Consider the following 144,179-nt stretch of genomic DNA (forward strand, 5'->3'; position numbering starts at 1 on the left):
TTTGGTCTCATGTTCAAGTCTGGAATGTCTACTACAACTTGAAGACAAATTTGACTGAATTCCGTTGAGCAATGCATAAGTTATGGGTCACACAAGATACCTATATATAGAAAATTCCCTCAACCTCTCTAAAAATGGCTACACCCAAGCAAACAATGACCCACATGTACCAAAAACAAGTCATTTATTTAGGCATCATATACCCAAAACCAGTCATTCAGCCACTCTACCAAATGTCAAAGACACATCATGTTGTAGCTGTAACTATGGACCTTACGTGTAAAAATCATGTTGCAGTTGTAACTATAGAAGGCAACTATACAAATCAACACTTACCTAAACGGTGAAAGGCATTCTATTATATACATTTTCTTCAACCTTGTGTGATAACTTGAAAAGATTTTCATCTCCTAGCATTGGCCCCATATGAAAGTTGATGGTCCACACTAGGTGTGCATACATGAGAACGAGAGGTTTGTTGACAAGTAGCTTCCACACATCATCATCCACTCTCTCATAGTAGTATCCTATAACTACCAGTGATCTAGCAGGAAGAATATAGCCCCAATTGTTCGACATCACCCTAGATAATCTTTCCTTTTTCTTAGAACACTTAATAATGTAAAAGTATGCATCTTACTCCCCATTACTTGACACATTGACAAAAAAGTTGTCTCCCACATGCAACGCATCACTTAAGGCATCTGGGTTATCGGCATACATGGGGTTATCAACATCCTCTTCATCACTAGAGCTATCATTTGATCCTTCACCTTCACCCATGGGGATAATAGAATGATAATCCCAACTTTCTACTTATTTCTTATTATTGTAGCATCTCCATTTTTTCGGCATACATGGATCACAAAAGCAAGAGAGCATCCTACATCTCAAGGCATATTTATCTGTAGGTGAGTATCCATTAACAAAATGCATAGATTGTGAACCTGCCACACACTTGTAGTCCCACTTACTATCTCTATGTACTTAATACTCTTTGATTTCCCAAAAGAATGTTGAGAGTTCACACTCAACATCATGTGATCACGTGTGCATAGCACCATCATGTGATCATATGTGCATAGCACTAAACTTATAGAGTGCTATAAAGGAAAGGGTTAGATCCTTTAACCCTAACCCTAAATGGGTTTGTATATATTCTATTTTTTCAACTAAATCTAGTGTATAGTTAGTCATTTGTGGTGTGCCCTCTAGCTGTGCCCCCTCTCCTCATCTCCACTCTTAACCTCTCCCCTCTTCATATTTTGACATGGTATCAGAGCTCCCTTGCCTGTTGCTAAGGCATTGCGATCCTTGAGAGTACGAGAGAGATCGAGAGAGATTGAGTGTTCCATTCACTTCTGTAGAGTGAGAGAAAATTTTGTCCATTTGAAGGAATTTCTGTCCATGAGAGTTGAAAATTTCTGTCATTTTTCTTTATAGAATTTTTGTCGAATTCTAGTCATACCGTCTGTGAGAGATAGGGAGAGACCTTGCTTGTGTGAGAGAGAGAGATTCTTAGTTTTTTGTGTTCTCTCAAAGGTTGTCTGTAGGGAGGTTCTGTTCTCCTTCAACCTTAATTCAACAAAGCAATAGAGCTAAGGCGCCTCAACCGGCAAGCTTCTTCTCTACAAGCTGCAAGCTCCACTTCTCTGCATCGGCCTCTTAGAATAACTCGTTTCCTTCACCACGGGCAACACAAGGCCAACCGCACCAATGACCTTACTACTTCAATCTTCTTAAACACTTAACAAAGGCCACTTTCAGCAACCACACTGCTGCAACGATCGATTGCAGCTCACGGGTCTTCTCCAGCAAACAAACTACTCTAAGGCCAAAGCTCGAGCCTCACGTCTGCCCGCAGACTCCAGCACGTTGACCAGTCACCTATCTGCACCAGATTGTGCCTCCAAGCTCCTACACACAATGACAAGACTCAACGATGACTCTACAACTCCATACGTTGCAGCCACGACCTCTCTAGCCTCTCAGCTACCAACGCTCTAGTCTCTAGCTAGCAAGTAATCAATGAGCAAGCTCCTTTATGACCAGCCGCTTCTCCACGACTGGCCTCAACGCCTCATGCACAGCGCACCATCATCTCTAGTCTAAAGGTCTCCAGCGAGTAAGGCCTGCTCAGCGCCTAAATCTCACGGGCAGCCAATGACTCCAAGCATTCCTCGCAAGTGACGAAGAAGCAGCAGCAGCAACAAGTGACCTCGCTGTCAACGAGCTCCAACCATGCTCTCCAATGAGCTCCAACGAAGAAGGAGATAGAATCTTCTTAAATTCTATCAGAATCTACAAGATTTCGACTGCCTAGGAAGCGACACGTGGCAGCTTTCTCATCCTCACCACAACCTCACCTCAAGAGGGTTGGATAAGGTTGGTCAAGCCAACCCAGGTAAGGTTAAACCGCGATTCACCTAACCTAATCTAGGTTAGCCAAGGTATGATCAACAAGTCTCCACATGGCCTTATCTCCTTATCTGACACATCAGTAGCCTCGTAAGGCTGCCACATCACCTTACCACATCATCAGGCCACATCATCAGCCATGTCAACAGTCCACGTCACTTGTGCCACATCAGCAATCCATGTCATTTATGTCACATCATCTATCACATCATCACTGCCACATCATCATTGCCATGTCACCTTGCTGACATCATCATCTGTGCCACCTCAGTAGTGCCACCTCAACTGTCAAGTCAGCTCTGACCTCTGTAGGCACACACGGTGCTTCACAGTCACTGCATGTGACCACTTCTGCCACCTCAGCACAGGGCTCCACTAGCACACCTTTTGCTAGGCACAGTGCCACATCATCACTGCATGTGACCCACAGTGACACCATCATTGAGCACATTTGCACTCCTTTTGCCCCTCCACCTAGATCAAGTCGTATCTCTTGATCCAGGAAGAATTTGAGGGCACTCCAAAAAGGAAAGTCGCTCGTTTTTTTGTGCTCTATGCGCTCGTTACATCACATGCATATTTCGGTGCAAGTTACACTCACATTTGAGCCTCGCCGACAAAACCACTTCCTTCACACACTTTTGCCTCTACATCGACACATCTGACCCAGCACTTAAAAAGAACAAAAGAAAAGGAATTATTTGTTGTTCTTTCATCGATCGACGGTTGGTTTAGATCTAGATCAGAGTAGACTAGATCGCTATAGAGGGGACGCTTTGAATTTCCCCAAGTTGCCAATCTAAGCTATGCCTGAAATTCCCGACTAGTACCTACTCGGAGTCAATCCATACGCTCACATACGGTTTCACATCATGACATTACCCGAAACCTTACGTTCATCAGTTTAGTGAGCAGACTTCAGAGAGTACAGAGGCATTGCATATTGTTTCAGTGGGCAAATAGCACTTTATTTCACACACACATGCCACCATTATAAAGCCTATTCGGCTATCTCACGGCGTCGTGCACATCATTTTAGCCTTGTAAAGCCTCTTGGCTATTCCGGGCATCATTGCCACAAGCCTTGTAATATAGATCAGATTTTATATATTGCAGTTATATCTTCACCGACGATTAGAGATTTCACTTGGCATATTCAATGTATTTGCATTTGATTCATACAGAGATCTTCACAACACTTTTGAGTACATTCCTTGCACCATGTCTACAACTAGCAACCTCAATCTGGAGGCATCTGCTAAGTTATTACTTGACCTTCATCGACAACTACAACAGATATTGTTGGGTCTACTTTCTGAAAGAGAAATCTGAAGGGTTTTCAAGATTTCAAGAATTCAAGGCCATGGTAGAAAACCAGACAGGCAGAAAGATCAAGGTCATAAGATCATATAGAGGAGGTGAATACATGTCTTCAGCATTCATGAACTTTTGGTAGAAGTCACGACATTCGAAGACAATTCACATGCGCAGATACTCCTCAGCAGAATGCAAGAGCTGAAAGGAAGAATGGGACTTTAGCAGACAGTGCTAGAGCAATGCTTAGTGAAAAGCATCTACCGAATCAGTATTGGGTAGAAGCAATAGCTACAGCAAACTACTTGCTTAATCGGCTTCCTACCGAACAGATACAAGGTATGACTCCTTATGAAGCATTCACTAGACACAAGCCACACATTGGGCATCTCCGCATATTTGGTTGCATAGCATATGCCCACATACATGATGATCATCGCAGGAAATTGGATGCAAAGTCACGCAAATGCATCATGGTTGGCTACAGTGAAGAAAGCAAAGCATACAAATTGTATGATCCCATCAACCGCAAAGTCATTATCTCCAGAGATGTAATCTTTGATGAGGAATCAGAATGGAAAACCTCACCTACACAGGAGATAGAAGCATCGACTGCACAGTCATCTACAGAATAGGTTGATGAAGAAGAGCAAGAATTGCCATCAACACCCCAAGCAAAGCCACAGCAACTCAAACGGTCTACTAGGGAAAGCAGACCACCAGCCAAATTGACATATGCTCAGAAAGGCAAAGCAATTCAGGTGGAAACCACAAATTATGCTCTTATGACTACCATCATGGCTCCATCATGGCTACAGAAGAGCCAGTGTACTTCGAAGATGCAATAGACAAGTCGGAATGGCAAACTGCTATGAATAAAGAAATGGATGCTTTGTATAAGAATAATACTTGAAAATTATGTGACCTTCCACCAGGAAAGAAGGCCATAGCAAACAAATGGGTATACAAAGTGAAGTACAATCCAGATGGCAATATTCAAAGATACAAAGCCAAACTAGTTGCAAAAGGATTTGCACAACAATATGGTCAAGACTATGATGAGACTTATGCTCCAGTAGCAAAGATGGATTCCATACGGTTCTTGATATCACTAGTGACACTTAGCAAATGGAATGTGTATCAGCTTGATGTCAAAAATGCATTTCTCAATGGTTATCTAGACGAGGAAGTCTACATGCAATGTTATGGATAAAATTGTCTAAGGAAAAAGGCATTAATATGTATGTGTGTTTGTATATGTGGCAATAGTATAATAAAATATGGTGTGCATAGGGCCCAAGGTTGAGGTGGCAGGGCATGACCATGTGCCACCCTTCCATGTAAGAGGACCCATAAGGTGTGTTGTACATAATCCATGATAGTAATATTATAAAATGTAAGGTGGCATGGCTCCTCCATGTGCCACCCCTCCACCTAGGCTGCATTTAGTGAGATATGGCTCAAAGTCCATGGGAGAAGCAATATAAAATAGGTGGAGATGGATATTATATTGAGTTATTCCCTCCATATGGGATAGGCCCATGTGGGGGAGGTATAGAAGGTCCAAGAGAGCAAGTTAAATAATGGGGAAAGTAGGATGAGGTGGCAAGATTCCTTGTGCCAACCCTCCACTTGTCCTCCTAGAGGTTTGAACATATTATAAAATTGGAAAGAGACCAAGGGAGTATCATAGACTTGAGATATGGGGCTTGATTTATGTGGAAAATTGAGGCAAAGGGTTGTCGCACACAATTGAGAGTGCGTAACTGCCTAGCCCACATGGGAGACTTTTCCACACACACCATGCATGTGCGAGGATACATTAATGGGGAGGGACCCCCTCTTTTGGCTATAAAAGGAGGGGGCTATTCCTTGATGAGACACGCTCATTCTTGTAAAGCCACCTAGCTAGTATTTTGATATTTCCCTCTCATCCCTTCTTTCAAATAAAGTATGGTTCTCTTCCCTTGATGTCTCCATCTCTACATTCCTCCTCCTATCATGTACATGCTTCTCTTCCCCCTCTCCTTTTCCCCTTGTGTCATAGTCTCCCTCTTCCTTCCCTCCACTTCTAATTCCTCTTCCCCTCCCATGACAACGGTTCGCCCTCACGGTCTCCTTTTCTCTATGGCCCTCGAGCGTCGCCATGCTTAGCCTCTAGCCTCTGGTCTCAATTTCTTTTCCGGCTAATAGATTTGGTGTGGCTGCTGGGATATGAATCTCCACGGCTAGTGGCGAATCTTCTACTCGTACCGGTCGCATCTACAAAACTATACCATCTGTGCTCCTTCTAAGCTACTGTGCGTGCATTCGATTCGCGCGTCTCTTGTGTTTGACCGCGCGACAGTTTTCTGGGCTGCTGCAACTTCTAGTCGCGGACAGTTTTCTCACTTCGCCCGTCTACTGCGTTCACCCGCGCGATAGCTTCCTGGACTGTTGCGGCTTCTGGTCGTGGACAGTCTTCTCGCTCTGTGCATCTTCTGCCCGCTACTGCCCGCGCAACAGTTCTCTGGACTGCTGCGGCTTCGGGTCGCGGACAGTTTTCTGAGTTCCTGCAAAACTGTAATAACAGATCCGGCGCCCCCCCTCTCTCTCCTGTTCTTCTTCTTCTCTTTCTCTTCTCCTTCTCCTCTCCTCTCCTCTCTTTTTATTAAAGAGTAGGATTTGAACCCAAGACCTCCCCCTTCACAAAAGGGAGACTTATCATTGGGCCAACAAGTTGGAAGTGGTAAAAATGTAATGATTTTTGTTCATATATTGAAATTGCAGGAACTGTAACTCTCTAACCGTAGGGAGTTTTCTCTTGCTGTAAAAAGCAAAAATACTTCATTTTATGTGCTCTATCCACATCTTCTGCTAGATCACCGATTCAGAACTTCTCCAAGCTCACTTCACAGACGCACGCCACACAAGGAGGGTGGACATTTATGTCACTTCTCGACGCGTTTAAGGAATTGGTGCCTGGTCCTCCGCACCTTACGGCTACCAATGCACGAGATGTCTTCCTTGATCTTCATGTCGACCTTCAACGGCTGATTGTCCAGTGCATTGTTCAAGGAGATGATGGGTGGAATGATACACTGTGGATGATTCATGGTGAAGAACTACTGATACGCTGGGAGAATTTTAATTTTACTTCTACTCATTGTGCGGTGATCGAACTACTTGCTGCTTCAGAGGTAATTAAAACGGTGTCCTTCATTGAAGGGTGGGATGCTCCCCAAGCTTGGGGGGAGATTTGGCGCATCTGCTTGTTGATTCCTATGGATAAGCTCGTCCTGAATGGTTTATTCTCAATCTCACTACAAAGGTTTCTAGGCCTCGGCTATGGTTGGTAATGTTTCGACCAAGGAATCCATTTGTACCTAATCAACCTTTTGTGCCTCATTTTGAGCTTCAAGTTGTAATTCTTTTTGGTCTTAAGATAAACTATCAACAAAGGATTGCAAGTTTATTTGGTGCTGAACGCTTGGCTCAAGTGTTGAATTCTCCCCACCCTCTCCTCCTACCTATCTTGGACTACCGAGAAACTTGGGATGTCCGAATTTTAGTCTTGGCGTGATGACATCTTGGATTCTTCAATTTGATGGAGCTTACAAACCTTCGACCAAGGCTGCTGGCGTGGGTGTGAAGCTCACTTCACCGGGTGGTGAGGAGGGATTTTACAAATAGGCCTTAAATGCATGTGATATAGAGTTTTTATACAGAGCGAACCCCCTGCGATGCCCACCACCCCCGTATTCACAAATTGAATAGAAAAAGGATGTGTTCTATTCATGATATATGTATAAATAAGGGATTTTACAAATAAGCCTTGAATGCATGTGATATAGAGGTTTTATACATAGTGAACCCCACGCGACGCCCCCCCCCCACACACACACACACACCTCACACACACAATGTGTTATAAGGTTGTTTACCTAGGAAAAAGGTGTGCTACAATGTAGTTTAGCTATGAAAAATAGCAATAAAAAGTATATTATGGCATGGAAGCGAGTTTGTTTAAAAAGTCACAAAATTTTGATATCCCATGAGAAGGAAGTTCATCCATAATGCATTCAAAGATGTATGATGTTTTACAGCTTTGAATTTAAGGTCAAGTGGACTAGATTTGGAGACCTTATCATCTTGCTCTTCTTACTCATCAATGCTTGAATATTATAATTAGGACACCCTCAATAATGAGCAAAAAATACCTATCAAGGGCTCCATTTTCATCGTGGAAAGTCTTTGCCTCAGCTTATGTATTCGACACACCTCAAGTTCCATATTTAGAGTTCCATTCAAAGGACCATTTCTTATCTCTTTTGAGATTGAAACTAAGGGCACGTATAGCCATAAATCCTTGTGGTACTAGGTGGACACAATTTCAAGACTTTTCATGGATCCACATCAAGGATCTTCATATACTCAAAAAGAAAGCACTTAGCTTTTTCACAAAAGAATTGCAAAAAACATTACATGTGGAAATTCACAAAGGAGAATTGAATTCTCCACTATAGCACTACCTCTTAGGAAACATGGTTAATAAATCATTGAGAAAGAAAAAATAAATTTTTGTTCTTTTTCAAATTAAGGTTTGTCTTAAAACACAAGTGTGTTCTAGTTGGAAGGGTGATTTACAAAATTAGCCTTCATAAAAAAGAAGGGACAACCCTTTAGAACCATTAGAAATGATGGGTGCTTCCATTCATTAGCATATTCGTTAGTCTTCTTACTCTCATAGCAATTGATCTCCCTCCATCTTATCTTCATCCTCATTTTTCCTTTGACATCATTATTAAGTCTTTATAAGAAACATATTTTTATAGCTACACATGTATTGAAAGGCCATTCAAGTTGGAAAGTACAACTACAATTTAGAAGACTCTCATGTTAATGCATCTTCTTTCAATCTCTTGCAAAGTTATTAACCTGATTTATAACTTCACATGATTTTCTAACAAAACACTTTGGCAATTTATTGATCTTGAAGAGATTTTTGTTCTTGGAGGGTTCAAATTTTTTAACTTGGTGTTCAAAATTAATTTACAATTTCATTTTGGACTTTTTTTCTTTGGTTTTAGATATGTATTACAAGCTATTTTACCCTAGGAAAAATAGCATCTAAAGTACATTATAGCATGGAATGTGGAATTTGTGTAAAAAACTCATGATCCCATGAGAAGAGAGCCCATAATACATTCAAAGATGTATGATATTTCTTCAGTGCTGAATTTAAATTTGGGTTGAGTGGTCTAGAGTTGGAGTCCTTATCTAGGTGCTCTTCTTACCTCACCAGCACTTGAATGTTTCTTAGCTCACCAATGCTTGAATGTTAGGACACCTTAGTGACCTTATGTACGTGATCTTCTTACCTCACCAATGCTTAAATGTTTCTTACCTCACCAATGCTTGAGTGTTTCTCACCTCACTGATGCTTGAATGTTAGGGCAATCTCAAAATAAGAGCAAAAATAACTATCAAGTTGCATTTTGTTTTGGCTTGAGAGCTGGCTTTCTATATTAGGGGCCACCTCAAGTAGTGTTATGAGGAGTTGCATTCGAGGGATCATTTTCAATTTACTTTTGGATTGTAAAGGGGTCCTTTTAAATATCTTTTTAGGTTGAATGTAAGGCCAAGCTCCTTGTGGTGACTCAGTGACTCACAATTTACAACACTTTCCACAGATCACCTCAACATGGGGCGGCCACATCCAGTTGCATTATCAAAGGAGTTACATTCACGGGATAATTTTCAATCTCTATTCAAAAGAGAGTGTAAGGGATCATTTTCAATCTCTTTGATTGTAAGACCAAACTCTTTAGTGACTCATAATTTAGAAGACTTTCGACAGAATCAGGATCATTTTCAATCTCTTTGATTGTAAGACCAAACTCTTTAGTGACTCATAATTTAGAAGACTTTCGACAAAATCACATGTTGGGAAAGTGGCATTAGCATAGGACTTGCATTGGAGGGATCAATTTCAATCTCTTTTTGGATTGAATGTAAGGGAGTGTAAGGGACCGCTCTCCAACCTCTTATCAGGTTAAATGTAAGGCACAATTTACGAGATTTTCCAAGGATTGGGGGCCACCATTATAAGGAGTTGCATTGGAGGGATCATTTTCAATCTCTTTACGGGTTGAATGTAAGGCCGAACGCCTTGAGGAGACTCACAAATTACAAGACTTTCATTGGTACATGAGTTGCATTATGGGGAGTTACATTCGAAGGATCGTTTTCAATCTCTTTTGAGATTGAAACGAAGGGCTTAATTTTTATAAGACCTTAAAGAGATTGAAAACGAAGGGCTCATGTAAGGATCTTCGTCTACACGCAAAAGACCTCAAATGCACTACGTTGCAAACTCGCTTCCATTCATCACTCACTCTCATGGCGATCCTCCTGCTTCCACCTTGGCTTCCTCCTCACTTTGCCCTCCCCTTTGCAGTTCTTCTCCTCTCTCTTGCCTTCCTGGCTTCCCTTTCCCACAAACAGCATCGCCTGCGCTTTCCTCCAGGTCCTCCCTCATGGCCCTTTATCGGGAACTTGCATCTGCTAAGCAAATTCCCCCATCGTGACTTGCTGCGCCTGTCCAAGCTCTATGGTCCTATTATGCATCTCCACCTCGGTTCCGTCGTTACCGTTGTTGCCTCCTCCGCTGATATGGCTAGGGAGTTTCTTAAAACCCACGACCATGTCTTTGCTTCTCGGCCCAAGCTGGCTTTCAGCTCACTGCTGCTGTACGAAGGTCGAGACCTTTCGTTTGCTCCCTATGGCCCTAAATGGCGAAACCTGCGTAGGCTCTGTATTGTCCAACTTTTTAGTCCCAACCAAATCAAATTTCTGAGCCCCATCCGAGAGGGTGAGACCACATTAATGCTCTCTTCCATCTTAGAAAATTCTGAACAGGGAAAGCCAGTAGACATAAGTGAAAAGATCTCAACATTGTCAACAAACGCCATGACTCTGATGGCGTTCAGTGAAAAGTATTTCGAATCGGGAAGCCTGGATGCTAAAGAGATTAGGTGTTTACTTGAAGAAGATTCAGTCTTAGCGGGAGCCTTCAACCTTGGAGACTACATCCCATACCTCAGTTGGCTGGATTTACAAGGTTATGAACGAAGGATGAGATCTCTTTCCAGAAAATTAGATGTTCTTTTCCAGAAGATTCTTCAAGAGCACCGTAAGAAACGAGATGAAAATTCTAGAGATCAGTTGGACCTTGTGGACGTGCTATTGGAAAATCAAAGGAATAACGTTGAAGAAATCGATGACGATACAATCAAGGCAATGATGTTGGTAAGTGTGCGAAATCTCTCATACGAATCTACATCCTACAAACTAGCATAAGGAAGCTCAATCCTATTGGGAAATTGTGCAGGACATAATCGCAGCTGGAACGGATACATCGGCGGCTACCATTGAATGGGCAATGACTGAGCTGATGCGAAATCCAGCTCTCTTGGAGAAAGCGCAGGCAGAGCTACATGCAGTAGTCGGCCAAGGCCGACGCGTACATGAATCAGACATTTCACGCCTCAAGTTTCTTCAAGCTATTGTGAAAGAAACGCTCCGGTTACACACAGTCGTACCATTGCTATTACCCCACGAGTCCACAGAACCTTGCAACGTTGCAGGTTACCATCTACCCAAGAATACGCGCTTGCTCGTGAACGCGTGGGCAATAGCAAGGGATCCCGATCTGTGGGAAGCGCCACTGGAGTTCAACCCTGAGAGATTCACGAGTGGCTCGGCCAGCAGCGAAGTAGGGGTGCGTGGCCTTGATTTTCAGCTAATTCCTTTTGGATCCGGAAGGAGGAGCTGCCCTGGGTATGCATTGGGCTTGAACATGGTGCACACAACACTGGCGACGCTGATTCAATGCTTCGATTGGGCATTGCCAGGCTCACCTGATCATCCGGAGGAATTGGATATGGAGGAAGCATTCGGGCTGGTGCTCAGCAAAGCGGTGCCATTGAAGCTCTTGGCCACCCCGCGATTGCCCAAACACGTTGTCATGGCTGCACATCAATCCAACTTAAACTGTGCCGATTGAGGAGTCATAAACTGTGGAAGAGACTGTTAGTCTTTTTATATCTACAATAACATCTAAACCATGTGAAGTTACAGCTTCACAGATTAAGTAATCCTCTATTTCATATAAATCTATCTCTATTAAACTAGATCCTGGCATGCACCATTATTGAGAAAGAAATAGCATTGCGTTCTTGGATGTAGGATGTGTAGGATTTATCCAAGCGTCCTATTCAGTTTTTTAAAGAAAGAAAGTGAGTTTGAAATTGGATATTGAAAATCAGACCACGTGTTGTTGTTTTAGTTAAGTGGTCAAACATAAATATGTAGGCATAGCACGTGGATTTTTTTTAATCCCCTTTTTACACATTTTTCACATACATAAGGGTATAATATAATGGGGGTATAAGAGATTGAATAGAAAAAGTGTGTTTTATTCATGATAAATTTATAGATAAACATTTTTTTTAAATCAGCCTTGAACGCACATGTGATATATAATGTGTATATATAGAGACCCCCCAAGTTTTACACATAGCACCTTGCATTTATTTGCACTACTTCCATAGGAGGGAGTGCTCTAGTGGGGAATGATCTTCCTTTGTGAATTTCTACGTGTATTTGTATTCTTTTTCAACAATTCAATGCATTTACCTACAGTACCTCCATAGGAGGGAGTGATGTATTGGAGGAATGATCTTCCTTTTGTGAATTTGCATGTGTATTTGTATTCTTTTTAAAGGGTCTTGCTTTAAATTTGGATCAATGTATCCTATTTCGGTATTTATACAAATGTCTTATAATGAAAGCCACTACCCACATGCTGTTTCTTGTTGTATAGTATATTATCAAGATCTATCTCAAACATATCAAGGCATTGGGCTCTCCCATCACCAGATGCAGTAGCTTGGGATTGCTAGTACTAAGCTTTAGATTTCTGGACTAGTATCCTAATTAGGGCACACCTTTTAATTTGAGTTTAATTTTGGAAATTTGCACAAATGCCTTACGAACGCTACTACCTACTTGCTACTTCTTACCATCTAATATAAAGCGAGGATCTATCTCGAACACATCAAAGTGTTTGACTCTTCCATGACCTTATGTAGTAGCCTGGGATCGCACTATAGAGGTAAGGAGGAGGTAAGATGCTTCATTGACTTGCTCAGGTTGTATGCCTTTTGTTGAGCCTTGTTGTTTCTTTTTATTGCAACTTCTTTGGTCTTCATTGAAGTTGGTTGTGGGTGTCTTAGTTATTTCTCTCTTGTAATTCGCTCTTGTAAAGTCAGTTGATGTCAATGTCTTAGGCAATGGAGATGTAGTGTTTAATGTTGTGCCTTCAAGTTACATGCTCAACACTTTGAATTTCCACGATTCCAAAATTGTGTTTTCGCAACAACTTTAGGAAAGCCCTTTGACAAGAATGCACAAAGAATATGGGCTACTAGTGTCCACCTTATACTATCATAAAATTATTTTGTTGTGTCACCACTCATGGAAGTTGTTGGCTTTTGTGTCATCCCTGCTTCTATAGGGTGTTTAGTATCTATATTCATTTTATTAGAGACTATATTTTACAGTTTGGTAAGCTCTGCGATCCTCTTCGAAATCACACCCCCATCTTGTTTATGTCCAACACAATGTCCATAAGTAGCATATAGTTGCCCAGAGCAATAGGGATGTCTCTTTAAATTGATTACTTGTCAATATGATTTTCTAGAGCTCAATTATTTCAGCTTTTGACTCCCCTAGTAAACAAAAATCATTACCCAACATGTGGTGAAGGTTTCGAGCTTCATTTTGCTACCCACGCCCCAACTTTTCTGCCATGCTTAGTCAAAGAAGCCCTCTAAAGTCCCAAAAACGAACTAAAACTATCAGCCCATCATGGAAGCCATTTCTTAGCCTAAAAATTGGCAAGTTCAGATTGCCTTGCCACTTCAAGTCTTTTGTTTGTGGAGATTCAGTATTCATCTTGTTTTTGGGAGACTAATGGTTGCACATATTGCAGCCCATTACTTTCAAAGTTATTGCAAAGCTTCTCACTTGCTACCCACGTCACTATTAGGAAAGAAATTGTCACTTTGGGGACACCCATCTTCAGGTTGTTGCCCCTCAATTGCTCCAGAGTAGCTTGGGTTGTCAGTTCCAAATTGTGTCATAGAAGCCTTGATCTTGCATGGATTGACTACCACAGCAGAGGATCTTCTAGTTGTTGAGTATTATGATAGCGATTCTTTAGCCGACGGTTTTAGCCACTCAGACTCATCCCAAGGTAAATCAGAATTACAGATTAGATTGTATGACCGAGTTTTTCCATTTCGAGGACTTCCTCTGAAGTTTAAAGCCGGAAATAGTGAGCACCTAGTGAGAAGTGTTCCTAGAGCTTCCAATTGACTTGCAGCATCACGTAGTCCTCCAGCTCGTTGATTTCGATGACAATGAGTGGGAGCTCCTTTCATGGGATATAAAGGAGATTGAAGTCCTACACATTAATTGGCAGTACTTAGACTTTAACTCCCCAAGCTACACGACCATCGAAGTCTTGGCATCTTCCGAGGTGGTGAGTGAAGTGAGATTTATCGACGGGTGGGAACTGTTTGAGGATTGGGGATTCATCTAAAGGATCTATTGCTTAATTCTTGTTCAAAAACTAGCGTCTAATTATTATTTGGTGCATTTCGACCGCTTTCTCCTAGCTGATGAAGATGGATGGGGAGTACAGGTCCTCTAGTTGATGTTTCCAAGGCTAGTCGACAAAGATGCTGAAATCCACTTATTCTTCCAGTGCTGCACCATTGAAAGTAGGAAAGAGGAAAATCCTTAAGAAAAAGGCTAAGGTATTTGGGCCACCAAAAAGCTATTATTATGATTATGTTAAAAAGCTAGGGTTTTCTGCGTTTCTATGTAATAATATGCACCTGTACGGGTAAAATGTTCTAGCCCCAAAATCCTTTTGTACCAAATCAACCCTTTGTACCACATGCTGAGCTTCATGTTGTGATCCTATTTGGGCATAAAATAAATCATCCACAATGGATTGTAATTTTGTTTGGTCCTGCATGCCTCAATGAAGTATTGGCTTCCCCCCATCCACTCATACTTCCTATTCTTGACTATTAGGAGACCTGGGATGTTTGCTACCAGAGCTGGAGTATCTTTAGTTTCCCAGGATGAGGCAGAATTTTGGTATAGTCGCCTGATGGCTGCCGATACATGCAATCAAGCCTCGTATTCAACTCTCATCTTCAGTTTGCGTAAGGCAAAGGAACATCAAATCACCCAGGTTGAAATGCGGGGGGTTCTCAACTAGTGTGCCGACAAGTTAGCAATGATTAGAAGGTGCGAAGCGAGTCCTTGGTCCCACATCATCAGCACGCCATGCAACTCTGTCAAGGATTCCAAGAGATCTAATTATGCCACACCCCTAGGGACAAGAATAGTGTAGCTAATGCACTTGCTCGAGCTGCCGTCTATGAGTTCTAAGGTGATTCCATTTCCAAAAAAGTTTCTAGCCCACACATTTCAAGGTAATCTATGAAGCCAGAACCTGGACCTACCCAATGGAGGAAAACTGCCCGCATGAGGGTCATAATTTGTAATTATTGTGGGGCATGCGGCCACCGTGAAACCAAATGTATCTATTACCTCATCCCGGTTCTTTGACTTAAGGCTAGCATCTAGAAAGTGCTCCGTCGGGCTCCGGGCCATAAGAAAAAGCTACAATGCAAGACTGCACCCCGCTAGAAGAAATCTCTTAGAGATTGCAAGAACTGGAGGAAGCTGAAGGTGACGTGCAAGCTTTGCATCTTCTTGATTGGGTAATGGCTTTCCTTTTTGCCCTTATTAACAACTTGATGCAACACCGTGCCCCTAATCTTACCCAACAAAGGTCTAGTCATGAAGGTTATTTATGAGCTTTTCTTTGCCACTGATTCTTCTCGTATTGTTTTCGCACCTCTCCAAAATCTCTGTTTCCAGCTTACATATGTTTTTGAAAAGTCTCATTTTATGAATTTTATTTCAAAATTCTGCTCTTTATCATCCATAGATAGGCCGACAATGCTCCCATTTCATGGTATTCTCTCCCCCCCCCCGGTGCCCCATTTTTCTTATCTCCTTTTCTATGGCAAACATCCTGGTATTTTGTGGTCGGATGGATGAAAATCCAAAAGAATATCTAGTTGCATTCAAGCGCAAGTGTGTCTCACTAAATTTCTTCATTGAAGATCGCTAGTTGTTGGTCCTTCCCACATTCTTAGAAGGATTAGCACAAGTCTGGTATGAGAACCTACCCAAAGACACCCAATAGAGCTGGCCTCAGCTAGTAATAGCCATGATTGAGTACTTTGGCAAGGGAGAAGAGCAAGAGAATGTGCACTTGCAGGTGGCAAGTCTAAAGCAGTAGGAAGGCAATTCGGCGTGTTGATATGTGGATCGAGCAGCCATGTTTCTAGATCACTTGATTGCCACGCAACAAGCCAATGCTAGATTCCAAGCTGGAATGACTCAACATGTGGTGCTGAGCTACCTAATTGCTAAAGCCAAAGATGAGTTCCGCCTCAAACTTAAGTGGAAAAACCTAGACACCATGGAGCGGGTGCAAGAAACTACTCAGAAGTTTGACAAGGTTCAATCTGACCCTGCAGCTAAGAAGGTCGTAATTCTAACCCAATTCTCTTGAGTCTTGCTGCATCTGCATTTGGCACTTCCCCTGCCTCCACCAGGAATGTATCCACAAGCTCCTCCTAGAATGTATGCACATCCTCCACCAGGGATCTATACTCACCCCCTGCTTGGAGGGTTTCCCCAACCTCGCCAACAGTCCCCTCTCCTAACCAGGAGTCAAAGATCTAGCTAAGGCCCTTAATGATCTTTGTCTTGAGATGGTCGCAATAAAGAATCAAGCCATTCACACCCCAAGAGAATGTGCCAATGTCCTATGCTTTGATTGTCACCAAAAGGGACATTACCGCATAGAATGCCCAAATGGCTCACATGTAAACCTTCTTGGTGAATCTGATGTAGGAGACTCAGATGTGGAGATCTTGGATCTTGGGAAAAGAAGTCGTGAGGCTATGGATCCTTCCTCTAGTTGAGGACCTGGTCGCCCAAGGAATAACATGTCTTTCTTGGAACCTCTGAATGTGGAGATGCCCGATCCTCCTGCAAAAAAGAGTAAAGGTTCAAGAACCCAAAGAAGCAAGTGGTCACCCTCATATTTCCCCATTGGATTAGGGCAAGAATATTATTTAGTGGTTCAAGACAATGCCAACCGATCTTTGAACATCACTCTCCCACAATTGATAGTGCTATGCCCTAAGGTTAGGCATGAGCTACAATAGGGGCTCTCTACATGGAGGGTGAAGAAGAAAGGAAAGGTACGGGAAATCTCATCCATTGTAGAAGATATTGATCAACACCCACACACCGTAGATGTCATCATAGATAATTGCCGCACCAAAAGTGTGTGTGTGTTGATGGTGGTGCCACATGCAACATTATGGTTCCCCTCATCATAGTTCCCCTCATCATGGAAAAGTTGAATTTAAAATGTCCTCCACTGCAACATTATGGTTCCCCTCATCATGGAAAAGTTGAATTTAAAATGTCCTCCACTGAAATCAAGGTAGCAGATGGAAGATGACTCGCCACATTGGGAGTCATTGCCCATCACGGTAAATGGGTTGACCACCACAGTCAATTTCTATGTGGTTGATTTAGAAGATACTGGAAGGAGCTACCGGCCATCCTAGGGAGACCATGGCTAAGAAGGAGTGATGCAGTTAGTTACTAGAAGATTGGACACACGTCTTTTGGTGCTTCAAAGGAGAAGATTCATGTTCAGCCTGGTGCAACTGAGATGGAAGAAGAAGAGGAGCTAAGAAGTGACACTGCTTCATCTACAATTTTTGAGTCTCCTAAGGATTCAAATGGAGAAGAGGCCTCTGAAGAAGAAATCTATATAATGGATGTACCCCCTGCATCATAGCTTGCAAAGAAGGTAGCTGCCACTCCTCAACAACTAGCATCCATGATTTCCCTTGATCTCACCTCTAATGAAAAGAATGAATTCCTAGAGATGTTCAAAGATTTTCCTGATCTCTTTGCAACTAGCTACCATCATCTCCTCCACGTGACCACCATAGAACATGAAATAGATCTAAAACCAAATGTCAAGCTGGTAGCCTAAAAGTCCAGAAGATTGGGGCCCATTCAAACTGATGCATTGTGCACAGAAGTGAAAAAGTTAGTAGAGGTTGGGTTCATTGTTCCGGTTCATAATACAAAATGGGTCTCATCTATAGTCATCACACCCAAGAAGAAGAACAAGTGGCGGGTTCGCATCGACTACAAGAAGCTGAATGTTGCCACCAAGAGAGACCATCATGCCTTGCCCTTTCAAGACATCATCCTAGAGAAGGTGAGGGTCCACGAGATGTACACTTTTTGTGATGGCTACTCCAGGATGTCTGTAAGATTGCATTTGCCACCCCTTGGGAAACATTTGCTTTCAAAGTGATGTCATTATGCCTCACCAATGCTCCGGCCACATTCCAACGGTTCATGCAAATGGTGTTTGCCCCCTATTTGGGGAATTTTTTGGAGGTATTCTTAGATGATTTTTGCATTTTCCAAATGGCTTTTCAAAGAATCAATGAAGCAAATGGCAGCCTTAACCTTGAGAAATGCACTATTGGAGCCACCCAAGGGAGGTTACTCAGGCACATTGTTTCCACAAATGATATCAGGCCGGGATCCAGAAAAGGTAGAAGAAATCCTCAAGCTTTCCCCACCTACCACCAAGCATCAAGTGTGTTCCTTTGTCAATTTGGTTGGATACTCTCGACACTTTATTGATCAGTACGCTGGCTTGACACGTCCAATGACCATGCTATTGAAAGATGGCATAATTTTCTCTTGGGATGAAGATTGGCACAATGAGGGGTTTGTGCAAATTAAGAGCGCCCTTGCTTCTGAGCCCATCCTATGCAATCCTGGCTGGTCTAATACCTTCTACATCAACCCTGGGTTTGGAGAGCAAACATTTTCTAGCATCTTACTCTAGTAAGGGAAAGACCAGTTCATGTATCCTATTGGGTTTGCTTCACAACAAATGTTGGATACCCAACACAGTGCTACTCAGAGGCAGATAAGCATGCTTTGTCTTTGGTGTTTTGCATTGAAAAGTTTAGGCATTGTGTGGTGGGAAGACCCTTTGTCATCATTTCAAGTAGCGGCTTGCAAAGCAAGTGTTGCAATCTTCAAATCCCTTAGGCCGGATGGCTAAGTGGTTAGCAATCCTACAAGAATATGATGTTACCTTCAAGATTGTGAAAGGAGGGTGTTCCAATTTGAAAAATTCCTTCAAACAAGTACTTATCAGATGGGGGCTCCACTTTGCACGCAAGTCCGTTTCAACTAGTTTGAGGTGCTTGTTTGCATGATGAGCTTCATGTTGTGATCCTATTTGGGCATAAAATAAGATCATCAACAAAGGATTCTAAGTTTATTTGGTCCTACATGCCTCATTGAAGTATTGGCTTCTCCCCATCCACTCATACTTCCTATTCTTAACTATCAAGAGACCTAGGATGTTTGCATGTTGGTCCTTGAATGATGTCAGCATGGGTGATGTACTTTGATGGTGCCTACAAGCCCTCAACTAAAGCTACCCGAATTGGAGTGTCTTTAGTCTCCCTGGATAAGGCAGAATTTTGGTATAGTAGCCCGGTGGCCGCTGACACATGCTATCAAGCCTAGCATTTAGCTCTCATCTTCAGTTTGCATAAGGAAAACAAACATCAAACCACCTAGGTTAAAGTGCAGGGGAATTCTCAACTAGTGTGCCGACAAGTTAGCGATGATTGGAAGGTGCAAAGCGAGTCCTTGGTCCCACATCATTAGGATGCCACACAACTCTGTTAAGGATTCCTGAGAGATCTAATTATGCCACATCCCTAGCACCAAAAATAGTGTAGCTAATACACTTGCTCGATCTGTTTGTGAGTTCCAAGGTGATTCCATTTCCAAAAGAGTTTCTAGCCCACATAATTCAAGGTAATCTATGAAGCCAGAACTTGGACCTGGCCTTATGGAGGTGAACCTCCCACATGAGGGTCATAATTTGTGATTATTATGGGGCATGTGGCCCCCGTGAAACCAGATGTATCGATTACCTCATCCGGGTTTTTAACTTAAGGCTATCATCTAGAAAGTGCTCCATCAGCTTGCCCAAAAGAAAAAGCTATAATGCCAGACCCCACATCGCTGGAAAAAATCTCTTGGAGATTGCAAGAACTAGAGGAAGCTAAAGGTGACCTGTAAGTTTTGCATCTTCTTGCTTTGGTAATGGCTTTCCTTTTTGCCTTGATTAATGACTTAATGCAGTACCATGCCCCTAATCTTGCCCGGTAAAGGTCTAGTCATGAAGGTTATTTATGAGCTTTTCTTTGCCACTAATTCTTCTCGCACTATGTTTCGCACCTCTCTAGAATCTATGTTTCCAGCTTACATATTTTTTTTAGAAGTCTCATCTTCTGAATTTTATTTCAAAATTCTGCTCTCCATCATCCATAGATAGGCCGATAGTTCTCCCATTTCTTGGTATTCTCTTCCACCCCCCCCCCCCCCCCCCCCCGATGCCCCATTTTTCTTTTCATCCTTTCCTATGGCAAACATCCCAGTATTTTGTGGTCAGATGGATGAAAATCCAAAATAATATCTAGTTGCATTCAAGCGCAAGTGTATCTCACTAAATTTCTTCACTGAAGATCGCTGGTTGTTGGTCCTTCCCACATTCTTAGAAGGATGAGCACAAGTCTGGTATGAGAAGCTACCCAAAGGCACCCGATTCGGCTAGCAACAACCATGATCGAGTACTTTGGCAAGGAAAAAGAGCAGGAGAATGTGCACTTGCAGGTGGCAAGTCTAAAGTAGTTGGAAGGTGAGTCGGTGAGTGGATATGTGGATCGAGCAGCCATGCTTCTAGATCGCTTGATTGCCACACAATAAGCCAATGAGGGATTCCAAGCTGGAATGACTCAACATGTGTTGAGCTACCTGATTATTGGAGCCAAAGATGAGTTCCGCCTCAAACTTAAGTGGAAAAACCCAGACACCATGGAGCGGGTGCAAGAACTTTCTCAGAAGTTTGACAAGGTTCAGTCTGACCATGCAGCTAAGAAGTGTTGGAGTTGCAAGAAGGATTGAGCAAGTGAAGTAGAAAGAGAGAGCGATCGTTCAACAGAGATAGGCCCAATATATAGGCTCTAGTTACATCTAGTAGTGACATCATATGTGAGCTTAGTAGAGCATCTAGATCCACAAATCTCTCAATTAGTTCCATGATTCTCTCAATCACACACCACACACCTAGATTTACTCAATCACACCAACTGACACCTATCTAGGCACACCATGTGTTCACACACTCACAACCTTAGACCTTAGAACTCTAGATCCCATTACATCAATCTATCCTTCATTCTCCCCCACAAATTGATGACCTCAGCGCTAGCAGTAGTCCATGGGAAACTTCATGACTTGCCCAACTCTAGTGGCAACACACATGATCTACAACCTGGTACTCAGTCTAGTTGCATCAGTAGTAGACTCATTTGGGCATCCTCATCCCAACATGATCTCACTCTGACTTTGGTTTATTGGTTTACAATTGGGAGATAGAGAATGACATTCTATGTTTCTTGCAGTTTCTTTTTTGCCTAATTTTCTATAAAGAAAGGTTAGGGGGTTTGAATCGTAAAAAAAGAGAAAAAGAAACAAGAACAACATTCCATGCAAAAAGAAAACATGTCAATTGATAATATCTTGCTTCAACAAGGGCCATGTCGTGTAAGAAAGTACAAGTACACAATGGATGACTACCTATTTGATATAGTGGTATATTTGATGCATGGACTCATGACATCAAAAGCAATTTGTGTTGTAGCAATTGAGAGTTTTTTGTTGTCCTTGCATGGTAATGATAATGAGGCAACAAATTTCTTACAAACATATGTGCCTTTGGATTTCATATATGAACAACATGGAGTGTTTATTCATAACGAGAATATGCACGAATGAGCATTCCAGCAATTGATGGAGGATTGGCATTTGAGCAATTGATGGAGGATTGCTAGGTGATCATTTCGCTATATTTTGCATTTCTAAACTCCTTGAACAAACAACACATGTGTGGTCATTTGTGAACAAAAAGGTGTATTTGCAATTTGGAGAGAAATATATGTCAAATCCATTGCAAGTTCTATATGATGTTGCCAATAATTTGAAGAGGTTAAAATTCAGCATATCCCTTGAGCTCAAAATATAGTTACTGACCCAAGGAGCCAAGGAAGCATACCCCAATGCTGAAACTGAAAAGACGCGTTATCAAGCCTTGAAGCAATGGGTTCAATAAGAACAATAAAAATTTGAGGCAGATACGATGGCAGTAGCAGAGGTCAGAGCACCATCAGCACCCAACATTGACATGGTGATTGATCCCAACAACTTCCAACAAGTAATAGAGCAACATGCAAAACATTCCCAATTGGATGGCACCGCACTAGCAAGCTTGATAAGCTGGCCCATCACAATGCCGATTGGGACCTTACTAAGAAATTGCCCTACAATGTGAGAGAGTTTCAAGGGATGTATCAAATCTTCACAATACTTCCCCCCACCTTAAGAAGAGGAAAAGGTAATTTCAATAAAATTCGGTGCTAGGGATGACATAAAAAATGTAACCATCTCATTGGAGCTTGTACTTCAATCATGCAATGGAAGCGAGTGGAAGCACCAGAGCTTAAACCTTGCCACGTCCAAATAAGTACGCAATACGTAATCCATAGGTGCCAAGTCAAAACTAATACTGGAAAACAGTGAGCATAAATACAGGAACAGAGCCACATAATAGTCCTGAAATAGTTTATTCGTACGAATAAGTTATTTGTACGAATACCTATTTGTACCAATAAAATCTATTCATATGAATATGAATGGATGACGTGTCAATTTATGTAAAAAACTTGACATGTCATGGCTTTTTTACCCGATTTTTTCCTTCATTTGAGCGATTTTTCCACATTTTTTTAATCACGAATTTGAATTCTTCTACTTAACCGCCATGTCTTCAAGGTAGTCAATAACAACAATGATTTACCTAAAAGTTGCTTTGGAAGCCACTAGTTCTAAAGCATGGTATATCTATAATTTATAAAACATGATTTATTGACTTCGCACCAATGATTAGGGGACTTGCACCTTTTTGTGTTGGAGTGATTAGTGATAGAGTTAGCTAACCAATTAGAAATTTTCTTTGCCATCGGGTATGGTTTCAAATCAAATCAATTCTTTTCTAGAACACAAGAGGAAGGGATCACACCTAGGACAAATAGGCTTCTAGGCTTTTGGTTATATGATTAATGAGTGGTGGAGAGATGAGTATGTGTGAAAGATGAAGAAAGAAAAGTTATCTTGTATACCCTTGTGCTGGTCTAGTGGGATCTTGGTGGGCTATGATAAATAGGACATCTCAGCCTTAATCATCAATGGACAAGTGCCACATTGGATGAAATTCTGGCTAGTATGTGTGTACTAAGAGTTGAATAGCTTTTGGAGATTTTCTGTGGGGGTTAAAGGTCACTGTGCCTTTACCCCGGTTATGTACAATACTCAAACACATATATAAATGAATGAAAAAGAAGATTAGGGTGGTTCTGCACCCACCAAAACTTGTGTGGCTCTCTGTCTCTCTCTCTCCTTCTTCCGTTCTTGCTTCCGTTGAGAGCACTCTCAACTGGTATCAGAGCTCGGATGATCTAGCTGAGCGTGCGTGAATGCTTAAAGCTCAGCAGCTCTGTGGGAAGAAGGAGAAGCTCTGTGGGAAGCTTTGTGGGTGACTTTACTTGCATCCGAGTGTACAAAGACCTTGGAGGAACCTTTGGAAAAGTCACTTTGGCTTTTTGAAGTGGTTTTGTGAGCCTGTTAAGTGTTTTCAAAGAAAAAGTCGTTTTTTGAGCTTTTCCCTGTTCCGTTCGATGACAGAGACTCCGTATTGACTTGTAGAGGCAACTATTGCTTGCTTTTGGTGTCCACTTCACTTCAGGAGCTTGGAAACACCTTCATTCTTGAATCTGGGGTCATTTCATTGGATTTCTGACTCACTGTGTCAGTTTCTGCGTTTTTTGCCCGGGTGTTGGAACTCAAGTTTGGAGCAACCATTTGCAGATCTGTCAGTTCCGGTGGACTCAGGAGGTTCTAAAACTTCTATGTTGCTCATCATTCGCACTCCGATGGAGTTTACAAATAGCTATGTTTCTAAAAATGTTTTTCAATCCGTGTGTTGGACCCAGTGATTGAGACCACGGTTTCCAGAACCGTCTGTCCCATTGCGTTCTGGACGCCCAAAAACCCGTACCTGTCAGTTCTTGCGCAATTCCGTGGAGGATTTTCAGAGTTATAGATCTCTGTATATTCGATTTCGTCTCTTTGTTATGCATTTTTCATTCTAAGGTTTTGAAACCTTAGATTTATGCCACATGGCAGTGGATAAGTGTTGACTCCCATTTCTCACTCATCGGTTGAGATTTTGGAGTTCTGGCAGAAGAGAGATATTTGCAGATTTTCTTGCTGATTCCGATTATGCAATGGCGCCCATGTTTTGACGCATCTCAGGTTTTATTTTCAGCAGCAGTCATTACCGTGGGACTATGATTTCTTGAGCATACCTTATGCATATCACTCTGGTTGTAGTTTGAGCAGTGTGCACTCATTCATGGTATGCATTGGGTTGCACTGGATGATTTATAGGCCATTTGGATGCATTACAGTCCTTATTAGATGCGCTGATAGGCCCAAATTGCCTTGTGGGATGCTATTTTTTATGGATGCTTTGCACATGGATGCTATTTTATGCTAAGGGACAGCTTTGACACATTGCAGGTGATGCACTGATAGTGCTATGCTCTCTTGGATGAGATATTATTGATGCATATGCCAGTGGACGGTGTTTATGCTTGAGTCATTTGGCACTTATTGGCATTTTCTTTTGGGCCAGATTTGCTCATATGGATGCATAGTATATGCACATGAGTCAGATGCATCTTTTGATGCTTTGAGCTTTGAGTTTTGGTGATATTTCACTCTATTGTGGCATACACATTTGGGTGCACCTGGTATTTGGTGTGATTCTCTCTTGCAGGCACTATCATTTGGGATTTTGTTTTATTTGCATCATGGCATCCTCTTCCATGTCTGAAAAGGAGTTTTTTAGCATTAAAAAGTTTGATGGGACAAACTTTTCTTTGTGGAAAGAACAAATAAGGGATGTGCTTATTCAAAAGAAGCAGATTAAACCCTTGGCAGGGATTGAAGCTAAGCCTGCAAATATGTCTGAGGATGATTGGATTGAGTTGGATGCATTAGCAAAGTCTACTATTAGACTTCATCTTGCAGAGTCAGTTTATTTCATAGTAGTAAATGAGCAGACTATAGAAGATTTGTGGAAGAAACTGTGTGCCACTTATGAGAAGGAAACTGCCTCTAATAAAGTTTACCTCATGAAGAGGTTGTTTGAGCTGCAGATGAAGGAAGGGGTCTCCATTGCTTCTCACTTGAATGAATTCAATATTATTTTCAGCCAGCTTCAGGCTCAGAAAATGAATTTTGATGCAGAGACTAAGGCAATATTTCTCTTATGTTCATTGCCATCCTCATGGGATACCTTCCGTACAGTTGTCAGTAACTCTGCACCTGGTGGAGTATTGAAATTTGATGATGTTGTGGGTAGCTTGTTGGCCGAGTAGATTAGACGGAAGTCTATGGATGGCAACAAGCAGGATGCAGCCTTAAATGTGCAAAGGGGCAGATCATAGTTCAAGGGGAAGTCCCAAGAAAGAGGGAAGTCTCGTAGCAAATCCAGGGCACGGAACATTGAGTGTTACCATTGTGGCAAGAAGGGCCATATGAAAAAGGATTGCTACAAGCTGAAAAGAGAGCAAAACGATAAGAAAAAGAATGCAAATTGGGGTGCAAATCAAAAGGAAGAGAGTCCAAGGGAGGACAAAGGAAAAGTGAAGATCGAGGAGATCAATGCAATCACACATGATAGTGACAATGATGTTCTGTTCATGTCTAGTTTATCTACAGAGTTGCTTACCAATTCAGATGATGCATATTCCCAGGATTGGATTTTGGATTCTGGTGCTTCATTCCATGTTACTCCCCATAGGGAATGGTTCTCCACTTATGACAGTGGAAAGACAGGTTGTGTGCACCTTGGAAATGACTATGCATGTGACATAGTGGGAGCAGGTGACATAAAGTTTTCTTTTGCAAATAGGTCTGCATTTGTTTTGAAACATGTGAGACATGTGCCTAAGCTGACCAAGAGTCTTATTTCAGTGGGTCAGCTAGATGATGCTGGTTTTCACACCACTTTTGGCTTTCAGAGTTGGAAAATTCAGAAGGGCTCTATGCTTTTGGCCAGGGGTGCCAAGTGTGGGACTTTGTATCCCTTACATGTATCAGGGGTATTTGATCATGTTGTTGCAATAACCGAGTAGCCAAGCACTTCTTTGTGGCATTGCAGGTTGGTGCACATGAGCCAAAATGGAATGAAACTCTTATGCCGTTTGGGTTATGTACCGCATTTAAGTTTCTCTGATTTTGAATTTTGTGAGCACTGTCTCTATGGGAAGTAGACTAAATCAGCCCATAAAAGAAGGGGAAAGAAAGAGTTTGAAATGCTTGATTTGGTGCATTCAGAGGTATGTGGTCCCATGCCTACACGGTCATTAGGCGGGGCTGAATACTATGTGACATTCATTGATGATGCAACTAGGAAAGTGTGGGCTTATGCTATAGCTCGGAAGAGTGATGTGTTCCAGGTATTTCAGAAATGGGTGGCCTTGGTTGAGAATCAGTCAGGTAGAACGCTTAAATGCATACGGATTGACAATGGTGGAGAGTATCTCTCTCATGACTTTCAGCATTTCTGTGATACACGTGGGATTAAGAGGGAGCTCACATCCCCTCGTACTCCAGAGCAAAATCCAGTTGCAGAAAAGATGAACCGTACCATTCAAGAAAGGTTACAATGCATGCTTTCCAATGCAAGTCTTTCTAGTGGTTTTTGGGCTGAGGCAATGAAGACTGCAGTGCATGTGATCAATAGATCACCAAGTAAGAGTTTGGATGGTGGTATTCTTGAAGAGGCATGGAGTGGCAAGAAGCCCTCTTACTCTCATTTGCGTATATTTGGGTGTGAGGCATATGTACATGTGCCAAAAGAGCTTCGAAAGAAGCTAGATCCTAAGTCTAGGAAATGCATCTTTCTGGGTTATGGTGAAAGTGGAGAGATGGGCTATTGTCTCTGGGATCCAGAAGCAAAGAAGATCATACGCAGCCATGATGTGGTCTTCAATGAGAAGAAGATGCATAAGACACCCATGAGGGATGTGGAAATGAGGAGAATCACTTTCCAGGATGTGAATCCACATGCATATGTTGATAGATAGCAAGCTGTCCATGCACCAAATGTGCAAGAAATGGTACCACCGAGTACTCCCACAGGTATACAATCAAGGGTAGATGATGGATCATCTATTGGTGGAAATGATGAGCCAAATGTGGCTGATATGCAGGTGGGACAGCAAGCTGAAATGCCTTTGAGAAGATCATCTAGAGTGTCTAGACCGCATAATAAGTTTGTTCCAGGGGTAGACTATGTGATGCTTACTGATTGCAGGGAGCCTTCTTGCTACAGAGAGGCTATGATGCATGAGGATAAACGCAAGTGGGAGTATGCTATGCAATCAGAGATGAGTTCACTTATGAAGAATAAGACTTGGGACTTCGTTTCTTTGCCACATGGAAAGAAAGCATTGCCATTTAAATGGGTCTACAAAATGAAGGTCACAGGTGATGATGTGCCTAGGTACAAGGCCCATTTGGTTGCTAAAGGGTTCAAGCAAGAGAAGGGTGTGGACTTTGATGAGATATTCTCCCCGGTTGTGAAGATGACCACACTTAGATGCATGCTTGGACTAGTGGCATCAGAGGATATGGAGCTTATGCAGATGGATGTCAAGACAGCTTTCTTGCATGGGGATTTGCATGAGGAAATTTACATGGTGCAGTCGGAAGGCTTTGAAGAAAATGGCAAAGAGCATTTAGTTTACAAGCTGAAGAAGAGTCTCTATGGTCTTAAGTGGTATCAGAAGTTTGATGCTTTCATTCGGTCCCAGGGTTTTAGAAGGAGTGAAATTGATCACTGCCTCTACACTAAAAGGGCTAAGGATAATAGCCTGATAATCTTGGCACTATATGTGGATGATATGCTATTGGCTAGCAAGAATACTTATGAGCTAGATGCATTAAAGGCCAAGTTGCATGAGGCCTTTGATATGAAGGATTTGGGACTTGCAGGTCATATTCTTGGTATGCGCATCACGCGTGATCGGAGTAGGAAACTCCTTTGGCTTTCACAAAAAGAGTATGTTACAAAAGTATTGCAGCGTTTCAATATGGAGGGGGGGAAGGCAGTGAGTACTCCATTGCCTCCATATGTGAAACTGAGTCACATAGATAGTCCTAAATCAGATGAGGAGAGGGCCATGATGGCCAAGGTTCCTTATGCATCAATGGTTGGGAGTCTTATGTATGCTATGATAGCTACTAGACCAGACATTGCATTTGCAGTGGGAGTTGTTAGCCGGTATATGGCTAATCCAGGAAAGAGGCATTGGGAGGCAGTTAAGTGCATCATGAGAGGTACATGAAGGGTACCAAGGAGATGTGCATTTGCTTTGGTAAAGGAGACATGCATGTACTTGGGTACACAGATTCAGACTATGCAGGGCATGTGGATAGTAGGAGATCCACTTCTGGTTATGTGTTCACCTTTGCAGGTGGTATAGTGTCGTGGATGTCTCACGCACAGAAGTGCATTGCTTTGTCTACCACAGAGGCTGAGTATGTTGCAGCCACAGAGGGTTGCAAGGAGGCTATATGGCTTGATTGGCTAGTGGGAGATTTGGGGATTCATACAGGTGTACCGACATTGCATAGTGATTCCATGAGTGCTATTCAGCTAGCACGGAATCCGGTCTTTCATGCAAAGACCAAACACATTGAGGTCAGGTACTATTTCATCAGGGAGGTACTTGAGGACAAGCACATAGAGCTTGTCAAGGTTCATACAGATGATAACCCTGCAGATATGTTGACTAAGAGTCTACCTAGTCAGCGGTTTGAGTATTGTCGTGTATTGATGGGCATTGGATAGTATGCTCACTAGTTGTTCTCCCTTAAAGGCACATTGTCCTTTAAGTGCGAGGTTGTGGGGGTTAAAGGTCACTGTGCCTTTACCCCGGTTATGTACAATACTCAAACACATATAAATGGATGAAAAAGAAGATTAGGGCAGTTTTGCACCCACCAAAACTTGTGTGGCTCTCTGTCTCTCTCTCTCCTTCTTCCGTTCTTGCTTCCGTTGAGAGCACTCTCATTTTCGTGAATCACTAATGAAGAAGTTCCACATGGATAAAAGTCAATATTCTACCCTCCCAATTTTTATTTTCTCTTCCCCTTTTCTCAATACCATTTCCTTTTTCCTTTAGTTATTTGCTCTCTTACGTATCTTCCATCATTTGTAGCAAGTCAAAGCTCAATGACTGCATTGCTTACACACTTGTTTGTGGTTGTAAAATCCAGGAATCTTGGAAGATAAACTGCAACGTGAACCATAGGCTCCAAAAATGCTCTTCTATGAATCTTGGTATGCGCATCACGGGTGACCACAGTAGGAAACTCCTTTGGCTTTCATAGAAGAAGTATATTACAAAAGTATTATAGTGTTTCAATATGGAGGGGGGAAGGCAGTGAGTACTCCATTGCCTCCATATATAAAACTGAGTCAGGTAGATAGTCCCAAACTAGATGAGGAGAGGGACAGGATGGCCAAGGTTCCTTATGCATCGGCAGTTGGGAGTCTTATGTTTACTATGATAGCTACTAGACCGGACATTGCATTTGGAGTGGGAGTTGTTAGCCGGTATATGGCTAATCTAGGAAAGTGGGATTGGGAGGCAGTTAAGCGCATCATGAGATACATGAAGGGTACCAAGGAGATGTGCATTTGCTTCGACAGAGGAGATATGTGTGTACTTGGGTACACAAATTCAAACTATGCAGGGCATGTGGATAGTAGGAGATCCACATCTGGTTATGTGGTGCAGTGTCGTGGATGTCTCGCATACAGAAATGCGTTGCTTTGTCTACCACAGAGGCTGAGTATGTTGCAACCATAGAGAGTTGCAAGGAGGCTATATGGCTTGATTGGCTAGTGGGACACTTGGGGATTCATACAAGTGTACTGACATTGCATGGAGATTCCATGAGTGCTATTCAGCTACCTTATAGGATACTCAACTCTAGCATGCTTTAGGTAGTAACCTTTGACAAGGTCAACTACCCAAGCCTATTAAATGAATTTTGCTTGAGGCTCTACTATGGTTTGATAGCATCCCACCTAGAAGAACCATTCATGGACTATACACCTTACTAGGGCATCAATGCTAGTTCACAAACCACTCTAGAAACTAATTAAAGCACTTTGTCTCTGCACTCTAGCTTGCTTGCTAATCATGGCCTTACATGGACACTTGTACAAGGTTTGTACCCTAGCATGACTTGATTTGCTAAGTGCGCACGGACTAAACAAAAACCAGCACTTTCTTTATGAATCCTTGTTGTATTTGTACTCAAAGCTTCTACTACTAACATTATTGTTGATTGCAATAACTTATTTGTGTGGCATGTGCTTTTTGCCCTCTATTCTCCATCCTCCTTTGACTCTATTATGGCCAACCATCGTTATGTGCGAGTGCATGCTCGACTTTTCAACCTCTGCATCACTGCTTGTGAGTTATTCTGTCCCTCATCATGATCCTTATGATCCTCCTCATCCTCATCCTCTTTGTCATCTCTTGCTCCTTGGTTTCTGGCTTTCTCCTTGTAGCTCTCAAATGCGCTTCGTCATGCACCTAGGACATAGACTAAGCTATAAAATCCCATATGTGCTCTTCACATTGTGGCAGACATGAGTGAAGGGCTAAGCATATTTTGATTGTAAAAAGACTAATTTCTCCTTGCAAAAGGGCTTGGGTACATAGTAGTTATGGAGGAGTTTTTTCATGGCTTCAAGTTGATTTTGAGAAATGTGGAAAATTGAAGCCTTTCTAGAAAACGGGATATACGAAGTGAAGTGTCCACCTAGAGGGAGGTTGTATAAAGACCATCCCAAAAGGTCTATCACGACCTACTAAGTGAGTAAATACATTGGGAATCACTAGGTGATTGGTGGCCTAGTAAGGAACATCTCTCCACTTAACAAGGGGCTATTGTGAATTCCTCCAAGTTTTTAAATGCTCAAGCTCGCCTAATGTCTTATTCCTAACTACTTGTTTAACAGAATGCTGAAATACCAAATCTTAAGGGTCCTTTTTTATTCCAAATCAACTAGAACATGTGATTGATAGCACAAAAGATATAAACATCAAGAGATAGAAAATGTGAACATGTATTGCGTATGCCAAATCTTTTGAGGAATAAAGGAAACACAAGCAAAGAAATGTCAAATCAGAGAGAGTAGAAAGAATGAAAATGAATGAGAGAATAAAGTGTGCATTAATCGAGAAAACTATATGGCAATTTGTCTTTCCTCACTTCTTTGAATGGCGTGCGAGTGAGAGAAGACCCAAAAACTTACTAGAGTTACTAGAAAACTAGGGAAGAAGATCTAAGAAATCATGGCCACATGCAAAAAAGTTGAGGTCAATGGTATCCGATGGTGGTGTATAAAGATGCCTCTCATTATATGAATTCAATGATGTGCCTAAGGTGGCCCATCATGTTAGATGAGGATAGTCATATTTTCAAGAAAGCATTGCAAGAAGAGATTAGTATGTAGAGCAAAAATGGCTTCTTAACCCAAATGTTGATTATCTCATTAAAGATTTTCAACAAGGCAACACCATTGAGAGTGAAAGACATATTTGCCCATGCTTGTGGGTCAAAAATAGCAATAATTCCTCTTAGACATCTTAAATATATGAGTAGTCTCAAACTTTGATTACCAAAGAAAACCAACTTGGCTTAGATCTAGATAAGGCATGCTCTAGCACCTTCAAGACAAAGCCCCACTTTCTTTATGGAGCAAAAGGGGTAACAAAGTCAAGGAGGAGGTGAATTACATGTTAGCGATAATGTTATTTCAAGCAAACATTGGAAGAAGCCATTAGTTCCTAGAGTAAAAGGGGTTCTTGATCCCAATGTTGACTATCCCAAAGATGAACTTTTTTTTACCATCTTAAATATATTAGCATGTTATAAATAAAGGTGGGATTTTGTCTTGAAAGTACAAGAACAGTTAAGCTTTGGGCAAAGTTTCTAGTTGTAAAACAAGGTTCGCATTCAAATGGCCTCCAATTAGTAACTTTTTGCAAGTAATTCCCAAGGGATGGAACAAAATAAAACTTGTTCATCGGGGTACATTGAGGAATTCTATAGTTTAAACCTTACCCAATCCGAATTTAAAGAGAACCGAGGAAAGATTGCAATTGTCATTAAGTGCGAGTGTGAATGAATCAAAGCTTGCATGGTTCTTAGGGATTTACATAAATCTTTTAAGAAAACACAAAGGGAACCCAAGATTGCGTGCTATTCCTTGGTTGGGAACTACTGAGAAGCCAATTTTTAAATTTGAAACTCTATCCAATCACATTGGTAAATTATGGAGTTGGATATTTACAAGCTAAGATGTTCGATGGTTGTTGTGCAAACATGGGGTATTGGGAGGGATTGGGCTTGTGTGACTAAGTACTACACCATTTCCTTTACAATTAAAGGCTATGCTTTTGCAAAAGATCTAAAATCAAGACATGCAAACAGGTAAGAATGGTTGGTTGCCCCTTTTTGTACTTCTAGGGCACTTTGGGCCCTTCTATATTCAATTTTCCTGTTCTTGAAACGAGAGAAAACGTAATGAGAACAAAATCATAGAAGAGAACAGAGGCAAATGATAGTGAACAAGTGCGAAGGAAACAAAATAAGCCCTTGATCAATACCACAAAACTTAAGAAGTATACCACCCAATTTAAGAGAGCTTTGGGGGTAAAATGGAAACGAGCTAAAAGGGTTACAAGTATCATGGTCCACCACAACAGCAAACTACGAGAGAGAGAGAGAGAGAGAGAGAGAGAGCCAACAGCTAGCTACCAATGCAACGGCAAATGCTCCTTGGAGATCCTAGCCTCTCTATTCTTGAGGCGGTATGATAAACTCTTTTCTTGATGCTGAACTTTGAGAGATTTGCGGTCCATCCAAAATGCTTGACAATTTTCATTTAAAAATCCTATGTCTATGAGCCTTTTGCAAATCCTCTTTACCAAAGTATCAGAAACCCATGTTTTGGACTGTTCTCAATAGAAGAGGAGGAACTTGTGAACCGCAGGTTTAGTTTACTTACAATCATTTTTCCATATAGCCACTGCTGCTCTAAAAACTTTGGGATAACTTCACTTAATTCCTTAGGTCACTTTCTGGCCTTGCAAGTTGCCAAAGCAATACAGTGACAACCAACATTAACTATATGTATGTGCCACATTTGGCTTCGCAACCCCATGGAGAAGCTTGCAGACAACAAAAATCAAATTCAATATGAATTTTGTTTGAAGCATTATATACATACAGATGGGCCACATACTTTACATGAAATTACATCCAGGCATGTTCACAGCATGACTAGGCGTACAGACTGCCAGCCTATGATGAACTCTACAAAGCATTTTGCCTTTACAGTATTACAGTGGAGAATTCATGGCTTAAGGTTCAGCCCCAAGCCAAAGAGGACAGACGACAATGATAGACTACTCCTTGAGAAGGCAATCTGGCATCACAGAAGATTAAAAGTCGATTGGGACTAATTTGTAACAGTATCACAATTCAGCAGCCGCTGGCATGTTTAAACTACCACCTCAACATTTGTACACTTGAATAGTATTTACCTCCATGGACATAACAATCTCAGCAATGCACCATTCCTCCAATGGTATCTTGACCCGACATCTAGAAACCCCTCAAATATGACTAGGACAAAGATTTTAGCCAGTACTTGCAGTAAAAAGGTGCTGGGCAAACAAGTCCTCGTTTTCATTTGGAAACATTCGCCACTGATTACAATTTTCCATAAGCCTCAATGTGAGCAGATGTAATTCTTTATTCAACCCTTTCCATGGAATCTTCCCTTTTGCCCATATTCTGAACAATAAGCTTGGCATCCAGCAAAAATTTCCTGCTATCTAAAAGGATTTCTGCTAGGAATTTAATGTCTTCTTCAGAATGGCCAGATGTAAATGTATCTTGTCTGGATTTAGAATCCTGCTCTTGCGAAAGTTTTGCCTTCAATGCTTGAGAATCATTCTGAAAGGACTTGAGCTGGTTTTCAAGCTCACTAACTTCAAACTCAGCCTTTTCATAGTCCAAAGTTAGCAAATCAAGCTCTGACCTGCCTTCTGCCTCACTCTCCAGCAAAATTTGTTTCTCCTTTTTAATCTCCTCAAGTTCAATTTCTGCCTCTTGTACATTAGCTGTTGCAGCCTCAAACTCTACCTCAGCACACAGAATCGCTGTATCCATCTTGTCAATTTGTTCCCTGAGATGTTCGATTTCAATTCTGGTTTTCTTCATCTTTTCATGCACATCCTCAAGAACAGAAAGCAAAGTAGCCTTTTCTTCTTGCCCTCTCAATAACTGCAACATGGAAAGTGACGTTTGAACCTTCCCACAAAGACCAATGATTGATTCATCATCTGTAAGTTGTGACTTTTCTGCACCTTGCAATTTCTCCTTCAGAGATGCTGCCTCCAGCGACAACAGCTCTTCATCTCTCCGAAGATCATCCAGACGTATTTTTAAGTTTTCCTTTCCTGTTTTCAAATTAGCTATCTCTATCTCTTTCTCTGCCAAGGCACTACACAGCATTTGCCAATGCTCATGCATTCTCTCTTCCCGAGAGAGCCATGCCCCCTTTGCTGACGAAAATCCACCAATGACAGTTCTCAAGGCGTTCATTTTGTTTTTAGCTTGTGTCAATTTTAGTTGGACCACACTAAGACTGTCTTCAACAAGCTTTACTTCTTTTTCTACTTTCAAGATTTCCAAAGAAGTATCAGTGATGACTTCCATCCGTCTTTCCCTTTCATTACTAGAGTGGACCATATTCCTATCCACCATTACACAGATTTCAGAAAGTTTAGCCTCTAGTAAATCCAATTTTGATTGGGCAGCAGCAAACCCATCATTCATCACTCTCTCTTTTATAGAAACACGTTCAAGAGCCTTCTCTAGCTTTACCTCCAATATTCTTCTATCCTCCATCCATTTCCCTTTCTCCACACTAGACAACAGACAAACCTCGTCTCTTATCTGTTCCACTTCCTTCAATTTAGATTCTGTGTGTTCCAGCTCCAGATGCATACTGTGAAGACTTGTATCTTTGTCATCAATTAGTAAAATTAATGATGACATTTCCATAGTAATCTTCTCTAGCACAGTGTCCAAGCTCTCATTCCCCTGTCGAAAGCCCCATACAGAAGCATTTATCTTGTCTAGAATACGATCTAGCTCCTCGATTTTCACTCCAACCTGTTGCATTTTCCCAATGACCCTTTTTTCTATATTTTCAACCAGTACGTAATGTTCCTCCAAGCAGGAAAAAATTCTGAGTGAGAAAATTTCCAATTCCTGGCGTAGTCTATCTGAATACTTGTCTTCGAGTATTCTATTGCTAACAGACTCTTCTTCCAGCTCCAGCTTCATATCTAAGAAGTCTTGTTCTGCAACCTGCAAAGCACACCCAGTTTTATTATGCCTCTCTCCAATGTTCATTTCTTCAGAAAATTGCAAAACCATCTTATGAGTCCATGTTTTTCATTCAATACCCCCTTCTACTCTTCCTATGTTATTTGTGCATCGTAACTAATCCTGCACTTCCTGTACTACATTCGTTTATCAGAAACTATAATAATGTTTTACTCCATCAACTATAAGGCATCAAACCCACATAACAATACTTCTGCAGCTCTCTGAGCCAGTTTAGACATCTTCCATTCTACTCATAAGATTACAACTTAGCTGGCCCTTGGCTTGGGTTGGCCCCCAGGTTATTATATATTCTAAGCTCCTTTAATATTGCATCCTTTTAAAGAAGTAGAGTAATGTGTTTTTTGCATTCTCGCATTTTGTCTCATAGCTCTTCCCAGCCTTTCTGTAGACCTTTCAATGCCTTTACTAAAAGGAGTTCGCCTTTCAGCTTCCAGTTCACATGTTGCAGCAGCCATGTATGGCAGTAGCTACAGCAACATATTTCCTTCAAAAAGGAATATATGAAGGCCTCAAAAAGGCTTGAAAGAAATACAAGGCCAGATTGAATACAAGAATCTGCTTTCTTTGAAAGGATGCAATACTAGAAGACTTAATAGAGATAATACCTTCAGCCCCCTGAAGAAACGATATCAGCACCTAACAAAACATATAATGCCTTTTAAAGAAGCTGCCTAGGCTACATAGGATAGATCAAGACTTAACTGAAGAGTGTGATGGTTTCAAAGATTAACGGCATGAATTGCAGCAGATGCTGATAAACTTACAGACATCAAGACAATCTCTGAAAATGCCTTTGCAGATTGCAGGAAAAGAAAAACAAGAATTGGGAACATAAAAATCCAAGAGCACAATCAACTAACCGTGGACTTTAGTTTAGAAGGCTACCTTTATTTGTGAGGCTTCATCCTCTACATTTGAGCTAACAAAGTCAGTCTCCTGAAACATCCAAGTAAATAACCATTTGAAATTGAAAACAAGTCGACCCCAGTAAGAAAGTGAGTACTAAATAGATCAAACAGGACAGTTTCTTTACCTGACCCCTTCTAATTGAATCAGGTTCCTGCTTGTGCATGAGCTTCCAATCCAATGCTTCCAAAAGCTTTCAAAAGCACAGCGTCAGCTCTCTCTCTCTCTCTCTCTCTCTCTCTCTCTTTCTCTCTCTCTCTCTCTCTCTCTCTCTCTCTCTCTCTCTCTCTGTGCACATGTGTAAACCCATCATGCCATCATTCACAGTTCCATCCACTCAGCGACTAAAAGTGACGCCGTCCTGCAGTTTGTGCGGTTGGCACATGAGTATTTGAGCTTTAACATGGGTGCATTAGGATCATCTCCTAAGGTTTACCAAACGACAGATATCTTTTAAATACTTGAATCCAGTTACATACTTCCACATGAGCATACATAGATCATACTTTGCTTGAAACCAGTAGAATGCCCTTTTGATAGTACCTACTTCCACCCCCAGCTACAGCTTGTATAACTATACCTTTGTAAGACTAGAATAAGTCCAATCATACAAGTATAACTAATAGTAAGATTAGAAAACGTTGAAAAAGATACCTGATCACGCAATATTGATATTTCTTCAGCCATCATATCACGTTCCCCAGCCTCATAAAATTCTTGAAATCTGAATTTGCACATTTTATCAGCTCTCTCTCTCTCTCTCTCTCTCTCTCTCTCTCTCAAATAATGTAACTTTCCTTTGGTTTTTCACAGTGGAAATTTAGCTAGCAAGCACATGGGTTGAAATCTAGCTGGTACATGAGGGAAGACATAAAACCTATGTTCATTCACCAGCCGATTTCAGTGAAAAGCATTTGGTGATTATAGTGTCTAAAAAGAGTCATTCTATTAAGAATATCAATATTGAACCTCAACATTGCATTCTTTTGCCTAATTAAACATTTCGATGTTTCACAACATTTTGATCCAGCCTGGAATATCTTTAGGGAGCCAGCCTGCAACATCTTTAGGGAGTGTTGGTTGTAAGCCTTGAATTTTTTCTGAATTTTTTCTGTGTTTTTTTGGTTGTATGTCTTGAGTTTTTCATCTTGATGACTGTGGCCTGCAAAAGATCAAGGAGACACTTTATATCCCCTAGTTAGTAGAATCTACTTTTATATTGAGTATTTAAATTGTACACTCTATCTTGTTAATATAGTTATGATGTTGGGGCCAGGATTGTCCTGTTGACTAAGTACTCTCCAACAAGAGTCATCACTGGATTTCAAATGAGAAATTGAAAGCAACTACTTTTGTATTTGGTGTGTGTAGGCTCCCCCCTAGTTGAAGTCCACACTATTTCTGTATTGACTATGCTTTTCCTGACAAATTTATAACGTACTAATACTCAACTGTATTTCAAATTGGACTCATAACAGATAACGGTGTGTTTTCTATTGAAATTGAAACTAGAAAAAAAAAAGTTTGAACCCATGATTTGGCAGTACTACCAACAATTAGTGGCAACTGATTGATTTTTTTCCCAACACATGAAAAATTGAGCACTTCCACATGGGAGAGGACTATTTATAACCACAAGAAAGCCATCCATATCTCTACCTTCCCACCAAGAGCTGTGATAAACATGAGCACAAACTTTGGGCAACACATCTATATAGAACCATTCGCCCTAAAAGTATATATAGTTAAGCATGCTCTCTATTGTTTGGCTTATGGCCTGATTGCAATTGGCTCAGTCAACCTAAACCTACCAAAGAACATTCTTGATGGCGCTAAAGAATTTTGTATACATTAGGCCTTCAAAGCTTTGTTTTTGCAAGAAGAAAGACAAGCTTGACACAATCTAAGTCCTTTAATTAAAAACCTCTATATAACACACCCACACAAAAAATACACGCACAACTTCATGCACCATTACAAATGCATTTTCCCAAAATGCTGAAAGAAATCAGCAATACCTGTGTAGTTCTTGTAGTAATCGTATATTCTCCATGGCAAATCGAGTAACTTCCGGATTACGCTCAAGTCGGGTCCTTAATGTTTGCACCTCTTCAAATAGGCTATTTTTCTCCTCCAAGAGGTAAGTGTCTTTAGATATTAGTCCTCCCAACACGGACTCCAAACGTTTGATCTTATCCTCTCTAAAACGCAGCATCATCTTGCCACATTGTCTATCTTCTTCCCGTTGCTTCGCCTATACCCACAAGATAAGATTCAAAAGAGAAAGAAAAATTCTCTCTCTCTCTCTCTCTCTCTCTCTCTCTCTCTCTCTCTCTCTCTCTCTCTCTCTCTCTCTCTCTCTCTCTCTCTCTGTGCACAATACGCACACCCACGCATGCACACGCACACACCTTTGTTACAAAACACACTGCATTGAGGAAGAGATAATGCTTTAGTGTTGCCGCATGCTACTCTGTCAACAAGAATAAATCCTCGACTTCAAAAAAAGGTTTGCTCCTCTTTTCATTACAAATTGGTCAAAGCCCAACTTTAGTCATATGTCATACATGGTGGACAACCTAAACCTTCATTGGGAAGAACTTTGATGCAAATATAGTTTTAAAAGCACAACTCCATCTTTGTTATACTTAGTCCACCACTTTCTAAAAGGAACACTAGTTCTCTTAGTGGATAGAGATCCTTTACTTCTATGGTTCAAAGACCTTGGAAAGTAGTAATTTCATGAATGAATAGTCACATCCCTCGGTAGTTAAATTTTTGTAACATTTGACCATCCACAATGAGGCAAAGGGGGATACCTTTTCAAAGCTAGGAGACATTTAAAGATACATGTCCTCACCAAGTGCAACATGTTGCTCTCTCTCTCTCTCTCTCTCTCTCTCTCTCTCTCTCTCTCTCTCTCTCTCTCTCTATTTCTCTCTTTGTGTGTGTGTGTGTGCGCGCGTGCGCCCGCACACATTCAAGACCTAGTTGTAGCCGAGGGAGCTTCTAGTGAAGCTCAATTTCTACAAAGACCATTGCTTGCGCATCTCTGAGGAAGAAGGGCTTCTTTGTCCCACCAGAGTACACTTGGATAGACTTGCCACACTCACTAAGGATCTCTATCGGACAGTTTCGAGTCTAATCACACCGACTCCGCATCAAGAGCAAACGAGCTGAGGGGATACCCAAGGAGAGACGCCTATGCACATTATGTGATCGACAAGAGGTTGAGTCAAAGGAGCACTTCAGGTTCAGATGCCCTGTGTACTACGAGATCTATGGTCGATACCATTTCCTTTTTAGGGCCAATTTTGGGCCACTATCCAGAGTTCTCTCATACCCAAACCAGGGATGCTTCGCTGCCTTCATCCATGAGCCGGTCCGCCACAAGGAGCACTTACTCAAGATGCAGAGAGAGTCTTCAAGCACATGGCCCGACCCTTCTCACAACAGGATCACGAAATTCTTCTAGTCAGATCACACGAGCATCACGGCCACTAATAGCGATCCTGAGACACGCCGCACTCGACAGTGGACAATGCTGATCACATTGAGCGACCTCCCATCCGTGTTCAAGCCTGAGACACAACCCACAACGGATACGATAGCCATGGTCAAGCGTAGGTTCAATATCAAGATACCGAGACGGGCAACACCTATAGACAGTCGCCAGCACTCCATAACAAGCTACACATCAGTACCTCTCTGACACACATAACCTTGTGGGGGCGCATTGCATTGACCAGAGCCAGCCAGCCTTGATGGTGATTAATGGTGATTGACTCGATGATGATAATGATGATGATGATGATGATGATAACAACGATGCCATAACTGATGATATGACTTCGTACTGCTTAGCACTTGGCATGGGTGATGATGCTCGTTTAGTGGCTCCGCCCTTTCTGCTTGTTGTATGAGTTTTCTATCGGTCTCATACACTCATCAATCTTATGAAGACTTTAATAAACTCTCTCTCTCTCTCTCAATCTTATGAAGACTTTAATAAACTCTCTCTCTCTCTCTCTCTCTCTCTCTCTCTCTCTCTCTCTCTCTCTCTCTCTCTCTCTCTCTCTCTCTCTCTCTCTCTACCCGTTCTGGCACTTATGTTTGGTTGTAACATGCGAGGACAAGCTGTGCGGAAAATAGATGAACATACAAGGAGAACTCAAGCACTAGAGACACAAGAGATCTTCCTTAACTATAGTACACTTCTTTATTTATACTAATGGCATAAATGTCATGACTCGTTTTACATGATTGCTAAATCAGCATACAAACTGAGCTCTACTACTCCCCTAATTGCAACATGAGGGAGATGGAGATACAAGCTGAAATAGGGCACTGTAACTCGTGCCTGGCTCGTCCCTGGACTAGAGCTCACAAAGGGGTCAAGGAATACAACAAATGGTTCAAACTGTGTGTCCAATGCTCCCTAGTGCAAGGGTGCATGTGACATTCCCTCTTGCTTAACTTTTGGATGATAGTAGCTGCTGAGGGACTAAGTGAATCTCCGCCAAGGGAATGTGATCATGATGACCACCAACTGTTGCACGAAACTCGACTGTCCTCCCAAAGAACTGGGGGGATAACAGTCTGGCATTGGGACTGATCTGGTACTGCTCCAAGAGGCTAAGGGAGGATGGCTCTACTATCATTACACATCAGCTCAATAAAAACTCCTGAGAATAGGTACAGCCGCGAAGCATACTTGTCCTCGTGAACTGTTGAGGACTGACTGGGCTGCTGATGCGGAGGCACTCCACTCTGGACCGCTAATGGCATGAAACTGGCTACCAACTGCTCGCAGGTACCCTCCCCACTCTAAACAATTCACAAACATAGAATTGTTGGTGCTACTCCATGAATTGTTGGGATAATGACAAAGACACTGTGGCTAGGCAGCTAAAACTCAAAACCTGGAAAATCTAGGATACCCACATGTACTCCAGGAAACTATCGTATTGTTGTGCTGCGGTGGAGAGGGAAAGCTAGAGTGCACCTGCTTCCTCTGCTGGCGTGATAACTGTCGAGGGTGAAAACACTTCCACCCTTCTATAGTTTGGAACTGTGGATGTAATTGTCCCTCGAAGAACCCGAGCGATACCAAGAGCTGTTGAAATTGTAGCTGTCTCTCTAGGAAACTCTGAGAGGCGAAATTGTTGATGTCTCCCAAGGAAATGCGAGGCGACTAGCACTAAACAGCACCCCTCTAGGGGATAGACTGTACTGGATGCTCTCCGAAGGAACGGAGGAGCTACTAGGAGCATCTCTACTACATCTCTGGAATAGGATGCTGCGTGAAAGGATTGTGAGATATCAAGAACTGTTGAGAACACCTCATATGCAATGAGTGACTAGTATGCCTCTCGAAAGGACTAAGAGATTGATGGCATAGCATCATGCCGCGAAGCGATCTTGGGATTGAGCGTGTTTCTCGAAGGTACTGATGAAGGATTAAAACTGATCACACAAAGGTGGAGGGTGCAAGAAGGGGTCGAAGAATCAATGGTATGGGGAGAGGTCCAAGGCAATTGCAAGAATGGAACAAGGGGATGGGACACGGCATGTACAACTGCCCCTAACCGAGAATGGAACCAAGCCAAGAATGCCATAATAAGATGCAGAAATTGGTAGAGGCCCCACATGGCCCGATTCATGTTTTAGAAGAAGCTCGCTTGGTATTCGATGTCATGCATGAAGGTTTTGAGGATACGAGAAAGGATTGGAAAGATCATGTCTCCTTCTGTGGGCATTTCAGTGGAAATGGACAAAACTGTTGAACATGTTTGGGTTTATGCACATAATGCTAAGTTTGGATGCCATGATGGAACCCAGTTGACAAGCACATTGTGGGGTTGCTTTATCCAAAAAGTGCATTATGCTACCAAGGGTTTCGTCAAGGTGATTTTCACAAAAGGAAAAGTATAAGCATATGCTCCTGCAATCCTCCCCGATGTATTATGGTCAACAACTGCCTTGGTCTTCTACAGGAAACTATTCGTCATTGATAAAGCATAGATGCTTTGTCCAAGTTGAAGTTCTAGACTTTCCCGAATGTCTGGAATTAGTTTTGCCTAAAATTGCAACATCTTTAGGCATAGTAGTGTGTCCTTCTCGGCAAAATGGGAATTCTGATCGTTTTTGCATTTTGTGGGACACAGATGTTCCTCCCTCCATAAATAGTGTTTTTTACAAGCTTAAATGGGAACTATTTGTTAGTGCAAGTTTGGGCACATAGCCTCTCAATGTCCCTTGGTTTTGCATAAAATGCCTCTTGATGCACTACCCATAGCAATGCAAAATAACGATGCTCTTGGGACTTCTACAAATTAAACAAACGAATCCCTATTGTCTTGGACAAAGACAGCTAAAATCAATTATGTTAATGGTAAGATTCCTACTAATACGTTTAAAGCAAAAGAAAAAGTTTCCAATGCGGCTGGCAATCCAAAAAAAACAACTGCCGTTAGGAAGACCCTTTCATCTGGCACTCGGACCGAGGCCTATCCCAATGGGAATACTTCTATAGAAAAGTCTAGGAAAGCAGTGACTAATCGTCAGATTTTATTCCCGAAAGATAATGTTGCTCTTTTGCAGCACAATCAGCATGATGCCGTGTCACATCAAGGTCCTCGCATGGATCGTGAGATTGACATGCAATCTTGAATGCTCTCTTTTGTGAGGTAGATTTTGTACATACTTGTAGGTATGCTTAAACAAATAAAATACTTGGCTTCGATGTATAAGGTTATGTAACACACGCATGGTTGTTAAGACACTCGTGTCTTATGATAAGACACTTAAGACACGTGTCTTACCTTAAGACACCTTAAGACACTCTCGTGTTTTTTTTTTTTTTTTTTGGTGGGTGGGGAGTAACAACACACATTGAGTTTGACTTAGCCATGCTATCATTGATGGTGACTTTGGATCTAGCGGTGGCAGTGACCTCATAGATTCAGATTAGGATGAATCTTCAGAGATTTGAGTCTTGAGAGTCGAAAGCTTCCTTTCAAATTATATGTATCGAGATGCAGTTTTCATTCATGTCACATGTGACAAGATTCAATTATTAGTTTAAACCTTTAAGTACTCAAAACTTGCGAGCTCTTCAGCCGTGAGTCTTAACTTTAACTTTTAAGACTTGAGTGACAAGTCTTGACTCTTAACTACATTGTACAAGTGCATTGTTTCTTCTTGCATTATTTAAGTGTAGCTTATTGTACTTCTAGAATCTAGCAGCTAGCTATGCTAGTAAGTTGTACATTTGTATACTTATACATATATTAATTAAATTTTTATTATTATAACCACAATGGCGTGTCTTACGTGTCTTATCTTTAAGACACTTTCGACACTCGTGTCTGAAGCGTGTCTAACGTGTCGTGTCTTAACGTGTCTTACAACCATGGTGTAACACACGCAAAGGGCAGCTTGTCTAGGCATATGTCGATAAATTGCAGCCTAATATAAGGGCTTTGCAAGAGCACAATCAGCATGTGTATGCAAGCCGAAAAGGGCACTTCACTGGTTATGACATTGTTTATACGGGTGAGCATTCATTTTCTGGTGTGGTTTTTCTCGTGAAGCGTCAACCTATTGTGGCCTTAAAGGCTGATGGTTAACTATGCTGTGTCTTGTCGAGATACTTGAGTTTGCCTTAGCTGATGCACCTGAATCCTCTTATCGTAGAGCACTAATTTGAGAGGCTATGTAACAGTATCCCTGGAAACAACATGCTTTTATTTGTGGGGATTTTAATAATACACCCCAGCAAGGTGATAATACATCTAGTAGCACCCATATGCTGGCCTCTAAACGTCAACATTGGTCATCAATACTCCAATCGAGCATTGCTGACCTTTGGAAGGAATCGAAGCCTATGCTTCTAGGCTATACTTTTCAGCACAATGCGCAGTCTTCTTATCGAACACGGTTGGAACGTTAGTATATGGTTAATGCCCCACACTAATATGATGCTCGTACTTGCCAATTGTAGTGGATTATGGTTTCCCGCATTCTAATCATGCTCCGTTATGGCTGAAGCTGTCCTTTCCTGAGATGGGCAAATGACAAGTTACCAGATAAAAGACTCCTTGTAGTAAACAATGGTTATATAGAGCATGATGTATATAAGAAAACAGTACATGATGCTACTGCACCTCTTTCAAAACAGTGCCTGTTGATGTTGATTATGCATGGAATGCCTTTGCCACTTGGGCCTGAATGCAGGCTGTTATTCGTGAGTATGGAAAGAATTACATGCGTGACTTAAGGGAGGAAGTTGCGAAGGCCAAAACAACCTTGAAAGAATTTAGTCACATGCAGGATTTATCTCGGACTCAGAGTATATGTTTAGGTTAGGCTAAGCAGCACTTCTTGCAATACGATGACCACAGAAATTTGTCAAATGGGAAACTAAGGCCAAGCAAAGGGCTTAAGTTGATAAGGGTTGTTCATGTCACCAATTGGTGCTTCTCCCAAGAAACTTGACATCCACACCCACATGTATGTGTATATGTGCACGCATACACAAGTACATGTGAAGCATAATAAATATGCATGTATATGTGTAGCACATACCTGCTACATGGGCATGTGAAGCATAATAAATATGTATGTATATGTACTAGCACATACCTGCTACACGCGCATGTGTTTATTTGAGTATGCCAATAGATTGCAAGCCCCAAGTATTTTCTTATATTCTATGTAATATTTATTTTCTCTGAAACAAGACATCCTAGTCTGCTTTTGAGCTTCTTAAAATTATGAAAGTATTCACAACAATCCTTATTTGCTTACCAAGCACTTGGATTGGTCTATTTCAGCCTGTAGTTGTTTTATTCTTGTCTCTGCAGCTTGTTCTCTTCGAAGAGATCCCAATAATGCAAGTTCCAGCTCATTTTTCTGCATGAAAAAGCAACTCATCTGTAAATATGTATTTAAGACTTCTTATCATGAATATGTGTTCAAAATTTCTTGAGATAGATTGCAAGGAGGAGCTGCACACCTTCTTACTGCTGAATGTTGGACTAGCCAATGCTCTAAAGGAATCCCAAGCTTCCAAGGAATACGTACAATGGCCTATGCTGTTGATATTGGACAGTTCTAAGCAGTTGCTATCACTTCCTATCATGTCTTCTGAGATAAGTTCTGCACCTCCTAGTATACTACCACCAACGTTTTGAAGCCGTAATCTGTTGACTTCTTGCTGCACATTTCAGTGCTTCTATTTAAGAGATTAATCATGTAAAGCCTTTCTTACACATAAATTTTAAAACGCTATCCAGCATGTTTGAACAAATCAATACCAAAAGTTAAAAGAAAACCTTGAGTTGTTGAATTTGTAGACGCAAGGCCATGCAATCTCCTGAGGCATTTTCATTTATTATTGCCTACAAAAAATATGTAACTCACTAAGCCGTGTGCTAATTAATTACATCGTAAAAAATCAAAAACTAACATTATGAAAATCATGCCCAACAAAACATAAAACTCCCTTACATTGTTGCGAATAAATTTCGCCCTCTGGGCAAACTTCAAAGTACTTAGAGTCTCCAACGCACAACTAATCATCTCAATATAATAAAGAAAGGAGGATTGTTAGAGCTCTCTCTCTCTCTCTCTCTCTCTCTCTCTCTCGTTTAGAACACGCAAGGCTTAGGCCACTTATGACATGTGATAGGAACTCCCAACAAATGAAGTTCCTTTCCTACATTTCCTAGTTTCTGAGTAGTTCTTTTTGGGAGATCTAATAGATACATCTAGTTTTCCACGAGCTATGGATAGAGCCAAGGCGTATGCGGATGAAAACCGGTCTATAAGAGAATTTAAGGACGGAGAAAAAGTTTTTCTCAGAGTTTCTTCGCACTTGAAGTCGTTAACTTCAGGAGAGTGTGCTAAGTTATCACCTCGATATTGTGGGCCGTGGTTAATTCTAAAGAGAATAGGCAAGGTAGCCTATAAATTAGAATTGCCACAAGGTTGCAAGGTGCACCCAGTGTTTCATGTTTCTCGTTTAAAGAAATTTTTGCATATCGGGAGGGAATTAATGTCAAGGTCCTAGGTGAGGGCTGATAGCACCACACTAGGTGGATTTAAGGCTAAGGGCCTAATGCAAGAAATGTGCCTAGGGGCAAAGGATTTCAAAGTATCCCAAGAGAGGGGTTAAAAAAAAAGATGCATTACGAAAGGCCCTATAATGATGGCATGTGGCATCTAGATCCATCTAGAGAGATGGGGCTTGTTGGAGTTAGTGAGAGAATGAGAAGGGACCTTCACGTATGTTTCAGATTTTGATTTTCTCTGTGTGTACTCTCACACTCTAGCAAGGTTGGCTGGGTGGAAAGTTATGGTGCTAGCTCCCGTGATTATCAGTAGTTAATTGAGAGTTTTTAACATCCCACGATCACGCATGATCAAGAGACGGCAAGAGATGCACATCCCAAAGAGTTTGATTTAGGGTGTGATGAGTCTATAGGAGTCTGTCAATGGGAGAGTTCATGCACTAGGTGGTTTGTTAGATTGACTTGAGATCACGATAGGGGTGAAGCAAGGCTGCGCCCTCTCACCAACCCTTTATGGACTCTACATTGATGAGATCACATCTTCCATAGACCGCCTAGGGGGCGAAGGCTAACTGACCTCATGATACAAATATTGCTATACGCCAACGACATAGTTCTCATATCATCCTCAACAGAGGGGTTGTAGAGGCACCTAGAGGCCTTAGAGTTTTTCCTGCACACAGACCTGACAGTCAAACTTGGGAAGACCAAGGTGATGATCTTCAACACCTCATGTGCAGTGCTTCGTCGACATAGCTTCACTTACCGTGGTGACCCAGTAGAGATAGTGCAATCCCTCACATACTTGGGAGCAGTTTTCATAGGACCTGTCTTCACGATGTCTCAGCAAGCCACGCACAACCCACACGGGACAGAGTGCTTGGCTCGACTAGAGAGACAATGTTTCACACTTTCACGATCTACCGACGAAGAGCTGTCTTTTCGACACTTTGGTGCGGCCAACCACCATGTATGCAGCAATCTTCTAGGGATGCGATCTCCCGAGGATAGAGTAGAGAAGATGTGAGCCACGCACAACCCACACGGGACAGAGTGCTTGGCTCGACTAGAGAGACAGTGTTTCACACTTTCATGATCTACCGACGAAGAGCTGTCTTTTCGACACTTTGGTGCGGCCGACCACCATGTATGCAACACCCTTCTAGGGATGTGATCTCCCGAGGATAGAGTAGAGAAGATGTGAGCGGCTACAAGTCACTATGGGATCCATGATAATTTGAAGTAAGCCCTTAGTCCCAAATCAGATAGTACAGGCAAAGTTTGCCATGACACCTCTCCAATTTGATGCCATCTTTCAAACAGTGAAATTCAAGATCCACCGACGAAGGGCTGGCTTTTCGACACTTTGGTGCAGCCGACCGCCATGTATACAACACCCTTCAGGGGATGCAATCTCTCTAGGACAGAGTGGAGAAGATTTGAGCCGCTACAAGTGACTATGGTGTCTAGGATGATTCGAAGTAAGCCTTCAATCCCACATGAGATAGTATAGGCAAAGTTTGCCATGACCCCTCTCCAGGTCAATGCCATCTTTCAAACAATGACATTCATCCACAGAGTTTGAGACTTACTTCACTGGCCCTAGAGTCATCTATACGACTAGAAGAGGGTGGGGTAGACACATGGTATGCACCTATATCCGCATGGCTTGCCAGGCACGATATCAGATAGACGCGCCTCCTGAGTTATCAGATAGACACACTTTCCCCCTTTAGTGCAATATGGACGTTGGACGCGCCTCCTGAGTTGATCTCACGAGATGAGATCAACAGTATCATACGATTAGAGCTCCACTAGCTCCATACATCTCGGACTGGGGGGGGGGGGAGGACTAAGAGCTCCCCATCAAAATCCAGTTCTACCGCGACCACTTCCTAAGAGTATCAGAAGAAGGATTCACAAACCCCTAGTGACACAAGATGCTGCCACTAGATCTTTTCCTACGACTCAATCTATGTACGTCCCAACTGGGAAGATGCCTCAAAACTCTTAGTTTGATGACCAGTTCAAAGAGATGAGACCTCACCTTACACATGAGCGAGCCTTGGGCCATCTCATGTCATGTGCACGGATTGGTATCTGACGTGTACTAGGTACACAGAACTAGCTCAGGTTAGCCTGGGGAGGCTTAGAGCTAGGCAGGCTTGATTCTCGGGTTGAGTGGCAAGGGTACGAACTATTTATAGGTCTTCGCTATTTTTGGCGCCGGGGCCCAAGTCTATAAAAGAGGCCCAGGGGGTTCAGTTCTCAGTGTGCAGTTGGGAGCAAGTCTCGTTCCCAGGTGCAAGGTCTGATCCTGGATTGTGTCGCGGACGCGCGCCTGCATCTTAGCGTAGCCCAAGGCCCAGAGGCAGATCCAGGGCTTCACAGCGCCACCTGGTGGTATGGGACACCAGGCTGGTTAGGATCTGATTGGGAGTTCGTGCCAGTAGCTCAGTTCGTGGCTCGGAGGGGACATCTCCTGATTCGGGATCACATCCCGTAGATGTCACGGTTGGGTGGTGAGCAGCCTGCTCAGTTCTGATGTTGTGTGTGGTTGTTTTGCAGATCAGGGGTTTCAGGAGTATTGGGACGTGTCAGTTGGTATCAGAGCCAACTCCTGAGGTAGCAACTTCTGGTGCGAGAATTTTGACAGATTTCTCTTCCAGGTATGCCCTAAAATTCGAAATTTCCTGCTGCGTTTTTGCTGGCTACCTGGGGTAGAAGGGGTGGAGAAAGATCTGGAAAAGAAAGAAGAATAGGAGTGAGAGAGAATCGAAATCTCTGAAGGCTTCGGAGAGAAGTTTAGAGGGACGAGTAATAGAGCACAAAGGTAGGAGGGATGTGCAGGAAATAGACAGCAAGGGAGGAAGGGATGCAGAGCCTAGGAAGGGGCGGAGTAGACGAGGCAGTAGAGGCTGGACAGCCTGTGTAATAGGCTGTCCACAGCCAGTGCAATAGGCTGTCCACAGCCTGCGCAACAGGCTGCGAACAGCCTGCGCCTAGGGCTGCGTGCAGCCTGCGCAGGAGGAAGGTGCTTTTTTCGAAAAAGCACCCCTCCAAAGCTGGAGGGGCTCGGCCTTTTTTGGAAGCCCAGCTTCCAAATAAGGCAGCCCTGCACCCTATATAGGTGGAGGCTGGGTGCTAGGCTACCCACAAGCAGCCTAGAACTCAGGAGTGAGTTCTTAGAGGAGGGGGAGTATGTCATGTGCACGGATTGGTATCTGACGTGTACTAGGTACACAGAACTAGCTCAGGTTAGCCTGGGGAGGCTTAGAGCTAGGCAGGCTTGCACAGAATATACGGGCTGCACTCTGTAGACTCCATAATCAGAGAGCCTAAGATCATGAGGGGGTTATGGATTCAGCATTTCGCGCATGGGAAGGAGATTCTAGCTTTGATCCCAAAGCGGTTGTGTTCAACCACACTGTAGGCTAAGTAGTCCCAACTTTATGCCGATACACAAAGCAAGGGACAAGGGAACTACAGCACTCTATGATTGGCCACACTTTGGTCCAGATTTATGGGTCTACTTTGGAGAGGGAGATCAACGGCTACATAAAGGCGGGAGATCAACGGCTATACAGAGGCACATGGGCTAGAAAGTCTGCTTTATAGACTTCCAAAAGGCTTCGACACTATCCCACGCTCTGATATGATTAGAAGGAGATGCAAATGCCAGAGGTCATGATCTGGGGAGTGATGTGCTTATACGAGTCCGCAAAGGGAGAGTTCGCACTCCAAGAGGTGTATCAAATTGAGTCGCACTATGTAGACTCCATGATCGGAGAGTCCAAGATCATGAGGCAGTTACAGACTGAGCATTTCTCGCATGGGCATGAGGTTCTAGCTCCGACTCTGTCGCGGATGTTCAACCACGCTATATGCCATGGCTTTCCACCCACTTGAAGTACTACCACCTTTGTGCCGATACACAAAGCAAGGGACAAAGGAGCTACCACACTCTTATGATTGGCCACACTTTGGCCGAGATTTATGGGTCGACTTTGAAGAGGGAGATCAACGACTACATAGAGGCACATGGGCTAGAAAGTCTGCTTTATAGACTTCCAGAAGGCCTTCGACACTATCCCACTATATGCCATGGCACGGATGTTCAACCACACTATATGCCATGGCTTTCCACCCACTTGGAGTACTACCACTTTGTGCCGATACACAAAGCAAGGGACAAAGGAGCTACCGCACTCTTATGATTGGCCACACTTTGGCTGAGATTTATGGGTCGACTTTGAAGAGGGAGATCAACGACTACATAGAGGCACATGGGCTAGAAAGTCTGCCTTATAGACTTCCAAAAGACAATATCCCACGCTCTTTTATAATCAAGAGACTCTAGGAGATGCCAATTCCAAAGGTCATGATTTAGAGAGTGACGAGCTTATACAAATCCGTCAAAGGGAGAGTTCGCGCCCCAAGAGGCATGTCAGATTGGATTGAGAGCACGATTGAAGAGAAACAAAGATGCAAGTCCCTTTCACCAACTCTCTTTGGACGCTACATTGACGAGATCACATCCTTTATTGACTACCTAAGAGGCAAGGGATCACTACTAGCTGATTTGATGATACAGATCCCGTTGTATGTAGATGACATTGTCCTCATATGATCTTCAACAGAGGGACTCCAGAGACATCTAGAGACCCTAGCGGTGTTTTGCAAAGACAGAGACCTGACAAATAAGCTTGGAAAGACCAAGGTTATGATCTTCAACACGTCACACGCAATACTCCAACATCATGCTTCACTTACCGAGGTGAGCCAGTGGATAGAGTGCAGCCTTACACATACTTGGGGACAGTCTTTACAAGGGCATTTTTCACGATGACCCGAGCAGTCAGGACACGACTCACACAAGGACAAGCCTTAGCTCGACTAGGGAGGCGGTACACTTTCAAGATCCGCTAATGTAAGGACTGGCTTTTGGACACCCTAGTGAGACCGACCACCACGCCTTTAGGGGGAGTGATATCTCGGCAACAAAATGGAGGAGATTTGATCGGCTACAAGTAATTATGGGTCTAAGATGATTCGGAGTAAGCCCTCAACCCCCATCAAATAGTATAGGCAGAGTTCATCATGGCACCTCTCTAGGTTGATGCCATTTTTCAGACAATGACATTCACTCCACAAAGTTTGGGTTCTAACCCAGTGGAGACTGCCGAGTCCAAATGGCTTGCAAATAGCGGAATCAACACAATATGGTATGCAAGTGTGTCCACATGGTTTGCCACCAAGATCCAATTCTATCATGACCACTTCTTGACAATATTGGAGAATGGACTTATCATCAGACCCTAGTGGCTCGAGGACAGAGGAGTCTCACATACACTGAGAATTGCCATTGGACAGATGTGGGTCTCATGGAGGGTAGGGGTCTCATGGAGGGTAGCGAGCATACCCAAAGAGTAGCGAATCTACAGGTTATGCATGAGGGGAAGGTCGAGACAGAGGAACATTTTTCATATGTATGCCCAACCTACTATGAGATCCGTGGACGATACCAATGTCTTTTTTAGAGTGGCACAGCTTTGGTCCACTCTCATGGTTGATCCATTTCCATCCAGGACCAAGTCTGCTTTGGACTCTATTTGATTGAGATTCGAACAACACAAAGAGACACTATTACAAGATCGGAGAGCAGCAAGATGGGGCCAAACTTGCAAGTAGACTAAACAACATGACATGTCACAGACTTTTATGTATTTGAGTCAGCTCTAGGACATAGCAAGGTGGAAGAGAAAGAGGGGCATGTAGATCAGCGGGGAGAGACGGCGTGATGCTTCCAAGCGAGGGACACAGAGACTACACACAATACGGAGAGTGACTAGAACACACACGACACGGAGAGTGACTAGAGCACACACGATCAAGGTCTAGTCCATCTCAACCTTCCTCAAAGGAGACCGCCAGAGACGAGGTGCCACTCTTGGCATGGTCCATCGGATACAAAGATCGAGGAGACCACGTCCTCCACCAGAGCGACAGATGCAAATCCAAGATATCTTTACAACCCACCGAAGAGCCACCACAACACCAGGTTTGGTTTTGAGCTCTCAATCTTTCCATTTCTTAGTTTTGATTTTGAGTTAGCTTAGCATATCACTCAGCAAAGGCACTAGCGCCCCCTTTGCTTCAGCCCAAAAAGGCTTGTATGGGTTTTTCTTTTGATGTATTTGTTGTTAGAAATTGACCCAACAGAGGGTACACACAACGGAAGACTTATAGTAATGCCCAGGAGCTCACACAGTCTGGTGTGGGTGTGGAATCACAAACTTCTTTACTTAATGTGCATCACAAAGTTGTGCAGACTCATCAATAGACAATGAACCAGCCAGATAGAGAAACCACCAAAATAATATATTTCCGTCCAAAACTATGGACACAATACAAAAGATATAGATCCAGAGTCCCACCAATAGTGTGGTCCTCTGATCTTACCACAAGGTCCTTCTCCTATCTGCTGGCTATCTCTAGACTCGAGCCCGCGTGCTCCACCTCGAGCTTCTGTAGACTATCCGTCCAGATCCCTTCCACCTTGCCGTCTTTTCACCAGCCTAGGTGGGCAGCTCTCCCAACTCTTAGTCTGCAGCTCCTTGTGCTCCCATTACCTCCTGAACATAGGCCGAAGGGAAGCTCCTTTGCTGATCCTATCTGCTGGCTGTTTGCTGCTGCAAGTGATGAGAAGTGAGGCCTCAAGGACATCCTTTTATAGGGCCCCAAGAGCTGGCAAACCTACCGACCAGCCTGCAGCAAACTGGCCGACCAGAGTGGCCAACCAGTCTGTGGCTGGTCCAGCCCTATAAGGGCTCACAACCCTGGGCCTTTTGGGCCCACACTTCTAGGGCCTTTGGCCCTCCAATCTAGGCAACGGCCCAGCCCTATATAAGGCATGCCACTGCCCACTAGCAGCCCCATTTGCTGCTCCACCTGGCCTCTTCTGTCCTGCTGGTTCTGCCCTCTTCCAGGCTCTCTCCAGCCACGTGTGCAGTGCCGTACTGATCCGTACTGTTGCTGAGGTCAGCCGCCATGTGTGGCCTCCTATTCTAGATCCCTTGTGGTGGCTACTACTTCGCCTTTTGCTGCTGTAGATCCATCCTAGCTCCGGATACCTTCCATGTTCTTTGATGTGAGGTGCTGCCCATGTGGCAGCCCCGTCTCTTCTTTTTCTCTTGGGCACATCCTGCCCTAGGTCTCCCTCCCCCACGCTCACCTCATATGGGGGCTTACAGATGGGGAGGTGACCTTTCCAACACCTCCTCTCACCAACACATCTCGGCCCAATGCCAACACGTCGATGACGATGCTCCAGTAACTCCCTGGTCGTAGTCCTCTGGAACACTTCGATGTCAAAATCTGTTCCTGGCTTTTCATCCAGTGGCTCCTGCTCCACCAGCTCTGGTTCCGCTTCCGCACACCATCCTCGTACACAGGTCCATCTCTGGTAGCACCTCCTGGCAGCACCTCCTTCAGTCACGTTCCCGCCTTCAAACTCGAGCAATCCAACCGTCACAATCTTCCAGTTGTCCCCCTCATAATAAGTGAGCAACCTGGAGTCTTCCAGGCACCATGCTCTGAGGGTCTGTTTCAACCCGTCCTTCCTTTGGCAAGGTCTGCAACCAATGAATATTTCCAGATTACCTGGACCATGAACTCTCGCTGAGTTCTCAAGCAGGTACTCTTCTGGCTTCAGTACTCTTTGTCCATCATCTTCTAGCAATCTGCATCCGAGATTTGAAGAAGCACCAATACTTCCCCTTCTGCCTTCGAAGAAGGCCAATTCCTTCCAATCTCGTATCACTTGAGACAAATGAAGAGCAGATTCTTTCCACAGCATGCTATGAAGGCTCAAATGCAAAATATCAAGTACATACCAGACTGTTGTACTGCCTGTATGTTTGCTCTGAAAGCAAACCCTATACCTCATTGAGACACCCACCAAGACCCTGTGTAACCCTTTACTGTCCCCTTCTGAAGTACAGCATCCATCTGACCATGAGACCCCAAGGCCCTCCATGGAATCCACCCTCGTGTTAGTGTCAACAGCCATGCACCTGGAAGGTACCAAGCACTCCATGCTGTCCTTCACCTTCACAAAGGCATCTGACTCCTCGTCGACCCACATCTCTATGTCACACATCCTCACTGTGATTTCTGGATCAACGTATCTGACCTCCGTAACACTCGGTGATGTCACCAAGAACAACTCTTTGATTACCACATTTGCTTTGGCCTCTCCTTCTGAATCTAAGTCAGACTCCTTTTTGTTTTTATGATCCGCCTTTTTCTTTTTGCAGTCCTTTGCAAAATGTCCTGGTGTATCACAGTAGAAGCACTTCTTCTTCTGCTTCCTCTTTGAAGTCTCCTCGTCCTCAGAGTTGTTTTTCTTGGACTTGCCATCATTAGGCTTGCCCTTTCCTTTACCAACGGAAGACTTATAGTAATGCCCAGGAGCTCACACAGTGTGGTGTGGGTGTGGAATCACAAACTTCTTTACTTAATGTGCATCACATAGTTGTGTAGACTCATCAATAGACAATGAACCAGCCAGATAGAGAAACTACCAAAATAATATATTTCCATCCAAAACTATGGACACAATACAAAAGATATAGATCCAGACTCCCACCAATAGTGGGGTCCTCTGATCTTACCACAAGGTCCTTCTCCTATCTGCTAGCTATCTCTAGACTCGAGCCCGCGTGCTCCACCTCGAGCTTCTATAGACTATCCGTCCAGATCCCTTCCACCTTGCTGTCTTTTCACCAGCCTAGGTGGGCAGCTCTCCCAGCTCTTAGTCTGCAGCTCCTTGTCCTCCCTTCACCTCCTGAACATAGGCCCAAGGGAAGCTCCTTTGCTGCTCCTATCTGCTGGCTGTTTGCTGCTGCAAGTGATGAGAAGTGAGGCCTCAAGGACCTCCTTTTATAGGGCCCCAAGGGCTGGCAAACCTACCGACCAGCCTGCAGCAAACTGGCCGACCAGTCTGTGGCTGGTGGTCCAGCCCTATAAGGGCTCACAACCCGGGGCCTTTTGGGCCCACACTTCTAGGGCCTTTGGCCCTCCAATCTAGGCAACGGCCCAGCCCTATATAAGGCATGCCACTGCCCACTAGCAGCCCCATTTGCTGCTCCACCTGGCCTCTTCTGTCCTGCTGGTTCTGCCCTCTGCCAGGCTCTCTCCAGCCACGTGTGCAGTGCCGTACTGATCCGTACTGCTGCTGAGGTCAGCCGCCATGTGTGGCCTCCTATTCTAGATCCCTTGTGCTGGCTACTGCTTCGCCTTTTGCTGCTGCAGATCCATCCTAGCTCCGGGTACCTTCCATGTTCTTTGATGTGAGGTGCTGTCCATGTGGCAGCCCCCTCTCTTCTTTTTCTCTTGGGCACATCCTACCCTAGGTCTCCCTCCCCCACGCTCACCTCATATGGGGGCTTACAGATGGGGAGGTGACCTTATCATCAACATTTGTCCCATAGGGCCGTGACGTCTTTCGAAGACATTAATCGAGAGAGAGAGAGAGAGAGACACGTTTACCTAGAGAGCAGCGGACCTGCTATGCGCACTAGGAGTGGTTGAGCCAGAGGAACACTTTCTTTGCACATGCCCAGCCTACTACAAGATCCGGAGGCGATACCACTACCACTATCAGGATGGGAGTGGCTTCGGCCCACTATCACGATTGATCCACTTCCATGACCAAGTCTGAATTGGGCTCTAGCTGCTTGAGATACGCCGACATGGGGAGACCCTGCTACGACAGATTAGAGAGCAACACGCGATCACGCCATAGGATGCAGAGGGTGACCACACACTGCGGCACGTCACAAATTTCTATGCATTCGAGTCAACTCCAAGACACACTGGGGTGGAGGAGCTAGCTGCTATGCAGGCACTTTGGATCAATGAGAGAGGATTGCAAAGGCCATCCACGACACGAAGAGCACCCAGAGCACACTCGATTGAGGTTAGCCCTATCATAGGTTTCCTCAGAGGAGACCGCGCGAGACGAGGGGTCACTCTAAACATAGCTCAATGGGTTCAGAGATCGAGGAGACCACATCCCCCTCTCACACCGCAACATGAGACAGTCAGACAGACTCAAATTTGAGACATTTTTGCCACTCAAAGAGGAGCCACCACAGTGCCACGATTCAGTTTTTGAGTTTCCAATTTTCAGTTTCAGTTCTAGTTCCCAGCCTGCTCCAGATAGCAAATAGCACATGATATGATGTATTATTTTGTACTTCATTTTGCATGAGCCATTGAGCTCTTTTTATTTCAGCACAGTACCCAGCAAAGGGCCTTAGCGCGTCCTTTGCCTGAGCCCCTTGTGGCCTACATGAGTTTTTCCCCTTTGGTGTCACCTTGTCCCATAGGCCTACGAGGCCTCCCATAACCATCTCTCTCTCTCTCTCTCTCTCTCTCTCTCTCTCTCTCTCTCTCTCTCTCTCTCTCTCTCTCTCTCTCCACTCAAAGTGATCCTTGCACATTTGATTAGTGACTTGTGGCCACTTTCCTTCTTGAAGCCCAAAGACTATATTAGAGACTAGCTTATATAAGCACAAAGAAGTGCACTTGAGAAACGGGCAGAGCCCCAACCAGAGCACAATCACGGATTTTTTCTATGGTGACTCAAGCCAATTACAACAAGGGAACATATTTTTTCTATGGTGACCCGAGCCAATTACAAGGGAACAGACAAGCTAAAAGACAAAGTGAATGACTCGATAGACCCAACCTCGAGTGGACACTCACATGAGGACTACAGAAATACCCTCTCTCTTTGTATGGGTAGACAAACCATTGGAATGACGATAGCGATTGTCAGGAAGCAAAGCTACATTATGAAGAATAAAGAGGAGGGAGACAAACCTGTACAAGCCGAGCACGATAAAGTATTCATCATTAATTGGCGTTGTTCCTCGATGCCAGCCAGCAACAGATCTTGAGCCAATTTTAGATGAGCTCATGTTGTCTCTCCTAAGTCATGTAGTGGAGTTGGTCCCACAAAGAGCATACATAGGTCTAGCCACTCGCATGGACAGTTAATCGATTGGTAGGCAACCAAGGGATTCCTCCTTGGTGGCTCCCCTTTTGGGTTTCTCTCGCAATGACAGCGGATTGTATTACTTCTTTCTCGTCATAGACATCAACCTTGGGTACAGGTACCCGCTTAGTCGCCCAGTCCTTAGCTTTCATTATATTTGTTTTTTGGCCAGCCACAGGTGGAGGCCTAAGTAAACTCGATGGGGCTAGCCACTTGCATGGATCGTTAATCGATCAGTAGGCAACCAAGGGATTCCTCCTTGGTGGCTCCCCTTTTGGGTTTCTCTCGCAATGATAGCGGATTGTATTACTTCTTTCTCGTCATCGACATCAACCTTGGGTATAGGTACCCGCTTAGTCGCCCGATCCTTAGCTTTCATTATATTTGTTTTTTGGCCAGCCACAAGTGGAGGCCTACGTAAACTCGATGGGGCTCCTGAAAGCTCATTTTCTAGTGGGATTGGTGACACTTGGTAGAAATCTAGAGATCTCCTCTCTCTCCACATTTTTAGCCCTCTCTCTCTCTCTCTCTCTCTCTCTCTCTCTCTCTCTCTCTCTCTCTCTCTCTCTCTCTCCGCCCCCCTCCCTTTGAGTCCGGACTCCCTCTCTTCCTTTCTCTCTCTTTCTTCCTCCTCTTGGGCAGGCCTATTGAATGATACATATCATTCATCTTGTTTTCAATCTCATAGACAATTTGCTCTCTCTCTCTCTCTCTCTCTCTCTCTCTCTCTCTCTCTCTCTCTCTCTCTCTCTCTCGGTGCCTCTGCACTACCCTCCGCTAGCTTCCGTCACCTCTCGCTAGACTCTACACCACCCCTCGCCACCTCTCACTAGCCTCTACGCCACCCCCCGCCGCCTGGCTAGCCTGCCTGGCTAGCCTTTGCACCACCCTCCGTTACCTTCCGCCACCCCTTGCTAGCCTCACGCCAGCCTTTGCGCCACCCCTAGCTAGTCTCTACGCCACCCCTTGCTAACCTTCGTGCCACTCCTCCCTGCTCCCTCACCACCCCACCATCCTCCTACTCTTCTGCGACCCCTCGCTACCCCCTCTATACTGCTGCGCCATCAGCCACCGTCTAGCTCCCTCCCATCGCCCATCGACCACCCCCCGCCCGCCGGCCTCCTCCTCGTCTGCTTCCCCTCCACTGTCTGTTGACTCTCCATCAACCTCTTCGTTCAGCCCCACCGTCAGCCCCTCTGTCCAAGCCCTCCTTCGTCCAAGCTCTCTCTTAGCTCATTTGTCAACCTCTCCATCCAACTCCTCAGCCTGTCTAGCCCTGCCGGCCAACCTCTCCGTCCACCCCTCCGTCAATCTCTCTGCCACCTATCTCTACTCACCCACCATCCAACTATCCCCCACCATCCATCCCTACTTCCCCCTCAAAACCGACTCGCTCATAAAAGACAGCAATTACTGCTCATAAAAGATAGTAATTATACTTTCATAAGCTCTCCCTCACTTCCTCTCTCTGTAGATGCACTAGGGCCCAGGACAAAACGTCGGGCTGGACCCCCCGAAGGTTTTTATTCATGAGAGTGAATCTGTTACAAAAGTTCAGCGTAGAGCTGTCTGGTAACCTCTACATTTCAAAACGTGAAAAATCCCCTTTATTACAAGAGCTTCAAGCTCATTTCAAATTGGCAACATGCCACTTGTCTAAAATCTAGACTAAGTCCTATTACATGCCACTAAGGGCCATTCTGGAGTCTTCAAAGCACTTGGTCACACGAACCGCCTCCTTGATGCTTGTCAAGCTCCCGTAGCGCTTAGGAAAAATAATTCTTCCTAGTACCTACAACAATTAATTAAAGCGCACCACCATGGCACCCATTAATTGTTAGCGCTTTGCATGCAAATAACACACTGTGGACTAATTCTAGTCACGGTGGGTGTCCCCACTGAACACATGTGCACATCTAAACAAATATATAAATATATATATATACATATATATATATATATATATTCTCTGGTTGACCGGAGTCAACACTCTTGATTATAATTAAGGAGCTTTGACCAAGGATCGAGGCGCCTTAATTATAGCCAAGTCTCTCCAACCGAAGTTGGCACATCTTAGTTAACTGGGGTTAACCCTCTTGGCGCATGCCAAGTCTTGTTGACCGAAGTCAACACTCTCTGACCGTAGTCAGCTCTGTAGTTCTCTGGTTAGCCGCAATTAACCCTCTTGGTAATAAACCAAGTCTCCTTGACCGAAGCCAGGTTTACTTGACTAGAGTCAAGTATCTTTGACCGTAGTCAATCCTTTGACCATAATTAACACATATAAAACTCTTTGATTATGATCAAATAAATGGTCAACTGTACTTTGACTTAGGATATTTACATTGTGGTGACACCCTCTACCCAACTCTGCTCCCCCATACGCCACCTGCGCCATCAGCTGCTGTCCAACTACGCCTACCTGCCGTGACCCCCCGAGGCCCACTTTTGTTGATAGCCGGTGTTACGCTCTAGCCGAGGTAGCATGACCTCAGAAGAATCAGTCGACGTTTCCCTTAAAGGATCTATGTTTGTAATTATTTGTTTGCGCTTCATGTAAAAGATCCGGAGGGAATTAATGTCAAGGTCCTAGGTGAGGGTTGATAGCACCAGACTAGGGCCTAATGCAAAGAATGTACTTAGGGGCAAAGGATTTAATGCATCCCAAGAGAGGGGTGAAATGTTGCATTAGGAAGGCCCTATATGGATGACATGTGGCATCTAGATCTATCTAGGGAGATGGGGCTTGTTGAAGCTTGAGAGAGAAGAGAAAAGTGATTTTCACGTATGTTTGATTTGGAATTCTCTGTCTGCTCGTTATGCTTCAGCAGGATTTGGCTGGGTGGAATAACTCGGTGCTTCTCCCGTGATTTGCAGTAGGAATAGTTATATTGTGTCACATTTGGTATCAGAGCGCAAGGGAAGGAGACTAGAAGTAGTGTTTTACATTTGGTTCGTGAGCTGTGACGAAAGCTACGAACGGTGAATTGAGGGTGTATCACTTGATCGGTGATGGCAAATAATAGGTGTGGCGACGTGACCACTTGTGACCTTCACGCAATGGACAGAGGGGATCGACGATAACGGGCGACGACAAACTTGGAGGGGGCTACCCGTGACGACGAATCGCTATTGGTGGTCCTCCCGCACCGCTATCAGGATTCTGCTGGGGGGGTAGGACTATTCGTGGTCTACAGTGGAAGCGATTCGTGAATTGAGACCCATCGACGCTGATTGACGACGGACAGACGTGAAGCATAGGTGGCGAGTCGACTCCTTGTAACCTGCGACGTGTTTGACGAAATCAGAGAGGGGGTTGCCCGTGACGACGGACAGCAAGTGAGAAGCGGAAGGCTAGTACTGTCGTGATTTGCTACGGAAGGTTGGCGCTGCCCATGGTCTACGGTGGGCGTAACAGGAGCTCATGAGCGGGGAGACCATTCGACACGAATAGCCCGACGGACGAAGGAAGAGATGAGGGAGGCCTTCGATGATTCGGCGAAGGTGACGTAGGACAGCGTGGTGGCTCATGTGCATCTTCGAGAAGATTTGGGGATGGGCAACCCGTAGCCAGAGAACATATCGATCAGACAGCTACACCTTTGCAGACAAAGGAAGAGGCCACGCAATCCAACAAGGCTGTGACGAAATCGTTGATGACCAAGGAGCTCTCTTTAACCTCCATCAGTTTCGTGTTTTTTTTTCCTTCTCGATTTATTCGGTTGGTGCTTTGCTTTCATAGACAGGATCTCGTAAGTGATCAATCTGCATGAGGCTATGATGATGTAGCAGGGACAGGTTATGCCTATGCGCTGCAGTCGACTGGAGTTATTTGCAGGAGCTTCCCTAGGATAGGAAAAAGCGCGGTTTGAGATACATGCCTGTGTTAAATGCCTAGTCAGTGTGAATCTGGGATTGCACGAATTCCCTAGTATAGGGAATTGTGTAAGAGTGCAAGTAGACTGAATTGCGTCAGTTTGTAAATACAGTTTTCTAGCGGTGGTTTTAAAAATTATTTTTAAAAAAACAAAAAAAACAAAAAACAAAAAACAAAACATCCATTGAACTGAATGGAAGCAGAAGAAGGGGCTTCCAGGAGGGACCCTAGTGAATCAGGAGTCCGACCGACCCAGCAGGTGTCGCGCCCAGTAGCTCACACTTTATCTGGCAAGATTGCATTGCTTGAGGATGCCTTGCAACAGTTGTTAGCGCAGCAATTACAGGCCAATGCAGGGCAGTATGAACTTAGGAGAGCGATACACAGTATGTCTGCCAGATCTTCTCGAGAGGAGAAGGGAAAGGCTCCAGTGGAACCAGAGGATGCCTTGCAACAGTTGTTAGCGCAGCAATTACAGGCCAATGCAGGGCAGTCTAAACTTAGGAGAGCGATACACAGTATGTCTGCCAGACCTTCTCGAGAGGAGAAGGGAAAGGCTCAAATGGAACCGGAGTCTAGTGTCCATACGGTCGAGCCTAGGAAGGCTAAAGTGCCAAATATAGCCAATTACAGGCCAGAAAAGTATTCTGCTCGGATGAACGACCGTAGCTCTGATGTCATTGAGACCTGGTTACACAAATGGGACGAGGCGTTCACCATTTGTGAAATCAGAAATGACATCAAGAAGATAAGTGAGGCCACCCACATGTTTAGTGAGGCAGCGGATCGATGGTGGATTAAACAACAAAAAGATGGTATAGCATCCACTACCTGGAAGGGGTTTAAAAGAGAGTTCAGGAAACACTTCTTACCTCCTGACGAAGCATCCCGAGCTTGGGATCAATATAGGAACCTTCATCAGAGAAATTTATCAGTGGCAGAATACACTGATAAGTTTCGAGAGAGTGTAATGAAGGTTGACGAACCCCTGCCTCAATCAATCCAAGTGAAAGATTTCATATTTGGATTAAATGATCGAATAAAAATGGAAGTTCGGGCTAAGTAATCGAACATGTTAGATGATGCAATAGCCATAGCCCTGAACTATGAAGATGCCAAGGACAGCAGGCCAAGTGGGTTTGCATAGGTCGACGAAACCCAGTATGGGTATCTGAAGAAATCTGGGTTTAAGAAGACATGGACTAGTAGAGGGAGTGATTCTCAGCCGAGTGGTCAAGCCAAGCAGGCGAAACCGGCTGAAACTCCTAAACCAAGTACCACCATTGGAGTGAAGAGGAAAGTAACCCCAATGGCAGCCCGGGCTTGGTCTAAGTCTCTCTTAAACCCAGAACAAAGGGAAAAAGCGAGGAGAGAAGGCTTATGTTTTGATTGCCTTCAGCCTCATCAGTGGAAGGATTGTCCACGTAACAAAGATCGTCGGATGGCTGAGATGGTGATCTCAGAATGCGACGTGGAGATGGAGGGAAGTCCCAGAACGGAAGAGATGCAGATTCAGCTAGCGGGATCTTCTCAGATGTTAGTACCTTGTTTGTTATATGTGTCTGTTGCTAAGCTAGTGACGAGTGCACCTGATAACATCCTACCTAAGCCCGCAGCAACGGGGTATACAACCTTTAATGATACGGAGTTAATTAAAATGAAAGGGCAAGTGGCCAATCATGATGTCATTGTGTTGTTTGACTCAGCGTCAACTCACAATGTGATTAACTCCAAGCTCGTGAAGAGAATTAAAATAAAGGCAAAGTGGTCAATCATAATGTCATTGTGTTGTTTGACTCAGCATCAACTCACAATGTGATTAACTCCAAGCTCGTGAAGAGTCTGAAATTAAAGACAAGTCCATCTGACTATGCGTATACAGTCAGGATGGCCGATGGAAGTTCAACTGAGGTATGGGAGTTCAACTGGAAGTTCAACTGAGGTTGTTTGACTCAGCGTCAACTCACAATGTGATTAACTCCAAGCTCGTGAAGAGAATTAAAATAAAGGCAAAGTGGCCAATCATAATGTCATTGTGTTGTTTGACTCAGCATCAACTCACAATGTGATTAACTCCAAGCTCGTGAAGAGTCTGAAATTAAAGACAAGTCCATCTAACTATGCGTATACAGTCAGGATGGCCGATGGAAGTTCAACTGAGGTATGGGACCAAAGGGTTACCCAGTTGGAGCTTCGTATTCAGGACTATGCTGAGAAGCTTGATTTTGGAATGACCAAGCTTGCTCATGCAGATATAGCCCTAGGTATGGCGTGGCATTCTAGGAAGAATCCAACCATTGATTGGAAAAAGCACGTATATCAATTCAAGATGAATGATGTGCTTTATGTCTTGCGAGGTGAAAAAGATATACCTCAGGGACCATTACTTTCCGTGATGGAAATCTGAAAAGCTCAAGTAGAGTTTTTATTCCTTTGCACAGCATCGGTAGAGCCGGGTTGATGATTCTTCGGCTAGCACTGATGTTACGCAAAGTGGTGAGATGGCCAAGCTAGCTAATCTTATAACAGAGGAGTTCTCTGAATGTTTTAGGGATGAACTACCTTATGGGTTAGCTCCAGAGCGGAATGTTCAACAGAAGATTGAACTGATTCCAGGGGCAGAACCTGTAAATAGACCTCCCTATAGAATGAGTTTTACTAAAGAGGCGGAGTTCAAGATGAAGGATGTGCTTTATGTCTTGCGAGGTGAAAAAGATATACCTCAGGGACCGTTGGTTTCCATGATGGAAATCCGAAAAGCTCAAGTAGAGTTTTTATTCCTTTGCACAACATCGGTAGAGCCGGTTGATGATTGTTCGACTAGCACTGATGTTACGCAAAGTGGTGAGATGGCCAAGCTAGCTAATCTTATAACAGAGGAGTTCTCTGAATGTTTTAGGGATGAACTACCTTATGGGTTACCTCCAGAGCGGAATGTTCAACATAAGATTGAACTGATTCTGAGGTCAGAACCTGTAAATAGACCTCCCTATAGAATGAGTTTTACTGAAGAGGCGGAGGTGCATAGACAACTGGAAGAATACCTCAAGTTGGGATAGATTCAACCAAGTTTCTCACCTTTTGCTTCACCAGTGATATTAAAGAAGAAAAAGGATGATACGTTTCGCCTCTATATAGATTACAGAGCATTGAATAATATCACTGTTAAGCACAGGTATCCGATGGCTCGGATTGATGAATTGCTAGATGCATTACATGGAGCCGTGATTTTCAGTAAGATAGATCTTAAGTGTGGCTACCATCAGATCCGGATTAGAGCCGAGGATGTGCATAAAACCGCTTTCAGAAGCAGGTTTGGTCATTATGAGTTTTTGGTAATGCCCTTCGGACTTACCAATGCTACAGCGACATTCGTCATGCTTATGAACGATTTACTACGTCCGTATATCGGAAAGTTCGTAGTACATTTTATTGACGATATCCTGATATTCAGTAAAAGTATTACTAAGCATCGTGAACACTTAAGAGTAGTGTTCAGTACTTTGAGGAAAGCCAGTCTTTATGTAAATAAAAAGAAAACTATACTGTGTATGGTTAGGCTTGAATATTTAGGATTCATAATTACTCCAAAGGGGGTAGAAATGGATCCTAAGAAAGTGGCTGCGATACTAACTTGGCCAATCCCTCAGAGTCTGACCGCGCTGCGATCATTCTTGGGATTTGTCCAATTTTATAGAAGGCATATCAAAGGATATTCCGAGATAGTATCGCCATTGACTGATCTGACCTCAGATAAAGTACCTTTTATATGGGGACAGAATCAACAAGAAAGTTTTAACACCATAAAACAAGCTGTGGTCACAGGACCGGTGTTAAAAATAGTTGATCCCCAGAAACCGTTGTTCCTGGAAATCGATGCAAGTGGCATTGTGGTGGGAGCAGTCCTCCTTCAAGAGGGAAGGCCAGTAGCCTTTGAAAGCAAGAAGGTTTCTCCCTCTCAAAGGAATTGGCCAACTCATGAATTGGAGTTGTATGCTGTTGTCCATGCTTTGAAAACATGGAGGCATTATTTGTATGGTTCAGAGTTTTATGTGGATGTGGATCATGATACTCTGAAACATTTTTGTAAACAGCCTGACTTGAGGGGCCGTCAAGCTAGGTGGGCAGAGCTCATGCAGGAGTTTAATTTAACGATTCGGTACCGAAGAGGAAAAGATAATAAGGTTGCTCATGCGTTGTCTCGCATTATGCACAATCTGAGTTTCACGGTATTAGAGAGTGCTCTAATGACCGAGATCAGAGAAACTCAAAAAGTGGACGAGTTTGTCCAGAGCTTATGGCCTAAAGCTCATGTGTTAAAACCCGAGGAAAATGAAAAGGATGACCTGGCATCCAGAAAAGGCCAAACTTATGCAAGATATACCATAAGGGATGGTATGCTAGAAAGAAATGGCAAGGTTGTAGTACCTAGTCAGAATGATCTCAGGCAGAGAGTCATTCGACAGTGCCATGATAGCCCGTGTGCGGGACACCCTGGAGTCGAGAAGACATGATCTCGTGAAGCGAGATTTCTTTTGGCCAAAGATGAAAAAGCATATTCATGAATATGTGACACGGTGTTTCTCGTGTCAGGTAAGCAAGGCCGAGCGGGTGAAGCCACCCGGACTTTTACAGCCCTTGGAGATGCCACTAAGTGGGAGAGCATTTCCATGGACTTTATTGTAGGGCTGCCTACAACACAAGGAGGGTATGATTCTATCCTTGTGGTGGTTGATCGTCTAACCAAGATGGCTCACTTCATTCCGATTAGAGAGTCTGTTAGTGCCCCGCAAGTGGCGGATTTGTTCATTAGACATATGTTTCGTCTGCATGGATTGCCTAGATCCATGCAGTCAGACAGAGATGTCAGATTTACCAGTCATTTTTGGACAGCGGTATTTGAGACACTAAGGACTGAGTTGGGAATGAGTAGTGGGGATCATCCTGAGACGAATGGTCAGACGGAGAGAGTCAACCAAACTTTAGAGGATATGCTGAGAGCATATGTGTCATTGAGGCAACATACGTGGGACAAGTGGTTGCCATTGTTGGAGTTTGCCTACAATGATAGGAAACATTCATCTACCAGATTCAGTCCGTTTGAGCTGAACTATGGTTATAGACCAACGAATCCAACTATAGTTGGAGTACCTCAGAAAGTACCTAGTGTCGTGAACTTTGTAGTTCAGATGCGGGAGATGCTAGCACTTGCGAGAGCTAATATCCGCCAGGCTATGGATAGAGCCAAGGTGTATGCGGATGAAAACCGGTCTATAAGAGTATTCAAGGAAGGAGAAAAAGTTTTTCTCAGAGTTCCTTCGCACTCGAAGTCGTTGACTTCAGGAGAGTGTGCTAAGTTATCACCTCGATACTGTGGGCCGTGGTTAATTCTAAAGAGAATAGGCAAGGTAGCCTATAAATTAGAATTGCCACAGGGGTGTAAGGTGCACCCGGTTTTTCATGTTTCGCGCTTAAAAAAATTTTTACATACAGGTGACTCACTAATCGAAGGTGTGGTTTTGTTTCAGGAGATAGAGGATAATGCGAGGCGCAAACCAACAAGAATCATGGACCGAGGAACAATGCAAATACGAAATTGGAAGATACCCACGGTGTTGGTTGCATGGCATGGTCAGCCTCTATCCGAAGCTACCCAGCTATACCAATTGCGGAGAGTGTTCCCACATTTTATCATCGAGGACGCTGATGTCTGAAGAGGGAAGGAATGTTACGCTCTAGCCGAGGTAGCATGACCTCGGAAGAATCAGTCGAAATTTCCCTTAAAGCATCTATGTTTGTAATTATTTGTTTGCGCTTCATGTAAAAGATCGGGAGGGAATTAATGTCAAGGTCCTAGGTGAGGGTTGATAGCACCAGACTAGGTGGATCTAAGGCTAAGGGCCTAATGCAAAGAATGTGCCTAGGGGCAAAGGATTTAATGCATCCCAAGAGAGGGGTGAAATGTTGCATTAGGAAGGCCCTATATAGATGACATGTGGCATCTAGATCTATCTAGGGAGATGGGGCTTGTTGAACGGTGGGACCTATGTGAGCAACCTTGCACCTGTGAGCCTGTGTGCTCCGCTTGGGGACTGCTTGTGTGCCGCCTCAATCCAAGGTGGCTGCCTATGGGAGCTCCGAGGCCCCAACAGCAAGCACGCTGCTTATGAGGCAGCCTGCCTAGATGTCACCTAGTAGGCCCTAGGCTGACCTTGGTGGCCATCCCCACTCGCCTCAAGCTCTGCACTTGCTCGGAACCTGCACGCCTGCACATTCAAGAAGGCTGCAAGGACAATCAGAAAGTACCAAGAGAGCTTATTCAGCAACTAAACAATCCCCAATTTCTGGGGCAATCTAACAGCTCACAGGCCAGCCAAAAGGCCAGCCACCTCAGCCAAACAAGTGGCCAGAAAGACCAGCTGGTCTGGCCGACCAGCTGGCAGGCCTACCGACCAGCTGGTCGACCAGCTAGGTCTGGCCTATAAAAGCACAAGCTCCCACACTCCTTCAGACAGGACAGGACCTGCAGCTGCTCCTCTTCTCCTTCATGCTTTGCTGCAGCCCCGCCTGCTCCACTTCTCCCTCTCCTCTTCAGATCTGCTCCTCTCTACCTCCTAGCTGCTGCCTTCTCTCTGCCTCTCCTTCCTGCCTCTTGGCTGCTCCATCCTCTCCTCCAGATCTGCCCCAACTTCTGCTCCTCTGCTCCAGATCTGCTCCTCTGCTTCAGCTCTGTCCCTTAGCTGGCAGGCCTACCGACCAGCTGGTCGACCAGCTAGGTCTGGCCTATAAAAGCACAAGCTCCCACACTCCTTCAGACAGGACAGGACCTGCAGCTGCTCCTCTTCTCCTTCATGCTTTGCTGCAGCCCCGCCTGCTCCACTTCTCCCTCTCCTCTTCAGATCTGCTCCTCTCTGCCTCCTAGCTGCTGCCTTCTCTCTGCCTCTCCTTCCTGCCTCTTGGCTGCTCCATCCTCTCCTCCAGATCTGCCCCAACTTCTGCTCCTCTGCTCCAGATCTGCTCCTTATCTTCATCATCATCAAGCTACACGGAGGACTGTGTTACGCTCCCTCTGCTGCTATCTTTTCTACAGTTTCTCTACATGGAATCATCTTTGTGATTCACCTCAGCCACGGTCCTTGAGACACGACAGCTTGAGGTTCTTGTATTCAGTTTTTCATATTACCGACAGGCACTATGTTTTCTGAGTTCCGTTCTTCAGTTGTGTCTGAGTATCGTCTATTTTTTATCGCTCCATTGCAAACCCTATCGTTTCTCTATAGAGCTACCAAATATTTCAAATTTTCAAAGAAGGGGGCCATGGAAAGCTCTCCCGATCAGAAAACCAGAGGGAAAAAAGACAAGAAATACAGCATAATTTGGACTAAAGGGCAGAAAGTAGAGGATGGGAATGTCAAAGCATGTCTATCCACTATCAAAGAGGTGAGCTACAAGATGCTGAAATTGAATGCTTACAAAAGAAATTGGAAGAATACAAGAAGGATGAGATTTCAAACCTAGGTGCTCAAATGAATGACAACATGAAGGGATGGCAAGAAGAAATGCATGCAAAATGGGCAAAACAAATTGATATGATGCGAGATATGGACGAGAAAAACAATCTTCTAACATCCAAGATTGAGAGCCTGGAAGCTCTTCATCCTATGCACATGAGGTCACACATAGAGAGACACAGCCCGTATGAGTCAATTCACGATGATATCACTAAGTTCTCCAGGCAAGGGGACATCCTTCTTCTTGGTGACTTCAATGCACGCATAGGGGACAAGCGGGTAGGCCTACTGGACTTTGCATCGGATTCCCTTATAGTACCAGAACTAGATGCAACTGAGCTCGAAATAGTGAGACACTCCGCTCACCACAGGTGAAAGGGTATGGACGACATCTACTTGAGCTAGGGGCTGTCCACGATTTGATCATTTACAATGGTCTACAAAGATGTCCAGCATCTAGGGGCTCACTTGTTTACTGCATGTCGGAGGAACAAGCATAGTGGACTACCTATTGGATCCCTTGGCCTTTACCTCACGGATATACAACTTTTTTGTGGCCCTTCCCCCACTTGGTACTGGTCACTCATACTTAGCCTTTTGTATCTCTGTCACTATGCCAGTCACAGGGAGGGTCTCCCCCACGCCCACTCTTGTATGGGTTCACTTTGATCGTTCCCTAGACCCCATCTATGTGAGCAACCTCACGCAAGGGCTTCCAACCCTACTACTTGTAGATGATGTAGACCTCACCCACACCTCAAACACCCTTCCCACAGTGGTCATGGACGCAACGCAGCCATCAAATCTTTCCCCACGACTTGATATGCAAGTGCCTCACTAGGGAAGATGCCATAGAACCCTTGGTATGATGATGAGTGCAGAGAGATGAGAGCTCACCTCACACGTGAGCGAGCCCTTGGCCACTTGACATCACCCGAGGCACAGCGGATCTCACGGCGATTGACACACCGTAAGCAACAGGCCTTTCTTACCCACAGAATGGACCAGGTGATCAATTCATTTCGAGGGGGGGATCCCACCATTGGCTAGGGGCTTCTATCGGTGGGAAAGCCGCCTATCCCCATCACACTGTCCCGCGATCCCACATGATCAAGAGACTACAGAGGATATGCAGATTCCAGAGGTTCTGATATGGGGAGTGGTGAGCCTATATGAGTCCATCAAAGGGAGAGTTCCTACCTCAGGAGGCCTATCAGACTAGGTTGAGAGCACGATCGGGGTAAAGCAGGAATGCCCTCTCTCACCAACTCTCTTCGAGCTCTACATTGATGAGATCACACCTTTCATAGACTGCCTAGGAGGCAAGGGAGCACCACTAGCTGACTTGATGATACAGATTCTACTATATGTGGATAACATAGTCCTCCTATCATCTTCGGCAAAGGGACTACAGAGACATCTAGATGCCCTAGAGGTGTTCTGCAAAGAAAGAGACCTGATGGTTAACCTTGGGAAGACCAAGGTCATGATCTTCAACACCTCTCACACAGTTCTTCAGCGACATAGCTTTACATACGCGTCAACCAGTGGAGATTGTGCCTTTCATAGACTGCCTAGGAGGCAAGGGAGCACCACTAGCTGACTTGATGATACAGATTCTACTATATGCGGATAACATAGTCCTCATGTCATCTTCGGCAAAGGGACTACAAAGACATCTAGATGCCCTAGAGGTGTTCTGCAAAGAGAGAGACCTGATGGTTAACCTTGGGAAGACCAAGGTCATGATCTTCAACACCTCTCACACAGTGCTTCAGCGACATAGCTTTACATACCCGTCAGCCACTGGAGATTGTGCAGTCCTACACATACTTGGGTGCTGTTTTCACAGGGCCAATATTCACAATGACCCACGCAACAAGATTCACCCATTGACCTACATTATCATAACGTTGTTCCCTCCTAATTTTTTACCCTAGTTTTACCCCATCATAAATACTTCATTTGGATTGTCTTATTCACTAGTTTGTAGGGTGACACTTTCGTGGTTTGTATGTTTTAGAACCTCTTAAAATCTTGCTCTATCAGATTTTCCTTTAGCACACATATTGTCATAGGCATTAATAGTTGTATAAGCATTTGTTTGTAAATTATTTCTTCTCAAAAGTGCACTTTTCAACAAGGACTGATTCCTTTTTATTATTCTTTGACTTATGAGACAACTATAAATATGATATGATATGAAATCATTAATGTCCATTAAGAGAGAGAGAGAGAGAGAGAGAGAGAGATAACGTCCGCAGGATGCCTCGTGGGCCTATGGGACAGAACGGAATCAAGTAACTCATACAGACCACTGTGGGCCGGGGCAAAGAGCTCGCTAAGGCCCTTGCTGAGTACTAAAATGCTATACTAGTACAAAATAGCAAAAAAGTAGCAAAATAGCATGAGGGTGGCATGAAAATATATCATGAACCGGCTCCACGTATCTAGTCTCCATGGTGGCTCTCTGATGAGCTGCAGAGAGCTCACGTATCTGCATCTATCGGGATGTCTCTCGTGGTGGTGGAGGGCGTGGTCTCCTGGATCTTTGGATTCGATGGGCTATGTCAAGGGTGACGCCTCACCTCGATCGATCTCCCCTGAGGAGAGCTGAAAGAGGTGGAACCTCAATCGTGTGTGCTTTGGTCACCTGTCGCGATGTGTACGGTCTCTGTGTCCCTTGTCCAATAGTGCTGTGTCGGCTCTCTCCACCGATACATACATCTCTCATGTCGGCTAGCTCCTCCTCCTCTGCCTTGGAGCTGAGTCAAATGCATAGAAATCCGTGACCTATCTTTGCGCTCAGTCTACCTCAGTGCCTTGTGGTACAATCGTCCCATCCTACTGCTCTCTGATATGTTGTAGTAGTGTCTCTCTGTGTCGTCGCATCTCCATCAGGTAGAGCCCAATACAGACCTGGTCTTGCAAGTGGATCAATCATCGTGAGAGTGGGCCAAAGCCGTGCCCCTCCTAAAAAAAGCAGCGGTAGCGCCCTGGGATCTCATAGTAGGCTCGACAGACAAATAGAAAATGCTCCTCTGTCTCGACCACCCCCATCGTGCACAACCTGCAAGTCTACTGCTCCTTGGGTATGCATGTAGCTCTCCCTGCCTCGATCCTCAACTGATGGGACGAGACCCACATCTGTTCGATGGCAATCCTCAGCGCGTGTGAGACTCCTCCTTCCTTGAGATACGGAGGTTTGATGATGAGCCCATCCTCCGATACTCTTACGAAATTGTCATAGTAGAGTTGGGTCTTGGTGGGGAACTCCTGGTCCCCCTCCCCCCTCAAGTGCGAGATGTGTAGAGCTGAAGGAGATCTAACCGTATGATGCGGTTAATGTCATCCCGTGGGATCAATTCGGGCGGTGCATCCATGCTATACTGAAACGAGGGAAGCCGATCCATCTGAATGCCATGATTGACAAACCATGCGGTGATGCATGCATACCATGCTGTACCGACCCACTCTCTGCTAGTCGTATGGAAGACTCTAGTGCCAGTCTCGGAGGTCTCTCGCAAAGTAGGTCCCAAACTCTGTGGAGGAATGTCATTGTCTGAAAAATGGCATCAACCTGGAGAGGGGTCATGGCAAACATTGCCTGTACTATATGATGGGGGACCGAGGGCTTACTCCGAATCATCCTAGAGCCCATAATCACCTGTAGCCATTCAAATCATCCTAGAGCCCATTTTGCTGCTGAAAGATCACACCCCCAAAAAGGTGCCGCATTTATGGCAATCGGCCTCACCAGAGTGTCAAAAGCCCAACACTTCGTCGGTGGATCCTGGAAGTGCGCCTAGAAGCACTATCGCTCTAGTTGGGCCAAAGCACCATGCCCTCGTGTGAGTCGTGCTTTGTATGAGAAGGATTTTGGAAGGTTCTAAAACTTCTTTTCTTTATATAAGTCTTGCCCATTACAAACTATTTCTACCAAGGAATATGTACAAATGCTAAGTATGAGGCATGGAAGACGGTAAATCAGCTTTAACATATTTTAAAACGACCAAGGTCTGTCACCAAAGTCCTTGTACCGAAACTATGCTGGCCATCAACATGGACCGAGTTTGGGCATCGGCATGGACCAATCTAGTCAAGACGTATGGTATGTGATGATCTGTAGTATAATACACCCTGATTGGCAGTACAACAAGAAGTTCAAACTTTCCAAGCACACTTTCAACACAAAGTCACCTCTCTTTGACTCTCTTGTTCAGCTAGTGGCTCCATATGCAAGCAACTTTCGGACAAAAGATCTCCAAAAGATGAGTAGACTCGATTTGAGATGCTACATGGCATAATACAGGGGTAGAGATGTATGTACGCCACATGACATTATTCTCCACGCAAATGTCTCATCTCATATCAAACTTATTTAGATTAAGTCAAACGGTTTGGCTAGACACGTGCAAGTCAACAATTGCTACCATAGAGAGCCCTCTTTTCATTTTTGTAGCTCGCAACAAAGGGAGATTAACAATTTTGTATGCACAAGTATCCAGATGATTCTGAGTATTGATGATTTACCGCCATACCAATACTCACTAGACAACCCTTTCCTGAACCTATGTGAGAAAGAGATTCATCAAATCATACACGATGATCTATGGCAAATTTACTACCATAGGACATACAGATTCTTTTGTAGCCATACGCAACCAAGATTGGCCTTCTATAGAGAGCACTTCCTTCACCAAAGCGAAGATGCTTTTATCCAGGTACTAAGATACCTACAAATCTACCTCTCACATGCAATGTGTATCAACAAGGAGTAGCTCAAAGACCTCATCCCACCAATTCCAAATCAAGGCAGGATGAGAGATGGCAACCACTTGACACTGTAGAGATTTGAAACTCTACACTCTTTGGAGACCAAGGAGCATGTTTTGATGGGAGAGCTGGACAAATGTTTGTCCAAGGGTTGGAAGTTGGGAAAGGGCTACCAATCTCCAATATTAAGACTCGCCCACAATATTCCCAAGACAGAGCACTAGCGAATAACGGGATTCAATGAGATTAGAGGAAGGTACCATTGCCTTTTCACCCACCCAAAGCAGAGATGCGTTGCACACTTCGTACATGAGGTCATTCGATTCAAGTCTTATTTCATTTTCATGAGACCTATCATGGGCCACAAGCTTAAACAACAAGAGATTATAAAGCTCTTTTTAGGAGAAGACATGAATGAGATATGTCAAGATTGAGACCCTTTCTTTCATGCACACCAAGTCAAAGGAGACTAAGCACAGGTCACCCATCCCATCTAGAATATCATCATCACAACCTCAAGTCTCGAGTCACCCACAGAGTGAAATCAACACCGTGGATGGGTTCCAGAAACATTAGGACTTCTAATGGACCCCAGTGGAGCACACCCAAAGCCTAAACTGGAGACAAGACATGACAGAAGCTTGTTGAACTCTCAAGTTGGATCCAGTTCTATTGGTCTCATAAGCTCTTTCTTGGCCTTCAACAGATGAATAGTTTTCCGAAGGTGTGATAGACACACCCACTTCCCCCCCGTTTCAGAGTGTACTCTCAAGTTGGATCCATTCTATTGGTCTCAAGCCCATTATTCAACATTAATGGTTTTCAAAAGGCATTAGGACTCCTCATGGACCCTAGTGGAGCCCACCCAAAGCCTAAACTAGGGACAAGACATGACAAGACATGACAAGAGCTTGGTGAAGCCGTTTCTTACTCCTATTGTTTGTAGGTTTTGTTTCACATAATTTCATCATTAACAGTTTTATAAAGGTGTGATAAACACCCCCAATTTCCCCTGGCGAGCTTACTCTCAAGTTGGATCCAGTTCTAGTGGTCCCATAAGCCCTTTCTTGGCCTTCAACATGTGTTAATAAACCTTTCTTTGTTTCTATCTTTTCACATTAATAGTTTTCTGAAGGTGTGATAGACACACCCACTTTCCCCCCCTTCGGGAGTGTACTTTCAAGTTGGATCCGTTCTATTGGTCTCAAGCCCATTATTTCATCATTAATGGTTTTTCAAAGGTGTGATAGACGCCCCCGGTTCCCCCCTTTGGGAGTTGTACTCGTAGGTCTATTGGTCTCATATGCCCTTTTTTTGCCTTCAACAGACCTTTCTTTCTTTCTTTTTGTTTCACACAAGCACTCAAACTAGGGGATTGGAGTCAAACCCAATGAGTTCCAAGCACTCTTATTGCTGCATCACCATGCCAATCTGCTTCACAATACGCCCAATAGAAAATAGTAGAGGGCGATAGTAAATCTCAAACATGTTCTACAACCACCAGCCCACATGGAGCTCAAATTACTCATGAATGACACATGACAATAATAACTCCCAACACCTAGAGTGTATTCCTTTCTCTAGTTTGAGTTTTAGTTTTGACATAGACTCTTAGGGGTGTACCAAACATCTCCCCATCTCTAGACTCAAAACTAAAACTCAAACTAGAGACAAGAATACACCTAGAGTGTATTCCTTTCTCTAGTTTTAGTTTTAGTTTTGACACTAGACTCTTAGGGGTGTAATAGACATCTCCAAATCCCAACTCTCTCTCTCTCTCTCTCTCTCTCTCACACACACACACATTCCTATTTTGCTAAAAGTTTGAAGCAAAAACAACAAAACTCACCAATGCGAAGGACTGATATTTGCAATTATTGTTGTTTTTGAGTTCCCACCCAGCGAATCCTTATCAGAACCAGGCACATCAGGGCAATTCCACATAAGATAAGTATGATTTCCAGGAAACCAGCATGAGATCACACAGATGAAAGGGATACTGTACATTCATCAGATATGATTCAGAATTTAATTTGAGCATTGTACATGAAGCAGGAATGTGAGCTTTGAATCACGATAGGGCACATGCCGCTGTTTTCCATTTGCGATATCGACCAGGCTCATGATGACAAGTCTGCAAAATAACAAGCAATGAAGTACGTTGTTAGAACCAAACAAATGACACACCCTTCAAATCAATGACACTGCAAATCAGTATCAAATTGTGTGTTTGGATTGTATCGCAAAAGGTCAATAGATTTACCCTAGGGTTGACAGAGATTTATTGATGTTGGCAGCCTCCTTTAGCCTTTCACCCTCAGCACCTGAGCTTTTCTGTCTGCAGAAAAATAATGAGATAGATTATATTCAATCTCCTTGCAGACAAACCAGCTTCAAGATTTCATCGAATGGAAACATAACAATCGACTGCTAATGCACACAAATAAGGGGTTCCTCTGGATAATGCTAGACCTCTCTGAGCCTGCCAAATCAACAAGATTCAGTCTCCCATAGCGGGTATTTGTAACAGACTGGCTTGTCCACTGCATGAAAACATAAACGTAAAATTTATTTTCTTCTGACTGGTACAGTTAGTATCCAAAAATAAAGAAAGATACAGGAATTTACCTTGCTTTCAATCACACAGGTAAAGACACTGTGTGATCGACTGCTCTCCCTGTTCATATTTGTTGAGGCGACTTTCCTGTTTGCAGCTCCCTTATATTTGAAAGAGGAACCAGATGCCAAACTATTATATCAACACTGAGAAGTAATCCTGTTAAGTAATATATTACTGTAAAAAGTACATTCTTTAAGTTGCACGTTCCTATTCTGATAGCAGACCTGTAGAAGAAGCCTGATAACATCATGAACATTCTTCACCTCGACTTCTGACAGATTTTCAACATAGACTCCTTTCTTTGCATCCTCTCTCATCTGCTCAGTGTACATTAAAATATTTCCATCCTATAAATAAGGGCTAGCACATAGAGAGGCATAACATGAAGAAGCATCATCACATCGAGATTTGAGATATACAAGTATTCAAGCAGTACAAGAGTGTGAGCAAGACAGCGCATTGCAAATTTTCCTTAACTTGAAGGTTCGCAGCTGTTGGTTCCAGAAGGTCCAATATCTGCTCATTATAAATTTCCAAAAACGAACACCTGCAAACAAATTTGAGGCATTCATCCCGGCGTCCTTCTTCCTCCTGCCATGCAGTAGTACTTACAAATGAGCTTCATGTTTGTCAGAAAGAGCATTACTTGAACACCAAGGGTTGTAGTGGCACTCACCATGTATATCCTGGCGAACAAGTATTCAAAAACACGGGGTGTCATACCCCTATTGTTACTGGGCTGATGATCAGCACCTTCCAGATCCCCAAGCATAGTATATGTCTTTCCACTGCCTGTCTGCTTCCAAAAAGCACCATCCAAACAAGGTCACGAGAGAAGGAAGAGACTGGTCTCCAGGTATGAAGTCAACGAAGCAAGACGCGCTCTCACAGATTGACAGGACACATTTATCACAAATTTTGGCAATTTTTCCTCTACTCATCAGCAAGTTTCTCCATTTATGCAAAACATTAAGAGGTTACTAATGACCCACTTCATGTTTTGACATAAAATATTCACACCCCAAACTATCAAAATCCCTTAACTCCCTGTGGTCTCGAGAGGAAGGAATAACAGAATTCACCAATATTCCCACATGGTATAAAGTGGCTTAACATTTGGCTTGTCTGTTCTAAATAAGGGAGGATACTTGCATACTGACCTGACCATATGCAAACATGCAGCTGTTGTAGCCCGCCATGCAGTTGTCCACCATTGGCAAACCGGCAACTTTAAATATTTGTTCCTAAGAGAACAGCAAGCAGCAGCTTCATCAAATATTCCTGCTTCTAGTTCTAAGGACGCTAACACGTCACATGATTGTGGACAGAGCAAAAAATCTTTTGAAGAATACCTGCGTGATCGTCTCGCAGGCTACGAGATCAAAAGTAAACCGTGATTCAGGATGCCCTGTCCAGGTCAATGCATGAGCACTATCTTGCCGTATACATCTGCTTTGGCCCTGGGTTGCAAGTTCCGAACTGTTTAGTGGACGAAGGCGTATGACCACCTGAAACAGCAGAAGCAAAGAAACTGGTTCATATAGCCAGTCGTAGCCTGGTTCTCACAGAGCATAGTTGGAGATCTGCAGAAGAGGCAGTGCAAGATGGGAACCACGTGCCTGCACATTATGATCTTTCCAAAAGTTTGGATCTTCCTCAATTTCAAAGTCTGGTTGGGTAACACTTCCAGCACCAGGACAGGCTGAAACATTGTTGCTTGAGGCAGGTTGACCGTACTTCAAAGATCGAGCCACTGGGGTTCCGACAACAGATCCCGTCTCCGAGTCGTTGCCTAACGCCTGAGGAGTTGCACAGATGCTTTTTTGATCCAAGCCGGTGTTTCCAGGGATACTTTCATGAGGAGCCGTCGCAGTGCGTTCTACATCATGAGCGCCTGGAAGGTGGAGCTTGCTCTCTCTACAGCCAAGCTTAGTCTTCGGATTGGACGGATGGAATATTGATTTGTCGGGGGAGAGAGAAGGGAGATTTTCCTGGGAATCGAAGAACTGAAGATCCGGGTGAGTGAGTGAAGATTTAGCGGTGTTGCCAGGGGTGAGGAGCTCGTTTCTACCGAGAGTGGAGGAGGAAGTGTACTCGGCAGGAAAACTGTTCCACGCAGCGTCCGGCAGAGGAAAGAGGGGAGGGCGAGCGAGCTCCTTTCCAGATGATTCTGTGCCATCGCTGTGGTTCTGCGAGGAGAGAGCCTTTTTCGGAGAGGTGCGAGAGAAGATCCGGAGAGGCATCTCTGCTTGTTTTCACGCTCGATCTAGATTCTTACCTGTTGATGATGGTCTCTCACTTCTCTCTCTCTGCGATTGCTTGTCGATTATCGTCTGTGTCTCTGTTTCATCCACTCTCACTCGCTCGGTTTTCCCCTAATTCGACTGCTGCTCAAGCTCTCAAAATCCACTGTAATCCCCTCAAAATTGTCGAGATGTTCGTGGAAGTAGATCGTCTGTCTGACCGCAAACTGTGGAAGTCGGAGATTTCTAGAAAGAAAGCGTGTGGCTCTGAGGAATACGAGGAGGGAGGGAGGCCTGAAAACGGCGAAGAGGTGTGGGAAGGGAAGAAGAAGATGGAAAGAAAAAGGTGTTGGAGAAGGAGGAGGAATGGGAATGGCGATGGAGAAGAGTGTTGTTGATGAAGAAGAAGATGAAAAAGAAAAAGAAGAAGAAGCTTTGGCACCATAGCCAGCTTTGTGTGCTTCTGGGTTCCCGCGCCAGTTTGAATGCAAACCCCCAACGGCACTTTTGACGTCCCTCTCTTACACACAATGCAAGATGGATTGCCTGGTGCCCCTCACGGTGTAAGATGGATTGGCTCTGTCTATGCACCGCTGCCTCAAATCCCCCTTGTCCTTGCTCGCCTAGGACGCATGGAAACAGGCCCTACGTTCACAGTGTTGGCAACACTACTGAGCTCTCGCGCACACCACCTGGGTGCGTGCGCCATTGAGTCCATCGGTTTTCGCTTGACTCCTTTGGCCACCAGTGCTGGCACTCTGCCCAGCAGTCGCTTGCATGAAGATTAGGTTTCCTGTCGCTCTCCAGGCTTTGTAAGCCTCTTGACTGAGCGCCTAGCTCAGGTCAACTTTCACTGCCCAACTCACCATTGCACCTTGCTTCGGATCCACCAACTCATCAATCTCAAATTAATTTGCTAGCCACAAGCCCATAGTTCTCTTGAAACAGGTCCTAGGCCTCCAAGCACCGGTGTGGCCTGAGGGGCTTCAGGCCACACGGGCAAACTGATTTGACACTCCAAACAAAATGGCAATGATTGTTGTGAAATGATAGGAGCAGGTTGAGACAAATAGATCGGGCACACGTGCGCCAAAGACTGCAATCCGATAAGAGAGTTGCCTATTGGATACTATCAGAAATAGGGGGACATGGGTGTCAAAAGTTGGCCAGACTTCTATGAGCACATGGTCCACTAGGAGAGGATCATCCTCATTTGCAAATGCCATTGCCTACACTTATGCTAGGTTAGGCACATGCTTGTGTGCCACATGCGACACATCAGCATAACTCTATGGGATTTTCATCAAATAGGAGTCATGTGCCCAAGGTGAGAGCCAGGAAAGTAGACAAAGCATATGGATGCAAGCTCGCGAACCTCTAGCTAGTGGGTGCGCAAATGAATCCACCATTTTAGCAATTATTGGAGCCACCCGTGTGCTCGGACTCCCACAACCATTTCTTCACAATTGCATGTTGGAACTCAGTCGCTCATCTTGCACACAAGTGCGTGCATTTGAGCCCAATGGAAAGAGCCCCTAGGTGGGGAAGTAGAAATAACCCATGTTCATACATAGTCTTCTCTAGAACAATGTGAGCCACTTCAATCCAAAACACAATCAAGCCAGAATCTCATTCGAAAGACTCGTTGCAAATATCTCCTCCCCTTTTGCTGCCTCCATCTTCCCAAGCTTTTTCCGAGCTAGTACAAAGGATTCTTGCCACACCTTAGGTAGGATTCACACATAGGCATACATTCGCCCAACAAAAAATGGTGGTCATCCGCCTGTGTATTTCACATATGACTGGACACTATTGCAAACCAACAACGTTTGATTGGATCAACAGGTGGATGGGGCCCTTGAATTTTCACAAATTTTCCCTTATTCGCGCCTTGGGCAGCAACTTCATGTCAACCGAGATTTTAAGTAGGGACATGCAATCACTTTTTGAACCTTAAATGGGATCCCGCCATAGCAACTTCTCACCCTTGTACTACACACTCATCCATCTATGCCTTAGGGCCTTTACAGCGAGTTTCCCCGCTCGTCGATAGGCCTCTTCTATAAGGGTGGACTACCACATGTACAAAATTTATTGAGTCCACCATTTACACCACCTGGACAACTCTACGAGTATATCGCAATATTGGCTATGGTCCCACTTTGGAAGCCCCTATGTACACTATCCCTTCCTTTAAGGACACCCCCCCCCTTGCTTACCCCCTCGTTGCTTCCCTTCATCTTTGAAGCTTTCTAGAAACTTTTCCCAATTGCCACACAGGATTCTTGCCACACCTTAGGCTTGATACACACCATGCAGTGCAAGCCTAAGCAAGTGGGGTGTGCAGTTTGTGGTTAAACACAGTGCCCCTGTGTGGATTTTTTAAAATAAAAAAGAAACGTGTGATTACAATGAACAGAAGAAGTTGGCCCACGTGGTTAAGGAAGGAGCCCTTCCATTAGCAACGTAGGGTTCAAACCCACTGTCAAAGTGATTTTGGATGGGTTGGGCTTTTGGCAAAGGGTCCACATTGGTGCTACCCTTGTTGTGTAGCCACTGTAAGGATGCCAAGTGGTTGCCAAGTCAAGGCATGACCCTACTACCCATACTTGGGCGCTATATCTATAAAGGCCCTTAGAGATCATGGACATCCAAATGATAAGACATGTAGCAATCTTGATACTCAACCTATTTCGAAGCTATTTTGGGTTAGAAGCTCTTTTCTTGGTTGCAACTTTATACATCTTTTTTATAATTGCATAGGCATCATGAGCCTGCATCAAGTGATGACTAGGCTCGAACAGGGTTATGCAATTCATTTTATATAGTAATATGCTTTTTAAAAGCACGCTCGCCCCAAAAGAAGGAATAAATTTTTGTAAATGTATTGCTTGATAAACTATCTCAAAAAATATCAAAACTTGGAACACATTATAACTGATGATATGCAATTATCAAAACTTGGAACACGTTATAAGTCTCGCATATGATATGCAATTATCATTAAGAATAAAGTAATAACAAAAAATGAAACTCAATGGAAAGAATCAATCAATAACATAAAGCAATGCACAGGGTCAATTACAAATATCAACAGTAGTATTTCTAATACCAAGTAAATGAATGCCAAATGCTAGCAATTATTATGAACTAAAGATTCACAAATTCCTTCATGATGCATTGATTGAATAAGTGCATAAATTGTGTCCTTATGTTTATGATAATGTGAGAATTGATATCATCCTCTAAAGCTCATTTCAATGGCATTTATCACTTTCAATTCTTATAACTCTATTGTGATGAAGTACATGGATCAAGAAAGAGCATTGCCACACTTGGCTTGTCTCACCATTGACAACATGATACATATTTAAACAAGCAACAACAAAAATATTAGCATTAAGAACAAAAAGACTGGGATGCACTTCAAGAAATTTACACTACATAACTTGAAAATCTCATTTATCCATAGGTGTAAATATATGTTTCTAAAAGTATATGCATAAGTATATATTGGTACATCTAGAGAAAGGTTTCTATTTAATTACACAAAGCTGTGGGCACACACTTAGCACACTTGCTCTCCAAAATTTATAGAAACTAAGGAACATTGGAGAAGCATTTGGGTTTCAAGTTTTAACATTAAGTATTTTTTACATTTAGCATTTTCAAAACATTGATTGGCAACGAGCAAAAAATGCCCTACAAAGATCAATTTTTGATGAGAGAGCCACATGCAATCTCTTGATGAACCAAGTTTTTATTTAATCAAACAAAAAGAAGAATGAATTCTAATTCTATAATGCATGAAAGTAGCTCAAAGTTTCAGATATCAAGGCAATCACTTGATAGGAGATAGTACTTATTTGAGAGTCCTTTCTTCTTTAAAATAATGATCGATTTCATCATAATTGTTTCTTATATCCCGCCTAAAATATTGAGGTATACACCTCACTATGAGATAGTACTTATTTGAGAGTCCTTTGTTCTTTTAAAAAATGATGGATTTCATCATAGTTGTTTCTTATATCCACTATTAAAGGCAATAGCACAGGATGGGAGGATGCCATAACAAAAAGGAAACAAGAGTCTAAGCAACCAAGAATACAAATTGACGCGGGGGAAAATCGTGAAAATTATTTGGAAGAAAGCAAAGTCATCATGTCGAAAGTATAAACTCTACTCAAGAGAACCATAAATGTGATGGACTCTTACTCACATCTGACCACCTTGAAGTCACCAATGCATCATCGCACCAAGGAGTGGTGTTCAAAGATGGTGCCATGAGCACAAAATTAGAGGCAAAGCTATGAGCAAAGATATGGTGTTGTATGAATTAAAGTAGCCACCCAAGGATGTGGACTACGTGAGAAGATGATGTGGAGCAAGGGCTACCACTAAGAGAGATGTGGATCAGAGGATACCACAATGGTTGACTACACGAAGGCTCTCTTGTATTGTTGAAAAGTACATTGCAATAGATTGAAATCCTACTTTGTGTGTCTCTCCTCATGGTTTTTAGTACATGGTTTGATCCTCTTTGATCTTTATGCTCATTGAGTGTTAGACTAGGCTTACAATCCCACTCTCTCTACATGGTATTAGTGATTAGCTTAAGATATAGTTAAGAATACTTTGTGAGAGTTCTTGAGTGATTTACATTCATGTTGGCTTGCTCATTTCCATCATTCTTTCATTATAGTTTCACTCGTCATTCATCTCCTATGTTCTACATTGAGAGGGAGAGAGAGAGAGGGAGAAACAAGATCCTACTTTGGAAATTCTGCCTTCTTCTTATGAAATAGTGTACTTTGTGTTCTATCACTAAGAGAGACATTCGACCAAGGCAAAGGAGTCTCAGGACTCAAGACTACAACTACTACTAATAGTTACAAACCAGACGAGTCTCAGGACTCAAAACTACATAGTCAAGCACAGCAAGAGCCTAAGAGCATTAGCGGCGAAGCTGCAAGACAACCAACTACCTATGTAGCAACAAGCACTCACGAGCGACAAAGTTCGCGTAGGCACAAGACTCAAGCAATGCTCTACAACTAGCGCCAACGGCTGAACAACAATCTATTCACGGTTGTGACCAAAGCTCCTATGATGCCCAAAAAGTAACGGCTTCAACACGGCAATGACTCAAGAACAGAGCAAGCACATTTACCAACTTCAACTCATTGCGGAAGGAGCTCAAACAATGAAGCTGCCTAAGGAAAACCTACCCATTCCAAGCTCTCGATGGAGCTATTGTGAAGACAATGGCCACAGCAAGTAAGAAGATACGCCGACTCGGATGACCAACAGTATCTGACTCAAAAGACACAAGCACTCAACACATACTCAACAGACGAAATCTACCACAATCGACCAGCAAAGCATGCAGACTTCTATGCCTACCCAGAGCAAGGAGAGAATAGCAGCTATGCAAGACGAAGCTACGAGAAAGACATAGCCAACCTTGTGTTCAAATGCATCAAGCGAGGCTCCAAACCAAAGAGACATGAATCGACGCCTTAAGCAACAACGGCGGCTGAGTGCATGGATGCAACATGCAACTCAACTACAACGACCAAAAACTTCAACGCATCAACGCAACAACCATCTACCACCAGACAACCGAGCAAAAGGCCTCACGGACACTGATCGAAGAATATCAACGAGATTTTTGCATCTTCATCATTGTCGCCATCGAAGACTTGTCCTAGAAGCTTCTACATCTTCTTCTCTCTTTCAAAGGTAAGACTTAACGATGTGGCACATAGGGTGGTTAAATATTAGCTGTGGCTAGTTAAAACTAGCTAGTAGTCAATAGTGCCACGTGGCACACAATCTTATCATGCCACATCATTTGCCACATGTCAACATGCCACCTAAGCACATGACTCCCTGCTAAGCATAGTTTTCTCTTTTGCACATGACCTCCACTCCCAGATCATCACTTATACCCTTGATCAAAACTTTTGCCTATGATCCAAAAAGGAAAAATGACTATGTTTTGGATCCCTATGCACTTGTAACATCAAAATTATTTTACAAAATTAGACACTATCAATATTGAAAGTATTTTCAATTGGTAAGACCTTTTACAATGGCATTGCACACCCCAACTGGTGAAAATTTCACTGGGGAAGGGTTTCACACCTGGTCAACACAGATGAGGTATCTATTAATGCACCACAAGCTTTGAAAAATATTAAAAGAAGACATACTCAATACCCAAAATGAAACCTGGAAAGAAAAAGACAAAGCATCACTATCACTCATTGGCTTGCACTTAGGTTTGAATATAATTCAAACGTCCATCAATAAAGCATCCCACAAGGCAATCTGGGCCTATCAGCACATTCAACAAGGATTGCAATGTATCCAAATGGCCTATAAAGCATCCACTGCAACCCAATGCACACCACAAATGAGCAAACACGACTCAAATAGCAACTAGAGTGATCTGCGTAAGGTATGTCCAAGAAATCAAGGCCTCACGACAATGACCGCTATTGAAAATAGGACCTGAGATGCCTCAAAACATGGGCATCACTACATAATTAGACTTAGCAAGACAATTTGGATTCTGCAAATCTCTCTCTTCTACTAGAACTAAGAAATCCCAACCGCTGAGTGAGAAACGGGGAGTCAACCCTTGCTGTTTACTTGTAAATACAACCTTAGGAAACTTAACCTTAGCAAATAATGCCACATGGCACACCTGTGTGGAAATGTGAAGAAATCTGCAAAACAGAGAAAGAAATGGCGACTCAAAGAATCATAGCTCGAAGAATCGTTCAACAAATCGAGCAAGAATTTGCAGACAAAAGTTTTGGCCCATCCCCACTCTAGCAGAGGAATAGACATATCCGAAAATGGTGGCCTATGCAAGCAGGTCCAGCAGACAGGCATTCGGACATAGGAAGAGATCAAGAAAATTGAAATAAGTTCTTTCGATGGATTGTATATGCTCCTGGTCCTTCACTTAGTCTTCTAGATCACTGGACAGAGGTATGAAAGTGCTTTGGCTTGGAACTAAGCAGTGATCTCACGGAATGGCTCATGTAACAGAAGCCACCACAGGAGGAGAAACTTGATGAAAATAATTGCTAGTGCTCACAAAAGTGAGCCAGAATGTCCAGGACACAGAATGGTAACACCCACAGCACCCACGAAGTGGTTCATAGAGAGAAATCGTCTCTCATAGACTCGAAATCATCACTCTGCTTCAAAATTCGCCTTTTGCTCAAAAAACCACTACCAGCTTCCAAAAAACCACTCAGAGACTTGCCAAAACCACTCCAAGACTTCCAGCAACCACTTGCAAGCTTCTACAAGGTTCCAATATCACTTGGGCAGCACAAACAAGCACCCATAGGCTTGCTCCGTCCTCCCACAGAGATGCAGTAATAGACTCCAAACCCCAGGCACACACACACGCTCAACTACAAGCATTAGATAGACCACCTGGGCTGATACTAGTTGAGACTGCTCTCAAAGAAGCAAAACGGAAGAGGGTGAGAGAGAGGGAGAGCTAGAAGAGAGCCACACAAGTTTTGGTGGGCGCAGAACACCCTAATCTTCTATGTCATCCATATATATGTGTGTTTGAGCATTGTACGTAAGCGGGGTTAAGGCACTGTGGCCTTTAACCCCCACAGGTTGACGATTTTTGTATCCTTTGTGCAAGTCCTATGATGGTGTCCTTCGTCTAATGGGTTGACTTGAGGCTTGGTTGGTGTAACGGTGCAATCTATATAGTGCCAGTTACTTTGTCACCTCCTTTTATCATGTAGTGCCAGTTCCAAAGGATATGCTCAAGATGGCATTGACTATGGGGAGACTTTTGCGGCAGTCACAAGGATAGTATGGGGTTACACTTGCATGAAATGGACGTCCATTATGCATTACTTGATGGAGAATTGCAAAAGGAGGCATACATTCCATAGCCAAAATGGGATCACTTAGTGCACACCTTAAGAAGGCAATTTACTCTCTTAAGCAAGTTCCATGAGCTTGGTATAACAATATTGATGCATATTTCAGGCGGTATTGGTTCATGAGAAGTGAACTTGATCATGGAGTGTATGTAAAGACAAATTTAGATGCTATGATAATCATTGCAGACTATGTGGATGACCTCATCATAGTAGGCCACAACAATAAGCTGATTATGAAGGTCAAGCATCAATATTTCCAAGCAGTTTAAAATGCATTTTTTGGGATTTTTGCATTATGTTTTAGGTGTTGAGATAGAACAAATATAGGAAGTCATATTTTTGAGCCAAGCAAGGTACATTGACTCAATTTTGGGCCAATTTAAAAAGTTGGATGCTATAACTGTGAGTACACCTATTGAGACCAAGAACAACATGCAAAAGCTAGACTTGGTGTACCATTTTCAATTCATGCATACATCGCCAAGAAGCTGGTAAGATCATTTACTCGATGACATCGACACAACTTGATATTTGCTATGTAGTAGGTCTTGTGATCTAGCTCATGGAAAAGCAATGTGTCCATCATTGTAATGGAGTGAAGAGGTTTTCAAATACCATAGTGGGATAGTAAAAAATAGGCTAGCATAGTGGGGCATGCAAACATGCAAAAGCTAGAGGGTGTACCATTTTTAATTCATGCATACATTAACAAGCAGTTGGTAAGATCATTTACTCAATGACATTGACGCAACTTGATATTTGCTACGCAATAGGTCTTTTGATCTAGCTCGTGGTCAAGCAATGTGTCCATCATTGTAATGGAGTGAAGTGGTTTTCAAATACCATAGTGGGATAGCCAAACATAGGCTAGCATATCTAAAATAGAGTTCATACGTAGAACCACATTTTGAGGGGTTTAGTGATTTAGATTAGGGAGGATGCCTCTTATGCAAGTCTATTTTAGAATACACATTCATGTGAATGCTAGTTGTGTGTCTTTGTCTAGTAAGAAGCAAGAAACTTTGGCATTATCAAGAGAAAAGATTGAGTACATTTCTCTTGCACAATGTGCTTGTGAAGCAATTTGGCTTGGAGGCTCTTCGAGGAACTCGTTATAATTGAAGGTGGTGCTACCATGCTATTTTATGATAATTAGAGTCCTATTAACTTGATAAAGAATCCATAATCTCATGAGATATTAAAGCACATCAATATATGTACCTTTTCATATCATATTGATAGAAGAAGGAACTATTTAGATCGTTCACTATTTCTTTAAGAACAAGTAGGCAACATAGTCATTCACAAAAGTCTTGCCTTGTGAGAGATTGAAAAGTTTAAAACATGTCTATCTCTATGTGATAGAGACCATCCGATGATGGCGCAATGTTAAAGTATGGGTCATTGGGTTGCTAATGATCCATGTACATATGGTGGGACATATGTGTATATGTTGTACACATGGGTAGATGGATAGAAACATAGAGAACTTTTAAGTTGGAGTGTGAATAGTTCATATGGACTTTGGGTGACCCACATTAGGATTCAATATATATTGTATCGTGATCATTGTTTTGGTGGAAGAGAGAAGAGTGTACATTTTGTATAGCCAATAGGTTGGTGTCTTCTCTCTTCTTGATCACTATATGTGCTGGGTATGTGAGTTGTGTGTTCAATTTAAAATTGGATCATTGCAAAGCGTGGAGAACATCAAAGACATACACCTATGGCATAATCTTCGTGATGCATAAAACAATGGCACAATTCACCATGCATGGTCAAGAATGAGAAAATGTGCATTCCCAACTACATGAACTACATTAGACCCATATAACAATTTATGGATATATGCACCTTATCTAAATTTATGTATATATGAAACTTATTAAATTTGGGCCCCTTTAAAGCTTCTTGTCCATCGTATGTATGCCATAAGCATGTTGATGTACAATTTATTGGCAATTGTGCATAAGGCATGGTAAAAATTGAGAAAATGTCCTACCATGCAAATGAGGTTTGATCCTTATGAGATTTTGCACCAAGGGCCTTAGTCATTCACAGGTCTTTATAAAGGTTTAATGAGTAGCATATATGTATACTCATATTGAACCTCAATGTATACATATATGTATAGACATATTAAACGTCAATTTTTTGATACTTATACAACATCTTGTGTCAAAAATGAAAAAAGTGAGTGACCCACCATACAAGTGATGTCAGGTCCTTACGAAACGTCAAGAGTATATGGAGCTTATGTGGTTAAAGGTCTATGCTAAGTTTTGTGACCATCAGCTACATACATCTATGATTGTAGTGTATCAGTGCGTGATTTTTTGGCACTTATGGACCAAGCATGGTTGAAAATCAATAGTTTGCATATACAACTTTAGAAACTATGTCAAATCCATCTAAAGTTAATGAGTATATAGACTTTATCAAACGAAGGTTTGAGAAGATTTTCATGACCATTGCAAACATCACTTATGGTACAATCATATCGATGCATAATTATATGATCATATTGATGCATAACTATTTGGCACGTATGCATCATGCATGGTCGAAAATGAAAAAGTGAGAGCATACTCCACCACAAAAACTATTAGACTAATATTAGAATTTATTAGTTTATGCAACTTACCTAAAAGAGGTCCCCATAATTTTCATGACCATCTCACATATACATGTATGGTATAAGAGTACACTTGTGCATTCTTAAACACTCATGCACTATGCATTGTAAAAAATGAGGAAATGTTTATGTTTCACCATATAAACGATGTCCTATTCTTATGAAACTTTGGGAGTATATAAAATATTACTCAAAAAAGATCTGTGCAAAGTTTAATGGCCACCATCAAACATGTATCCATATGGTACAAGCATGTCGATGCATAATTGCTTGACATTTTACCATACATGGTAAAAAAAGAGAAAATATGCATATCCCACCATACGAATGATGTTTAGCCTAATGAAACATTTGCAAGTATATAGCCTTTACTCATTGAAAGCTCTTTGCAAATTTCATGACCGTTGGACATGTAGAAGTATGGTGTAAGCATAACAATGCATACATTTTGGCACTTATGGACCATACATTGTTGAAAATGACAAAAAGTGTCCCACCATACATATGTTAATACGTATGAAATTTTGCAAGTATATGGATCTTAATCAATAGTCTATGAGAAGATTCATGACCATCAAAGACATACACCATCGTCCCACATACCAAGGGTGCACAATCTTCAAGTGCCCATAATTACATGCACAACATTTGAGACATATCATAAGAATTATAAGTCTCATTAGCTCAAAATAAGGCCCTTGTATTTTTATCACCATGATCTATATAAATAAAATAAATAAAGTTATAAAAAATTTGTAATTACTAAGTAGATCATTGAGGCAAGAGTAATGTTATTAATAGTTGCTACTACTACTGCTCACAAAGGGAAGTCACAAAGGAGATGGTGCCAAATTTTGCTTCCAAGATGGAGGTATCCTGTTGTTAAAAAGAAGTAGTTGCACTTGATAGGCTCCATGACAGTGACCCAAATTCCATATTCCATTGTAAAAGACTTGGCAAAGAAAAGTTGGTAGTTATTGTATCATATATTCTTAGGCCATAAGTTGAATTGAAGCACAAATATGGAGACCCTTGGAGATGTTATGCCCTATAATACATCCAAAAAAGCTTAAATTAATCACATGGGATAGAGATGACACTTACCCAACACATGTCATTGGGAATTCAAAGTGCATCACTTTGGATTTTAGAGTAGGAGATATTTTACAATTGAGGTTTAGTAGAAGTAAAAGTATTGGAATTTGAACAAGTGGACCAATTTTCATTTGCATAGATGAAGATTACAAAAGTCATGGATGATGGCATTTTTGATAACACAACCTCCTTGGCTGATCCTGACTATGAGGTAGGCAAGGTTACAAGATCGAGCATATGATATCCCAGATGCCAAACTTACACAATCTTCATGTAACACATAGAGAAATAGGTTTTGGATCCCCTTCCAAAAATCATTGTACTAAGTGAGTTCCTTTTCAAAATATAAAAGCAGTGCCCTTTCATACGTGGATGGTTTCAATTATGGATTTGTTGTATTGAACAACAGCAGTGAGTAATTCCTTAAGATTTGTAGGATCTTGCCCATCTAGTATGGCCTTTACCTTTTTAGGATGCATTCAAATCACTTCTTAGGATATATAATGTCCCAAGTACTTCATCTCCTTTGCCAAGAATTCATACTTGGATTCTTTAGCAAAAGGAGATTTGTCTCTAAGCAATTGGAAGACTTTCCTCAAATGTTGCATATGATTTTTCCTCATTTTACCATCAATAAGAATATCACCTAAGAAACTATAGAAAATTTTCCTAATTATGGCCTTAAGAAATTGCTTATAAGTGTCTTAAAAGTTGTTGGAGCATTGGTCTAGCCAAGTGGCATTACTCTTACTTGATAATGCCCATGCCTAGTATGACATGATGTCTTAGGGACATCATGTTGTCTGATTTTCACTTGATCATATCCTGATCTTAAATCAATTTAGCTCTGGCAATTGATCAAAGACCTCATCAATGCAAGGCATAGGATACTATTTTTATTGTGGTTTTATCTAAAGCTCAGTAATCTATGCATAAATGTGTAGTACGATCCTTTTTCTTTACCAATAAAACTAGTGAAATCCAACTGACACACTTGGTTGAATTTGAAATTTTCTAAGATACTTAGTTAGACATATTTCTACCTCATGTTCTTTCATTTGACTAAGTCTAAAAGGGGGTTTAGAAATAGGGGTAGATGTAGGAAATATGTCTATTTTATGATCTACTTCTCTTAGGAGGGTAGCTTTGTTTATCAGACAAGAAAACATCGTATTGTGGTGTCCTAAGCCTTTTTATCACTACCCTTTACAGACCACATATGTCTTGGCACTTAGACTCTCAAGCAACATCAATTTCTTAACTAACGAGTAGTTTAAGATATCATGTGCAGGACTATCATCAACCATAGTCCTTACTTTTTACCCTTTAATATTTCCATGCATCCTAACTAAATCATGAGGACCAAAACTAGGCTGTTGCATAGTTTAAGATATCATGTTCAGACTATCATCAACCATAGTCCTTACTTTTTATGCTTTAATATTTCCATGCATCCTTACTAAATCATGAGGACGAAAACTGGGCTACCACATTGCCAATGATAGGCAACACATGTGGGTTTTATCCTTATGATAAACCTTATCTTGGTGTACTTTTCAATACCTTTATGTGATAATACTTGTACTACATGTACTTGTTTGTGTGGAGGGTTTATTTGGGACTTTAGCTCCTACTTGTTTATTTTTAGGGTAGTTTGAAGTAGAATGACCTTTGCCAAAACATTTAAAGTGAATATTTTATTGCTTGGCCTTTTCATAATCCTCTTTTCTCAAAAGAGGATATCTTTTTGTTTGAGGTTTCTTCAGCAATTATTGAGAAACCTTCATCTTAAATTGCCCCTTTCTTCTCAATTTGGAAAATTTATTGAATCTTGAAATAAAACTAGTTTGCTCCAAAGTTCCAACTCTAGATTTCCCCATGGTATGTGTCTAGGCAAACTTCATGTCCTCTTCAAATGTTTTGGAAGAATTTATGTGTAAGGAGTGTTCCTAAGAAGTTCCTATGCTAAAGGAGGAGCTTCCAAGATCCTCTCTTGGGGTGAGAGTGTATACCAATAGTTTACCCAAGAGGGCTCTCCTTTACATCTCTAGATTGATGATGCCCAAACCTTTGCATGCTTGTGCCATGATCACTATCTGCCATGCCACTCGGGTTCTGGTATTCCAACCAATTGACTGTTGTATGCCTCATAGTAACCAAATAGATGCCCTTTCTTATGTTGTGGTTCCACATCTTGAGTGATGTTGTATGCAAGGTACTTTTTTTCTCTACTATGAATTTTGGGGTGCTATCATGTGCATGCAATTGCAAAATCTATTAAGTAGGATGAATAACCCATCCATTCTTGCACATTATTGCAGAAGTAGGTGGAAGGATCTTGTCATTATAGCGGAGGGTTGGGTTTCTACTTAGGCGGAACTACATGGTAGGCAAGTGTGTAACATATGTTGGGCAGGCTGTGTTGCAAAACTTAGTGGTATTATTTTTGTGTTAATCTACTTGACCATTTATCTTAATTGAAAGAAGAAACTAATTATGTTAATCGACTTAGCCATTTGTGTTAATCTACTTGACCATTTATCTTAATTGAAAAGAAGAAACTAATAATGTTCATCTACTTAACCATTTGTGTTAATCTACTTGACCATTTATCTTAATTGAAAAGAGGAAACTAACAATGAATATCTTCATCCATTTTAGTCCCTATATGATGCATTATAGCCCATGCACTTGTATGTGGATGATGACACTCCAAAGGGGAAAAAACTTAAGACTAGGACAAAGCACCCTGATTAACTTGACATGCAACCTTGTTGTCTTTCAAACCCCTCAAGAAACCTTGTACATTCTAGAATTCACCACTCACTTTTAACATAAGGACTACCTCCCTATAATTAGCTCTGTATTAGACTAAAGTTCTTTTTCCCATATTACAAATATCCCATGCTTCCCATACCCTTTCCAACTTAGTTTTAGGTAAACATTCTTTTAGGACCGCTTGCTTAAACTCGGGCTAATACTTTGGAATCCTATCAATTTCCCTAAGTCTCATCCACCATATATATACTTTGTTTCCAAGGGAAATTTTTGCTTCCATCATGATTTTTAAGAGGGGTATTCAAGAATTGATGGAAACTTTGCTACTTTTGCAAGAACTTATTTATAGCATCCTTGTTTCTTTTTTAATTCCCCATCAATATATTGGTGGCTTTAAGTCCTTTAAAATATTCAATGTTTCTTTAAGGTAAGAGGTAGATCCCTCAAATTGACGTGGATGAGTTGATGGTTTAATAACATCGATTGAGAATTAAATAGCTTGGAGATGAATTTGGCAAGAGATTTTAATGAGTCATTAATATACGCCAACCAAATTTTTATATTTCACATTTTGTTTTCTAGTTTTGTGAATTTTGAGTACAAAATTACATAATCGCCATAATCCATATCCTCCAAATCCATATTTTACTCATGTGTTTCGTCTTGTATATCCTCTTCAATAATGGCCTTTCCTTTCCTCACCCATTTCTCACTTTTTGTAAGCATTTTGTTTGTCTTTGGACTCATCATTATAAAATGAGAATTTTATAGAAACCATCAAAAGCAAAAAGCTTTATAAAAGAGAGAATGATGCAATGTTCACTTGCCTATTATTTGTTCAAGGTCTAGGATTCATCCTTGAAAGCGACTCACTCTTTTGATTTGTGAGAAATAGTTATTTTTTTGATCTTGCTCTTCCATGCTAGCTTGCTAAATCTAGCTTCCCTCAAGGTCCAATATTTTGCTTTGAAATCAATGAGGATAATTGTTGGAAAAATTGGGGACCTTGAGCCTTGGAGAGAGGAAAAAAGAGGGATACAAATAGGAAATCCTTAAGGGAAAAAAAGGGGTATATATGATTATAGAGGGTTATATAGGAGTGATTATGTGGCTTTCCCTATAAACAAAGGTAGGAATTCTAGATCATGTGGTAGCTTCTAATCCTTTCTATGTATTTTTGTATTTTATGTGAATCCTAGGTCCTCTGATGCATCTTCAACCCATGAATGCAATTTTTAGCTATAGGAGGGTTGTAAGAATGTCAAACTATAATTTGTGGCTACCAATAAGTGACGGGTTATTCTAGCCCGTCAAAGGTGCTAAAACTTGGATAGAACCCACTGGAACCCTTAGAATGCATTTTTGAAGGACATATTCTTTTTTCTAGCCAGGCTTCTAGACGACCATTAAATTCACAACTTGCTTATATCTAGTCTTTTCAATAGAGAATGAAACAAAATAGAAACTCCACCACACCATCAAACTCTCTAGTGTAATTTTGTTTCATATTTTTTTATGTTTGTAAATTCATCCATTGCTTTCTATTTCTCCTTAGTCTTGCATACAACTATGTAGTAAGAATAAGAGAAGAGAATATTTATGGGATTCTAGCTATTGTATTAAGTGTAAGTCTTGGATGGAAAAGGTCACTTCTCCTACTACTATAGACAAGCAATGGACTGCAAGATGCAATTGGCTATAGCTAGGAGATGTTTTAGGCAACAAGATGATGACCATTAATCACATAACCTCATGGTAGTAGCTCGTGAAAGCTATAGTAGGAGGCAATCTAAATATGTGCAATTTTTGCAACAAAGGAGAGCTTGAGCTATACAAAGCAACAATAATTCAAATAGGTAACTTGGCTCTGATGCCAATGTGACAAGAGCTCTTGACTCTGTGTCAACATGGACTTACGTAGCACAACATGTGTGTGTGGAGGAGTGGCAAAGATTCCCTTGTACTTGCATAAGTCTAGGAATATAATCTCTCTTAGGAATCCAACATGCATGTTATACATACAAGTTCTACATACAATTCCTACATGCAACTACGATTCCTACATGCAACATGCAAGTTCTACTATCCCAACATAATTAGAATTGTGCTTGGTACAAGCAAGAAAAATCACTATGAACGGAAATACACACGGACACAAGACTTATCTCAATTTGGTTTCCAAGCTTTGAAAGTAGCTATTTGTTGGGTATATAATCTTTGTGGCCTCTCAGACTCACACGATTCATGTTGCAAAGTACAAAGCAAAGCTCATGTCCAATAGCACTTGTAGTTTGTGCCTTGCGCTTGTGAAAATTTGCTTTTCCACTTCCAAAATCCTTTGGGTTGCTCCCTTGCTTGTAGTTTTTTCCTTGAAAGATATCTTTACATCTAGAAACTATGGAATATAGAACAACAAAGTGACTTGACCTAGTGGATGGTCACAATTGTTAAGCATGCTTGGGCTAGAACAATATTGGGATGGGTGACCTCCCAGAAAGTTGTCAGAGCAATCTCAAAAGTCTCCGTCACACAACCAACAATGCCAATGGTGCCTTCAGTGTGCCAAGTATGCCAAGGACTATGCCTTGGTTGCCACCTATTCTCGCTGATGTGCGGCCTTTTACAAAAACAAAATTCTGGTTTCCTTTGCTGCTCCATATTCTTCCTCTGCTTTGCTTTCACCTTTGTTAGTGGATAAAAAAAACTTTCCTCTTGTTCTTGCATTGCTTTCTTTCATGCTTTCATCATTCGTGGTTTTCCTTGTAGCCCACATGCTTCCCATGCTATGGATCAATGAACCCTTTGCTTTGATACCACTACAACGAGAATCGCTCGCACGGAACCTACAAGTCATCGAAAAACACAGCGAAAACTATATGCACGATATTAGAAGACAAGCATGTTGGGTGCAATCTCCCCCCATAGGAGTGGTGCTTGTATTCACTTCCTATGTATTTGATTGATTCCATAATTAATACAATCCTACATGCAACTCCTACATGCAAGTATTACATGCAAGTTCTACATATGATTGCTACATGCAACTCCTACATGCAACTTCTATATGTGCATCCTAGATGCAATGTCTATATCCAATTATTGATGTCACTTTGTGTATCACCTTCTATGGGCTTTAGTGCATTGGTAGGTACAGGAGATGCATGACTGGTGGCTGTAGTGGAAGAAGTGTCTTCAACATTTCTAGGAATAGTGGGCTTGATTTCCCCTGTTCCTAGATTTATCTTGACAGTTCTTTCTCTATTTTGGATAGTGATCCTATCAGTGCCCCAATCATGGATGCTTCTCGAAGCCATGGTCTTCCCAACAATATCTGGTATGTTGTGGCACCATTGGGAAGATCCAAGATAGTAAATTGGAGCATGAATCTTACTCCAGCAATTTTTGTTGACACATTGTCAATGATACCCAATGGCTTCATTTTCATGTGGTCAGCTAGGCGGATGTTAAATGTGGCCTTCTGCATTGGAGTAGGCCCGTTCTTCATATAGCTCTCTTGCCAGAATGTTTTGCCATCTATTATTGCCAGGTATTGACCAAAGGCTTTATGCTCCAGTGGGATGGTTACATTTTTTATGTCATCCCTAGCACCGAATTTTACTGAAATTACCTTTTCCTCTTCTTCAGGTGGGGGGAAGTATTGAGAAGATTTGATCCATCTCTTGAAACTTTTCCACATTGTAGAGCAATTTCTTAGTAAGGTCCTAATTGGCATTGTGGCTGGGCAACTTATCAAGCTTGCTAGTGCGGTGCCATCCAATTGGGGCTGTTTTGCATGTTGCTCTATTACCTGTTGGAAGTTGTTGGGATCAATCACTATGTCAATGTTGGGTGCTGATGGTGTTCTAACCTCTGCTGCTTCCATCCTGTTTGCCTCAAATTTTTCTTTTTCTTGTTGTACCCATTGCTTCAAGGCTTGGTAGTGCATCTTTTCAATTTCAGCATTGGGGTATGCTTCCTTGGCTCCTTGGGTGGCACTTTCCGTGGATGTGCTAGGCATGGTCTCACTTTGTTGTGGGATTGGCATGGCTTGTTTTGCCAGAGGGCTCTTTGCTTTTTGAGCAAAAAGGAGTTTTTGCCGTGCCGCTTCTTTCTACTATCTTGTTATGATCAAGATTGGCTGTGATGCCACACTTTGTGTTGCCACATTGTGATTTTCCACACTTATCATCCCCAAGGGTACATCAGGTTTTACTTTTGTGGTCGGTTGAGGCTTTGTTCTTAGTGGGCAGTCCATGCAAGCATGCGAGGCTTTGTTCTTAGTGGGCAATCCATGCAAGCACGCCCAACTCCACATTCCCTGCATAGAGATGGAATTCTATGGGAATTTTGCTATGTGGTGGTTTTCTCCACAACCAAAACACTTGATGGGTGTTCAATATGTGGTGGGCCTTACTTGATTAGCATACACCGGGATGAGTCCTTTGGCACCATCCATATAGTGCATAGGGTATTTTGTTTCATGCTCATAGTGAGGTTCCAGCTCTTCAGGTTAGAGTTGTTGCATCGGAACTACTGGAGCAAGATTGGGAGCTTGTGGATATTATGGAGGATTGGGATTCCTCATTAGTTGAGGCACTTGTGTTCTCACTAGGATTGGGTTGAGACGTGGCACTTGTGCATTAGGTGCCAGTACCGGTTGTCTATACACTAGGATTGGTGGTTGTTGGTACTGTTGGGGTCGGGGTTGTGCTACCCTCATATTGTAGAAATAAGTATTTACATCCTGCCCTATAGCATTGCAAATGGGACACCATAACCACGGGGGCCGAGCCACTTCTGGTGGGTTTAGCTGTTCCTTAAGATTGGGCATTCATAGGCTGTATGGTTGGCCATACAATGTGGGCACCAGACATTTTCTCTCCGTGGGTACTATGGTGGCTGAGAGAGATGCAACTTTTGCTCGATGGCCTGCATCATTTCATCTTTTACTCTTAGGGCCATGGCTTCCACTCTGTCCTCGGTGGTGCAATCTTTGTGGGAAGTGCTTCCCTTCTTTGAAGATTTCTTGTCACGTTGATTTATATCCATCACTGTCGCTATCATAATTTGTCATGCCATCCTCAATGAGCATCGCTGAAATGTGCATAGCTGCTGACTTTTTTCATGTCCTTGCTAATGGATTTTTTCAGGCCAGAGATGGAACCATGCTATGAGGTACTTGTCGCCCAGATGGGGATCACACTTTGCTATTAATCATTCTTCCCAAGTATGTTCTGACCTTTTCTTTCTTGCACATATTTATATGCGGGATCATATTGCAGCCTTTCTGTTTGGAATTTTCTTCTAAATTGGTCAGATAGCAGTGCCCATGTGGCTCTTTCCTCTACAAGAAGGTCGAGGTACCATTCCGAAGCCTCATCAGTTAGGGCCATTAGGAACTAGGCGGCTTTGGTTTCATTTGACTGGTTGCCTCCAGCACAACATGCTACGTCGAAGAGTTGAAGGAACCGGTCGGGGTCCCCTCATCCATTGTACTTTGGCATTTCCAATTTACCAAAGTGTCATCTACCATTGTTATTGTTGTTGCAGTTGTGTTGTTCTTTAAGGTGTTATGAAGGATTTTGATCATCACTACTTATTGCTTCTTCAATTGTTATATCCTCCATGCTGCTTATCAATGGTGAGAGGTTGAATTCTTAAAGAGTGTCGAGGGCTAAAGAAAGCTCACGAAAGTATGTTGGGGCTAGTCTTTGTCCAGATCTAAGGTGCATACACAATGCTTAAGTGTATCTTTTAAGTGAGTGATTTGCAATTGATTTTGACCTTCGTAGCTCGATAATGGCAAAAAATATGCAATCGACGAGTCAAAATCTGTGCCTACGTAATGGCGACTACCGAGATTGAAAATGATGGTAGAAAGACTTGAAAATTATTGTTTGACATTGGATGTTATGTGAGTAAATCTTGGCGTCAACTGGGTGCGATTTGGTCTTTAAATGGCCATGATATGGGCTCCCAAAGAAGGAGTAAAAATTGTTAAGGGGGTTAGACATGCGTTAGTGTCATAGAGATCATCATGTTAAAAATGTGCCGAGGAATGCCCCACGTGAGTGGGAAAATGTGCCAGTGCAGACGGATTATCAATCGGAGGTCTCGGCACAATCTTATGAGCAAAATAGTGCAAAAAAGGGGCCCATACAGGGGCACAAATTGACGTGTGTTATGGATGCCTAAATGGTGTGGGATTGGCTAGAAAAAGTTCTCGTAACTCAATGGTTCCATGTGTGAATTTGTAGTTCAATCTGGGTCCAATTTGGGTCCTAAATAAGCAAGTTATGGACCCTCAAAGTTAGGGGAATTTAGGGGCCCTTTGGTCTCTATGTCCAAGTGTGAATCGACTTTAAGTCTAACTGAGGGGAGTAACTGACCTAGCTCAATTGACCTAAGTGACCCAATCTAGTTAATGTAACTAGTAGTTCGCCACTAACCTAACTAATGGTTAGCCACAATTAGTGCCTTTACTCTAACTTGGTCAGCTAAGCTCAATTAGTTGAACTAACTCAGTTAGTCTACTAACTTAACTATAGTTATTACCTATGATAAACTAACCTAAGGTAACTCTGACCTAACCTAGGTTAAAACTAACTTAGCTAAGGTTAAATTAGGGTTCCTTTAAATAAAAAAAAAACTGAGGGGGCGGTGGCATGGTGGCGGCTGAGATTTTTTTGGGGGGGAAGTGGTTTTGAAGATGCAGGGGGGGGGTTTTGTGAATGGACAGGGGAAAAGGATACAGTGGAGGGTCTTTTAAGGCCTAGTGGCTAGACGTTGGTGGTCGGGCAATGGGCAGGTGTCGCCATGCTACTGGTGTCACCGTTGCACCTGGTTGGTGGGGTAGTCAAGGCCTTTAAAGGCCTTATAGATAGATAGATAGCGAGAGAGAGAGAGAGAGAGAGAGAGAGAGAGAGAGAGAGAGAGAGAGAGAGAGAGAGAGAGAAGGGGGAAGAAAGAGAAAGAGAGAAGAGAGAGAGAGAGAGAAAGAAGAAAAGGGGGGGTGGAGGAAGAGAGGGGGGGGAGGTGGAGGAGAGGGGGGGTGGGGGTGGAGGTGGGGGGTGGGAAGAGGGGGTGGAGGTAGGGGTGGGGGTGAGGGTGGGGTGGGGGGGGGGTTTGGAGAGGGTGGGGGGGCTGTGGAGGTGGGGTGGAGGTGAAGGTGGCAGAAAGGGGAGATGGAGGGAGAAAAGGGGAGATGGGGGTGTAGAGAGAGGTAGAGAGATGGTGGGGGTGGGAGAGGGGGGGTGGAGGTGGAGGGGGGAAAAGATGGGGGGGTGGTGGGGAGAGGAAAAGAGGGAGTGGTGGTGGAGGTGGAGGGGGGAAGGAGAGATGGGGTGTAGAGAGAGGTAGAGAGATGGTGGATTGTGATGGAGATGGGGGGTGGAGGAGATGGGTTTGGAGAGAGGTAGAGAGATGGTGGAGTGGAGGGTGATGGAGATGGAGGGTGGAGGAGATGGGAGGTGGCGGTGGAGAGGGAAAAGGGTAGATGGGGTGTAGAGAGAGGTAGAGAGATGGTGGAGGGAAAAAGGATGGTTACCTCGAGTTGGGGAGATGGGGGAGGGGAAAAGGATGGTTACCTTGAGTGGGGGAGATGGGGGATGGATGGAAAAAGTGGAGGTGGTGGGGAGGAAGATGGTGGGAGGTGGAGATGGAGATGGAGATGTTGAGATATCGAGCTCCACTCGCGATATGCCAGGGTGACCGTTGTGCATTTATGTCACCGACTTGTTAGCTACAGATGCGGTTGGTACACCGCCCACGAATAATTGCTGGATGACAGCTATCCTTATCTACTCTAGTTTGTGGCTCAGTTAGTATGCCACCTTAGTTAGTTGAGTTTAGTTTGAGACCCACATATAGGGTTCTTCTATTTCTTTGTACTAGAGTTCTTTTGGCTTTCACAACTAAGAAGAGGAAAACTGTTTTCAGCCTCCACCTTTGTGTGTATTCCCCCATTGTCCATGTGAGAAAGCCGCAAGTGATACTCCTTCCCTCTCTCGCACTCTCTTCACATGGTATCAGAGCCTTGTTCATGGTAAGAAGCTCAAGAAAGCAAACCAAGTTTGTGGTGTCCTGGTAAGAGGACCAGTGTTGCTTTCCTATTTCGAGTTTGGGAGCAAATCTCTGCAGGTAGCACAGCCAGAAGTGCAAGAGTGCACTGTCTTAGATTGAGACGCCCTTTGCAATGTGGCGAGAGTGCAGTATATGCTGCGGGTAAGGGCAAAGCCCTTGGTGACTTTATTTTTCTGATTCGAGGCCATTTCGGGGCCCGTTTTGAAGGCGGAAGTTCTTCGCAGGCACTCAGGAAAAGGTCCTCTTTTTGCTGAGCGACCACTACTCGACTGGTCGGTGAAAAGTTGCTGTAGAAATTACATCGTATGCCTGTGTGCACAGATATTGGGAGTTGCAGAATCATGCTTGTTGCCTGTTGATGCAAAATCGTCACTAGGAAGTGACTGCGTGGTCAAATACCACCTTCGTCAGTTTTGCAGATCTGCCTGTGTGAGGCAAAAGCTGTGTTTTTTGCAGTGTTCTGTAATGGCATCTGATTCTCTCTCACAGATTGTCACAGAAAAGCTTGACAAGAATAACTTCCAGGCATGGAAGTTTAGAATGATGAATTTCCTTATGGGAAAAGGCTATTGGGAGTTCATTACAGGAAATGAAGAAGAACCTGTTCTTCCTAATGTTCCCAATCAACAGGAAATGTAGGCATTTAAAGGATGGCATGAGAGAGCCAGAAAAGTTATGTTTTGGCTGTCTATCAGTATTTCGGACTCTATGATTATGCATATTCAGGATGCAAGTACGCCAAAGGAGGCATGGGATACTTTGGCGAAAATGTACAGCACAAATACGCAAGCCAGGAAAATGCAGCTCAAACAAGAGTTGCACAATGTGAAGAGAGAAAATTTGAGCATAAATGACTACCACTGTTATGGATAAAATTGTCTAAGGAAAAAGGCATTAATATGTATGTGTGTTTGTATATGTGGCAATAGTATAATAAAATATGGTGTGCATAGGGCCCAAGGTTGAGGTGGCAAGGCATGACCATGTGCCACCCTTCCATGTAAGAGGACCCATAAGGTGTGTTGTACATAATCCATGATAGTAATATTATAAAATGCAAGGTGGCATGGCTCCTCCATGTGCCACCCCTCCACCTAGGATGCATTAAGTGAGATATGGCTCAAAGTCCATGGGAGAAGCAATATAAAATGGGTGGAAATGGCTATTATATTGAGTTATACCCTCCATATGAGATAGGCCCATGTGGGGGAGGTATAGAAGGACAAAGAGAGCTAGTTAAATAATGGGAAAAGTAGGATGAGGTGGCAAGATTCCTTATGCCAACCCTCCACTTGTCCTCCTAGAGGTTTGAACATATTATAAAATTGGAAGGAGACCAAGGGAGTATCATAGACTTAAGATATGGGGCTTGATTTATGTGGAAAATTGAGGCAAAGGGTTGTCGCACACAATTGAGAGTGCGTACCCACCTAGCCCACATGGGAGACTTTTCCACACACACCATGCATGTGGGAGGAGACATTAATGTGGAGAGACCCCCTCTTATGGCTATAAAAGGAAGGGGCAATTCCTTGATAGGACGCTGATTCTTGTAAAGCCACCTAGCTAGTATTTTGATATTTCCCTCTCTTCCCTTCTTTCAAATAAAGTATGGTTCTCTTCCCTTGATGTCTACATCTCAACATTCCTCCTCCTATCATGTACATGCTTCTCTTCCCCCTCTCCCTTTCCCCTTGTGTCATAGTCTCCCTTTTCCTTCCCTCCCCTTCTAATTCCTTTCTCTCTCCTATGACATCCCTTCGCCCTCTTGATCTCCTTTTCTCTATGGCCTTTGAGCGTCGCCATACTTAGCCTCTAGCTTCTGGTCTCGAAAACTTTTCCGGCTAATAGTTTTGGTGTGGCTGCTGGGATACGAATCTCCACGGCTAGTGGCAAATCTTCTATTCATACGGGTTACATCAACAAAACTATACCGTCCGTGCTCTTTCTAAGCTACTGCGCGTGCATTCGATTCGTGCGTCTCCTGCGCGACAGTTCTGTGAACTGCTGCGACCTCTGGTTGCAGACAGTTTTCTGTGCGACAGTTCTGTGGATTGCTGCGACTTCCGGTTGCAGACAGTTTTCTGTGCGACAGTTCTGTGGACTGCTGCGATTTCTGGTTGCGGACTGTTTTTCTGCGCGACAGTTCTCTGGTCGCGGCCTGTTTTCTGCGCGACAGTTCTCTGGACTGCTGCTCTGGTCGCGGTTTTCTGAGCCCCTGCAAAAGAGTCACAGCAGATCCCGCGCCCCCCTTATCTCTCCTCTTCTTCTCCTTCTCCTTCTCCTCTCCTCTCTTTTTATTAAAGAGTAGGATTGGAACCCAAGACCTCCCCCTTCACAAAAGAAAGTCTTATCATTGGGCCAACAAGTTGGAAGTGGTAAAAATGTAATGATTTTTGTTCATATATTGAAATTGCGGGAGCTGTAACTCTCTAACCGCAAGGAGTTTGCTCTTGCTGTAAAAAGCAAAAATATTTCATTTTATGTGCTCTATCCACTTCTCTTGCTAGATCGCCAATTCAGAACTTCTCCAAGCTCACTTCACGGACGCACGCCTCACGAGAAGAGTGGACATTTATGTCACTTTTCGACGCGTTTAAAGAATTGGTGCCTGTTCCTCCGCACCTTACGGCTACCAATGCACGAGATGTCTTCCTTGATCTTCATGTCGACCTTCAACGGCTGATTGTCCAGTGCATCATTGATGGAGATGACGGGTGGAATGACACACCGTGGATGATTCATGGTGACGAACTACTGATACACTGGGAGGATTTTGACTTTACTTCTACTCATTGTGCGGTGATCGAACTACTTGCTGCTTCAGAGGTAATCAAAACGGTCTCCTTCTTCGAAGGGTGGGATGCTCCCCAAGCTTGGGGAGAGATTTGGCGCATCTGCCTGTTGATTCCTGTGGAAAAGCTCGTCCTGAATGGTTTATTTACAATCTCATTACAAAGGTTTCTAGGCCTCGGCTATGGTTGGTAATGTTTCGGCCAAGGAATCCATTTGTACCAAATCAGCCTTTTGTGCCTCATTTCGAGCTTCAAATTGTAATTCTTTTTGGGCTTAAGATAAACTATCAACAAAGAATTGCAAGTCTATTTGGTGCTAAACGTTTGGCTCAAGTGTTGAATTCTCCCCACCCTCTCCTCCTACCTATCTTGGACTACCGAGAAACTTGGGATGTCCGAATTCTCGTCTTGGTGTGATGACATCTTGGATTCTTCAATTTGATGGAGCTTACAAACCTTCGACCAAGGCGGCAGGTGTGGGTGTGAAGCTCACTTCGCCGGGTGGTGAGGAGTTTTGTTACAGCAAGTCTTCGCCCGCAAGTACTTGCAATCAAGCTGAGTACTCGGCACTCATTTTTGGGCTACAAAAGGCACAAGAACATCATGCCAAGCAATTGGAGGTGCAAGGAGATTCTCAACTAGTGTGTGAACAAGTTAGTGGAAGGTGGAAGGTGCAGAGCAAAGGCTTGGTTCCACAACATCAACAAGCCTTGGAACTTTGCAACCAATTTGAAGAGGTAAAAATTCAGCATATCCCTCGAGCTCGAAATCTTGTTGCTGATTTCTTGGCACGTGAAGCTTGTATTTCAATCACGCATGACGCGAGTGGAAGCGCCACCCCAACAAAGCCGCAAGCCACGAAGGAGGGTGATTGTTTGTAAGGAATGCAAAGGCTGTGGTCATCATGAAACTAAGTGTTGGGCATACTTGATACGAGTTCACCAACTTCGGAAGATCATCAGGAGGGTTCTCAAGGACATTGCTCAAAAGAAGGATGCCAGACCGCACACCCCTTGAAGAAATAGAATGGCGACTACAAGAACTGGAAGAAGCTGAAGGTGATGTGCAAGCTCTCCAATTGCTGACCTTTGTCATGGCATTCTTGTTTGCCTTGATGAACAACCTCATGCAACGCCGCACCTCTAATCCTCGCGTGTAATGATCAATGTGATATCATGAGGATTGGTCCTTTTAAGATTGTCTATGAGCTATTCTATGCTGAAGATTCTTCTCGTGTAATATTTCACACTACACCAGTCACACCCTACCCTGCCTATGTGTGCTTTTTGGATGTATCTTCACCCGATTTTCAGTTCAAGCTTCCTCTTACTATTGTTCTTTAGATAAGCCCCTCTTTTCCATCTTCCAAGCATGGCTGACATTCCCGTGTTTTGTGGACGGGTAGATGAAAATCGAAATGATTATCTTGTGGCATTCAAACGCCGTTGTGTTTCTCTCAACTTTCTTACAGAAGACAGATGGCTATTGGTTCTTCCCACATTTCTAGAAGGTTTGGCTCAAGTGTGGTATGAGAAGCAAGCCGAAGATGTTCGCCAAAGCTGGCCAAGGTTGACAGCAGCAATGATTGAGTATTTCGGCAAAGAAGAAGAGCCGGAGAATGTGTACCTGCAAGTGGCAAATTTGAAGCAGTCAGAAGGTGAGACGGCGCGTCTCGATATGTGGATCGAGCGGCCGTGCTCCTGGACCGTTTGATTGCCACATAGGAGGACAATGCCGGGTTTCGAGCTGGAATGACTCAGCATGTGCTGGGCTACCTTGTAGCAGGAGCGAGTGATGAATTCCGCCTCAAGCTTAAATGGGAGAATCCAGAATCTATGGTGCTAGCACATGAGATTGCTCAAAAGTTTGATAAAGTTCAGTCTGATCCCGCTTCACTGATCCCGCTTCAAAGAAGATGATTGTCCCTCTGCAACCCCCTCCATTCCTGCAACAACAACCTGGGGGGTCTAACTCAGGGGCATACCCCCACCCCTCATCAGGGATGTATCCGCCGCCTCCACCTCAAATGTATGGTACGGTCCTCCCTTAGATGCTTACCCTCAACAAGGTGGATATCCTCATCCTCCGCCTCGAAGATTTCCCCAGCCTCGCCCACGAGCTCCCCTCCTCTCTACTCCCATGGCCCCTCCAACTAAAGAGGTCCCCCCTGCAACAGAACCAGGAGTCAATGACCTAGCCAAGGCCCTAAATGATCTTCGGCTTGGGACCCCTCTCCAAACCGTGGACCGGGCCGCCCCAGGAAGAAGGTGTCCTTCTCAGAGCCCTCAGATGCTGAGATGGCAGACCCACCAACCGAGAAGACTAAAAGATCTCGCAGAAGTAAGTGGTCACCCTCGGATTTTCCCATCGGCTCAGGGCAAGAGGACTATTCGGTCGTTCAGGACCTTGCTCATCGGTCTTTGAGCATCACACTCCCTCAACTAATAGCATTAAGTCCTAAGGTGAGACGTGAGCTGCAGCAAGGTCTCTCAACAAGGAAGAGCAAGAAAAAGGGAAAGGTACGAGAGGTATCTTCTATCTCTGAAGAAATTGATTGGCACCCACACACAGTAGATGTCATCATAGATAATTGCCGTGTCAAAAATGTGTGTGTTGATGGGGGAGCTGCATGTAATATCATGGTGCCCCGCATCATGAAGAAATTGAATCTGAAATGTACAAGGCGTTCCTCCACTCGAATCAAGGTAGCAGATGGTCGACGACTCTCCACCATGGGAGTCATTGAGGACTTGCCCATCACTGTCAATGGATTGACCACCACTGTCAATTTCTATGTAGTGGACATTGAAGATACAGGCAGAAGTTACCCAGCCATACTCGGGAGACCATGGTTGAGAAAGAGTGATGCAGTCAGCTATTGGAAGACAGGACACATGTCTTTTGGTGCTTCCAAGGAGAAGATCCCGGTGCAACCTGGTGCCATGGAACCGGAAGAAGAAGAGGAGCATGACAGTGATACTCTCTCATCCTCAGTGTCTGAGTCCATGGAAGAATCAGACGGGGGGGAGGAATTCTCAGAGGAAGAAGTCTACATGATGGGGGTGTCTCCGACCCTGCCACCTGCAGAAAAGATAACAGCTAGTCCTCAACAGCTCGAATCAATGCTTTCTCCAGACCTCACTCCAGGTGAGAAAGATGAGTTTCTTGACATGTTCAAAGATTTCCCTGACCTCTTTGCAACTAGCTACCACCACCTTCGCCATGTGACTGCCATAGAGCACAAGATAGAGTTGAAGCCTGATGCAAAGCCTGTGGCTCAGAAGTATCGGAGATTAGGACCCCTACAGACCGACGCTTTGCGCTCAGAGTTGCAGAAGCTTGTAGAGGCTGGGTTTATTGTTCCGGTTCACAATACTGAATGGGTTTCACCAGTAGTTGTCATCCCAAAGAAAAACAACAAGTGGCGGGTCTGCATCGACTATAAGAAGCTCAATGCTGCCACCAAGAGGGATCATCATCCTCTACCCTTTCAAGACCTCATTCTTGAGAAGGTAAGTGGTCATGAGATGTATACTTTCTGTGATGGTTACTCTGGGTTTTATCAAATCAGAATTGCCGAGGAAGATGTGCTTAAAACCACATTTGCCACGCCCTGGGGGACATTTGCATTCAAGGTAATGCCATTTGGCCTCACCAATGCTCCTGCTACCTTTCAAAGATTTATGCAGATGGTGTTTGCTCCTTATTTGGGGGATTTCTTGGAGGTGTTTTTAGATGATTTCTGTATATTCTCATCACGTAAGGAGCACATCATGAAGGTTAGATTGGCCTTCCAAAGGGTCAATGATGCAAATGGCAGTCTCAACCCTGAGAAATGCACCATTGGAGCCACTCCAGGGAGGTTATTGGGACATGTTGTCTCATCCGAGGGCATCAAGCCTGAAGGTAGAAGCCATCCTCAAACTCTCCCCACCTACAACCAAACGTCAGGTACGCTCATTTGTCAATCTAGCAGGATACTATCGCCGCTTCATTGATCGGTATGCTGCTTTGACACGGCCCATGACTATACTACTAAAAGATGGAGTTGATTTTTCCTGGGATGAGGATTGTGATCATGGTTTTGCACAAATCAAGAATGCTCTGGCTTCAGAACCCATTCTATGCAATCCAGACTGGTCGAAGACCTTCTATATCAATCCAGGGTTTGGTGAGCACACTCTGGCAGGTATTCTTCTCCAGCAAGGGGAGGATCGGTTCATGTACCCCGTTTGATTTGCTTCTCGACAGTTGCTCGACACTGAGCGACGCTATTCAGAGGCTGACAAGCATGCATTGTCCTTGGTGTTTTGCATTGAGAAATTTAAGCATTATGTGGCTGGAAAGTCCTTCTTTATACTCACTGGCACTGGTCTTGCAAAGCAGGTTCTTCAATCACCAAATCCCATGGGCCGGTTGGCCAAATGGTTGGCAGTTCTACAAGAATATGATTTTTCTTTCAAAATTGTAAAAGGGGGTTGTTCCAACTTGAAGAATGCTTTGATTGATTTAGAGGAGTGCCTTGATGTAACCCTTGTAGCAGCCATAGAAGTTGGGGATCCTTGGTATGGTGGTATCTATAAGTTTTTGACTGCTTTCTCCTTTCCTTCAGAAAGTACTAGCTATGAGAGAAAGAAGATCCGCAGAGATAGCACGCGCTACACCCTCCTTGATGGGGTGTTGTACCGTCAAGGCATGGATGGAGTACTTAGACGAGCCATTGATGCAGATGAAGTGCCTAAGGTATTGAAGCATTATCATGATGGATTTTGTGGAGGCCACTATGCCAGTGACTATACAGCTAAGAAGATTTTACATGCTGGATACTATTGGCCGACCTTGTTCAAGGATGTCACTTTGTATTGCAAAACCTGTGAACCATGTCAATTCTTTGGTAGAAAGGATTTGCGTCCTGGGCAACATCACCCAGTGATGTCCATCCATCCGTTTCAGAAGTGGGGAATAGATTTTGTCGGGCCCTTGCCCATGACTGCCCGCAAAAAGAAGTATCTTTTGGTAGCCACTCAATATGTCACTAAGTGGGCTGAAGCTGTCGCCCTCTCTGCTGCAAATGGCAAGGCGGTTTCAAATTTCATATTTGAACGTATCTGCACAAGGTTTGGGACACCCATGGAGATAGTCTCTGACCATGGGAGTCCATTCTTAAATGAAGCAGTGGAGTTACTCATGGATCGCATGGGCATTGTTCATCACACTTCTAGCATCTATTATCCAGCCTCCATGGGTCAAACAGAGCGGACCAATGGCCTCTTGTGTAAAACCATGGGAAAAATGGCCGCAGGGAACAGGAGCCAATGGGATCAGAAGGTCACAGAAGCCGTGTGGGCTTACAACATCACTCATAAAACTTCCACAGGCCACACTCCTTTTGAGTTGGTGTATGGTACTGAGGTAGTTTTACCACTAGAGATAGAGATTCCAGCCTTGAGATTGGCACAGGAACAGAGGATGTCAGAAGATAAACATGTAGAGGCCAGATTGGTACAACTTGAGAAGTTAGATGAGACCCGACGCCTTGCACTACATCAAATAGAGATCCAAAAGAATCGACAAAAGGCCCGATTGGATGCTAAGATTCGCAAGGGATGGGAAAGACACTTTGCTGAGGGGGATGTTGTGCTATGCTTTGATAATAGATTGGACCACCAAATGGATAAGAAGTTTCTGCCACTATGGGCTGGTCCATACAAAGTCATCAAAGAACGTAGCAATGGGTCTATACAAGTTCACGAGCTGCATGAACCATATGGCAAGAAGGTGATCAACAAGCGTTACCTCAAGCCTTTCTTTGTGCGTGATGGGCCCAGGCATGGAAATGCTGTGCATTCCCTGCCTGGGGGGGGGAACTGTTATGGATAAAATTGTCTAAGGAAAAAGGCATTAATATGTATGTGTGTTTGTATATGTGGCAATAGTATAATAAAATATGGTGTGCATAGGGCCCAAGGTTGAGGTGGCAAGGCATGACCATGTGCCACCCTTCCATCTAAGAGGACCCATAAGGTGTGTTGTACATAATCCATGATAGTAATATTATAAAATGCAAGGTGGCATGGCTCCTCCATGTGCCACCCCTCCACCTAGGATGCATTAAGTGAGATATGGCTCAAAGTCCATGGGAGAAGCAATATAAAATGGGTGGAAATGGCTATTATATTGAGTTATACCCTCCATATGAGATAGGCCCATGTGGGGGAGGTATAGAAGGACAAAGAGAGCTAGTTAAATAATGGGGAAAGTAGGATGAGGTGGCAAGATTCCTTATGCCAACCCTCCACTTGTCCTCCTAGAGGTTTGAACATATTATAAAATTGGAAGGAGACCAAGGGAGTATCATAGACTTAAGATATGGGGCTTGATTTATGTGGAAAATTGAGGCAAAGGGTTGTCGCACACAATTGAGAGTGCGTACCCACCTAGCCCACATGGGAGACTTTTCCACACACACCATGCATGTGGGAGGAGACATTAATGTGGAGAGACCCCCTCTTATGGCTATAAAAGGAAGGGGCAATTCCTTGATAGGACGCTGATTCTTGTAAAGCCACCTAGCTAGTATTTTGATATTTCCCTCTCTTCCCTTCTTTCAAATAAAGTATGGTTCTCTTCCCTTGATGTCTACATCTCAACATTCCTCCTCCTATCATGTACATGCTTCTCTTCCCCCTCTCCCTTTCCCCTTGTGTCATAGTCTCCCTTTTCCTTCCCTCCCCTTCTAATTCCTTTCTCTCTCCTATGACATCCCTTCGCCCTCTTGATCTCCTTTTCTCTATGGCCTTTGAGCATCGCCATACTTAGCCTCTAGCTTCTGGTCTCGAAAACTTTTCCGGCTAATACCACACGAAGGTGAAGAAAATTGCAGATGCACTTGCTTCCATTGGGTCGCCAGTGGAAGATGATGATCTAGTTTCTGTGACCTTGAATGGTCTAGGAAAGGATTATGCACAGTTCCGGACATCCATTGCCGTCCGTGAAAAATTTCTTGATTTTGAAGAGTTGTTTGCTCTTCTAATTTCTGAAGAGCAGAGAAATGGGGGTGCATCTTCTTCAAGCGGAACTTCAAAAGAAACTGTCTTCTACTAAAATGCTGGAAGAGGTAGAGGCAGAGGTAGAGGAGGCCGATCTGCAGGCCGTGGTAGAAATCAGAATATGCAGCAAACTCAAGAAAACCAGTCCTATGTAGGAGGACGTGGTAACTCTAGAGGCAGGGGGAGCCAAAGAGGCTGTGGTGGATGGCAGAGAGGCCAAAATGCAAACAGCAATGTTGAATGCTACTACTGTGGAAAAATGGGACATATGGCTAAAGACTGCTACAAAAAGTAGAATGACATTATGAATGGAAAATTGCAGCAAGGCAATTATGCATCTTCCAGTAGACAGGGTGATGACAGAAATGAGCATCTATTTATGGTGCAGCATATGACCAATTTTGTGACAAGTGCAGAAGAACGAAATGATGTGTGGTATGTTGACTCAGGTGCGTCAAACCACATGACAGGTCATGCAGAATGGATGCAGGATGCAAGGAAAATGGAAAAACCAGGATTTGTGGAGACTGGTGATGATACTGCACATCCTATTGTGCAGATTGGTAAAATTCCTTTGTCTATGCAGGATGGGAAAAAGAAATACCTGTCTGATCATGTCCCAAACATCACCAAGAACCTGGTTTCTGTTGGTCAAATGGTTGAGCAGGGCTTGCAGGTCAGATTTAATCCTCATGGATGCTTTGTTGAGGATATGAAAAATAACGGTCGCTTGATAGCAAAAGGAAAGAAGAAGGGCAGGATGTTTACATTGGATGCGGACATGCCTAAATTGAGTGCAGCAATGTTTGCACATGGGACCGGTGTAGTTGCAGATATTGATATTTGGCATAAACGCATTGGTCATGTTAATATACAGCGACTTAAATCAATGCAAGCCCAAAATATTGTTGCAGGATTGCCTAAATTTAAGGTTGCAGAAATGCATAAGGTTTGTGAAGCCTGCCAATTTGGAAAATGGGCAAGGAAACCATTTCCTAGGCATGTTCAAGAGAGTAAAAAGCCATTGGAATTAATCCACTCTGATGTGTGGACTACTAAAGCTGCATCTATTGGAGGCTGTCACTATTTTGTCACATTTATCGATGACTTCAGTAGAAAACTTTGGGTGTATTTTATGAAAAAGAAAAGTGAAGTGTTTGGGCACTTCAAAGCTTTTAAAGCTATGGTTGAAAAAGAAACAGGCCTGCAAATAAAATGCCTAAGGTCAGATGGAGGGGGAGAGTACCTCTCAAATGAGTTTGCAAGGTTCCTGCAGGAGCATGGCATAAAGCAGCAATATTCATGCAGTCATACCCCACAGCAAAATGGAATTGCAGAAAGGAAAAATAGGCATATTGGAGAGGTATCTCGGGCCATGCTAAATGAAAAAGATCTACCAGATTATTATTGGGCTGAAGCAGTTGTTACAGCAGTTTATATAATGAACAGGACTCCCACTGCAGCAATATATGGCATGACGCCAGAGGAGATGTATACTGGTAGGAAACCAGACATTTCTCATTTGAAAATTTTTGGTTGCATTGCCTATGTCCATGTGCCAGATGAGTTGAGGTCCAAGTTGGATCCAAAAGCTGAGAAGTGCGTCTTTATTGGTTATTCTCTACAGCAGAAAGGGTATAGATGCTATAACCCTTCTACACGTAAGTTCACAGTGAGCAGAGATGTTGTTTTTGATGAGATGAGCAGTTGGTATAAACCTGTAAATGTGATGATTGATGTAGATGCACAAAATGGTAATGCTACACAAAATTCACAGTAGCAATCACAAAATATCAGTGGACCTGCAGTGTCCTCTAGCAGTGGTTCACATACTTCGCCATGGACAGGTAGATTGAGATCAGGAGAATCTCCTCAAAGCAATGCAGATAGTGGTACGCAGGTATCACGAAAAGGAAAAGAGAAGGTAGATCAGCCCATGTTTGATGTGAATGTAGGTCACTCTTATGTGGATGGTGAATCCAGTGGCTCAGAATAGAGCATTGATGATGAGTTGGGTATTCCTTCTGTTGTTACACCTAGAGTAAGGAAGACCAGGGATGTTTTGAGAGCACCTTGAAGTGAGCCTATTTTGCGCAGGTCTACCAGGGTTAGGTATCCTGTGGATAGGCTGAAATATGATGGATTTACAGCCATTCACTATGCCTATATGGTCAAAGTGATACAGGAACTAGAACCCACTTGTTTTGAGCAAGCCATGGGAAATGAAAAATGGGAGAAAGCCATGGATGAAGAAATGGATGCCTTGGAAGCAAATGCTACATGGGAATTGGTGCCTTTGCCTAAAGACAAGAATGCAATTGGCTGTAAGTGGGTTTATAAGATCAAGCACAATGTAGATGGTTCTATGAATAGATACAAGGCAAGATTAGTTATCAAGGGGTATGCACAGACATATGGCATTGATTATGAAGAAACTTTCAGTCCGGTTGCAAGGATGGCAACCGTAAGAGCAGCCATTGCTATGGCTGCATCAAAGGGATGGTCTTTACATCAGATGGATGTAAAGAATGCCTTCTTGCATGGTGATTTGCAAGAAGAGGTCTTTATGGAGCAGCCAGCAGGTTATGTTCATGCTATTCATCTTGAGTTTGTTTGCAAGTTGAAGAAAGCCTTGTATGGCTTGAAGCAAGCACCTAGAGCATGGTCTGACAAGATAGGACAGTATCTTGTCACTATTAGCTTTCAGATTTCCAAGGCAGATTTCTCACTCTATGTGAGAAAAACAGAGAAAGGGATTATGCTGCTTGTCATTTATGTTGATGATTTGATCATCACAGGTGATAGTGATGAAGATATCCTTCATGTGAAAATGCTATTGAAGCAGAAGTTTGAGATGAAGGATTTGGGAGAGCTGCGTTATTTCTTGGGCATTGAGGTGATTAGATCACCAAGTGGGATACAGCTCTTGCAGAGGCAGTATGGATTGGACATGCTGTCCAAATATGGGATGACAGGCTGTAAGCCTATCTCAGTTCCTTTGGAGTAGAATGTGAAGCTGAGCAAGGATGCAGGTGAGCTTCTGGAAGACTCTACTATGTACAGACGCATAGTAGGAAGTTTGATTTATATGACTATTACCAGGCCAGATTTAAGCTATGCTATTGGATTGGTAAGTCAGTTTATGCAGGCTCCAAGGAAACCGCATTTGGATGCGGCTAGACGCATACTCAGGTATGTGAAGTCCACATTGTAGTATGGACTATTTTATGAGGCTGGGGTTCAGATACAGTTGCATGGATACACTGATGCTGATTGGGCTGGTAGTATTTCTGATAGACGATCTACCAGTGGATATGTGTTCTCTTTTGGGAGTGCTGCAGTCACTTGGAGCAGCAAGAAACAGCCTCTTGTTGAGCACAGAGGCTGAGTACAGGGGTGCAGCAATGGCTGCATGTGAGGTAGCTTGGTTGCATAAGCTACTCCATGATATGCATCAGTCTACAGATGGGCCAGTTGTCATTTATTGTGACAACATGAGCAGCATACACTTGGCAAATAACCCAGTCTATCATGCTAGAACAAAGCACATTGAGGTACATTATCACTATGTGCGGGAGAAGGTTCTACTAGGTCTTATTGATCTAGTTTATGTCAGCATAGAGGATCAGGTAGTTGACATATTCACAAAAGCATTGGGCGCAGAGAAGCTGCGCAAGTTCAGAGACCTGCTTGGTGTGCAGGAATTGGGATTGAGCTCAAGGGGGAGTGTTGAGATATCGAGCTCCACTCGCGATATGCCAGGGTGACCATTGTGCATTTATGTCACCGACTTGTTAGCTACAGATGTGGTTGGTACACCGCCACGAATAATAGCTGGATGACAGCTATCCTTATCTACTCTAGTTTGTGGCTCAGTTAGTATGCCACCTTAGTTAGTTGAGTTTGGTTTGAGACCCACATATAGGGTTCTTCTATTTCTTTGTACTAGAGTTCTTTTGGCTTTCACAACTAAAAAGAGGAAAACTGTTTTCAGCCTCCACCTTTGTGTGTATTCCCCCATTGTCCATGTGAGAAAGCCGCAAGTGAGACTCCTTCCCTCTCTCCCACTCTCTTCACAGGAGATGGAAGAGGGGGTGGTGAAAAAAGTGGTGGTGGAGGGGGGGTTGACAAAAAAAGTGGTGGTGGTGGAAATGGTGGACGGAAGTTGGAGGATGGAAAATAGAGATAGATAGAAAATATGGAGGCTTAATGAAATTCGGAGAAGGGAGTGGCTAGCAAAAGTGCGGGGAAAGAAATGAGGGGGATTGGTGTTGCTTTTATAGGAAGTGAGGGATTAAGGGTTAATTTTGGGTGTTTAGTGTATTAATGTGATTTTGTAAGTCAACATTATCCTTTTGCATTATTTGGAAGCATTTTTTCACTCCTTTGCCTTGAGGGATGTACCTTGAATGGTTTTTCGAAGGGGGTTCTTTTTCACACATGCAAGCACGTGCTCTGCTTTCGCTTCATGTGCTAACCTCCCCGGCAGTGGTGCCAAATGTTGTCTCTGTTTATCCCAAGTGCAGATTCCGAGGGAGTTGGTCACCTACAGCCATGTCGTTGCTCATTGTAGCATAGGTCCTCGGGTTGTGTTTCGATGAGAGGTGTAGGCTAAAGCATGGGAAGCAGATCTCATGTGCATGTGAATGAGAAAGAGGGCTTGATTATAATGATTGATGGAGGCTCTTGCCTCCACGGGAGTTCAAGGGTTTAGAAGGGGATTTCAGGGTTTGAAAGGGGGACAGGGTTGAGAGATCTAACTAGGAGTTTCAGGGTTCATAGGGGGTTGCAGGGTTTAGGAGGAGTCCAAGGTTGAGGAGTGGAGAGCTAGTCTCCTTTGTAGATTCGAGGGGTAAGGGTTGAGGAGGAGGGAAGGAGAGGAGGAGGAGGAGGGAGGAGAAGGAGGAGGGAGGAGAAGGAGGGGGGAAGGAGGAGGAGGAGGGAGGAGGAGGAGGGTAAGGGAGGAGGAGGAGGAGGGAGGAAGGAGGAGGAAGGAGAAGGTTATGGGAGGAGGAGGAGGAGGAAGGAGGAGGAGGAGGAGGAGGGGGGAGGAGGAGGAGGGGGGAGGAGGAGATGGAGGAGGGAGGAGGAGGAGGAGGAGGGAGGAAGGAGGAGGAGGGAGGAGGAGGAGGGAGTACAAGGGTAGAGAGTGCAAGGGTAAGGGCATGCTAGAACATGGTAGTGGGACGCAATGGAGATCACTTGCATGAACACAATAGTGAGCTTGAACACTGAACCCCAAAGAGTGGGAGCTTCATTCCATTGAGAGAGATTTATACATGTTGGTCTATAGGTACCTCCGTTGTGGGATCTCTTTTATAGGAGACCTTTTGGACAGGAGTCCCTCTAGTTTGGGGGGGGGACCTTTTGGGTCTCTACACAAAGTGGGGGAACCTTTTGGGTCCCTACACAAAGTGGAGGGACCTTTGAAAGTGTAGGATTTTAGTCTTTCTCTCTCTAGGTTTAGTATTTCTCTCTCTAGATTCTGATTTTGCCAGTATGATTGGATCTTTTCTAGAGAGGATTTTAGCTATCCTCATCCTTTAAGATTTATCACATCATCTTTCAGGCTCAAGATATTACAAGCAGAGCTTTGCCACTCACAATGCTCTCATAGTTGTCATCCTAGACTACACTTCTGGCCCTTGTTGCCATAGGGTTAACATCAATGCACAAGCCAATCCACCACCAAGGTTGTGGTCCCACTTTTGCGCAGTCGGTGGGCATGACAAAAATAGTTGCACCTTCAACATGCGCAACAATCAGCCCCTACTCAACAATGCCATCCGGCACCCATACCAGTGTACAAGCAACCAAAACTTGCATAAGCACTACCAGTGAATCTTGTTCCAATCTAGACCTAAGCCCCACAATTACTCAAAAATCCAAATTTGCAACAATATCCAAGAGCACCAAATCCAGCTCCTCCAACAGTTCCAATACAACAAGTTCAAGCTGAGGAAGTGGATTTACAATTCGATTATGAAGCTGAGTTCTCAGTGTACTATGTGGAACGAGTAGAAGGTTTGATCCCTGTCTCTGCGAATCAAGTTTGACCAAACACATATCGAGCACCAAACAAGTGCTACAATTATGGAGAGAATCACTGAATCATAGAATGCCCTCATCATGGTAGCCCCGCAACTTTGCAAACACCCTGTAGAGATTGTGGCATTGGCCATGCTTATATGGATTGCCCCATTAAAACCAATGTCCCACAACAAAATCAGGCTAAACGTGATGTTCAATCGGCATTATTGCAGTAGACCATCAAAGTCTAGGGCCGGCAAGCATATTATCACAACCTATGCATGTAATTACATGTCAACAAAAAGAGGCAACCAAGCGGCCTATTATTTCAGTTCAATCAAGAAGACCTCTCTAAAAGAAAGCACAAGTGCCTATTACTCTGCTAAGCAATGAGAAGCCAAGCACATCAACATCAGGTCCAGATCCTAAAATAAAAGAAGATTCATACCCTAATGCAAAAGTGTAGAGGGCTTGATTTCAAGCACTTCATAATGGGTGGAAAAAGAACAAGCTCAATTTGAGGCTGAGAAGCAAGCACAGGATCCAATCCATGACTTGGCCCCACCAAGTATTGACACTATAATCGAGCCTCTATTCTAGCAACAAGATCCACAACATAATGTTCCACCATGCCAACTAGAAGGTGCCGCATAGATGGGTGAAAGAGATGACATACGCAGCATCACTGTGCCTTTGATCCATAAAGCATATGATGAGATCTAAGCCATTGTGGATGGTAGAGCAGGTGTGAATGTCCTATCCAAGGATCTCTATGATGAATGGTGTATCCAACCAATGCAAAAGGCTCATTTCAACATACACCTTACAAATGATTCACATGCAAAGCCTTTGGGTATAGTGAATCGAGTGTCCACAAAAGTAGTAGGAGTCCACTTTCTCTTTAGTTCACAATCTTGGATCTCCCCAAGAAAATCTTATCAAATATTGCTTGGGCATCCTTGGTTGCACGAAGCATCGGTCCTCCATGATTGGGGAGTTGATAGATTGACAACATAAAATTGTGACATGGCAGTAAGAGTCAATGTTGGGACAGGAGCAATAAAACCCATTGTGCCTAGACCGTTGGTGGATGAAACCTCTTCAACCATGATCTCAAGCAAATCAGCCCTCCCACAACAACATGCCTTAACTAGAGATATACAAAGCAATATCAACAGTTGGATCCAAGCATTGGTGACCATTGACAACTGCCATACACTAGATCCAATCTTCTCACAAATTGATGCTAAGGTCATGCAAATAAAGCCTCCACTCATACATGAAGAGAAAATAGATCCAGAAGTGCCATTCTTTATGGTTGACCTTGCATGGAATAGTGATACTAAAGAAGCTATCAGTGATAATAATATCTCAAGGTCCCAAGGAAAATATGAGACATTATTTATCACTTATAGCTTCTTCAAGATCACTATTCCCTTCAAGGTCAACCATAAAGAATGGCACTTCTAGATCTATCGGCTCTTCATGTATGATCAGAAGGCAAAAAGGCAGGGAGAGAGAGAGAGAGAGAGAGAGAGAGAGAGAGAGAGAGAGAGAGAGAGAGAGAGAGAGAGAGACAGAGAGAGAGGGGAGGGTGATGCTAAGATTAGACCTAGTGTATGGTAGTTGTCAATGGTAACCAATGCTTGGATCCAATTGTTGATATTGCATTGTGTATCTCCAATTAAGGCATGTTATTGTGGGAGGGCTGATTTTCTTGAGATCATGGTTGAAGATGTTTCATCCAACGGTCTTGGCACAATGGGTTTTAGTGCTTGTGTCCCAACATTACTATGTCATGATTTTGTATTGTCAATCTATCAGTTCCCCAATCATGGAGGATTGATGCTTCATGTAACCAAGGATGTCCAAGAAAGATTTGATAAAATTTCTTAGAAAGATCCAAGATTGTGAACTGAAGTGAAAAGCGGACTCTTGGTACTTTTGAGTTCAAACAAGGTTCAATCTAGGCTCTAAATGATTAGGTTATGGTACCGCAAAGTTAGGGTGAAATTTAGGCCTCTTTGGGTTTAAGTTTATGTGTAATTGGACTTTAGTGTTTAGGCTTAGTGTGAAGGAGCTTTAGTCTTAGGAAAACTAAACCTCAATAACCTAACTAGAGTTGGTCTAGTTCGATTAATTTAAGTTTAGGTGTTTTGATCTTGTGTGAGGTTAGTTGAGTTTAGTTAGACTAACTATAGTTAGCTTGTTCTAACCTAAGGATACATCGTGTTAAGTCTAATTAACTATAGTGAGTAAGTTCTATGCTATGGTTAATACTAACCCTAGATTAGTTTTTATCTTGACATTTGGCAAGATCTATATGTGTGTGTGTGTGTGTCTATGTTGTGTTCGTCGCTTGTTCTTGGTTGCCTGGCATCTTGCCACTCAACTCAACTTCAGGTTCTTGGTTCTGCTCAACTTGTCTAAGCTTGTGATTGAGTTGTGTGTGTGTTTTATAAAGCATATACTAGATGTCGCAACTCTTCTACATGGGCTACCTATGTTTGGATTTGGTAGGAGGAGAATGATGAAGTTGGTGTGGAGACGAAAGGGGAGAAGAGAAATGACCCTCCTTGGGGGGCTGCATTAGTGCTCACCATCCGCCTACTTGAATCACAATTGTATGGTTGCTCTACATCTAAGCTCTATGTTCCATAGTCAATTTAGATCCATAGTGTCGTAGAAAATGGATTCCAAATTCACCAATCTACCTCTATTAGCTTGTCCACAATGCTTTGTTTAGTTGACAGTCTACATGCCATTGCCAGTTATTGCAATAAAGAGTGTTTTTCTAGCATCTTCTCATCCAGATACGTGGTTGATATTATTTTGCTCATCAAGCTACACAATTTCACCGGAGCAACATAGATCTGGTTTAGAAGGAATCATAAAAGGTAACAAATGAGTAGGAGATGGTTTGATGGATGGTAGTACTTAGGAACAACCTTTTAAGTAGGGTGGCAATGGAGCCAACACATGGTTTGTAAGAGTTGAAATGCTACCTTGAAAGAACTAAAGTTGTGTAGAATCCATACCAACCAAAATTTGAAAATAGTGGAAGCAGGTCTAGTAGCAAAATCATAATGTCAAGTGGGTTTGTGTCAAGTCTTCACACTGCTTATAGAAGAATGCCTCAAAAGCTTTTCAAAGTGAAAAGGCAAACCAAAAATCAAGAAATTCATTGCTGCTGGCATAATTCATAACATCATTTGATTGAATCGGTGAGCAACTATTAGATATGTCATGACAAGTATTGAGTTGCTGATTGAGGATTGCCCAAAGTGAATTTAACTATGTCTTGAAGTAGAGATGCTACTTGAAAATCAAATCAAATTCAAAAACAAATTCAGAGAGGAAGGTGGAATAATAGAATGGCATCAATTTGGTTGTTTCTCACTGGATGGAAGGAATATCCACTATGGATTATCGTTAATTACTTTATGGGATTGTTTTGAATTGAGCGCTATGTTCATATTCCGAGCTATGGAGCTTTGAGGGGGTTGGAATTGAGGACAATAGAGGGGAAAGTAAAGGTACAAGGGGGGCAAAGAGTGTGTAAGGGGGGGAAACGTATGTTAGATATACTCGATGCCCCACCCTCCTGGTAACCACCAGTGGTCCAAGGTGCTCAAGTTGTAAGGCCCCCATATGAGGAGAAGCCATGTGTGAGCCCAGGACATTGGATGGATCCTAACTTGCATGTCAGATGAGGTCTATCAATGAGACTATTGATGGTAGAAAGGTGATTGTGTGGGAGCCCCTTGCTCTTACTGGGGTCTAGGGGCCAATAGCCCCCTTAGTGGGGGTCTGGGGGTGAGAGCCCCCAAGGCGATGGTATAGGAAATATTCCCTGAATATTCCATGGAGAACTAGTCGGTTCCACCGACAAGGTTGACTGGTCGACTCCACCGACTAGGTTGACTGGTCGGTTCCACCGACTGTGTTGATCTGACTACTGCACTCATAGCTATAAAGAGGCGACCTTCCCAGTCCATTATACTAGATCAGATCTTCCAATAGAGATCTTCCAGCTAGTAGCTCTTCACCACTGTGGGAGCACACGGGTGGAGGGAGCCATCATCTGTACTACATTAGTATTGAAGGAAAATTTTCTTCATCTCTAGTTTGCTGTGTACTCTCTATTCTTTGTTCAGTTTTTGTTCCACTGCGCCGTGTAATTTAACATGGTATCAGAGCCTCTAGGCTCTAAGGATCAAAGAATAGAAGAGAGGCAAGGGCTTCAACAACATACAAAGTGATGGCAACAGGAAGCAGCTCGAGTTCAGCAGTTGTAGCTACACCAGCTTCACTAGCTTCACCAACAATCCAGGCATTGAGGATTCACTCACCAGCAGGCAAGCTAGATGGTACGAACTACACTCTGTGGAAGTTTAAAATTACTGCTATTATGGATTCATATGAGCTTTTGGAGACAGAGTACTGGGGACTACTGACCCAGAACCACAAGGAACCCCCGACCTAGCAAATCCAGGGAGTACGATACCTCTTAATGTCGACCTTCTATGAGCTTGGAAATGCAAGAATGCAGATTCTATGTGTGCCCTAGTTAAAGTACTACTGATAGTGTTTTGACCTTGATTCAGCATACATCTAAGGCAACTATGGCCTGGAACATATTGAAGAGTCAGTATGAGAAGCGGAATCAGACAAGGATCCAAAACCTTGAGAATCAGCTCATAGCTAAGAAATTTAATGAAGGAGAGACAGTGGAGGTGTTCATAACCCGAATCAAAAATCTACATGACCAGATGGCTGGTGCTGGGATACAAAAGACTAGTGAAGAGCTAGCTCGGCGGTGTCTTCGGATATGTCCACCAAGGTTTGATGGACTGGTAACATTGCTTAACACTCAGGTGAGACCCCAACCATTGTCATTTGAGGAGTTCTGTGCTTTACTTATGGAGGAGGAATTGAGGCTTAAAGCTCGAGATGGAGGCAACAATGGGGATCCTGCATTCTCTACCACTGCGAAAGGCAAAGGTGGTTCCTCCACCAAAGGTGAGTCCTCTACTAGTGGTGACAAAAAGGAGAAGGGCAGCAAGAAGAAGTTTCAGGGAGAAAAGTGAAGAAAATCAAATTGGATGGTGGTGGTGAGTTTGTTTCTACAGAGTTTGGAGGTTTTTATAAGAGCAAAGGGATCAAGCGACAAATGATGACACCACATATGCCTCAACGAAATTCGGTTGTTGAATGCCGAATGTGGACCACTATGGAGATGGGGAGGTGTATGTTGAAAGGTGATGGACTGCCAAACCACTTTTGGGATGAGGCTATCAATACTGCAGTTTACATCCTTAATCATAGCTATACAAAGGCACTTAAAGGTAAAACACCACATGAGGCTTATAGCAGTAAGAAGCCAACTATCTCCCACTTTAGAACGTTTGGGTGTGAATGCTATGTGCATGTACCGGACAAAGAGAGAAACAAGCTACAACTAAAAAGCACAAAATGTATCTTCTTAGGCTATTGTGATGAGAAGAAAGCCTATAAGTTGTATGACCGAGATGCAAAGAAGATCATAGCAAGCCGCGATGTGGTGTTCAGGGAGCAGCCACATGTGGTGGAGGCAGAGAAGAGCTCTTCCACTTTATCATCAAGTGAAGAGGTAATTCACTATGGACCTGTCCTAGGAGCTATAAAGGAGGAGGAAATATCAGATGATGAAGGTATAAGTCACCAACCTGTTGTTACACCAACCTGTTGTTACACCACTAGAAAAGCCATTACTGCGATGGGTAAGATAGCTCTACGACCATGATAACCAGATGCCTATGTCTATTGAGGAGCATATAGATGGACCAAGGCGGTCCCAGAGAATCGAGGAGCAAAGGAGGGCTTCTACTCACATAGTCAATATGGCCTTGATGGCTGAGATTATTGCAGAAGTAAAGGAGCCTGTGAGTTTGGAGGAAGCACTTGCAGACCAAGATTGGAAAAACGCTATGCAAGTAGAATATGACAGCATCATGAAGAATGAAACCTGGGAGCTAGTAGATCGACCACCTAATAGAAGGGTTATTGGCACCAAGTGGGTTTGGAAGGTAAAGTACAAGGCCGATGGGACTTTGGAAAAGTACAAATCCAGATTGGTTGCACAAGGATTTTCACAGGTTGAACGGTTTGATTTTCAGGAATCTTTCACTCTGACTACCAGAATGACCACTATTCACGTAGTACTATCAGTGGCTACTCATAAAAAGTGGCCAGTTTATCAAATGGATGTTAAATCAACATTCTTGAATGGTGACCTCAAGGAGGAGGTGTTTGTGGCTCAGCGACAAGGGTTTGAGGCCCTCCATTCTGAGAACAAGGTATGTAAGATCAAGAAGGCTTTGCATGGGATGAAACAGGCCCCAAGAGCATGGTACAAATGGATAGACAAATTCTTTCATAAATTAAACTTCAAAAGATGTGCCTCAGATGTTAACTTGTATGTATACAGGAAAGGTGGAAAATCTACTATTATTGTTCTATATGTGGATGATCTCCTTATTATAGGTGACTATGAAGACATGATCCAGCAGACTAGAAAGGCGTTGAGCACGGAGTTTGAGATGATAGAAGACTTAGGCTTGATGCACTACTGTTTGGGGATTGAAGTCTGGCAAGAGCCAGGCAAGATGCACTACTGTTTGGGGATTGAAATCTGGCAAGATCTTCATCTCTCAACAGAAATATGCAAGGGAGATCTTGAAGGCATTTGGTATGCCCAAGTGCAAGGAGATAGCTACACCTATGGAGGTAAATGCGAGGGTGTCTATGGAGGATGCCTCACCACCAACAGACATCGGGAGGTACAAGAAGTTGGTCGATAGTCTCATCTATCTGTGCAACACTAGACTGGACATTAGTTTTGCTGTTGGCATTTTGAGCAGGTTCTCCAATAAGCCCCGGGAGAATCATTGCAATGCAGGGATGCAGGTGCTCAGGTATGTGAAGGGCACTCTTGACTATGGCATCACCTATGGTACGAGCACTTCCTTGGCTTGTCATTGTGACTCAGATTGGGCTAGAGATGTTGATTCCAGGAAATTAGTTTCTGGATATTGTTTCTCTTTAGGTTCAAGTATATTCTCTTGGATCAGTAAGAAACAACCAAAAGTGGCATTGTCTTCTACCAAGGCTGAGTACAAGGTAGCATGCTTTGCTGCATGTGAAGCAGTGTGGCTGAGGATGATCTTATGGCACATGGGAGTGCAAGAAAATGAGGCAACTGTGCTGAGGTGTGACAATCAAAGTTGCATGGCCATTGCTAAAAATCTAGTATTTCATGCGTGCACAAAGAATATAGAGATTCAGTATCATTATGTGCATGATTTGATCGAGGACGAGATAGTGGAATTGGTCTACTGTCCAATAGAGCAAAACAAAATGCAGTAGATATCTTCACAAAGGCACTTGGGAAGGATCTGCTTCAGGGTCATCTTCAGAGACTCGGCATTGGGCCGAGAAGGTAGTTCACGTATGGGTGGACAATGAGGGGGGGTGTTAGATATTCTCAATGTCCCACCCTCATGGTAACCACTAGTGGCCCAAGGTGCTCAAGTTGTAAGGCCCCCATATGAGGAGAAGCCATGTGTGAGCTTGGGACACTAGATGGATCCTGACTTGCATGTCAGATGAGGTCTATCGATGAGACCGTTGATGGTAGAAAGGTGATTGTGTGGGAGCCCCTTGCATGTCAGATGAGGTCTATAAATGAGATCGTTGATGGTAGAAAGGTGATTGGTATAGGGAATATTCCTTGAATATTCCATGGACGACTAGTCGGTTCCACTAACTAGGTTGACTGATCGGTTCCACCGACTACGTCGCCCTCATAGCTATAAAGAGGTGACCTTCCCAGTCCATTGTACCAAATCAGATCTTCCAGCAGAGATCTTCTAGCTAGTAGCTCTTCACCTAGTATCTGTTTAGATCACCATCTAAGCTCCACTGTGGGAGCGCACGGGTGGATGGAGCCATCATCTGTACTACATCAATATTGAAGGAAAATTTTGTTCATCTCCAGTTTGTTGTGTACTCTTTATTCTTTGTTCAGTTTCTATTCCGATGTGCCGTGTAATTTAACAACGTAGAGGGAAGGGAGGTTGGCACAGAGAGGTGATAGGTGGAGTATTTTGAGATGGGCAATAGGGAGTGGTTATAAGGCAGGGATGGGCAAAGGTTGCTTGCCTTTCTCTCTAGTTCCTTCTTTATCTAGAAATGTCACTCCATGCCTAGTGCATGCCATGTGGACCTCCTAGATGCCGTGTTCTAAAGGCCATAGTATTGAAGCCTTATTGGCATCCCTCTCTAATACTAGACCTACTTATTCTTAGGTACTAACCCTTGTGTCCACTATGTCATGGTAAAGCCCTCTTGGTTTCCTACCATCCCAAAACCAAACTGCATGCTTCTAGGATTATGGCTGACGTAACACTTCTTCCTAGGGATTCTACAAAACATCAACTAGGATGTTGCGCCTTTGAGAGTAGGGGAAGAAAAGGCATTGGGAAGAAACTAGGTGACATAGTAATTACATGCATAGGGTAGTGTTCACAAGAAGGGACAAAAGTAGTGACAAGTTTAGAAACGATCTGAATCAAGAGATGCACTCTTATCATACTAAAAATTGGATGGTGGTTAATAGAGCCTAGGATGGTAGTGCATATTGGAGTAGCAAGTGATGGGACATGTAGAAGGCTAGACAATAGTTATAAATTGGTGCACATGTTCCATAAAAATTAGAGATGGGGGCTAGTGGGTTTCACTTGGAGAAGAAGTGGGTGGTGAAATCTGAGAATAGAGTAAGGCCAAGGCCTGCCTTGGTTCCCCGTTGGCAAAATTTCATAATAATAGCATGAAGGAAGGGACCAAGTATCGAGCTCCTCTATTCAAGTCAAATAGATAAACAAGAGAGGCATCATCGTGTCCTCACGAGATCTAACAAGAGAGGCAGCATCTTGCCACAGCAAGGTCCGTGAAGAATTACATGTAAGGGACCACCGAAGGTCCAAGCAACCAGGCCTTATGCTCATCACATGCTTGCAAAGAGATCCACCTTTCCGAAGCAAGGAAAAATGACTAAAAGTTCCCCGTGATCAGCCATAGTAGATTCAAATGAAACTACAATGAAAGTCTAAACCAAGAGGTAAGCAAAGCAATAAATCATATGTAGACTGCATCTCGTAGTCAACACCACCATGCGACAAAACCTCGAACTCAAAAAAGTACTAGAGGCAAGATAGGTAACATGCACTAGTATATACATGCTCCCTCCCAAGGACGTTTTGAGCTTACATTCCAAAACAGAGTCCCAAAGAGCAAATTATAGTTCCGACTAGCATAGCTCAGGTGAGAAAGCTGGAAAAATGTCTACTAGTCTAGCCAAAGGAAAACGAGGCATTCTAACTCCTCTCGTAACGGATTATCCGATGCTGAATTCATTTTTCGTGCTACTTCTTCTGTTCATGTAATTTGAGCCACCAAACTTGGAATGGAAGCATCTGAAGAGCACCAACTCGCTTGTCTCTCCTTCCTTCGATTATAGGCTCTTCTACTCTCCTCAAGCCTCCCCTCAAAAGTGAGTCCCTTCCAACCGGTACTTCAATCTTCTCTGTAGCTAGTGAATGCTATGAATATGGTGCTCCATCTCCAAATCTTGCTTTGTTATCTTGTGTGGCCTTAGGGGGAAGAGAACTACTACACTCCATCGTCCATCCTTCCTCACCACTTGTGACTCCTGCCCATTTCAGAGTGCGCCAAAGTAGAGTCCATTAGAATGATATTGACCCTAATGAGTGCTCTGGCATAGTCCTTTTAAAGTACATCCAACAAAAGTGGAGTATACCCAAGGTATTGGTACTGTGAAAGAAGTTTAACCTCCCACTCAATAGGAGCATTTCAACAAAATACAAACAAAGTTAGTGAGCACTATTGAGATGAGGGAGTGTAAGGCATCCTCGAGAAGTGTGAGACTAAGATAATCTAGAATTCAGTCCAATCCTTCTCTAACAATTAATGAAGTAAGGACCAAATGGTCTCTTTTTTCATTATGCCCCTTATAATTGGTCCACTATGTGAAGTTGGTCCTAATGAAGCATACTAGTGGGTGTACTAGGGTAAGGTAGGAGATTCTCTTAGATCTCCTAGAGTATATTACATATATCCTAGTATTAATTAGGGGCATAGTAGTCCAATATCACTAGGCACCATTCATTTTAGGGGCCTTATCATCAGATAGTATTAGAGCCCATTCACAATATGGTGGTCTCTAGGGTTATTCTCTATTGTGGTCCCAACCAAACGTTTGTAGCGAGGGGGAAGGAGATGTACCCCCCAATGTAATCACTAGGCCATATTTATTTATAAGGGGATGGGACAAATGGGTTAAGTAAAATGTGAATGCTCTTCCATCGAGATGAAAATGAAACAAGTCAAGTGAACAATTCCCAATGCTTAGCAATACTCTCCTCCATGCTCTTTTCACATCCATGTAGAGCCTTTTTGCCAATATCTGGGATAGATATAAACTCTATTGTATCAAAACAGTTATGAAAATGAGATACACCCCTAGAGATCAAAGGTTCCCGATGGGGGTGTTGACAAAACATGTGTGCCTCAGGATCTATGGAGCGCTCTAAGGTGGATGAAACCTGTGTGGAAACATGATGAAGAGAGTGCTCATGACATGTATCTCAAGTCAATTAGGTTCCAAGATAGATTAGCTTGGACTCATAAAAAGAATCTTGAGATAGTGCAAAGTGCTTGATTGATATTACTTCAAATGAACCTCCCTTTTATAGGTGAGGTTACTTACATCCATTTTGCTTGCTCACATGTGGGATATCTTCTCCATGCCATGTGGCAGCTTTCCCTTTACTCATACCTTTGCTCTACATGTGCTCATGGCACCACAACTCTCAACACCTCCCCTTGGTGCCATGATCCTTTGGCTACTGCAAGGTGGTCAGATGTGAGTTACAAATCCATCACCTCCCCTTAGTACATGCATTGCTACTTAAGGTGGTCAAGTGTGGTTTTTACATGTCAATACCTCCCCTAGGTGCTTTCATAGCTACTCTCAGGTGGTTAGGTTTGATTACAAAATATAGGCAAGGTTGGCAAGGTTTTTTGCTTTTCAATACATTCCATTGATGTCACCTTTTGGCTCATGGCTTGATGACGATGTCGTTTGCTTCTTTGCTTGACGTAGCTTCATGCATGATGCTTTGTACTTCCATGTGCCTTGATGCTTTATGTGTGGATGCCATGCTTCGTGCTATGGTCATCTCATGCACTTGTGCTTTTGGCATGTTTATGACAATGATGTGTGCATTCATGCTTTGCTTTTTCATTTGTTGCAAAGGTCTTACCAATTGATTTCTTTCAATATTGGCAGTGTCTAATTGCATACAATGATTCTGACATGACAGCGCATAGAGCTCGAAAAGACGATCACTTTTCCTTTTTGGAGCGTGTGCAAATTCTTCCTGGATTGCAAGTTATGGCTTGTTGAAGCTTTTGTGAAGAAGAAGGGGCCTTTGATGATGTGGCACAGGGATTCACATGCAGCTTGCAAGACTGTGCTTGGCAAGGAGACTATGCTTGGGTAGCACTGCTGACTATGCATGCTTAGGTGGCATTTAGCTAACCTTAACCCTGGCTTGGTGGGTGACCTTAACCTTACCACAGTCAGGTCTTATCTGCCATGTGTCATTCTACTAACCAACATATCAAAATTTAACTACAGTTAGATAATGACCAACCCGATGCCACGTGGCATTTTCCAAGGTCAGAGACTTTGATGTGGGAAGGTCTGCACAGCAGAATGACGATGGCGCGGTTTTTCTTCTTCGATGATCGTGTCACCGACGGATTGCAATCTGTACTGCCGTAGAAGAACTGGCGAGGGGCAACCGTGGAGGCTTAGATTCTATCTACTGCTTGCAGGAGCTTGGGCGCAGTCTGTAGATCAATGGAGTGGTCTGGAGCCGCGTCATGTTTGTTTTGTTGTAGGAGCTTGGTCCATCAAGTTGCTAGCGCTTTGTATGGAGAGGCTTTGGTTGGATGTCTTTGGCGAGGCTGCCGGGGCTATCTTTCTCCTCAGGCGTGGAGGCAAGTCATTGATGGCGGCTGTGTGCAGGGCCCATCGTCCATGTTGATTTGTCTGTCGTCCACTGTAGATGCTCGTGGCTAGAGTATGCTTGTTGATGGTGCAGCGTTAGTTGAAGCTAGAGTAGATTGGAGGCTCTGGAGGTTAAGCATTTGGATGCGGGAGCTGAGCATTGCTATGGGCAGGCCTTTCTTTTCTTCTTTTTGCTCGTTGTCATGGTGGTCACCGTCTTCAGCCGCTCTTCTTCTCCTTCGATCAAGCACCGCTTTGATCTTTCGGGGACTATTGTTGTCTAGGTAGCGGCAACCACACACGTATGCAACAAGCCCAAGTCTACATTCTTCTGGGATAATTTGCACCCGACGCAGGCAGGATGGAAGTTGTCGATGGAGCAATACGCCTCGCAGTTACGAGTTAATGGCATAGGGATGACAGCGGGAGCTACAGCTACAGAAAGCCAAACCTTGCTTTTTCTGGGACTGCAAATTCATGGTCTCTTCGTTATTGCAACTGTCTAGCAGCCATTCCAAATCCTCTGTTGGACTGAGTCACTATGTGAGTTGCAAGATCTAAGTTGCCAAAGAAACGGGCATGGCTTGAGCTCTATAGAAATAGGTGATAAAGACTCGAAGGGTGACCTTTCTCTCTCAAACTAGGATAGGATAGACTTGTCTCTCTCTCTCTCTCTCCTTGAGGATAAAATCGACACGGAATGATGAGAACTCTCATGAATCTCTAAAGAAGAATGCTTACAAAGGACTCTCAATCATCCTAAAACTAATCTAGGAATGGGAGCAATCCTAGTGAACTACTAATAGCTAAACTAGGAGAACTAAACCTATGATCTGATACCATGACAAAACATGTGTGCCTCAGATCTATGGAGCGCTCTAAGGTGGATGAAACCTGTGTGGAAACATGATGAAGAGAGTGCTCATGACATGTATCTCAAGTCAATTAGGTTCCAAGATAGATTAGTTTGGACTCATAAAAAGAATCTTGAGATAGTGCAAAGTGCTTGATTGATATTACTTCAAATGAACCTCCCTTTTATAGGTGAGGGTACTTACATCCATTTTGCTTGCTCACATGTGGGATATCTTCTCCATGCCATGTGGCAGCTTTCCCTTTACTCATACCTTTGCTCTACATGTGCTCATGGCACCACAACTCTCAACAGGTGTGTGTGTGTGTGTGTGTGTGTGTGTGTGTGTGTTTCCCACCGACCGCATTCCTGTAGGTCCAACACACAATCCAAGTGAGGGTAGTAGTTTGCCTATCACAATGGATTGGGTCGGCGGACTATTGCACTAGATTAAGTCATAAACTTACATTTAAACTTAAATGGATATAGTAGTGTCTCAATCCTCTCTAACCAGTAAGTGAAAAGTAAGTAAAAGTATCAATCTTCTCTAACCAGTCGGTAGAGGGTGGTCAAATTTCCATAGTCATGGAAGAGTCCTTAAACCTATAGGTCGAGGACATTCGTAGAGTATATCAAGTGCAAGACGCTCGACCAGTTGGGCGAGGGTATCAATCTTGAGTATCGAAAGAACAACCTTCTTATGAGAATTAACACTTCCAGCTTTTAATTAGATTATCGCTACTATATGGAGACTTATTGTGAATATCAAATATGTGAAAAGGAACTACATCTTCTCGTAGACTTTTCATATCATGGGCAATGGATGCATCCAATAACTTGATGTTGGTCCAAGCATCGAGGCCTAACAACCAAGGGAAGGGGTGGTCCAATGGTCCCCATGCCATAATAAGGCCTAAATCTTAAATCAGTCGACCCAAGTATATCCATTACTCATAAGATTTTTTTAATCTTACAATGGACATACTAGTGTGTGTGTGTCCTATCAAACACTCTATCCTACTACACTACTAGCCCAGTTTCCAATGGCAAAGTACACCAATTGCAAACATCCTCTATTGCCCATTTCAAACACCTAGTGAGAGTAGTCCATTAGTAACCAACCTCTTAATACTGCATAAGTGAGAATAATCCACATCATACCATTCCTTTTGACAAAAGTATCAAAGTGGGAGTCAATTTTTATACAAACATTCATGTCAGTACATTGCAAAAAGTACAACAATACTGACAGCTAGTCTACCATAAAATGTCCAATCCTAATTATCAGTACTTGGAGATAATCTACTGTAGAGTTCGTCTCGAGGTTGCCAACACCGTATCTTCATGCCTTAGATTTTACAATGCAAATCTGATGGAGAGGTATGCTGACTCACCTGGCACCATCACAACCAAATGAAAGTTAGGCTTCAATGCAGCCAGCACACAATTGTTATCCATGTCACTCGATCTAGGTCAGCAAAATCAAATCTTGGCATTTTACTATTCAATAGTAATCCAAGGTCAATTAAAAATATGAAGAAATGCATATAAAATGTTAGTGAAATTCAAGTAATAAATGGGAATCACAAATAAACCATAAATATGGGTCTTCCAACTAGGTCCAAGGGAATTCCCAAGGTCAAAAAATCCAGATATAACCTCAGTATACCTATACGTTTCTCTGATTTCCTGCTTGCCTTTTCCAATTACCAGTATCACAATTAAATTTATGCACATATCACAGTAATATAAGGTCCTTAAGAAGGTCAAAATTGAATTACAAACTCCATGCTATATGGCCTTATCATCATTTCACAATTAAAATCATGCTATGATCCATGGAACTATACACAACTCCATGGTATTATACATAACTATGCCACCATGGAAATCAATTATACAAAAACTATTATAGGGAATTTCCCAAAGACTATATAGTATGGAAAATACTGATAAGGAATATTTGCTTAACCCCATTAAGAATAGGAGATTACGCTAAGAGATCTTGAGTGTAAAATGTCTAGCTAAGGTTATCTAGATCATCATCAATGAACCTTGGCATTTTTCATTCTTCCATAATATTCCAAATACCTGGAAGCACGAGAAATATAAGTATCCATGCGTTCTCTCTCAAAGAAACAAGAGAGACTTATATTTAATGAATAATATCAATTCTAACATAAAGGAATCATATAGTAACAATAATCATGGGATTCTATGACTTGTGACTTACTAAACCAAAGTTAAGGGAAAAACTTATAAAGGGACCATCCTTTTAAGAGATCCAAAGTAAAGTATCTGACACTAACGACTTCTCATTCAAAATTTAGAGATTAATAGGAGTGAGGGTCGCAACCCATCCTAGTTTTGCTAGCCCCTCGTGAGTAGTAATTGGTTTTGCTATGCCCTTGAAGTCCTATGAACCTGAGTCCCTGCGTTGAAATTTCAGTTGGAAAAAACTCAAGTAGACGTAAAATGGTCAGCGTGCATATGCTCACGATATGCAGTCATCTTTTCTTTCACTTGACTTTTGTGAGCTTTCCCAGGAAGTGTCAGATTGTGTGCCATATTCTCTCCACATCTATTATCTATTCCATAAGCGTGAGTTAAGGCATGTTCACTACTCTATAATTAGAAGATAGAGCTGCATCCACTAAGCCCTCCCTTCATGCTTCCTCTCTTGCTCTCCTTCTCCTCTCCCACTCGGCCCAAAGGTCTCCTCTCCCTACGTTTTCCTTCCCCCCCTCCTTATGCTCACCTCCCCCTACAAGCTAGCTAAACCTCCTCTCGAGAGCCTACAAAGATGAGCACAAAGAGCTCCATCAAGAATGTTGAGAAAACCTCCAATGGATGTGGGGACTTGTAGAGAAGCGTAACAACCATCGTTTTAAGTTGTTCTTGTGAAAGGCAATCAAGATTGAAAACTAGAGGAAAACTATCAGTTCCATTTGGTGAGGGAGAGGAAAAGGGAGGAAATAACTAGCCACCAGGGGAGCAATAGAATCCGATAATGCAGGTTGCAAATGTGTCCATGGGGCTAGTGGTGTTGGTGATCATGTCAAGAGGCCCTATTGATATAGACATAGATCCAACATCGATCCAGTAGGGGAGCAATAAAATCTAATAATGCAGGTTACATATGTGTCCAAGGGGCTAGTGGTGTTGGTGATCATGTCAGGAGGCCCTATCAATGTAGACATGGATCCAACATAGTTAGAGTGGCATTGCTCAAATTGGGATGATCTATGGGGATCATCTTCTTGGTGATCAAAACCTACAATGTAGCATGTTACCTTGGAAAATGATATGGGTGTCTTGCTCCTCTACATGGCTAGGCATTGAATTCCCATTGCTTAAGTCAGAATCATAGTTCCAATGCATTATAGACATATATGATCTACCCACTTGGCCTAGAGATCTGTAGGAGAGAGATATGTAAGGAGAGAAGTAGAGATGAATAAGCCAAGCCAAGTAGAAGGAAATAGAGGGAGATATGGGGGAGATTAGGAGCCATGAGCTTTGAAACTTTTGTATCTTAGGCTAGGCCATGCTAAACTAGGCTACAAGGTTAGGTTGGGTTAGGTTAGGCCACAATAAGCTATGCTATTAGCTTAGGCTATGTTAGCAAATCTCCCAGTGGGTTTGAGAAATTTCTACTTGAAACTAGAAAATCATGGGCTTGGAATCATGCTCATTACATGAACAACCTAATCCAAGTTCATGAATTTTATGTTGAAAATTAGTCACGCGTCATGTTTCTAATGACTATTGTAAGAAAAGCCAAAAAGCAGGACCTCTTTTGTGAATAAATGATGATCTTGCTTTTTTGGTGTAATCACTTTTTTTGGTGCATCAACATTGTAGCCTATATTTGCATGATGCCAAATGATATTTGGACACATTAGATTACTAGTCATGAGGTCTCCATGAGCTTTCATTTTCTGAATGAAACCAATTTATCAGGAGCTTGCCATGATCCAAGCATGTTGGTGAGACATTTAATAGATCTTCGGTCATAATATAAACATTGGCCATTGTTGGTTTGTCCTTAGTTTGAAGCAGCATGCACATAGAATATAGTCACGCTCTACCTTTCCGTTAGCTATGAGATCTATAGATTGTGTCGCACCACTTATTATAAGCCCCATCTACGCTCATCCACATCTATTGTACTGTGTAGACTGGTTACTCGCTGTCTGTGGATCACCTTCGGTAGCACCTAAAGCACTTGAGGCGCTCCCGTCTGCATCTTGCCTAGGAATGGCATGGTATATGATTTCTAGTACCCAGATTCACGTAAGATATAGTAGGAAAAATCTTGGGAAAACTCAAAAAATCCATGAATCACCTCTATTATAATGCATGAAATTGACTCGTAGTGAATCACCCGTATAATGCTTTGCACTCACTTTTGCAAGTTCTTATTGTTTGGGCAACTCTCTGCAAGCATATCATGTTATAGGGCCCAAGCGATTGCCTTTTGGAACGACTTAGTGGCTACACCTCTATCTTCTGGTTATAGAGCTGTGAACATGCCTTAACTCGAGCTTATGGAGTAGATAATAGATGTGGAGAGAATATGGCACACAATCTGACACTTCTTGGGAAAGGTCACAAAAGCCAAGTGAAAGAAAAGATGAGTGCATATCGTGAGTGTAGGGACAAGTATGCCAACCTTGCTATGTATTTGTATTACATTACAGTCCTGGGATATTGTTAATCTATGCATGGTAACCATTTTATGTCTACTTGAGGCTTTTCTCCTGAAATTTTAATGCAGGGACCCCAGGTTCATAGGACTTCAAGGGCATAGCAGAACCGATTACTATTCATGAGGGGCTAGCACAACTAGGATGGGTTCTCGATGGGTTGCGACCCTCACTCCCTATTAATCTCTAAATTCTGAATGAGAAGGCTCTTTAGTGTTGGATACTTTACTTTGGATTTCTTAACAAGGATGGTCCCTTTATAAAATTTTCCCTTAACTGTGGTTTAGTAAGTCACAAGTCATAGAATCCCATCATTATTGTTACTATATGATTCCTTGATGTCAAAATTGATATTATTCATGAAAGATAAGTCTCTCTTGTTTCTTTGAGAGAGAACCCATGGATACTCATATTTCCCATGCCTCCAGGTATTTGGAATATTATGGAAGAATGAAAAATGCCAAGGTTCATTGATGATGATCTAGGTAACCTTAGTTAGATAGCTTACCCGTAACCTTAGTTAGATAGCTTACACTCAAGATCTCTTAGCATAATCTCCTATTCTTAATGGGGTTGAGCATATATTCCTTATCAGTATTTTCCATAGTGGCTTTTGACTATATAGTATTTGGGAAATTCCCTATAATAGTTTTTATTTAATTGATTTCCATGGTGGCATAGTTATGTATAATACCATGGAGTTGTGGATAGTTCCATGGATCATAGCATGATTTTAACTCTGAAATGATAATAAGGCCATATAGCATGGAATTTGTAATTCAATTTTGACCTTCTTAAGGACCTTATAGCATTATGGTGTGTGCATAAATTTAATTGTGATACTGGTAATTGGAAAAGGTAAGCATGAAATCAGGGAAAAGTATAAGTATATTGAGGTTATATCTAGATTTTTTGACCTTGGGAATTCCCTTGGACCTGGTTGGAAGACCCATATTTATGGTTTATTTGAGATTCCCACTTATTTTTTGAATTTCACTAACATTTTATATGCATTTCTTCATATTTTTAATTACCCACCTCAGATTTACTATTGAATAGTAAAATGCCAAGATTTGATTTTGCTAAGCTAGATCAAGTGACACAGATAACGACTGTGTGCTAGCCGCATTGAAGCTTGGCTTCCACAGCTTAAATGAATTGTTCTAACTTTCATTTGGTTGTGATGGTGCTAGGTGATTTTGTTGAAATGCTCTTTTTGAGTGGGAGGTTAAACTTCTTCCATAGTAGCAATACCTTGGGTATACTCCACTTCAGTTGGATGTACTTTAGAAGGACTATGCCAGAGCATTCATGAAGGTCAATATCGTATTAATGGACCCTAGTTTGATGCACTGTGAAATGGGTAGGAGTCACAAGTGGTGAGGAAGGATGGACGATGGAGATTAGTAGTTCTCTTCCCCCTAAGGCCACACAAGATAACAAAGCAAGATTTGGAGATGGAGCGCCATATTCACACAATTCACCAGCTACAGAGGGGATTGAAGTACTGGCTGGGAGGGTCTTGCTTTCAAGGGGAGGCTTGAGGAGAGTAGAAGAGCCTATAGCCGAAGGAAGGAGAGACAAGCGACTTGGTGCTCATCAGATGCTTCCATTCCAGGTTTGGTGGCTCAAATTATCTGAACAGAAGAAGTAGCATGAAAAATGAAATTGGCATCAAATAATTCGTCACGGGAGCACTTAGAATGCCTCGTTTTCCTTTGGCCAAACCAATAGAGATTTTTGCAGCTTTCTAACCTGAGCTACGCTAGTCGGAACTATAATTTGCTCTTTGCGACTCTGTTTTGGAATGTAAGCTCAAAACGTCCTTGGGAGGGAGCATGTATATACTAGTGCATGTTGCCTAGCTTGCCTCTGAGCGCTCAGTGGAGCTCGAGGTTCTGTCGCATGGTGGTGGTGACTACAAGATGTAGCCTACGTAGGATTTGCTGCTCTGCTTACCTCTTGGTTTAGACTTTCATTGTAGTTTCATTTGAATCTACTGTGGCTGATCACGGTGAACTCTTAGTCATTTTTCCTTGCTTCGGAATGGTGGATCTCTTTGCAAGCATGTGATGAGCATAAGGCTTGGTTTCTTGGACCTTCAGGAGTCCCTTACGTGCAAATTTTTCACGAACCTTGCTGCGGCAAGATGCTGCCTCTCTTGTTAGATCTCATGAGGACATGATGTTGCCTCTCTTGTTAGGTCTCTATCTATTTGACTCGAATAGAGGAGCTCGATACTTGGTCCCTTCCTTCATGCTATTATTACGAAGTTTTGCCAATAGGGAACCAAGACAAGGGATACACATTGGCTATGACATCTGGACACAGTAGATTACTAGCTGTGAGGTCTGCATGGGCTTTCATTTTCTGAATGAAACCAATTTATCAGGAGCTCGCCACGATCCAAGCATGTTGCTGAGACATTTAGCAGATCTTCGGTCGTAATATAAACACTGTCCATTGTTGGTTTGTCCACAGTTTGAAGCAACATGCACGTAGAATATAGTCATGCTCTGCCTTCCCGATAGCTACGGGATCTATGGATTGTGTCGCATCACTTATTATAAGCCCCATCTATTGTGCTCATCCACATCTATTAAACTGTGTAGACTAGTTACTCGCTGTCTGTGGATCACCTTGGGCACTACTTAAAGCACTTGAGGTGCTCCCATCTACATCTTGCCTAGGAATGGCGCGGTTTGTGCTATCTAGTACCCAGATTCACGAAAGATATAGTAGGAAAAATCCTGGGAAAACTCAAAAAATCCATGAATCACCTCTGTTATAATGCATGAAATCGACTCGCAGTGAATCACTTGTATAACTTTTGCACTCACTTTTGCAAGTTCTTATTGTTTGGGCACCTCTCTACAAGCATATCATCTTGTAGGGCCCGAGCGATTGCCTTTTGGGAAACAAGAATTTTTATCTCCACGCTTGCTTGTTATACATCTCCATGCTTGCTTGTTTGTATAAAGTGGCTTCGTGGTGGTTGCACCTCTATCTTCTGGTTATAGAGCCTTAACTGGGGCTTATGGAATAGATAATAGATGTGGAGAGAATATGGCATACAATCTGACACTTCCTGGGAATGGTCACAAAAGCCAAGTGAAAGAAAAGATGACTGCATATCGTGAGCGTACGGACAAGTATTCAGCCTTGCTACGTATCTGTATTACATTACAATGAGGAGCTTTTGTTCATTTATGCACGTTGACCATTTTACGTCTACTTGAGTTTTTTCTACTGAAATTTCAACGTAGGGACCCCAAGGTTCATAGGACTTCAAGGGCATAGTAGAACCAATTACTACTCACGAGGGGCTAGCAGAACTAGGATGGGTTGCGACCCTCACTCCCTATTAATCTCCAAATTTTGAATGAGAAGGCTTTTTAGTGTGGGATACTTTACTTTGGATTTCTTAACAAGGATGGTAGAGTTTGGCTCATCGACATATTGCTCTTACTACTTATCACCGATGTCTATCTTTGCAGGAGTCTACGTATGATTTATTTTGGCATTGCCATGAATCTTGTGACTTCTTGCAGCGTCTTTAGGCCCATTTCCCTAGTGCTTGCTTTGGCTACCTATTTTGGTTGTTTGGGGTTCACTTGTCAGGCAGGGATATGATCTTTTGTTTTATTAGGTTCGTTATTGGGTACTTTGGACTCTATGGAAGGACCAAAATGATAGGGTCTTTGATTATCTATCCCTGGCTATGTGTAACGTCTTTTGAGCATTTTTATAACAATCCTTTTGCTTCCATGTGTGAGATCTTAATTATCCTTCTTTCTTGTCATATAATGAGATCTTTTGATGTTGTAGCCACATGTATCCCTCTTAGAGAGAGAGAGAGAGAGAGAGAGAGAGAGAGAGGTCTTGTTTTTGTGCAACTCGAATGTGTGTGGATTTTGACATTTTTTAGGTTCATGCCAAAGTCCATGGACAAGGGGCGGTGGTGCTGAGCGTATTTGGGTGCCTAATTGAGTCTGACGACTTTGGTGGGACTTGTTTGGCCACCTCGATGTGCTGGATGTGCCTAATGATAAATTCACGCCACTTATGTTTGTCATTTCTGTGCTACAATGGGCCCATCCAGTTGCGGTCCAGGTGCACAATAGTGATAACATATGTGCAAAGAATGCACACACATGTGCACGAATGCACGGATGGTGTGGTGGAAGAGCTGCGGGTTCACAATGGTGAGGTGCAGAGTTCGACCCTTGACGCACAATCGTTTTGCACATATGTGCAATGCACTTTCAGGCGCCCTTCTTGGAAAAGCACATATGACAAAACACACCAGTGTAGAAAGAACCCTTTGCGCTGGATGTACTAAGGGCTTTACCCAGCCAATCTGTTGTTCCCTCATCAAGTTGTTCAAGTGGTATGCAACCTTGGTATGAAGAGTTTGCTAGCCCTCCTCCCTCTTGACCATGAGGCCACGGGCCTGGAGGTGAGGCCACCCTCCTCTCCCCTTTCGAGGTTCCTATAGAGCAAGGGTTTAGGGTTTAAGGAAATCCAATTTCTCTTGTAGTCTCTCCACTCAATTCTCAATGCAAGCTATGCTCACTCCTCTTCCGAGGTTCCTATAGAGCAAGGGTTTAGGGTTTAAGGAAATCCAATTTTAGTTGTAGTTAGTCTCTCCACTCAATTCTCAATTCAAGCTATGGTCACTCCTCTTCTTTCTCGCCGGGTTTCCCTTACTTTCATCGCCCGAGCTCATGCCCAATTTCGCAGAGCGACATTTCCCCGTTGCCTCGCGCATTCCATTCCTCCCCAGCTTAACCCATTTCAGCCTCCATCTCGACATCACGCTACTCGCAGTTCAGCAGATCGCTACCTCCTCGAGCTCTTGAAATCCGAGATCAATCACGCACTGCGTCGAGAAGCCCGTAACGTCAGTCCTTTTTTCCATCCTTCTTCCTTCAATCTCTCGCCTTTCGGCCCTGTTTTTCCTTGCTCTTTGATGTCGCTCGCATTGAGGATCGCTGTCATTGAGGGTCTTTGAATCCTCGATTACGGCTTTTTAATCACGGTTTGGTATTTCTGTCCCCAGCGGGGCGCGTTGAAGGGTTCAGCTGGGCCTTTTGAGCTGAAGGATAAACCAGGGACCGACGAAATTATTCTGAACAGAACTTTTGGGAACGAGCAAATTGTCATAACGTGCTGGGATGAGAGTGATTATCAGGATGAAGAAGAGGAAGAGCAGAATGAGGACGAGAATTCGGGAGTATCGCAGCAAGGCCAAGCCGTTGGGTGTCTGCATTTGAACGTTCGTATTACGAAAGGGCCTGAGACACCAGTTTTAGAGATGCAATGCCTCTTTTGCCGTGATGGTGAGGAGGTGATAGTTGAGGGGGTTTCGTATCTGACAGATATCTCGACGGATCAATCGGATAAAAAGCTAATGCCTTATGATGGTCCAAAATTTGAGTATGTATTGCAGGATTTGCTCCTGTTTTCTCTTCTGATTGATTGACGTATTTGCTACAGCTTATGATTCTTCCTGCTCTTATTTCAGAGATCTGGATGAGAGCGTTCAACGAGCATTCCATGAGCTTCTAAAAGCTAGAGGGCTTACTCCCAAAGTGGCTACTCACGTATTAGATTACTGGGCTGTGAAGAAGCAACGGGAATATATGGGATGGCTGCAGAATATACAGACCTTTTTCACATCTTGACAGTTAACAAGATGTCTCCATCTATCCCTTCCTTGTGGGAGAGAAAAGAGTTCATGTCCATCACCAGTGGACGAATATATTTTACAGATGAAACACACTACAAATTTTTGTGGCATTTGATTGTTACCGTGAGTTCTAAAACACTTGTTTGTAAGAGGCATTTGATTGTTATCTGTGATGTCCTAAAAGATGGTGCAATTCAAATTACTGCATTATTGCCCAATCCAATGCAAGGATCTTGAAGGCTTTTAAGGATCAAGTGATGTGTACCAACAGCAGAGGAAGACTATGTGTGTGATTTTGGAGCCTAGATATGAGACTGTATCAACCATGTGAAAGCAACAATGTATCTTGTTGTTTCAGCAATGGTGGGGGCATGACATGTCCCATTGGGAGGGTTTTGTTGTCAAGTAGTGTATGTCGAGTATGAGACGTCTGCATTTTGCTAGTACTTGCATTGTATTTGTGTTGATGAACCTTGCCTTCCTACAGTTAACTATAAGCTAGAAATGTGAAAGTGACTAGGTAGAACGGTTTTTTAATGATCGATTAGTTTACATTAACTAATCTTGTCACTAAATGGATTGTAATGCTTGGGTTTTTTTTTTTGTTAAGGATGACAAACTCAATTAGCACTGTGTTGCATCGTGTCTTTGGACATTTGCTTGCCATGAATTGCCTTTTAGACCCGTCGAATTGTTGAGTTGCTTGCTTGAATTATAAACATCGTCGTCTTCTTTGTGGTTGTGAAGAATCAATTGGGCCCAATTGTTGAACTACTTGGTTGAATTATAGATCTCGTTGTCTTCTTTGCGACTGTTAAGAGTCTCATCCAATAGGACAAACAAGTTTCAGAGAGCTCTTGAAAGTATGGTAGCTAGGGAGAGGGGATACATCTCCATTAAAGTGGGGGTTCCTTTGAGGCAGCACCTGATGACTCACCGACCTTCAATTAGAAGTATGATATTCCCTTGCTTCGAGCTTGGAGGATAAAATTCTAAGCTGCTCAAGCTCCACGAAGCTCAACTCTCTTGGAAAGGGTCATTCCTGGCCTCGACATCCAGCTAGTTAGCCTTGGCGATGGCCTCCCAGAGGAGGAGAATAGTAGGAGCAAGCCACCTCCTAACGGGGCAGAGCGGATCTCAAACATGATTTCCCTGTGTAAGTAAGTGGCTCTACGACGAGTGTCAATAGCATGGTCATTGGATGTGTCAAGCCAGCGTACTGATCAATAAAGTGTCGAGAGTATCCAACCAAATTGACAAAGGAACACACTTGATGCTTGGTGGTAGGTGGGGAAAGCTTGAGGATTTCTTCTACCTTTTCTGGATCCCGGCCTGATATCATTTGTGGAAACAATGTGCCTGAGTAACCTCCCTTGGGTGGCTCCAATAGTGCATTTCTCAAGGTTAAGGCTGCCATTTGCTTCATTGATTCTTTGAAAAGCCATTTGGAAAATGCAAAAATCATCTAAGAATACCTCCAAAAAATTCCCCAAATAGGGGGCAAACACCATTTGCATGAACCGTTGGAATGTGGCCGGAGCATTGGTGAGGCATAATGACATCACTTTGAAAGCAAATGTTTCCCAAGGGGTGGCAAATGCAATCTTACAGACATCCTGGAGTAGCCATCACAAAAAGTGTACATCTCGTGGACCCTCACCTTCTCTAGGATGATGTCTTGAAAGGGCAAGGCATGATGGTCTCTCTTGGTGGCAACATTCAGCTTCTTGTAGTCGATGCGAACCCGCCACTTGTTCTTCTTCTTGGGTGTGATGACTATAGATGAGACCCATTTTGTATTATGAACCGGAACAATGAACCCAACCTCTACTAACTTTTTCACTTCTGTGCACAATGCATCAGTTTGAATGGGCCCCAATCTTCTGGACTTTTAGGCTACCAGCTTGACATTTGGTTTTAGATCTATTTCATGTTCTATGGTGGTCACGTGGAGGAGATGATGGTAGCTAGTTGCAAAGAGATCAGGAAAATCTTTGAACATCTCTAGGAATTCATTCTTTTCATTAGAGGTGAGATCAAGGGAAATCATGGATGCTAGTTGTTGAGGAGTGGCAGCTACCTTCTTTGCAAGCTATGATGCAGGGGGTACATCCATTATATAGATTTCTTCTTCAGAGGCCTCTTCTCCATTTGAATCCTTAGGAGACTCAAAAATTGTAGATGAAGCAGTGTCACTTCTTAGCTCCTCTTCTTCTTCCATCTCAGTTGCACCAGGCTGAACATGAATCTTCTCCTTTGAAGCACCAAAAGACGTGTGTCCAATCTTCTAGTAACTAACTGCATCACTCCTTCTTAGCCATGGTCTCCCTAGGATGGCCGGTAGCTCCTTCCAGTATCTTCTAAATCAACCACATAGAAATTGACTGTGGTGGTCAACCCATTTACCGTGATGGGCAATGACTCCCAATGTGGCGAGTCATCTTCCATCTGCTACCTTGATTTCAGTGGAGGACATTTTAAATTCAACTTTTCCATGATGAGGGGAACCATAATGTTGCAGTGGAGGACATTTTAAATTCAACTTTTCCATGATGAGGGGAACTATGATGAGGGGAACCATAATGTTGCATGTGGCACCACCATCAACACACACACACTTTTGGTGCGGCAATTATCTATGATGACATCTACGGTGTGTGGGTGTTGATCAATATCTTCTACAATGGATGAGATTTCCCGTACCTTTCCTTTCTTCTTCACCCTCCATGTAGAGAGCCCCTATTGTAGCTCATGCCTAACCTTAGGGCATAGCACTATCAATTGTGGGAGAGTGATGTTCAAAGATCGGTTGGCATTGTCTTGAACCACTAAATAATATTCTTGCCTTAATCCAATGGGGAAATATGAGGGTGACCACTTGCTTCTTTGGGTTCTTGAACCTTTACTCTTTTTTGCAGGAGGATCGGGCATCTCCACATTCAGAGGTTCCAAGAAAGACATGTTATTCCTTGGGCGACCAGGTCCTCAACTAGAGGAAGGATCCATAGCCTCACGACTTCTTTTCCCAAGATCCAAGATCTCCACATCTGAGTCTCCTACATCAGATTCACCAAGAAGGTTTACATGTGAGCCATTTGGGCATTCTATGCGGTAATGTCCCTTTTGGTGACAATCAAAGCATAGGACATTGGCACATTCTCTTGGGGTGTGAATGGCTTGATTCTTTATTGCGACCATCTCAAGACAAAGATCATTAAGGGCCTTAGCTAGATCTTTGACTCCTGGTTAGGAGAGGGGACTGTTGGCGAGGTTGGGGAAACCCTCCAAGCAGGGGGTGAGTATAGATCCCTGGTGGAGGATGTGCATACATTCTAGGAGGAGCTTGTGGATACATTCCTGGTGGAGGCAGGGGAAGTGCCAAATGCAGATGCAGCAAGACTCAAGAGAATTGGGTTAGAATTACGACCTTCTTAGCTGCAGGGTCAGATTGAACCTTGTCAAACTTCTGAGTAGTTTCTTGCACCCGCTCCATGGTGTCTAGGTTTTTCCACTTAAGTTTGAGGCGGAACTCATCTTTGGCTTTAGCAATTAGGTAGCTCAGCACCACATGTTGAGTCATTCCAGCTTGGAATCTAGCATTGGCTTGTTGCGTG

At 43.1% G+C, this 144,179-nt stretch overlaps 2 protein-coding genes and 1 pseudogene across 3 annotated transcripts; 2 read left to right on the plus strand and 1 right to left on the minus strand.

Annotated features, from left to right (window-relative positions):
- Positions 1-10,371: 10,371 nt before the first annotated feature.
- LOC147883318 (flavonoid 3',5'-hydroxylase 1 pseudogene) lies at positions 10,372-11,779 on the plus strand (annotated as a pseudogene). The gene is made up of 2 exons (XR_015543777.1): positions 10,372-11,022; positions 11,105-11,779. The product of XR_015543777.1 is annotated as a flavonoid 3',5'-hydroxylase 1 pseudogene (transcript).
- Positions 11,780-33,458: 21,679 nt separating this feature from the next.
- LOC147883319 (kinesin-like protein KIN-12E) lies at positions 33,459-79,212 on the minus strand. Its single transcript, XM_087399723.1, has 20 exons — positions 78,157-79,212; positions 77,890-78,045; positions 77,698-77,781; positions 77,214-77,333; positions 77,015-77,128; positions 76,762-76,854; positions 76,546-76,635; positions 76,390-76,460; positions 76,181-76,255; positions 75,964-76,051; positions 75,767-75,825; positions 46,126-46,189; positions 45,951-46,016; positions 45,632-45,832; positions 45,424-45,528; positions 38,631-38,866; positions 37,267-37,336; positions 36,740-36,805; positions 36,592-36,642; positions 33,459-35,664 (listed from the first exon to the last, which is right to left on the minus strand). The coding sequence occupies exons 1-20, from the start codon at positions 78,778-78,780 to the stop codon at positions 34,039-34,041; spliced, it is 4,059 nt and encodes a 1,352-aa protein (XP_087255849.1). The 5' UTR covers positions 78,781-79,212; the 3' UTR covers positions 33,459-34,038.
- A 60,221-nt stretch (positions 79,213-139,433) lies between these two features.
- LOC147883320 (uncharacterized protein At2g39795, mitochondrial-like) lies at positions 139,434-140,975 on the plus strand. The gene is made up of 3 exons (XM_087399925.1): positions 139,434-139,776; positions 139,936-140,312; positions 140,401-140,975. The coding sequence occupies exons 1-3, from the start codon at positions 139,546-139,548 to the stop codon at positions 140,558-140,560; spliced, it is 768 nt and encodes a 255-aa protein (XP_087256051.1). The 5' UTR covers positions 139,434-139,545; the 3' UTR covers positions 140,561-140,975.
- Positions 140,976-144,179: the final 3,204 nt, after the last annotated feature.

The sequence above is a fragment of the Dipteris shenzhenensis genome, chromosome 28, assembly GCF_047967505.1.
Source record: "Dipteris shenzhenensis isolate YYH24624 ecotype China chromosome 28, Dip_SZ_1.0, whole genome shotgun sequence".
NCBI lineage: Eukaryota > Viridiplantae > Streptophyta > Polypodiopsida > Gleicheniales > Dipteridaceae > Dipteris > Dipteris shenzhenensis.

Coding starts and splice junctions, on each gene's coding strand:
- LOC147883319 (XM_087399723.1), bottom strand. CDS start 78,780: ATGCCTCTCCGGATCTTCTCTCGCACCTCTCCGAAAAAGGCTCTCTCC. Junction 45,529..45,631: donor CAACATTCAGCAGTAAGAAG/GTGTGCAGCTCC, acceptor TTTTTCATGCAG/AAAAATGAGCTGGAACTTGC. Junction 38,867..45,423: donor TAGACCAATCCAAGTGCTTG/GTAAGCAAATAA, acceptor TTGTGGGTATAG/GCGAAGCAACGGGAAGAAGA.
- LOC147883320 (XM_087399925.1), top strand. CDS start 139,546: ATGGTCACTCCTCTTCTTTCTCGCCGGGTTTCCCTTACTTTCATCGCC. Junction 139,777..139,935: donor TGCGTCGAGAAGCCCGTAAC/GTCAGTCCTTTT, acceptor TTCTGTCCCCAG/CGGGGCGCGTTGAAGGGTTC. Junction 140,313..140,400: donor TATGATGGTCCAAAATTTGA/GTATGTATTGCA, acceptor CTCTTATTTCAG/AGATCTGGATGAGAGCGTTC.